Genomic DNA, 119,385 nt, shown 5'->3' with positions numbered 1-119,385 from the left:
ATTATAAACGATAAAATTGATTATTCCAACAATTGAAATTCGAAAATATTATTTGGACCCTTGATTAATTTTTCAAGGTCTGATTGGGAAGATCGCATCATGGTGGATTTGAGGATCTCAGCGTTTTATGGATTAAAATTAAACAAATATTATAAAGTAGATTTTGAGATTTGTTAGAGAGAGAAAGATTTGATTTGGCGAAAGAGAACAATACTATATTAAGAGAGAGAAACCCCCACACTCCGTGACGCAGACAGAAAACTTTCACCTCGCCATTTCTCTCCACCATTTGTCCACTGTATAAAACTTCAGCCACAGAAAGCAGAGCAACCCTTGTTTTTAACTTCTCCGATTCCAATCCGGAAGATGGCGAGGAACGGTGTCGCTTCGTGGCGGAGGAAGTCGGAGAAGCTCGATCTCTCGCCGCCGTTGGTTTCGGAGGAAGCTCACGTTCTCGCCGTCGACGACAGCCTCGTCGATCGCAAGGTCATCGAGCGATTGCTCAAAATTTCCTCCTGCAAAGGTAGAATCCGAAAACACAGTTACATTTTCTGGAAACGTCGTCATTTTTTGTTTTCTATGTTTTTGATTTGGATCTTTTTGGGTAAAGTGACGACTGTTGACAGCGGAAGAAGAGCTCTGCAGTTCCTCGGCCTGGACGAGGAGAAGAGCTCCACCGCCGGATTCGACGTAAGTTCGATCAACGGCTTCTGGTTTTCATCTCTTAAATTTCAATTATTTTCGAATAAAATTTTTGGTTCTCTGTTATTATGTGCAGGGCTTGAAGGTGGACCTGATCATCACGGATTACTGTATGCCTGGGATGACCGGCTACGAATTGCTCAAGAAAATCAAAGAATCTTCCACATTCAAAGCAACTCCCGTCGTGATTATGTCATCCGAGAACGTTTTGGCGCGCATAGACCGGTAATTATTCCCTCCAAAATTAATGTATAATTATCCAATTATCTTCGCGGTTAATTGGTTTTTGCAATTAATTTGGATTGTTAATTTAAAGTTTGGGTTTTGATTTTTAATTAAAATTTATGGGTTTTTTTTTTTGTGTTCGGCAGGTGTTTGGAAGAAGGTGCGGAGGACTTCATAGTTAAACCGGTGAAGTTAGCTGACGTCAAGAGGCTGAAGGATTACATGACGACGGCGAGGGATGTCGGAGTGGAAGAGAGCGGTGGAGGAATGAACAAGAGAAAGCTACGCGAGCCGTGTGATCCGACGATGCCTTCATCACCGCCATCCCTTTTTCCGTCGTCGCCGTCGTCGTCCTCATCGTCTCCGTCTAAATCCCCGTCGCCTCCTTTGTCATCGTCGTTCTCGGCTCCGGCGTCGCCCTCGTCGCTTGGTTCTCCGATCCGACGGTTGAAAATGACCAACGCTGATTAGATCAATCGAACCCGATAGTACCGCAATCGCGCTTTTCTTTTTCGGGGCCAAACTGCAATTACCCGTTTTAACGGTTTTTGATGAATTACTCTCCATTTTTTTTTGTTTTTTGTTTTTTCTTTGCCTTTGATTTATTTTGTTTGTTTATATGTGACTATGAGTTACAATATTAATACTACTAATTAACTGATTACATTTCTGATGTTCAACTATATTTCGAATGAGTGAATATATGTGGTTGGTTTATGGTAGTTTACTAAAAACAATGAATTATCGGTTTGGATCGGTCCGGTTTAAAGAAAAAGAAACGAGTTAGGATAAAAAATGGTGTCCGAACCTAAATTCAAATAAAAATAATACTATTATCCCATATTTGTAATATTTTTAACATATTTTTAATAGAGATAAAATTCACGTATGTTGGTAGAGTCTATTTTTATTAAAAACAGGGTACAAAAATGCGATAAATGTAGTATTGTCAAATTCAAATCTCTCTCCATGTGTATTAGAATAACTTTGAATATTGCGTTGTTAAAATAAAGAAATTGCAAGCAAGCATTAGAGAATGTAAATTGGGAAGGACACTACTTGACTGCCGGATGTTCAGAAGCAACTCCTGGTGATATCCAACCACATTTGGACTCGAGTTCGATCAGTGTTTATAATTTTAATTATTTGGACACATGTCCGAATGTAATTGGTTATCAACAGGAGTTGCTGCTGAACTTTTAGCAACCAAGCGGTGTCCAATTGGGAAATGTTAGCTTTGTTTCAAAGTTGAGACAGATAAAATTAAGAAAATAGAAAGGAAGAGAAGAAGAAAGGGGAGGTGTATGCACAGGGTGGGGATTGTAGGACCTGGATCCTCTCTGAGGCAAACCCTCGGGATGATGCTGAGCGAGAAACACGGGCCGTTAGATTTTGATCAAATGGCTACAAATAGGAATGTTCTTTTTAAAGTTATAATAATTGTAGCTGTTGGATCAAAATATAACGATTCGTGTACGTCGCTTAGCAGGATCCCGAAGGTTTGCTTCGGAGAGGATCCAGTTCCGGGATTGGAAGGTTGAAATAAATAGAGATATGGTTTTGATTTGGTTGAGTTGGAGAGATAAGCTTGCAAGATCTTGTCTGGTAGAAAGAATATTGGAATGGATTGTGAATTGACGTGCTTGAAATGCCTCCTTTTGGGAGGGACTTTCTCTAGGACCCTCCCCTTGGGTGGGGGACCCTTCCCTGCCCCTTGAGCTAAACTCCAGTGTTTTTTGTCTCTCTGTCTCTTTGGAAGTGGCATGCTTATCATATTCTCTGCTCCCAAACCTCCATTAGTTGTTACTTGAGTTGACACCCACTCATGCTCCACATGCCGACCACATTTTTAACTTTTAAATTTTGAGACCTAAAATTTTGACATTGTATGGATTTACATGTGTTATATATTTAAACGTCTAATTATCTATTGAATTAATGTATTTTACATATTAGAATTCTCTTCCCTCTTATTTCCATCTCCTTCCATCCATTCTTATCATATTCTCTATTTTATTTTTCTCTTTCTATAAAAAAATTAATATAATAGGTTGACGTGACTTAATCGTGACCGTTTAAATAGAAGGAGGAAGAGGAGAAAAAAAAAGAGAGAAGAGAATCCTACCTCATGTTTTACAGGCTACGTAGTTTAAACGTGGCTTAAATGTCAATTCAGTTACAGATTTCATACTTACCATGTCATTAATTTAATAAAGATTCAAATAATTCATTAAACAAAGGTGTAAATTGATACAATTTCAAAAACTTAAGAGGGAATATGAGAAAAACAAATTTACTTACTTGAAACGAGAGAAGTCACAAATTAGAAAGAGACTAAAAAGTACAAATTCGAATCATTATGGTACTCATGTTTTGGTAAACATGTGCGGAAGTTTATTTCGATACTTATTTTATGTAAGTAAACACGTTTATAAATATTAATGAACAGATGGATGTGAACTTGTATCCCATATTTATTAACAATAGTACATAAAATTTAAAAATTAGAATTGAATGGAAGAGATTATGTGACATATATAGGTGTGGCTAATCTTTGAGAAAATATAATATGGACCCCACATGGGTAGGTGAGAGAGAGAGGGAGAGAGAGAGAGAGAGAGGAGATATTGCAGAGCTGTAGTTTTGTTTTTGAATCTTTTTGATTGTGAATCAAGAAAAAGAGAGGAAGTGGGTCCAGTGGTTGTCACTAATTTGCCTTTTGGTGTCACCAAGGGCATCTCCATCAAGGTGCCACCAAAGCAACAAAAAATTAAATTTAATCAAGGAAAAATTGCTCTTAATTTACCCTTATGGCACGTTGACGTAAGGTAAGGTAATCAGAATAAGCAAGGGTAATTGAATTTTAATTATGGAGTATTTCGATGTTTACTAAATATTAAGGAATAAAAAAAGTGGTGGAGCCCATACGAAACAAGAAATCCAATTCTTGAAATTGGAGGAACAAGATTCCTTAGTTGTGTGAGGTATTTGAATTCCCTGAGAGTAAGAGAATCGGGAATGCATCTTTTATTTCTATTATTCCCTCACTTGTTTCTTATTATCCCAACATTGCCTCTCATTTGACACTCATTATGTCATTTTTAATAAATAAATAAAACCTATTTATATATTTTTATATAGATAAATTTATAAAATTATATAAATTTAATTAAGAATTTAATTAAATTAATTAGTATGAAAATAATTTATTTATGTAAGGGCAATATAGTAATCAAACTAGTTTTCATTCCGATTGAAGTGAATTAGTAAACAACTTATATGGACTCAACATCATTCCTACTCCGATTCCAGACAATTTTTAGTAAACAACTTCAACAGGAATCTGATTCTGATTCCACCTCATTTCAATTCATTCTCAATCCAATTCCCCCTCAATCTAATTCCTCTTAATTTGATTACGGATTAGTAAACGCACCATTAAATATATATTTTTAAGACTTTGAATTGATATTATGTTGAGTTTCTGCATGTGTCTTAGGTTTAAATTTTGAGTAGATTGTAGTAATAGTTCATTACTGTAACTCAATTTGAGCAATGGTTCCTTAATTAAAAATTCATTACCATTGGTCCCTCAACTAAAAATTCATTACCATTGGTCCCTCAACTTATCAAAACGTGCAGCTGTGGTCCCTTAACTAAAAATTCATTACTATTGGTCCCTTAACTTTAATCCAACTGAAAAAATTGTCCCTCAAGTTTAACCCTCTAACTCAATTGGAGCAATGGTCCCTCAATTAAAAATTCATTACCATTGGTTTCTCAACTAAAAATTCATTACCGTTGGTCCATCAACTCATCAAAACGTGCAGCTGTGGTCCCTTAACTAAAAATCCATTACTATTAGTCCCTCAACTTTAATCTAACTGGAGAAATTGTCCCTCAAATTTAACCCAATTTGAGGAATGGTCCCTCAACTTTAACCTAGTTGTAGCAATTGTCTTTCCAACATAACTAATTTTGACAAAATTCTAACGAATTTTGACAAAAAAAGACCATAACTACACGTTTTGATGAGTTGAAGGACCCCAATTGTAGCAATGGTCGTTTCAGCATAACTCATTTAAACAAAATTTTGACAAAGTTGATGAAAAAGACCATAACTATACATTATGATGAATTGATGGACCAATGGTAATAAATTTTTAGTTAAGGGACCATTGCTATAATTTACTCTTGAATTTTTCCCACATAATAGTAATAATTTTTTAGAAAAAAAGGGGGTGGTGCTATCCACACTCCCATTTTTACCCTTGGCACACCTCTCTTAATTTTCGGCTGTCGGATTAAATGAATTAAAGAATAATCAATAGACAAAATTAATAAAGGTGTGTAAGAGACAAAGAAGGGTTTGTATACAACACTACCCAAAAAAAGACATCATCTTTTTATTTATTTATTTATTTATTTATTTTTACTTTTGCCTATTGGTTATGCGTCAATGACTTTAAGCCGTTCATTTAAGTGAGATTTGATGTGAAAACTCATGCTAACTTCGACTGGACCCATCTATGCATACAAAAGGGGTTGGCCTTTCTCCCAAACCTAATTTCGGAACCATGATTTAAACGAAGAACTTGAGCACACTAGAAGAACATTTTATTTTTCTGATATTGGGAAATAAAAGAGAATAATATTATTGTCATGGTAGTTAGGGCCTTCTTCTTCAACTCATTACATCTCTGGTTCAAATCCTTTTCGCCGTCCTGCAGAATATTGCTTGTAGACCTGGTTTGGTACTGAAGTGATTCTGAAAAAAGCTGCTATCAAAAAAAGCTGGGAGCTGTTTTTGTGTTTGGTAAACACTCAGCTTTAGCTTTTTTTCACAGTTTTGGGTGAAAAAAAGCCAAAAACAAGAAGCTGCAAAACCCAACTTTGAAAAACCGGCTTTTTTTCACATCTGTTTTACATAAAAGTTTACCAAACACTCTAATACTGCTTTTTTTTTTTTCAAAAACACTTTTACAAAAAAGTTTACCAAACACTCTGCTGCTTTATTTCACAGCTGTTTATTCTCACAGCACAGCAGAAACAGTTTTTTTTCAAAGCACAGCAATATCAAACCAGCCCGTAATCAAAGGAGAATGAGCCGAAGGTCGGTCGGGTCCATGTCGGTTTTTCGGTTTGGCAGTTTAAAATGCCCATCCACTACCTTCAATCAACTCTCAGTCGCAAGAAAGCGCTTTGCTTGAAGCAAAGCAAACCCATGTCACCTTGTCATTAGCAAATTGGGCCGTTTTTAAATCTATGGAAAATGGCCTATAAAGTTATAAACCGCAATTAAACATAAAAAGCCAACGGGCCCAGCCCAAAAAAATATATACAAGTCCATAGAGACAAACAGAAAAACATAAAGCCCATGTATGGAGGCCCTATTCCGACACAAAAATTGTGAGAGAGAATACTAGGAAATGGTTAAACTAGAAGAAGTGTATTTTTTTATTTTTTTTCTTCAAGAACTTTTAGCACTATAGTTTATTAAACATTTTGACACTATTTGCTCATTTGGATGTGCTTTTAAAATAACTGAAAGCACTTTTGATGAAAATGTTTTGGAACCAATCCTTAGTAAAAATGCAAGTAAATCCTGGAAAAGCACATAACTAGTGCTTCTTGCAGAAAGCACTTCATGTGCTTTTGGAACCCAAAAACATTTTATCTAAAAGCGCTTTCAGTCATTGTAGAAGCACATATTTTTTGCTAAAAGCACTTTTAGCACTATAGTTTACCCCACACTTACATCTTTTTTTTTTCACAACGGTTTATTCTCACAGCACAACAGAAGCAGTTTTGAAAAAAAATACACACAACAATTCCAAACTCGACCTTAGTTTCTTGGAGGAAAGCTGTATATTTGTCTGGAAGCTATGGTCATACATTGGACGGAATAAAAAGACTCTTTTACCTTTTTAATCATGGCCGACCGATATACATAACAGGAAATGACTAAAATCTCAGGCATAACAACGTCTAGAAAAACTACTCGGCATAAAAAGCAAATCAAGTTATAATTTTTGAGATCATTGCTATAAGTAGCCATTTTGAACATGCTTCGTTTGCCTTAATCATCTTCTTCGGAGTTAGAACATTTGTTTCGAGATATTTATTTCTTGTATTAATCCACATTTAGATGCTCAAGGAACAGTGAATATTCCACAAACTTGAAGACAAAAATGGGAGAGAAATTCCTACTCGTCTTTTCTTCCTAAGTAGACTTGAATTTCATATCATAAAATAACACAAATCAACCTCTCAAGATTCCCCACTTCTTTCTCTAATTTTCTCCAACATATAGTCTTTTGTGACAATGAAGTCATTCACCCGAAAAAATATAATACGATTAAAAGTATTTTCAAACATCTCATCGACTTTACCAGTGAGAGATTTTTTAGCATGTTCAGAACATCATCACGAGTCACTATACAAATGGTGAGATACTTGTGTTTCAAGATTAACAACTCAAAAAATAAAATTTCACTCTACTTATATAATATCACGTGATAAACTATTCGTATTCCGAACACAATGAAAAATTTCTCCCACTCAGTTTCAAAAATTGAAATTCATAGTATCACCTCCTACCCAAGCAAAAGTACTAATTACCTTAGATAAATTCAAATCTCATTTGAATACAACGTCTTAAACATTTTTACGATTATTCTCGCAAATATAAGCTAAAATCAAAATATTATTCTCCTAAATTTCATTCAAATACGACGTTTTAAGCACGATTTTTTTTTTTTTTTTAGCTTCAAGAAAATATCTCACTTTGATCATCAATAATACAACGACTATTTGTCCTGCAGAAAAATCCAATTTTATTTCAAATTCTTGATTTAACCACCTCGGCGCAGAGTTTATCACTAACCCGGCACTTTTATTTTCCAACCACCATGGACACTCACTTACGACAACGACCTCTAAACCAAAACAAAATAAAATAAAATCATCCAATGTCGTCAGTGAAACTAATTTGGTGAGCAACTATTTCTCTAATTTCTTCATCGTCTAGTCAAACCTACAATTCGATTTCTTAATTTCAAATATGAAACCGAACTCGTTGACCAAATTGTTTCGTCGTCTTTTGGTTTAACATGGTTTTCTTCTTTCAACGCGTCAAAACTCAAATGCCTTTCGAACTGAACAAATCATTCAAGGAAGGAAGAAAGGGATCGGGAAAGTTCCTTTCCCACTGACTTTGTTCGTTGATTTACCATTATGCACAAGATTAACTAACTCAAGATTTAACTAATCGTTAATTACTAGGTCGGCCAGGTCAAGTAATCCCCATTATATTTCATTAAAATATCACATAAAAGGTTAGCAATGAGACTTGGAGTTTCACCAAACATGTTGGCTTTATGCTCTAGATACAGTAGCGGATCCAGAATTTGAACTTCAGAGGGTCTCAGTGTTAAAGGTCCAAGGTTTCTAGATAGAAACAGAGCGGAAGCGCGCAAAAAAAAAATTCAGTTTATTCATTGAGGCATTTCATCAGACACTTGGTGGATTTGTTGTCATTAGCCAAACCATGTTGTGCACGTGTCAACAAATGTCGACATATGCTGAAGCAATTTGATGAGTGATATCGCGATATTTTGTCTAGTGTTGTCGACACAACGTACTGAGATATCCCTAGCAAGTATTACGTCAAACACTTGGTAAGTATAGAAGGGGCTCGTACCAAACATTTGGAGTGTCCACGAAAGACCTTTACATGTATATTTATCAGACTCCTGGTGGTCCTGGGACCATGTGCGTCTATCCCTGTCTACATATATAATCTTTCTTTGCAAACCAAGTTCAAAACTTTCTTCTCATAGTTTAAATTATATTAAAACATAGCGTGAATCCATATGTTAATTATATATATATATATATATAAAAGTTCTACACTAATTTATATTAAAGGAAGAGAGAGTGTTTGAACATAAAACGCAGTGAATTGAAGAGAAAAACCGAATTCATTTTTCACTCAAGTTTACCAAGATCTATTAAACATAATTATAAAACAACACTATAATAGAAACAAAATTGGGTGATTTGTCACTTCAACAAGCTGTCCACAATTTCTGGTTTGAAATAGCAAACCTACCCTCCACTTTTCTCATTTGTTTAGTTAATTTTATGATTTAAAACCCTAATCTTGAATTCCTAAAGCGTGGATTTGTAGTTAGTAGTGGGGATGTGAACTTAAAACCCCAATTTAGAAGCCTCTTTTGAGTTTCGATTAAAAAAACAAAATAAAAACTAAAAAGGGTTTTTGAGTGGTTGAATTATATATAAAAAAAGCCCGGGAAGAAATTTTGGAAAAACAAACAACTACTATCTTTGAAGCTTTCAGCTTTTCGTCAACCAACACCCACCAAAAGCACCACGACAAATCCATCCATTACACTTTTAGATTTTTTGGCTTTCGATGTCAACAAATTTACAGAAACTTCCAACCGATTCAGTTCCCAAAAACCCATCTCTCCAATCTTCCCAAAAAGCTTCATGGCTGCCAGGATTCGGCCATGGCTTCTCTCTTGTTTTTTCACTTACGGTTTTTTAATTATTATTATTCCTTTTTGTCATGGCCAATCCCCTCAAAATATCGAAACTTTCTATCCGTTTACAGCTCCGCCACCCGATATCCCACCTTCTTTGCCTCCCGAGGACTCTCCGGCGCAACCGGAATCACGGCCGCTGCCGGTTCCTTTGCCGCCAAGAAAGTCTTCGTCAAAGAGTGAGATTGCCAAGGCTGTGGCAGCCACCGCAGCCTCCACTCTGGTGATTTTTGGGTTGGTTTTCTTTTTTGTGCAGAGGTACCTTGTTGCCCGGCGCAAGAGAATTAAAGGCGGTGGTTGTGGTGGTGGCGGTGGTGGTGGTGGTGGTAGTGGAGGTTCGCAAGGTGGCCGGCCTCAGCCGCGGCCTCCTGTGGCGGATCAGAGTGAGTTTAGCAGATATGATGGGAATCTCAAGGGGTTCGTTGTTGATGAGAACGGTCTCGATGTGCTTTACTGGAAGAAACTCCGAGCAAAGAACTCGAAGAAGAGTTTTCGAAAAGATGGTGAAGAAGACGAAGGGAGTAGCAGAAGAAGAAGGCATGAGCGTACACGGGAAGTTCCTCTCCTCAGAGGAAAGTCTTCAGCTTCCCACATCAATGATGTGCCAGAAGTAGTGAATGATCGAAATCGAAATGGATCAACGGCTCTTAAAGCTGTTGAAATATCGGAGGAACCAGAAGTAGAGCTAACTGTTAGATCATCAAGTCCTCCGCCTCCCCCTTCTCCACCGCCAACACCGCCGCCTCCGCCGCCACCTCCTCTGCCAATTCGAAACAATAAAGGCTCCTCAGCGCCTCCTCCTCCTCCTCCTCCACCGAAAGTTTCAGCCAAGAATGGTCCTGCACCGCCGCCTCCTCCACCCAAAGCGCGGAGTTTGAACGCGCTGTCAAAACCTTCTCCAGGGCCGAAAGGTAAATCAGGGGAGTCTTCAGCAGGAGCAGGAAATGTTAAAGTGAAACTGAAGCCACTGCATTGGGACAAAGTGAGCACACATAATACTCAGCATTCCATGGTGTGGGACAAAATTGATGGTTCATTTAGGTAACGAAAGTGATTTCCGCACACCATTTATCTCCTTATGCACACCACTCTTTATTTCGGGTTTAACCGTGTATTGTTTTCCATTGTATTTGGTTTTGAAGTTTCTGAAAACTTAACAAGTTTGCTACTCTCAGATTTGATGGTGACCTAATGGAAGCGCTTTTCGGCACTGTTGCCACCAACTGGCTATCCCCCGGAAAAGACAGCAGCCAAGCGAGTCCGAGGGGCACCAACGTCGGTCCATCACAGCAGATTTGCATCCTGGATAGCCGGAGATCCCAGAACATTGCGATTGTCATAAAATCGCTGACGATTTCTCGAAAGGAAATCCTTGATGTGCTCATGGAAGGCAGGGGGCTAAATGCAGAGACTCTTGAAAAACTTGTTACTATTGCTCCAACGGAAGAAGAACAATCCCAAATCCTCGAGTACAGCGGAGATCCTACAAGGCTTGCTGATGCTGAGCGTTTCCTCTATCACATTCTCAAAGCTGTTCCCTCGGCGTTTACTCGATTCAATGCCATGCATTTCAGATACAACTACGACACAGAGCTTGCGAGCCTCAAGGAGTCTATACGAACAATTGAACTCGGGTGCAAGGAGCTTCGAACTCGAGGGCTGTTCATGAAGTTGCTAGAGGCGATTCTCAAGGCTGGAAACCGCATGAATGCAGGAACCTCGAGAGGAAATGCACAAGCATTCAACCTCAGTTCTCTTCGAAAACTATCCGACGTTAGAAGCAGTGACGGGAAAACAACACTGCTGCATTTCGTTGTGGAAGAAGTGGTGCGATCTGAGGGGAAACGGTGTGTCATCAACACGAATCGTAGCTTGAGTCGCAGCAACAGCCAGAGCCATAACGGAAACTCAAATACTGAGAATATAAAACCAAAAGAGGAAAGAGAGAGGGAGTACATGACGCTAGGATTGCCCGTGGTTGGAGGCATCAGTGCCGAGTTCTCTAGTGTGAAGAAGACGGCTAGTATAGATCATGACAGCTTTGCAAAGATGTGCTCGGCTCTCACAGCCCGCGTGGCGGAAACCAGAGAACTCCTGCTCCAATGTGAGAACAACGGCGGTGGAAGATTCGTTAGGGACATGAATGGTTTTCTTGAAGCAGCAGAGGAAGAGCTGAAGGTGGTGGGAGAAGAGCAGAACAGGGTGATGGAGTTGGTGAAGAAAACAACAGAATACTATCAAGCAGGGGCTTCTATGGATAAAGGGGCTCACCCATTTCAACTATTTGTCATTGTTAAAGATTTTCTAGGCATGGTTGATCGAGCGTGCGTTGAAATTTCTCGAAATGTACAGCGGAGGAAGAAGAAGGTTACAGCGAGTTTAGGGTCATCGTCAGCAGACTCGCCGCCCAGGAACCCCGTAAGGTTCCCAGTATTGCCTAAGAATTTCATGTCAGGAAACTCTACGAGCACTAACAGTGAATCAGATAATGATTTTTGAATTGGCTTTCTACAATGTATATGGATTACAAACTCGATTACAATCTGAAAATAGCTGAGAGTTTTTTCAAAGTTTCAAGGGTTTATTCCAAACCGTGGCTTCGTCTTCATCTTTCCTACTAACGACTACGTGTTCCATTCACAAATATTTGTTCTTTCAGTTTTTTTTTCGTCTGCAATTACGGTGTAACCATTTATGATGTCCAGATTTATGCAACCGACTTTGGATTACCATGTAATTATAACAGTTCCAACAATTATACCTTCGAATACAACGCGTACGTAGCATTTCTAACTCCGAATACTATTTGGGACGAGCAGGGAATGAAAAGCATAACCCCGACCTGTTTCTTATCATCTGCAGATTATTACCATGCAGTAGATCTGTTCTAGCCATCAAAATATACAGGTTGTGACTCACCATGTTCACTTTCTCATCATCTAAGCGATAATATTAAGCATGGATCTTCCATAAGAAGCAATTCCTTCACGTATATTCTCCTTCCTTGTCGATCCCCCGAAGTAGACATGGTTCTTGGAGGATGACAAGTGACCTTGCAGCCGCCTGAGATTTTTTCACCGATGGGTTTCATTGTTGGAACTCTCCTACATAAGTTGTCAGAGTTGGCATTAGAATACGGAAAGAAAAATAAACTAAAAAATACTAATCACACCAATAATTTCAGAAATGCAGTGCAGTAGCACATTGTACAGACTGAAATGCTAGTGTAAAGGCATACACATGCATCTTTCCTTCTTGCATATGTGTTTTGAATGTGTTTAACTCGTCATATTCTTCGCATATGCATAATTAGCTTTTATACTTGTTCTGAAGTACACAGCACACGGGAGGCTACAAACTTCACCATATGGAAAAAAGTTATCCCCAAAACGTGCCCTATACTCGACTTTCAAGCGTATTCAGTGACATAATGAGGAGGAACTTCATGAAAGAAGGATTAGAAGTATCGCTAAGAATGATCGTATAGTCTGGTTCTATTGAAATGGAGCGTACAGATCTTATGCCATAAGATATAAACAGAATTAGACTATACCTTTTCTGGAGTACTTTTTGACAGTTTTGGCCCCCGATAAACGCCTGGTGTGGGAGTAGCCTTAAAATTAAGACTCTGTCTGAGCTTTTTTATCTCTGCCTCCTTTTGATCCTATGTCAAGCATACAGTTCCGAGAAATAATTCAAACTTTGCGGGCTATATAACATAGTTATATTTTCTATGAGTTGTATAGGAACAGTGATAGGCTATTAGCACATGAACATTCATACAAAACTTGAATTAGACATGTAGAATATTATTCTCCTTAAAAGAATAATTGTTTGTAAGATGATACCTTTGACTTTGGTTGGGAGTTTGCTCTCTCTGTCACTTTTGCATTGGATTTTGCCACCAATTTCTGTGAAAACTGAAATGTATTGCTTAATGAGATTACATATGTACCGCTAATAAATTTAAACAAAAAGAGTTCGGGGGTTTGTTAATGGATACCTCTCTTTTATCTGCGCTTTCATCACTTCTCAAGCTAACAGATGATGGAGCGGCCTTAGCAGTTCTTTTTTCTAGATACCTATGACGAAAAGAAAATTAATGCAATATAAATTAACAGAGACACCAAATGAAGTTTGAATCGACAACGTGAAACATGATAGTATATTATCATGCAGAGACTGATATTATGCAAGAATCTCATGCACACAGGATACACAATCAGCAGTCGAATATGAGTTTATGGCTTTACCCTCCATTCTCTTTTGTCACGGGTACAGAGGAGGAAACCCTTGATTCTTTCCCCTTCGTAGAGAGCTGCTTTTTCATAACAAATTTTCCAGAAATAAAATTTGACATTAGACGCTCTGATGCCAACCCTCATAATAAATAAAACTGAGGTAACCAGCCATCTCTTCAAACGAGAATATGTAATAAATTGACAAACCTGCTTTGGTGTTGGAGGTTTCTCTTCAATGGAGGGTTTCGGTTGGTTGTAATTGTTTTGAAACGTCTTAAATGCTCGTTTGACGATATCCTTATCTCCCATATTCTCCATAATGAAAGACTTTCTGGTTGTGGTGGTCACCGATGTTGACATTGTGGGACTGGATTCCAAATTGAGTGACATATGCAAAGACTTGGGAGGAGCTTTCTTGGTTTCCTCAGTTGAAGGCTTTTTGCTCCTAGGGAGAGATGAAGCATTGCCCTTCTTTACCGAGGACCACGATGAAGGTGTTGCAGTAGAAGTTGATAGAAACTTAGCCACTCTAGGGGTGGAAGTTGATATAGACTTAGCCACTCTAGGTGTGGAAGTTGATATAGACTTCGATACTCTAGGGGTGGAAGTTGATAACGGCTTCGATGCTCTAGGGGTCGGAGTTGTTGTAGACTTCGATGCTTTAGGGGTGGAAGTTGATAACAGCTTCGATGCTCTAGGGGTCGGAGTTGTCGTAGACTTCGATGCTTTAGGGGTGGGAGTTGATATAGACTTTGACACCCTAGGGGCGGATTTCTCTGGTGTTTTTGCTATTGGTGGAACTGCCTTCTTCTTAACACTTGCCACATTTCTCTCCTTGCTCATTGGAGTAACCTATTCAACAGAAAAATGCAAAAGATATACGAAATCAGACGTCAAGCAAACAATTTCTGAGACTGACATACTGACCATGGTATCTGCAAACAAGTTTTCCTAAATAGATTCAACAGTTAAGTGCATCACCTTCAGAGGTACCTTCGGAAGATCCAATCTGGGTTTTTCCTCTTTCACCTCTTTGACTTCTGGAGCACTTCCTACATCACTGTCCAAAGTCTTTGGAATCTCCTGTACTCCATGAGATTCAGCAGGGACATTTTCTACTTCTTTCACCAAAACAAGTTCCTCCTCCGGATTGTCCAATTCGGGATTATCCATTCTGCCATCTGTTTCTTCTTTTTCTCCCACAGCCAATGAGTTTTGACACACTATGGCAAAAACATCGTCGTCCTTGAGATCATGCACATGAGTTTCACTAATCTCGCTGTCGAAATTCGCCTCTTGATCATTTCCTTGGGCATTACTTTGACTGTTGGCCAAATCAATTTCGAAATGAGCCTCGGAATCCGTCTGATCTCCGCTCTTCTGATCAGATTCCGACCTAAAGGTATCACCACCTTGCATTTGCTTCTCTTGCTCCATCATCTCCTCGGCTTTTCGAGCAGCAACCCTCTTGTAATGGGCTTCAAAGTAAGCCCTTTTCTGGGCCACTGAGCCAGGAGTGGCACACTTCCCAACTTCCTCCAAGTACTTATTCTGCGAAAATGTCGACCATTTCTCCCAGGACAGTGAAGAATCATTCTCAAATCTTCCGAAAGAAACCGACACTTCCAGTTGAGGGTTTGAAGAATTTGAAGCTATTATCTCCCCCTCCACCACCTGTTCATTTAACACAAAACCCAAAATCCAAAACATGTTCTGAAACAACAATACAGTAGCAAAAACATGCAAATCTAGCAATTATACAGTGAATCAATCAAAACCCACAAAGCACAATCCCCAAACGACAACAATTGCAGACAAAATCCAACACATGGTTTATGTTTTTCGACAAATCTAAGGTAAAAAGTTTGTACCTTTTCAGCATCCTTGGCAAAATCGACTATTGATTCACCCATGAGTTCTAAAAGAATTGGAAGTGTTTGGAAGCTACCGGAGGGCTACAGAGCAAGAGCTTTGGCTACCAGCAAGCATGGGGGCACATCACCAACCAACTGGATCACACACACACTAAAAAAATACCAAGACCGAGAAAAAACCCAGAATATGGACAAATAGAAAAGAATTTAAAAATATTTAAAATTAAATTAAAAGAAAAAGAAAAACATATCCATGTGGCCTTTTTTCTTTCTAAATGAGCATATCATGGCTTCACCTTTTTCTTCCTGTTTGTGGCACTTCTGGGAAATCCTAAAATGATAAAGGTAATCAATCAGCAAAACAAGACAACTCCAATTGTATGATGAAAAATTAAAAAGGTGGAGATAAAGGCTTAGGTTTGAACTTGCAGTTGCAGATGATGACCCACCAAACACCAAATATTATTTCCCCAAGAAGATTTGGCTTTTTCTTGCTATTACTCTGTGGATTCAGAAAAAAAGTAGAACAGTTTGGGGACTTTCTTTTACTCAAGCGCATGATGGATTAATGTGTAGATGGGAGGATTAATTAGTGGGAAAATAGAGATTAGTTGGGTAAGTATGAAGCTTCAACAAATCAGAGTGGGCGTATACGTATTGAATAAACAAAGATATGAGTCTTGACTACCCATCTTAACTAACCAAGCTTTTAATATTATTTTTGGTTGGAACAAAGTTTCTTTATTTACGCTTATCATTCGCTGGAATTATAATTTATAAAAGCTGAATTTGAGACGTTATAAGTGGTGAAGAATACTATTAGATTGTATGATGCAAATTATTTATTTTAAAACAATCTAAAAATATCAGGAACGAAATTCAAACTCAATTACAATGCGATTATGCACACATCTAAGTATTAATATTATTGATACGTGTGGATGTCCCATTGGGTACTTAAAGAGACGGAAAGGGATACCTCCTAATCCATCAAGTTTGGGGATCTAGAGTTTGGACCGTTGAAATTTGATATAACGGCAACAAGCAAATGCTCACTTTAAAAGTTATAATAACTTTAACCGTTTGATCAAATTTTAATACCCCGGATTTCTAAACTTGATAAATTATGAGCAATGAATCCTGAAAAGATCCCTTTCCCAAAGAGACACCCAAGAGGTTCAAATCAGTGATCAAACTGAACCACTTGGAAGAGAGAGAGAGAGAGAGAGAGAGAGAGAGAGAGAGAGAGAGAGAGAGAGAGAGAGAGAGAGAGAGAGAGAGAGAGAGGTAAAGTGGAAAGACATGATAGTTACAGTTACATGTGACATGTCCAAGCTTCTAAAGTTTCTAAGCACCCAACACCTTGAATTTAGTATGTGTCCATCTACTTAGGCTGTATGTGGTCCCCCCATCTCATTTAGTTGCTTCCATTAAACAATACAAAGTACATTGCACCATACTTAAGAGAAACGTTGCCATTTTAGTTGGATCCAAGTAGTCATACAAGAAAATGTATTGGGTAAGGATTAAAATAGGTGAAAAGTTCGGTTTACTTACTTGGAATCGACAAAGTTACGAATCAAAACGATATTTTGTTGTTCAAATGTGAACTAATTTATCCTATTTAAGTTTTAATTGTTTTGTTGTCTAATCGTTTACGTTTTAGATCATTGATTTTCAAGTCTGATCCCAATTATTATTGATTAATTAGTGAACGCATGAGAAATTATGAATCATATCTCGATAAGTAAAAATGCCACCTAAGTAACAAGATAAACGGTGTCGCTTTACGGACAAATAGTGAACATATGGGCCCAAGCCCAAAGAGTCTATGGATAGCAAAATCGTAACAATCTGCATCATTAACCTTTGTGGGCCTTTTACTTGCCTTGTATTTTCCTCCTCCAATAGGCAATACCCCCTAAGCTACTCAATCACCTCACCCAATTAACCATCAATTTTTACTAAACATCACAATCCAACATTTCCTACATAAAATTATCCAAAATTTGTAGGTTTTAGCAAAGGCAAAAACATGAACACAATCAATTATCTCTTTCTCCAATTATTCCTCAACCTAGCTCTATTCGGCCGGGCCAAATCCGACCCGGATCCGCTCCAGGACTACTGCATAGCGGATCCGGAAACCCCTCAGGAATTTTCCCTCAATGGTGCACCATGCATTGACCCAAACCTAGCAACCTCTTCCCACTTCACCACATCAGCCCTATCCAAACCAGGCGACACTAAAGCCAACGGGTTCAACGTGACCCTCACCAACCGGTTCAATCTGCCCGGGCTCAACACATTGGGCCTGACCATGGCCCGAGTTGACATAGATGCCAATGGGATTGTGCCACCTCACTTGCATCCAAGGGCCTCGGAGGTCACAATCTGCCTCACGGGCTTCCTTCTTGTGGGCTTTGTGGACACATCAAACCGGGTCTTTACCCAGCAACTGAGGCCCGGGGAGTCTTTTGTGTTCCCCAAGGGTTTGATACATTTTCTGTACAACTACGACTCGTTGGAACCAGCCGTGGCATTGGCCGGGCTCGGTAGCCAAAACCCTGGTGCACAGATTGCGTCCATGGCCTCGTTCACATCCGAGCCTTCAAACCCCGTCGAGATTTTGAAGAAAGGGTTTCAGATTAGTGACCTAAACGCTGCCTGGATTCGGAGGAACCTCGGAGGTTGATTTTGCAGGATAGTTGCAAGATGTGAGCGGCTGCTCAACCGGATATTGTACCAGTTGACTCATTAGTCACATCATGTAACTATTCTGTCTTGGAAAAAATCCCGATTGACCATACCAAGCGCAAATATTTATTTGGTCACGACAATATAGTATTTTGGAAAGGGTATGCATGTTGGTTGTGCTAATATGGCTGCGAGGGAAGTGGAAAGTTAGCTTAGGTTTTCGCATACATGCACTTGCCAACGGTCGTATATGATGTATTATGTAATTGTTTAAAGAACCCAAAAACTTTGTTTAAGAATTTTAGTCATGTATATATACAAGGACTTAATATGAGGGCAACTCTTGGCGTATCGAAAATGTCTTTTTTTTTTTTTTTTTTTTACCAACAGATTATGGTTTAAGTCGTAAAAACATTTTCTCTACAAAATAAGGACAGGACTGCGTGTGATTGACGTTCCTGCTCCGACACCCGCAAAGCAGGAAACCTACGTCTTTTATATACAAGGACTTGCTCACTGCTGCTGCAGTAACAAGTGGCACGAAAACAAGAAAAAGGGCGTTGTAAGTGAACTTTGTCAGGAATTTTTGTAGCTATCATCACTAGGTCTAGGTCTGTATTCAAGGTTTTGTCACCGTTGGGTAACGCACAGATAATGACTTAGGTTAAAAAATGTGTGGTAATAACTTGATTCCGCACGGTAAAAAAAAAAATGAAAATTAATGAAGGCGATTTTAAAATTTTGAGTTTTAACGATAAGGATAAAATAAAGGGTAAAATGAATGGTAACATAATTGATTTTTTAGTGATTTTTCGTTAAAGTTCCCAAAAGAATATCATTTTTTAAACTCATTGATGAGTCCATATTATACTATATATTTTACCCTATTCTTAGTTATAGTTTATTAGTTATTTTGATATAATTTTGATACTTTGTTATATATTTTCAATGTAAGACATTCGACTATCAAGCCGTTTGATATACGTTCTATATTGAATGCCACAAGTAGAATATGCATAAGGAAAACCTAAACTTCAAAGTTGCATGTGTAATTCATAAGTAATTGGTAAAACTATTGTTAACGTGATGACGGAACACTAGTGGCCTTTTATCATTATTTTCTAAGATTGTTCCCTTTCTTTAATTGTTTTAATTTAAAATTCGTTTTTAATATTCTAGGTCATAAAATCAACGTTTTCGAAACTTTGTTTTAAATAGTTAATTAAGAATTAATTTAAATACAAATTATTCATTTAATTCCTGTGAAAACAACCTTACGTGAGCTGTTATACTACGATAATCTTGTACTCTTGCAAGTATTTTTAAGTGTTTTTATCCATACTTTTGCAGTAGTAAAAATCTTATTACACTCATCATGACGCATCACAAAATTACAAAATCTGAAATCCAAAAGTTTTTTTTAAAGAAAATTCAAAGGTTGTATTTGATTAAAAATTGAATTGATGAGATTACATAAACAGTCAAGCATCTTTTAAAGACACTATTTCAGTCCCAGAGAAACTCAGGGGCCTTAGAAAATTAAAACAACATATTCCGGATGTAAATCGAAAGGTCCGGTATTTTATTATAGAATTTCAAATGCTGTTTTGGAAGCCTACACGATTGAGACGTCATTCTCTTTCTGAAATGTATTATGGACTCAAATTGAAGCTTAGGCACCAAATCTGTAAAGTCCCGCGGCATCCCTTTGTCTTCCGTCAATCCATTTCCTCTTCGGTCCACTCGACCATTTTCTCTAAATCACAACATTCCATCACTTCGTACCCATTTACCAATTTATTGAAAATCTACATAGTATAATTGTAAAACGTTAAACACTGTGTTATAACTTATCAAACAACTAGTGTAAAATTTTCCATACCCATTTACCAGTTTAAAACACATGAAAATCTACATCATTTCATCACCTGGTACCCATTTACCAGTTTAAAACACATGAATTTTTCACGGTTGAGCCGCCAAACTAGTTGTTATCCATAACTTATCAAATAATGTCATGTGTTTTAACTTTTCCATACCGTAGCGCATAATTAGTTTAAAATAACTGACATGTCGATGTCCCAATAGTAATTTATGCCCCACTTCATCTCTATAACACTAACACATGTAAATTAAAAGTCTCGATTTTCTTAAGCCAAAACAGAGTTGGATGCGGACAAGCAAATGAGCCTAATGAGGTAATGGAAAAGTCCAAATTAAAGAATAGAAGCTTCAACCAACCAAACTTGATGTGAGGAAATATAAAGAGGGAAGGGGATGGACTTGGCAGCTTATCGGCATCATGACACGATACGTGGTGAAGAATTCTGCAAGCCACCCATTTAATATCTTTTCTTGACGCACATCTTCCACCAGAAACTCAATGAGTTTTTGCACTAGAGTTTAAGCCCCTCCTCCTACTCTTAGCCACCCAATTAACTAACTTGATAATTTGAAATATTATGATACCAAACTAAATAAGAAAATGAATTATAATTGGCTGGAAATCGAAAAATGTGATTTCTAAGTCAATCACGCACTGTTAGGATTTGATTTGGAAAGCCAGTTTGGTTCGTAAGTAAATCACGCGCTACTAAGGATAGGCAACAATGGGGTTTTTATGTCTATCACGCACTGATACGGGTTGTTTGAAAATATCAACACGGTTGCTTGAAACTACCGACACTGTTGTTTCGAACTACCGACATCGTGACATCCCAATCAAAGCTCCCGAGGGAGGCCCGTGAACCCATTGAGCTTTAACACCATTGATTTCAGCTTATCACAGTTCACATCTCACTGTCAAGTGTCCTTCATATTCTTTGGTCACTTTGAAAATTTACATTTATGCAACAGAAAATTATACACCAAATATACAGCCAATAATTCAGAAAATTAAAATTTGGAACTTGGAAGTGGAAGAAGCAAGAACAAGAAGCGTATGCTTTTTGAGATGACAAAAATTCTTCTCCTCTTGGGACCCACAGAGATTACATTCAAAGAAAATCATTCAATCTGCAGAACGGCTACAAAAAATGGAACCCCAAAAACGGAAAATTGAGTTGTTTCATCGCATATGTGAAATCCGCCGAGAAAATTCCAGAAACAAGGAAAAAAGAATTAAGACTGATGAAATACCCATGAATCACAAATTCACCTAAAATTTCAATCAATCTGTACAAAATAGCTATCGAAAGAATGTCTGAATGAACAAAGTATGAAAGAATTATCATAAACCCCATCATCTCACGACAAATAGCTGGAAAACCCGATCAATGTAGATGCAGAAACCGACGATAAAGATTGAAACTTCGCCGGGTTGAGCTGGTGGATCGGCTTGTAGAGATCGTACGGCACCCAGAGGTGGTCCAGCGGGCACGGGTTCTTGGTTTCGAGTCTGACCCACGGCTTGCCCTTGCCGCTCCAATGGAGGAGACTGACCGGACCAGGGTGCAGAGACCGGCAGCTGCCTCTGACATTGTCGCCGCCGAGGCCGTGTTGGTTCCACCGGTGGTCTATGGCCTCCACGTTGCCGGCGAAGACGAGCAGGAACGGCGGCAGAGAACCCAGCTCGTAAATCCTTCTCTTCCTCTGTAATTCCATCCAGTTCTCGATTCTCTTTCGGTAATTTCCCTCCCTCCACCTCACCAGGTCCATCACCATCACACCGGTGTTGAAATAGCAGGGGTTTCTTGAGGAGAAAACCCGGGAGAGAACCGGGTCGGACCAGAACCCGTCGGTGAAGTACTTGGTAAAGTTGGCGTGGCAATACTCCGGGGCTCCGATGACACGCGACCCGGTGAGCGAAATGTTCCAGAGCTTGTGAATGTCGTCGACCACAACCACGTCGGAGTCCAAGTAAATGACCCGGTCCACGCACTGGCCCAAAATATCGCCCAGGTAATTTCTCGCGTAGTTGAGCGGGTTCTCGAGCGCCTGCCGAATCGACGACGAGATGAGATTAATAACGGTGTCCTCCCGGAATATGTAAACCTTGAAATTGAGGGAGGGGAAGGTGGATCGGACGAGTTTGGTCAGGACCCGAGGACTCGCCGGGTCGAACTCGGCGGCGATGAAGTGGAAAAAGACGTTTTCCGGGCAAGAAGCATGCTTGATGACGGAGTGCACTGCAGCCACTGACCCCCGGAGGTACTCGGAGTCGAGCGTCATGGCGATGTGGACCAGGGACGGGTCGCAGGAGGACACCATTTCCCGGTTCAACGAAACGGCGCATCCGGCGCCGTTTCGGTAGTCGGGGGCTTCGGAGAATCGGGCCCAGGCGGCGGAGCCGAGTTCGAAGGCATCCCCGCCGTCGATCGCCCTCGTCGGGAATGAGCGAATCCCGATGCAGAACGGGGGAAGGAGGAGGGAGATACTGAAGACGAACAAGACGGCGGCGTATAGCCGGAATGGGAGCATTGCTCGCCGCTTTTCGTGGTGGGGTTTTAGTTATGTGTTTTCTTGCTGGGTTTATGGTGGGTTTCCTTGCCGGGTTTATGAGAAGCCGGAGAGTGAAGGAGTAGCAGAAATGGTGGGTGGGGTGTGTGTCTGGGTGTGTCTGTGTGGAGGAGAGAGAGAGGTATTATAGAGAGAAGGAGGAGAAGGTTGTGGGAGAATTGCGAATTAGCATATAATATTTTCGCTAATTAAGAAAGGATTAACGACTTAATTAGACACGTCAAATGCAACCAAATCTTAATACATCCTAATTTGTGAAATTACGCAAAGAAATTAAAAAAAAAAAGTGGAAAGGAATATTGAAATGTAAAAGGAAAGCGAGAAATGCCAAACACGGACAGATAGAGTACAAAAGGTGTTTACTGTTTTTACTATTTACCGTCCTCGTTGACTTGTTCCTCTCTAATAGTTTGCTGGGTTTCTTCCATTTTTCTTTTTCTAGGTAAAAAATTGAATTCCATTTTTACTAAAACACATTTGAAATTTGAAAAAATGGGTTTAGGTTTAATTAGCAGAATAAGTGAGATGTCGTGTAGAATTAAAATTTTTGTAGTAGGCCTATTTCATTGGGGAATTATAAAGAGGAGCGTCAAGGATACAAAGAGAAATTGGTGAATTATGAGGTGTGTTTTCTCAGTCTCATCATGTCTTTATTTATAGTAGTATGTGAAGTTAATTTCTTACCCAATAGGATTACAATTCAAATACGATAATGATAGAATCCCATGACGATTTCCTAAGATTTAGACAATCACATTCCTAAATTATTAGGACTGCAACACTCCACGTTAAATGTGTAAACACTCAAACAAATGGCGCATCAGGTTTTCAGCAATGTGTAAACACTCAAGTAAATGGCGCATCAGATCTTCAGCGAATGCGAGTCTCAAATCAGCGGAATAATCCATGAAAGGTAAAACTCACAAAACCTTGTTATGATAAAAACCAAAATGAGATAAGGGTTGGAAATAATCTTGGTACAGATAAAATAATATGCAATTTGTAGAAATTTTGTTGATCAAATACGGATAAAATAAAGAAAAATAAAATAAAATAGAAAAAATATGTGCATGAACATAAACTTCGTCATATAATTATTTTTCTTTATTTTTTTAATCAGGATTACTGAAAAATAATTTGCGTTTAATTGGGAAAAAAGAAGAAGAAGGAAGGGTTGGGATTTGGGTTGAGAATTGATGGTATATGGAGAACTGCGATTGATTCATCAATGCATTACTGACAACTCAAATGTGAAAATTAATACTCATTTAATCTACTTCTCTAGATTCAGAAGCCTTTTCATTCGTTACCAATAATGCCTTAAGCCTCCTGTCAAAAATCAATTTCACTTATTAATTGTAACATCCCGTCCCAAATTTCATTTTAACGTACATTGAAATTACAATTTTACCCTAGTTTGTTTGTGTACGTTAAATGTTGTGTTGTGTGGGTTGTGGGACCACACACAATCATGTATTTCTTTTTCTTCCCGGGATTCCCTCCCTCATTCCCTCATTCTGTCTCTCAGTCTTCTCTCTCTCTCTCTCTTCCTCCCCGAGCCATTTTCTTCTTCTTCTTCATACAAACACACGGACCATATATACAACCCAACTCAAACCTTCACCAATCAAGAAACTAAGACCACCATCGTGTTCGTGGAGCTGAGAGGAGTTCAAAGGTGCCATTTTCAGGTAAGGAAAACACCATTTTCACGTCGATATCACGAGGTCCGATTTGAACACTGTTCATGCAAACCTAAACTAGCTTGTTTTTGGAATTTCTAAGCTTGTAGTTGTGCTTGTGAGGTCCCAAGGAGCCTCGGAGTAGTTCGTTGGGTGAATTTGGACGTCGGGAAGGCTAGGTTCGAAGTTGGCCGAACTTTGAAGTCGTGGACAGGTATGATCTAGCAACTTTTAGGCCTTAAAACTAGTCTAACGTGATTCTACTAGTCCTAAGCTTCATTTTGGTATAAAGAACGTGAAAAATGGTTGAAAAACGAAGGAGAAAACAAAGTTAGAATTTTACCCAGTTTTCCGGCGCCGTCGCCGGCGCCGGCGTCTCGCCGGAGAAGAAAGGAGAATATTCCGTTAAGTCTAACGGAATATTCCTAACGGCAGTGACAGAATCCGGTTAGATTTGACGGAATATTCCGTCAGTTAACGGAATATTCCTGACGGCGTCAACTGACGCCGTCAGTGTGCAGTGCACGTGGGCCGCGCGTGGGGGCGCGTAGGTCCGTGCGGGGTCAGGCGCGTGGGGGCGCGTGCGTGGTCCAAAATTTTTTCTAAAAATATGTGTGTGATCCTGAGGTTGTGTAGATCACATTGGTATATTCAATTGTCCAATTTGAGCAATGTATGAGAAGTTATTACGAGAAGTTGCTTAGGTGCTTTTAAATTAATGTTTTCGTAACTTTGTCGCGTATAGGTGATTCGTTTTCCGAAGACGAGCGTACGCACTCGAGGCAGGGGGGCTACGACCCTTCTAATTATCAGTGAGTGGGCTTTTGTTTTCCGTATATACCTATATACATCTAAATTCCCAGAAATAGAATAGAAAAGGTTATTTGTTTTATGCCATGCATCATAAGAATGTTGTTTACGCATCATCGCATGTATTAGTAGAGGCATACATATATATAAATGTGTATTTGGTGCTGTGGACGCACAGGTAAGTGCCAGGTAAGCGGTATTCACGTGGTTATGCATTCCTGTTTATTATGCAATAGTAGATGAAATGTTTAAAGAGCTCATATCTGCACCCCCGGTGTTAGTGCTCCCGCCCAGAGAGGGGCAGAGTCCTTCACGTGTATGTTCACCAGCACCACACGCTCGCCTTGGATCCAAGTTAGGTGCAAGCCTTGTCGTACAGACCACATTAGGTGGCTCCGACTCGTAGGTGACCCGCGATTATTCGCACAGTCTTCACGTGATCGTAGCACTAGAGCGTATATATTACACCCAGTCTTGTCGTACATGTCACGTTAGGTGGCTCCGACTTGTGTGCAGATTCAGATGTTGAGTTGAGATTAGAGCTCTATATGCAGCGGTACATGTCACGTTAGGTGACTCCCGGCTGCCAGATTATATGTTCTTGATGTGAATTACGCTTGAGCATTTATATTTGATTATGAGATTATGTTGTGGCATATTATGGAGCATGAATGGCATATCATGGAGCATGATTGACATATCTATACATACGTATATATGTTCATTTTCTGGGAAGTATACAGGTTTTACGGCGAGGGGTTAGATTGTGTTTTGCTAAAGAGTTTTCAAAGAACTTTGTTTTTGCCCACTCACGCTTTTGTTTTTGCGCCCCTCCAGGTTCTAGTGGTCTAGAAGGTTCGGTGGTTTTCCCCAGAGGGCGTCCCGGCAATTTCTGACAGACACTCACCATTGTAGGGTCACCTTCGGGTGTACATATGTCGTATCTTTTCCTTTTGGACTGTTGTAGACTTGCTCTGAATTGTGTCTCACATACACTAGTACTTTGTATGTTATTAGGTTTTTAACTATTCGTACTTTTATATTACCTTCTTAATTAGCTTCCGCACGCGCACATGGTTACGTCACCTTCGTGTGACGGCCAGCACGCCCTGATCTCGGTCGGGGTGTGTCAGCTTGGTATCAGAGCCTAGGTTTTAGCAGTCCTGTGTCTTTGTGAGTATTCTAATAGTTGGTGTCTTCTGTCAGAATCATGCCGCCTCGTCGGGAACCACGTCGCTCAGATGAGTCTAGCTTCCCTGATCTTACTCAGTTGGGGGAAGTGATTGCTACAGCCCTTCAAACAGTGATGCGCCCTCCCCAGAGGACTCCTCTGGAGACTATGTATAATCTGAAGTTGGATAAGTTTAAAGGTAATGAGGGTCACGAAGGCGCAGAACGTTGGTTGGAACACATAGAGAAGACTTTCCGTGTGTTACATAACCAGGGGAACCTTCCTATGGATAGGTGGGTTGAGACAACCTCTTGGTTTCTGGAGATGGAGTCTGCAGCTTGGTGGGAACAAGAACTTCGGAGATTGACTCCAGCTCAGAGGACCGATTGGAATGTTTTCAAAGACGTGTTTCAAAGGAGATTTGTACCCCCTGAGTATATCGACCGTAAGAAACAGGAATTCACTGAGTTAAAACAGCGAAAAATGACGGCTAACGAGTATTATCGTAAGTTCACCGATTTATCTCGTTACTATCCTGATGTCGCTGGTAATCCGGCGGAGATGCTTCGTCGTTTTCGCTTGGGCACTAGGAAGAGATGGCGTTCTATGGCCACTACTACTCACTGTGAGTCCTACCAGGATTTTTATGAGATACTGTTGAGGATAGAGGACTCTGAGAATATGTCTAGTGACAGTGACGAAAAGAAAGATGACAGAGGGAAAAGTCAAGTGTCGCTTGGGCCTCGCCAAACTCAGAACTTTAAAAGGGGTGGTGCCAGTTCGAGTTCGTCTAGCGGTGGTTTCAGTGCCTCTGGACAAGGACGTGGAGGTAGGTTTTATGGAAGTGCTCGAGGCCAGAGACAAGGTGATGGTGGCCGAAACCGAATCCCATTTTGCCGTAGATGTAATAACCGACATTTCGGCGAGTGCAGACGTGGCAGCGGTGTTTGTTTCACATGTGGACAGATGGGACATATAGCGGTGAATTGTCCCCAGGGTCAGCAGCAGAAGCCACAGCAGACCTTTATGCCGCCACCTGCACCAATTCGACAAATCCAAGGTCCGAGTAATTATGGTCAAGCAGGTAGAGGTGGTGCCTATCACTATCAGGGTGATGTTGTTCCCTATGCTTCGGGACCGTACCAATACCCCCAGGACCCGTATTCACAAAGTGGTTATCCCCCGTATCCCAGCAACTACATGCCGTATCCTCCAGCTCCAACGAGTGGTTCTCAGTGGTACCAAGGAGGACAGTATCAACAGGGTGAGAATGCCACTAGTAGTGCAGGGTCTTCAAGACAGATGGGTCAACCCAGTCAGGGGCGTGGAGCTCAAGGTCGCGGTGTTCAAGCGAACAGAGGTCGTGGCGGACGACAGCAGGGCCAAGGGCGTATTCACAATATTTCCCTGCAAGATGCTCAGAACAACCCGGACTTGATAATGGGTACGTTAAACATTCTTGGTTATTTTGCTAGAGTCTTAATTGATTGTGGAGCTACACATTCCGTTATTTCTCATACATTTGCTCAAGTAACGCAACCTCGCCCCACACCTCTAGGGTACGATTTAGAATTCGCTATGCCTAGAGGAGAGAGATGTGTTGTAGATTGTTTATACCCAGGATGTCCAGTGATAGTAGAGGGTGTTGTTATGCCCGCTGATCTTATCCCGTTAGATATTGTCGATTTTGATGTGATTTTGGGCAACGATTGGTTGCACTTCTATCGTGCCAACATTGATTGTTACGGGAAAGTAGTTACGTTTCACCGCCCTGGATTACCCGAGGTTACTTTTGTGGGTGAGCAGAGTGGAGTAAGACATGGTGTTATTTCGGCTTTGCGAGCGAAGAAGTTGTTGACTAAAGGTTGTCAGGGGTATCTAGCTCATGTGGTGCTAGAGGAGACCGTTCCTAGTAGAATTGAGGATGTGAGAGTGGTCAGACACTTCCCTGATGTTTTTCCTGAGGATTTACCTGGTTTACCCCCGGATCGAGACGTGGATTTCAATGTTGAGTTGCTTCCAGGTACCAATCCTATTTCTTTAACTCCTTATCGTATGGCTCCTGCTGAGTTAAGGGAATTGAAAGTGCAGTTACAGGAATTAGTGGATAAGGGATTCATCCAGCCTAGTACTTCACCTTGGGGCGCTCCAGTGTTGTTTGTGAAAAAGAAAGATGGGACTTTGAGGCTGTGTATCGACTACAGGCAATTGAATCGGGTGACGATTAAAAACCGTTATCCATTGCCTCGTATCGATGATTTGTTTGATCAGCTGAGAGGTGCTTGTGTATTTTCTAAGATAGACTTGAGGTCTGGGTACTATCAGCTGAAGATTAGTAGGGATGATGTTCCTAAGACGGCGTTCAGGACTCGTTACGGTCATTACGAGTTTTTGGTTATGCCGTTTGGGTTGACGAATGCACCAGCAGCTTTTATGGATTTAATGAACCGGGTATTTCAGCCTTACCTGGATAGATTTGTTATTGTCTTCATTGACGATATTCTGGTGTATTCTAAATCCAAAGCGGAGCATGTCCGACATCTTACTTTGGTGTTGAAAAGGTTGAGGGAACACCAATTGTATGCTAAGTTTAGCAAGTGCCAGTTCTGGTTAGATCAAGTCGCGTTTTTGGGGCACATCATTTCTGCTCAAGGTATTCTGGTTGATCCTCAGAAGGTTGCAGCTGTGGAGAGTTGGGAGCAACCACGAACCGTCACTGAAGTGAGAAGTTTCATTGGTTTGGCGGGATATTATCGGAGATTCGTTAAGGATTTTTCGGTAATTGCCTTGCCACTGACGAGGTTAACAAGGAAAGATGTTAAGTTTGAGTGGAATGATAAGTGTGAGCAAAGTTTCCAGCAGTTGAAGCATTGTCTCACTCATGCACCTGTTTTGACACTCCCGGACGATAGTGGTGATTTCGAGGTTTATAGCGATGCTTCCTTGAATGGTCTGGGATGTGTATTGATGCAGCATGGTAGGGTGATTGCTTATGCTTCGCGGCAGTTAAAAATCCATGAGATGAATTACCCTACACATGATTTGGAGTTGGCTGCTATTATCTTTGCGTTGAAGTTGTGGAGACACTATCTTTACGGAGAGAAGTGTAGGATCTACACAGATCACAAGAGTCTTCAGTATCTCTTCACCCAGAAGGAACTTAATCTTCGTCAACGGAGGTGGTTAGAGTTGCTCAGCGATTACGATTGCACGATTGACTATCACCCTGGTCGTGCGAACGTAGTAGCCGATGCACTTAGCAGGAAGTCACATGGCCGTATCAATGCGTTGTACGCTAGTCGTATTCCTCTTTTGGTAGACTTGCGTGCTACAGGAGTAAGGTTAGAAGCAGAAGATCGAGAAGTGGCATTACTTGCTAATTTTCAAGTTAGGCCAATCTTAGTTGATCGGGTGCTTGAAGCTCAGGTAGCTGATGAACAGATTCAAGAACTAATTCGAGCTCGAGATCAAGGAAGGAGGCGAGATCTCAGAGTTCGTGATTCTGATGGCATGTTGATGTTAGAAGGTAGAATGTTCGTGCCTAGTAATGTGGAGCTGAAAAAGGAAATTCTAGATGAAGCACATATCTCGGCTTATGCCATGCACCCAGGGGCAACTAAAATGTATCATACTATTCGACCATTTTACTATTGGCCGGGTATAAAAAGGGAGATAGCTGAGTATGTGAGTAGTTGCGCTGTTTGTCAACAGGTTAAAGCAGAAAGAAAGAAGCCGTTTGGATTGTTACAGCCGCTTCCCGTTCCAGAGTGGAAGTGGGAAAATATCACTATGGATTTTGTGTACAAGTTGCCGCGTACACATAATGGTTTTGATGGCATTTGGGTGATCGTTGATCGACTCACTAAGTCGGCACATTTCATTCCAGTGAGAGAGAAGTACTCTTTGAGCCGGTTAGCAGAGTTGTTTATCTCAAAGGTTGTGAAGTACCATGGTGTCCCTGTAAGTATTGTCTCGGATCGTGATCCACGATTCACATCGAAGTTTTGGGTAGCTTTTCAAGAAGCTTTGGGTACGAGACTACTCTACAGTACGGCATATCATCCACAGACGGACGGACAGTCTGAGAGAACTATTCAGACTTTGGAAGATATGCTGCGAGCTTCGGTGTTACAGTTCAGTGATGCTTGGCACCAGCGATTAGATTTGATGGAATTTGCTTACAACAACAGTTTCCATTCGAGCATTGGCATGGCGCCATTTGAGGCTTTGTATGGTAGATCTTGTCGCACTCCGTTATGTTGGTCAGAGGTTGGCGAAAGAGTTTTGGTAGGTCCGGAGATTGTCGAGGAGACTACTCAAAATGTTCAGGTAATTAGGTCTAACCTGAAAGCAGCTCAGGACAGACAGAAAAGTTTAGCAGATCGACATGCTACGGACAGAACGTATGAGGTCGGAGATTGGGTATTTCTAAAGCTTTCACCGTGGAGAGGTGTTGTGCGGTTTGGAAAGAAGGGGAAGTTGAGTCCCAGATACATCGGACCGTACATAGTCACAGAAAGAGTTGGTGAGGTAGCTTACAGGTTGGAGTTGCCTCCGGAGTTGGCTAAAGTGCATAACGTTTTTCACGTGTCTATGCTCCGACATTACGTTGCTGATCCATTGCATGTGATACCTCCTCAACCGTTAGAGATAAATCCAGATTTGACGTACGACGAGGAACCGTTAACGATCTTAGATTGGAAAGAGAAGGTTCTGAGAAATAAAACGGTGAATTTGGTGAAAGTTTTGTGGAGGAATCACTCGGTTGAAGAAGCGACATGGGAGACAGAAAATAGAATGAGGGACTTGTATCCTAGATTGTTCTTCGATTATTAGGGGTTATATGTAGTTATTTTGAATTTCGGGACGAAATTCTATTAAGGAGGGTAGGTTGTAACATCCCGTCCCAAATTTCATTTTAACGTACATTGAAATTACAATTTTACCCTAGTTTGTTTGTGTACGTTAAATGTTGTGTTGTGTGGGTTGTGGGACCACACACAATCATGTATTTCTTTTTCTTCCCGGGATTCCCTCCCTCATTCCCTCATTCTGTCTCTCAGTCTTCTCTCTCTCTCTCTCTTCCTCCCCGAGCCATTTTCTTCTTCTTCTTCATACAAACACACGGACCATATATACAACCCAACTCAAACCTTCACCAATCAAGAAACTAAGACCACCATCGTGTTCGTGGAGCTGAGAGGAGTTCAAAGGTGCCATTTTCAGGTAAGGAAAACACCATTTTCACGTCGATATCACGAGGTCCGATTTGAACACTGTTCATGCAAACCTAAACTAGCTTGTTTTTGGAATTTCTAAGCTTGTAGTTGTGCTTGTGAGGTCCCAAGGAGCCTCGGAGTAGTTCGTTGGGTGAATTTGGACGTCGGGAAGGCTAGGTTCGAAGTTGGCCGAACTTTGAAGTCGTGGACAGGTATGATCTAGCAACTTTTAGGCCTTAAAACTAGTCTAACGTGATTCTACTAGTCCTAAGCTTCATTTTGGTATAAAGAACGTGAAAAATGGTTGAAAAACGAAGGAGAAAACAAAGTTAGAATTTTACCCAGTTTTCCGGCGCCGTCGCCGGCGCCGGCGTCTCGCCGGAGAAGAAAGGAGAATATTCCGTTAAGTCTAACGGAATATTCCTAACGGCAGTGACAGAATCCGGTTAGATTTGACGGAATATTCCGTCAGTTAACGGAATATTCCTGACGGCGTCAACTGACGCCGTCAGTGTGCAGTGCACGTGGGCCGCGCGTGGGGGCGCGTAGGTCCGTGCGGGGTCAGGCGCGTGGGGGCGCGTGCGTGGTCCAAAAATTTTTCTAAAAATATGTGTGTGATCCTGAGGTTGTGTAGATCACATTGGTATATTCAATTGTCCAATTTGAGCAATGTATGAGAAGTTATTACGAGAAGTTGCTTAGGTGCTTTTAAATTAATGTTTTCGTAACTTTGTCGCGTATAGGTGATTCGTTTTCCGAAGACGAGCGTACGCACTCGAGGCAGGGGGGCTACGACCCTTCTAATTATCAGTGAGTGGGCTTTTGTTTTCCGTATATACCTATATACATCTAAATTCCCAGAAATAGAATAGAAAAGGTTATTTGTTTTATGCCATGCATCATAAGAATGTTGTTTACGCATCATCGCATGTATTAGTAGAGGCATACATATATATAAATGTGTATTTGGTGCTGTGGACGCACAGGTAAGTGCCAGGTAAGCGGTATTCACGTGGTTATGCATTCCTGTTTATTATGCAATAGTAGATGAAATGTTTAAAGAGCTCATATCTGCACCCCCGGTGTTAGTGCTCCCGCCCAGAGAGGGGCAGAGTCCTTCACGTGTATGTTCACCAGCACCACACGCTCGCCTTGGATCCAAGTTAGGTGCAAGCCTTGTCGTACAGACCACATTAGGTGGCTCCGACTCGTAGGTGACCCGCGATTATTCGCACAGTCTTCACGTGATCGTAGCACTAGAGCGTATATATTACACCCAGTCTTGTCGTACATGTCACGTTAGGTGGCTCCGACTTGTGTGCAGATTCAGATGTTGAGTTGAGATTAGAGCTCTATATGCAGCGGTACATGTCACGTTAGGTGACTCCCGGCTGCCAGATTATATGTTCTTGATGTGAATTACGCTTGAGCATTTATATTTGATTATGAGATTATGTTGTGGCATATTATGGAGCATGAATGGCATATCATGGAGCATGATTGACATATCTATACATACGTATATATGTTCATTTTCTGGGAAGTATACAGGTTTTACGGCGAGGGGTTAGATTGTGTTTTGCTAAAGAGTTTTCAAAGAACTTTGTTTTTGCCCACTCACGCTTTTGTTTTTGCGCCCCTCCAGGTTCTAGTGGTCTAGAAGGTTCGGTGGTTTTCCCCAGAGGGCGTCCCGGCAATTTCTGACAGACACTCACCATTGTAGGGTCACCTTCGGGTGTACATATGTCGTATCTTTTCCTTTTGGACTGTTGTAGACTTGCTCTGAATTGTGTCTCACATACACTAGTACTTTGTATGTTATTAGGTTTTTAACTATTCGTACTTTTATATTACCTTCTTAATTAGCTTCCGCACGCGCACATGGTTACGTCACCTTCGTGTGACGGCCAGCACGCCCTGATCTCGGTCGGGGTGTGTCATTAATACTAGGCTGACTAATTTTTTAGATTTAATATATAAATTATATAATATGTCATCAATTAAAAAATTACGCACGGAAAAACTTACATCTTTGTTACGAATTAAATGAGGTGTAAAACAGCTCACACATGGGTAAGACTGTTCGATATTTTAGAGAACTAATGTACAGAGAGTTTATATTTTTGTGAGAGCTACCATACCCAATGAAATATTTGAATGTGATTTTTACGTCGTCATGTGCTATCATTAATCTAAATAATAATAACAAACAGACGACATAATTGATAAAATTATAACGAATATGCGACAAATACGCTAAAAACTTATTTCGCTAAAGGCATGTTGTCCGTATCTCTACCCAATTTATTTTTTCCTTTTTTTGTCGTGTGTACAACTGTACATCAAATTTAACGGGTTATATTTGAAAATTAGAATTAGCAAGTAACAATGCAATTACCTTGTAAACGAACAAGATAGAAACCAAGTGTCAAAGTGCCAGGTCAGAGAAAGCTGCAAGGAGGAGGGATGGACAGCTCAGCAACGCGGGTTAGGGTGAGGCATTCACCTCCCCATATTTTTATTTTATTTTTTAATTTCGTTGTAATTAATTTTTGTTTTTTGGAAATTTGGAACAAGTTATATTCTTTGCTGGCCCCACCGCCCAAATGCCAGCTGTTTCCTAATGTTGTTGTTCTAGTTGGGGAACCGGATCCTTTCTTGATCTAAGAGAACTAAGTTTACTAATTAATGAATTTGGATCATTGAAATTTGATTCAATGACAATAATTATTATAATTTTAGAGAAACTTTCTATTTATAACCGTTGAATTAAATTTTAATGATCTAAATGCATTGATAAATGGGCTCAGTTCTTTTTTATCCGAAGAGGATCCGGTTCCCCTCGTTGGCGGCCACGTTCAGCCTGGCAAATTCGCCTTGGCATCTCTCTGGCTGCATCTTTCAGCTTATGTCCCACGTGTCCGCACGTGCTCCCCCTACCAAGTAGAGTTTCTATTTTCCGTTTTCTCCCTTCTGTTTTCTTCGGCTCAAATTTCTCCTTTTTGCATTAATCGTCCGGAATATGCTATACTTTTGTCAACTTTGTTGAATTAGTCAAATGAGAAATGTTCAATTCTCAAACGGTAATGAATCTGAATATATGTTATATTTATGTCATATTATTAATTTAGGGCTTCTTTGATAAGTACTTTTAAATGACTAGAAGCGCTTTTGAGAAAAAAAATTTGGATTTTAAAAACACTTGAAGTGCTTCCTGCTAAAAACACTAGTTATGTGCTTCTTACTTAGTGGCGGAGCAAGAATTTTATGTGAGGAGGGGCCTCACAACATGAAAAGTTGTAGTAAATTGCACATTTGGAAAACCAATCAAATTCAGTACGGAGAACTAAAAACATTGTACAAACTCAAACACTTGAATACGAGGTAAGAGTTAAGCATGAAAGATTTGAAAATATAACAAAAGGACTAAAGAAATGACAAAGAAAAGTTGATAGAAAAAGGAGGGGAAAGGAAGTCTGCATCGAAATAAGAGAGATGGAGTGAAAAACGGGGCATGTAAAAGAAAAAGAGAGTTTAGATTGGGGTGTGATATTCAAACATCCCATTTTACTTCTCCACATCTTTTTAATTTTCAACCGTCGGATCAGATGAATTGAAGAAAATCAACGGACAAAAATTATCAAGGGTGTATGAGCAGTAAAATGGGATGTGTGGATAGCACACTCCTTTAGATTAAGAAGGGGCACACTTGAATTTAATGGTATTCCATTGATAAGCAGCAACAACAACAATATGTTATTGTAGCAAGAAAAAAGGCATAATGGGCCCATGACTATTCTGGTCCCTTAGTAGCTCCGCATCTGTTCTTATTGGAAGCACTAGTTATGTACTTCTTACTGGAAGCACTTTAAGCATTTTTCCATAATTAACTTGTATTTTCACTAAACAGGTAGACTATTGTAGCAAAGCCGTCTGCTGGTCTCCTATATATAAAAGTATGAGAGTTTCATTATCAATAATTTGTAATATTCCGTCATACCAACTAGCAATTGGTTTTCTTTGACGATAATTCGTAATATTCCGTCATGCCAATTAGCAATTGGTTTAAGTCTTAATCTAACTATACTTGATAGAAACTTAACACCTTATATCGAATGTCATATTATAATTTTCAGTCAAACATTTTAATAAATGGTTAAATTAATAATTTGATAATATAACATGTTAGATCATACAATATGTTGAATATTTTATTTTTGTAGAAATTTGATATGTTGGTGTGATAGGAACACGTCACTAATATTCTTTTGTGGCTATTTTAATTTCCTTTTTATAGAATAAATTATACCACAAGAAAATGCTCACGGCACGACTAAAGTAAGAGTGTGTATTATACGCTATGATCTAACAACGCTACAAACTTACAACACAACAACATGATGTGACAAATATTTCACTTTCAATTCTCTTTTGAAATATTAACTATTTCTTTCAATACTTTTGTGGTGGAGTGACATGATTTGTGAACAGCCTAAACGACTTCTTACTAAAAGTTTACACAAGTCGTCGATATGAGAGAGTTTGCAGTGTGTCGGTTAGGTGTTATAATACAAGTTGTGGGATACTTTAAAAAAAAATCCAACCACTTATATTATGACATTTCTAAACCTTAACCTGTACATGAACCTAAACCCTAATTCCTAACCCAATTGAGTCCCCACAAACACCCCCACCACCTGTATTATCACACTTGGTGTACTTAACCGTGTTCTCGGCGCATTGAAAAATTTATCCACCAATATATGACAAATGCATTTTGCAAAAAGCCAACTTAATCATCTTTTATGTCTACCATGCTCTCAATATATATATATATATATATATATATATATATATATATATATATATAATTAGTCGATTTGAATAGTGTGTTTATTCTCTTACACTCAAATTTAAATCCCGTCATTGCAAATCAAATCAGTTTATCGTTGACAACAAATTTAAGTACAAAATTTGCAAAAATAACATATAATTTTGTTTTGAACAAATGCGATTTAGTTGGAGAATACGAATAATAATTATTAGTTGAGTGTCAGCCAAGAATTAGACAATTCTTTGCTTGTGTGTGTTGGTCTACTATTGCAAGTGGATATTCAGTGAACTTTCCGTCTCCAACAATTATTGTATCAAATTCTTTACGTCCAAAATGTTGCAATTATTCCATTATTTTTCAAAAAGCATTGCTTGCGTTGCACAAGAAGAAGCCAAGAGAACTACACCAAAAGGATGGTAAGCCTAAAAAGTTAATTAAAACGGTACTTAACGACTAAGCAAGTTGACTTGGCATTTGATTTGGAAACCAAACCGACGCACCATTGCCTTCTTATACAAGTTAGAAAAATGAGTTGATTAAGTATTTTGTAATACGTATGAGGCGGGTGTTCGTCCTATTTCATAACTTCTTAGCGAAAATGATACGTGAAATCAATTTTGCATTACTAAAAATCTTATACATATTGTTTTTAAATGCGTCGCATAACTTATAATCAATTGGTAATGTTCTACACAAGGTAAATTTGAAGTTGAGAGTTCTAATGTCTCCGTCCACTTCCGAATTTGTCGTTTAGTATAATGAATAAGAGCGAGCAACACTATTTAAAATGATTGAAAACACTTTGATGAAAGTGTGTTGGGTTTTAAAAGCACTTAAAGTGTATCTTTAAAAAGTACTAGTTATATATTTCTTGAATGTTGGTTGTGTTTATTGTGTAGCACTTCAAGTGCCTCAGGAAACACTTGTATTATTATTATGGATTGGTTCCAAAAACACTTTTATTAAAAATGTTTTCAATCGTTTTAAAAATATTTCTAATCATACACATTGTGTACTCACAACATGTACGTTGAACCAAACAAATGATGTCGTGCATAAAAAACAAAAGCTCAACATATTTTTCAATTATGATGTCCGATTTAACATCCAAGAATATCAAATACGAATTTAATTTAATGGGTGAACAACTTAGAATCAATGAACAATGATATGCTAATTGTTAATGCCTCTGACGGAAGCACTTCACCAATAAAACATGTTAACTCTATAGTTTGCAAGTAAATACAAATGCAGGGCTTAATTAAGCTGGTATCAAGTCCTATTCATTAATATATATATTTTTAAATGAAATAAAAAATCACAAGGAAAGTCATGTACATTCATTGCACCTGTTAAACCAATCGTGTTTATCGTGTTAATATCGTTTTCGCGTCATATTTGTTACCTTAACAAATCTGTCGTGTCAAATTTATTATCATAATGGATTCTTAACATGTGACTCGATAACGATCTTATTCATTAACGAGTCATGCCAAAAGTTGGCATGCATATTGGAAATGATATTTTATCCGGTTCATAACGAGTAATTTGATAAATGACCTGACTCGTTAACGGCTTCTTAATAGACAACATGATAATAACTTAACCTATTAACAGATTAACCTAAAATTTTTTTTTTTTTGTATCGTTTCATTTCGAGTCACGGTTACAAGAATTTTTTTTACCTTACGGAAAGTGAAGCATAATATGATAAGCTAAAAATGATATAAAAAAAGTGGAATTGGTCCGTGAACTTTTCAACTAAAAAGCTGTCCATAAAACACTAAAATAAAGAGAGTGGCCTACCCAAATCCAATCATCTGTTTCTGATAGAAGACCAGTCATAATATTTTATCAGACTTGACAGGTATTGTAAAGTGAACTTTATAATTTATGTTTTAATTTTTAAGATCCGGCTTCTCTGCTCTTTCAGTTCTTATATTTTTTCATTTATTTTTATTTTGTGCGGTTACGATTAAGAGATATTAATATTTTTTATTAATTTTTATAAAGATAATAAGATAAAAAATAATAGTGATATAAATATTAATATACCTTAATCATGATCGTAAAAATAAGAAGAAATGGAAATGTTTGGGAAGAGAACAGAGAAGCCAGGTCCTAATTTTTAATCCAACAGTCAGGCGAACACGATTAATTAACATATTAAATAATATTGGTATTGGGTTGATTGGGAGTCCGGGTTATTTCTGTTCCCAAAATTGTCAGAAATTTTGAACTAGAATTGACGGGACCCACCACCAAAATATAATTATTTAATTATTTATAATATTTTTATTGGGTCATGATGAACATTTTACCTCATTCTATTTGAGAGTTTTCAGGCCTACATAAAGTGCAACATACAGATTTCAAGGCATATTGCATATGTCATTGAAGTTGCTCTATTGTCATAAGGAATAAGGAGTAAGGAGTTGTTGGTAGGAGATGGTCTTATAGATGTAGGGTGCTGTTATTGACGTATTTCTATACTTATTTTTACTTTTCACACAATTCTTGTTATTTTCTGTCACAGTGGTTGATTCATTATATCAAATTTAGTATCATTAGATTCATTACATATCGTCTTTGCATTTATGCAAGTCGGATCTAAAAATTCCTCAAGTCAACTGATCAGATGCAAAGTAAAATCGATGTTGAAAAATTCACTTTAGGTGTCATATAACAACAAATACTTAAGAAAAAAAGCTCAAAGAGCCTATACATTTCTTTTATTAGGAGCTGTACTATACATGAAGTGCCTTAAATTTGGGACAAGAATTAGCTTCCCGGTTTTGGAATGGGATTCTCTTTTTCTGGCACTCTTTGGAGATAGAACAAAAAATTAGTGTCTAATTTAGCAGCTGGAACTCCAATATTATGGTAAAGGATCCTTGCCAGATCTTTTTCCTCGGGATCTAAGGAATTCCGTGATTGTGTTTGTTTATCGTATATTATGCGGTCAAAGATAATTTGAAACTTAAAATTTAAAATTAAATATAAACAGTAACTAACAAAAACTAAGCGCATGACGTACGATAAACAGTTACGATTACATAATCATTTTCCCAATATTATATACAAAACTCATCAGAATGTCTGCTTTGGTTTTTGCGTTCATGATTAACCAGACGGTCAGGATTGGTCTGCAAAATCAGGAGGTCAGAGAAGTCAGGGTACAAGAACATGAATAATTGACTGCACGTGTGGGAGGTTGGAGGATCAGTGAGCAGGTAAACTTCGCAACAAAACATGATTATAATCGTGTTTCATTTGGGATTTGGTTTTAATTAATTTTTAATTGTGATTAATAATTGGGAAGGTGGTAAGTTTGGTGGGGAAAGTGCGGTGCATTGGATACCCTGGGACTTTGACGGTGGCTTCACACCACTGAGTTGCAAATTGAATGATGCAACCACTACTGTTGCTGACTCATCACTCATACGGTCTTGTTTGTTCACATTCACCTTACATGTAGGCCAAGGAACCGGATCTCTTCCGGATCCAAAGAATTTGAACACATTCATCAAATACTTCAAGCCATTGAAATTTGATTCAACGACTACAATTATTATAACTTTTAGAGGGCTCCCTATTTGTAGCTGTTGAATCAAATTTCAACCGTCCGAATCATTTGATGAGTGGGCTCAGTTCCTTTGGATCCGGAAGGGATCTGGTTACTTGTTTAAAATACCCACAAAATTAACTGATATGGAAAGCGGGAGAGAAAGGGTGAAATGCAAACGTCACCCAATATAGAAAAGATATATAAAATCAATGAATATTAACGATATTACTAATCCATTATAAAATTTTTGCATAAACTCATTGTTGATTTGAACTTTTGAATTTTTTCTTTTTTTGAGAAATTTTTCTCTAACTAAATCTGAATGAGTTGGCACATTCACCCTGTTGCAAATTTTTCATAATTTTCGTCTAAGATAACTGATATCGATATCAATATCTTTGTAAATTTGCACATCGATATTTTGCACATTGCATGTAGGGAACAATTTTATACAACTTTAAATTCGCATGAATACCAAAAACTGCTATCTACACACAATTTATGTTATCCAACTAATATTTATTAACATTGCCAGTATTATAATCTACTGTTATAGGATTATGCTTCTGTATTTATATGATGTCTTACATTTGAGTCGCATAAATAGTTAGTGTGATATTAAATTATTAATGACCTGACTCCTACCTCCATATCATTGTTTCAAAGAACACTAATATTTTATAAATAAAATCATAAAATTTCCTTTTTTTTTTTTTGGGAAATAATTTGTAGAGATTATCAAGTACGACTGTCGGTATGCCCGAGGGGCAAGACGCCTGTAAGGAGACCCCTCCATGCACATCGATCTCATACGAACTCATTTTGGTGGACCAAATGCGTCGGGCTAATGTTGTGTTTGTCTTGGACAAGAGAGAAACATCGGTAGAATTAGTCTATTAAATATATGACGACGTGGCTTGCGTATAACGTGATTACGGTGTCTCTATAACTAAAAGAAGCTCTTCATGATCACGAGGTTGACAATACCCAAAAATGTTTCTCTTCAAATGGAACCGAAGACGGAAATAAAGGGCTCAACTCGATAACGATCCCATTGCAATCTCTGATTCACAAGTGACCTTTTCTGTTAAGTAATGCCACGTGGGAGCTCAGCAATTTGCCCAAATGTGAAGATTAGGGATCCAGATTAGGACAGTTGGGGAGTTTTGTTTTAATCTTGGTCGCCCGTGAAACAAGCGTGTTTCATGTCTCCCTTCTCAGAAATCACAGTTTTCTCATGTATATCCATTGCTTTGTTTCGTTACGTACGTAAGGCCTTCATACTTTTCCAATTTGGCAACAAGTGGCAACCTCTGGAAAGTTGTCTAATCTAACGCTGCTTCTTCTTCTTCTACACAGATACATGTTACAATGAGAGAGAGAGAGAGAGAGAGAGAGAGAGAGAGAGATTACAGATAGACACTAGAGAAGAGGTGCCGGAACCTTGTAGACATGTGGTTTGGGATACAAAAATTCCGGCTTATAAAATAATCTAGAGCACCATAAAATATTTGGCCATATACATAAAAAAAAAAAAAAAAAAACTCACTGTAGGATACAAAAAATCGTGACGTGATTACATGTACTCTTTGTGGCGTTATTGCCGCGTGTAGCTGGAGTGCAGAACGTATTTATACATCGCACTACAATGGACATGTATATCTTTGGTCCCAAACATATTGATTGGAATTCTCTGATTATAACACGTAGATACTCATTAACGAGTACTTAATACAAACACTTTCTGAAAAAAATGCTACGTGTTTTTTTTAACCCTCAAAAAATTAAATAACATGTCTTAATTATTTTTTAATAAAACATGTTAAAATACCATTGTACAAATAAGTACTCAGTAGTGAGTTGCAAAACATCACAAATTCCTAGCCCACCATTATTTTAAGGAAGCTTTTTTGTCTTTTTTTATTAAAATATCATTCACTACACCTTTATTTGTCTTTTTTTTATTAAAATTAATTTTTTTTTAAATCTTTCGTTAATTTTCCTTTATTTAAACACGTACATTAATAATATTGCACGACTGTAAGACTGTCAACACGCTTAAATGTTTCATAATTCGAGATTTTAACCTTGGAAAACTAGTAATAAAGAGAGAGTAGTCTAAAACCAACATACAAAAAACCTCTCCCAACAATCGAATGGCATGTGACAGATACCCGTTAATAAGCTTTAAATACCACTGGGAAAACAAAGACCACTGCTAAGCAGTGGGAAAGGCAGATTTCCCATCATGACCATGAGCTGCAAATGAGTAATATGTTCGTATCGATCCCGAAAGTGTACAACCTCTCGAGCTTCGAGACCTACATCTCATGAATGCAAATCAGTAATCCTATACAAAAAAGAAGGCGAGTATCAAAATGTATGACCAGGAAGAGACGGCCATCTTGACTCCAACCATTATTGTGTTTTTTTTCTTTTCCGGGGAATTGGAAGGTGCGGTCCAATTATGTGAACTGAGGGACCTTCAGGGTCCAAGGACGACATCATTCGTCATCGGCAACTTTCCGCTTTGGATTCAAGGGAGTACAGTTCTGACTTCTTTCCTATCTGCTCCGAATGACTGCAATTAAACAGAAAAACTTTCATCATTAAAAGGGGACGGTTACCAGTTCAGATAAGTAGAGATTCGATTTGAGATTTTAGCTGCAACTGGGGCAAGTAACATTCATTTACAACATAGTCAAAGACGTCGTAAGTAAAACTTCGTCATGCAACCTAATCAAGTGATGATACCAATCAACTCGACCAATAATTATTTATCTTTAACACATCGACTGTCAAATTAGCATAATGATTTCTGTATGTAAAAAATTTATCTTTACAAGGAAAAAGGTTGCGAATGTTTTAAGTTCTTTATGAAATTATGATTATGGTTCCAAGTTTGTACATTTACAGAATGTAAGCTATACAGCTCCAATGATCATGATCTCACTTTCACGTAAACAGATGATGAACAATAACTCAACGTTTTGCACTGATTCTATGATATAGATGGTCGAAATTCTTCTATACCCAAGGAAAACTAAAACCAAACACTCTAGAAAACTATAACTAAGCGCAAATTCAGTGAAACATAATCACACAAGTATTGGTTAACAACTTAGCATCAGATACTTATACAAAGTGGTAGAGTCTCAACTGACAGTAACAAGCTTTTGTTTACTACCCATAAAGATACAACAATAACAACAAAGAAAATGAATATTGTGTGCTTATCTGTGTGTGAAATACAAGGGATTAAATATTACCTCAGTTCCATAGCCTTTCACATAGATATTTGTGAAGAGTTCAGAGGGCTCTAGCATTGGGCTTTCCTGGAAAAGGGACAGCAGACATAAAAAACAGTGTGAGAGAACGATATCTAGTAAAAATAAAAAATGACCGCATGCGTTTGAAAAAAAAACAAAATAAACTAATAAAATTAAATGACAACAGAAAGTTTCTTACTTTGGCTTGAGCAATGGCTTCATCAACTTCTTTTCTTACTTCCTTCTCAATATCCTAAAAGAAGAGTAAAGAAAGGGATAAATACATATATATGTATATGTATATATATAGTTTTCTCATAGTCCCTTATGGCATTAAAGCAGGGATCAATCCCCCAACAGCAAGATGAAAGACATTAATGGGACCATTAAACTAAAATGTGCCCTCAATAGAAATGACGGTAAATTTTGTATATAAGTGAGTCAAGTTGAATCATACCTTTAGCTCCTTCTCAGTAGCTAGATCATGAGCAAATATCAGTTTTCTTATTCTATCAATTGGATCACGCTCCTAGAAATCACATCACGATGTAAAAATATAAAAGACACACTTAAGAAATTGTGGCATATAATCTCCAAAATAGAAAAAGGGGAAAAGGTTTAGGTACGCATATCAAACCTGTCTTATGCCAGAAATCTCATCACGTGTGCGGTAGGTGCTACCAGGATCAGACATAGAGTGACCATGGTACCTGTAAGTGTCCATTTCAAGAATCTGACCACCAGCAGCAGGTAGATTTGTCAGGCAAAAAGTATCACGGAGAGAAACAACAATTCAACAATTATAACACTTGAAATAGTTCCATGAGTTCCATGAATGTATGAATAACAAGTATGCAAGTAAAAGCCTGAAACGCTCTCGTACGACTTCGTATATCACACAGAACCAGACCATTTCAAAAGGACCAATTAATTCCTGAGGTTCAAAATTCAATCTAAACAAAACCCTGGGTCTGAATGAAGGTTACAATTCAACAGTGAACCACATAAACTTCAATTTACAAAAAGGAAGAATCTAATACGTGTACCAAACATTTTGTTTCATGCCCTTTTTTATTCCCAGAGCATTGTATCATTCTTTACCCCACAAATGGTGTACAAATGCTGGAAAGGCAAGTCTACAAGTAGAACTGAATTGCTGTATACCCAAGTTTATACTAGAATCCTAAAGGGACATTTCCCATACATTTACTGTCACAACTGACACAACTGACCCTGGACTAGAAGCTTAGACATGATTAATTCATAGACTACATGCTTGATGACTCATTGTAGCTTCAATCTAATATACGATTAACATACTCGGGCTGCTGCAGCACAAATTGCATGCATTTGCAATCACAACGGAATTAGTGGTTTTCCCACAAAAAAAAATTCGTTTGCCATACCTACTACCAATCGAGTTCTGCTTTTATATGTGGGATTACGAACTAAAACAATAGAAAAAATATTTCGATTGTCCTAACAGTATAGCAATTCATGTCGCCATAGTTTACACAAGAACTTCAAAACACATGTCAAAACAACAAATAAATAACTCACAATGGGTCCATTTTTCAGAGCATGCTCCTTTGCAAACTTGCATGCCTGCTTTACGGCAAACACATCCATACCGTCCACCTGAAGATTGGCCACAAACCATGAGCAATATGAGCAGAAATTAATACTAGAAACAATAATCTGATTATCATCTACAATCGTCCACCCATGTAATTCTCACGATAGACTCAATTTGGTAGAACTTTACAACTACATGCCTTACCAACCAGCAAACCATCATTTCTTTAAGCAGCTAAAAATTCAAAGCAAATGCACTAGCAATAAGTTAATAACCCATAAAATTCAACAGTTCAGTAAACAAAAATCTATCCGACCTTCAAACCGGGAGCATAATCACCGCGCTTGTAATATGCGGGACTCTTCGCCGCTCTCCACTCGGCGGTACCCATTCCATCTGTACCAAAGCTCACACCGAAAGCATTCAGTATATGTAAATTGACAGTTTCCATCGAATTAATCTTCGGTTTATGAAGAATCATTTCTACAATTACTTACAGTGATTATTCTCGCAGACCAAAATTGCAGGGAGATCCCAAAGCGCAGAAATGTTTAGCGCCTCGAACAACTGCCCCTGATTGGCCGCACCGTCACCATAGAGAGCAAACGTCACCGTTTCGTCCTTGGAGTACTTCTGCCCAAAAGCCAATCCGCATCCCAGAGGAATCTGAGCGCCCACAATGCCGTGGCCGCCATAGAACCCCGCGTCCTTCTTGTAGAAATGCATCGACCCACCTTTCCCTTTGGAGCAGCCATCCTTGCGCCCCATGAGCTCCGAGAAAACTTGCAGGAGGGTCCCACCGCGGCCAAGGAAGGTGCAGTGGTCACGGTACGCGGTGATGATGCAGTCCTTTTTGGTAATTGCGGCCTCCATGCCGATGGCGACGGCCTCCTGGCCGTCGTACAGGTGGCAAAACCCACGGATCAGCTTGGCCTTGTAGAGCGAATCGGCGGCGATCTCCATCCGGCGCATCAACGCCATGTCGCGGAAGAACGTCATAAGCTCCTTGGGAGTGGTCTCGAGCGTGCGCGACGGCGGCTCGCAGTTGTGGGAGGTGAAGGGGATGGACGTCTCGATTGTGAGGGTAGTGGAGTCATCGGCGGCGGATGAGATCGGACGGCGGAGAGATGGGGTGAGGGATAAGGCGGAGGTGAGGGGCCTCAGGAGACTGGAGCCGGAGGAGGAAGCTAGGCGGGATAGAGCCATCTCTGACCGTTGAATCGTTCCGGCTGTGTGGGACGATGGGAGCTTGGAGACTGGTCGAGAGTGGGGGAGTTCGGTTGCGATTTGCGAAGTACGACAGGGAATCGAAAATATCTTATTACTGAAAAATAAAAGCTGTCCTTTTTTTTGGTGGGCGGAGTGATTTCTTTGACTCTATAATTTGAGACTTTACTTTAATTTATTTTTATTATTCCATCTATAGTTGTACGAATTATGCGTTACTCTATTTTTTTTCTTATTGTGCTTTTTTATTTAATTTGCGGAATTAAGTATAATATTTTTATATTATATGATAGTTAAATATAATTTATACAAATATATTTATTTAATATCATCATCATCTGGTCATCAAGATAATGATTGACTTAAATACATGTAAGCAGTGTACTCAAATTTTTAATTTGAACTAAAAGCTACTGATCATTTGATAATTACTTTTTTTTTTTTCCATGAAATTTGTTTGGTAATTAATTTTATTTTTCAATTTTTCAAAAAAAAAAAAAAAAACTGAAAACCAAAAAGTGAACAAGTGAAAAACTCAAGACTAATTTTTTAAAACTCAATAATTTTTAGTTTTTGGTTTTTAATTTTTTTAAACTGAAAATAGTTACCAAACAAGATTTTAATTTTTAATTATTAAAAAAAAGAAAAAAATTGAAAACAAAAGTTGATCAAACTGCTCTTAAATTTGTGCATATGTTTTGAGCATCGACTAAAATTTATGTACTGGTGTGGAAGTAATGCCAAATGGAGTTGAGAAATGCTAAGGGACTCTTCGTGGACTTTTTGTGTAACATCCCACATCGTTCAGGGGAGTGGATCATGTAAGCCTTATATGTATATTCTCATCTCTACTTAGCACGAAGCATTTTGGAAGCTCAATGACTTTGGGTTCCATGGGAACTTCGAAGTTAAGCGAGTAGCGTGCGAGAGCACTCCCATGATGGGTGACCTACTAGGAAGTTATCGTGTGAGTTCCCAAAAACAAAACCGTGAGGGTGTGGTAGGGGCCCAAAACGGACAATATCGTGCTACGACGGAGTCGAGCCGGGAATGTGGTGGGGGCTCGGGCTAGGATGTGACAATTTGGTATCAGAGTCAATCCCTGCCGAAAGTGTGCCGATGAGGACGTCGGGCCTCTAAGGGGGGTGGATTGTAACATCCCACATCGCTAAGGGGTTGGATCGTGGAAACCTTATATGTATATTCTCATCTCTACCTAGCACGAGCCCTTTTAGAAGCTCACTGACTTTGGGTTCCATGGCAACTCCAAAGTAAGCGAGTAGCGCACAAGAGCACTCCCATGATGGGTGGCCCACTGAGAAGTTCTCATGTGAGTTCTCAGAAACAAAACCGTGAGGGTGTGGTAGGAGCCCAAAACGGACAATATCATGTTACCGCGGAGTCGAGCCCGAAATGTGGTGGGGGCCCAGGCCGGAATGTGACATTTTGCCACCTCATAGTTTAATTCAATTTACCTCACAAGTTACTGACAATTTATTTACCAATATTATAAAATATTATGTCAAAAAATAAGTGTAAGAGAGTTTATGAAGTTTCTCCATACCATTTCTCTATAGAGTTTGGTGGAAGTAATCAAAGATGTGCCACATGTGGTTTGGTGGGTGCATCTTATAAAGTATAAAATAGTAAAAAAAAACAAAAAATGCTCCACTTGAGTCTTTAGGTCGAAGGGTATAAAATAGTATAGCTTAGACATTTTTTATACAATAATATTAGGAGTGGAGGTTGGACTAAAAAGAAATAATTTCCACACTTTTTATTTTTATTTTTTACATATACATCTCAATTTTTTATCATAAAATTGATAAATTAAAAGACAACGGTCATAATTAAATAAGAGTACATGAAAGGCTAAAATGAGTATTGTATTTATCATATTCTTTAAACTAATTCAAACCATAAGTCAACAATAATTTGGTATTCAATTCATATTTTTTGGGAATAAAAAGCATTATATGCTTATTTTGGCAATATATACATATATATATATATATATATATATACGCGCTTATAATCATTTGCAACAGAAAATTTTAAAAAAGCTTACGAGTTAATAGTTACAGAAGTATTTTCTAAATAAGCACTTATTAAAACACTTTGGATTAGATTGTTAACAAAAATTTCAACGTGTTCACAATGCTAGAAGTACTTATGAAGCTAAATAATTTGTGCAGAAACAATCTCAGACGAGTCTTAGTCATAACTAAAAAAACTATACACGCATCGACAGATTCCGAATCTAAATATGGATTTCAACAAAATGATTCTTCTCAAAGCGAATGGAGGTTGATTTGGGCCCAAATTCGTTGGCCCATCTTGAAATGTAAGTGGTACGTAACTACGTATCCCCTACTTTGAACTTCCCGGTCACACTAACGAACAGAGGGTCTAAGACCTGGTTTGGTACTAAGGTGATTCTGAAAAAAGCTGCTATAAAAAAAAGCTGGGAGCTGTTTTTGTGTTTGGTAAACACTCAGCTTCAGCTTTTTTTCACAGTTTTGGATGAAAAAAAGGCAAAAACAAGAAGCTGCAAAACCCAGCTTTGAAAAACCGGTTTTTTTTCACATCTGTTTTACATAAAAGTTTACCAAACACTCTAATACTGTTTTTTTTTTTCAAAAGCACATTTACAAAAAAGTTTACCAAACACTCTGCTGCTTTATTTCACAGCTGCTTATTCTCACAGCACAGCAGAAGCAGTTTTTTTTCAAAGCACAGCAATACCAAACCAGCCCTAAATCAACAGTACTCAAAAATGGCATACGGAACCGAAGCGACGTCGTGTGGTGGTTGTCCTACTCGAAAAAATATCCCACAATTAAAACGATAAAGCCAAATCACTCTCAACAGAGAGGGTGGTTTGCCCAAAAATCTCTCTCCCGCCATGGACACTCTTTGTGTCCTCTCAACCTCACATGCCTTCACGCGCCTCCTTCCTCTCAGCCGCGCTTCCCATCCCCTCCTCCGCCACCCCACCAAAACCCTAGGGTTTTGCTCTCCCAAACCACCTCCCGCACACTCTCCGACCTCACCGCGATTCCGATTCACTTTCCAGTGCCCGAGCTCCGCCTTCCCCGCCAAATCTCAGCTCTACGATGCCGATGAAGAAGAGGAGGAAGACGAGTACGAAGAGGAGGAGGAGGACGACGTGGACGTTGCCGCGGATGAGTACGACGACGTTACTGGGGATATGTCGGACGGACTCGAGCAGAGCGACGACGAAATTGAGAGTTCGGTGGCTGACGCAGAGCCGTCGACTCGGCCGGAGGAGTTCAAGTGGCAGAGAGTGGAGAAGCTCTGCGGCGAAGTCAAGGTTTTCGGCGAGGAAATGATAGATGACCACGAGCTCGCTTCTATCTACGATTTCCGAATCGATAAGTTTCAGGTGGATTTCAATTTCGAATCACACATTTGAAGATTTCATGTTTCATATGAATTTTGGAATGAATTTTTTTGAATAATTTTGGATAGAGATTAGCGATACAAGCGTTCTTGAGAGGTTCGTCGGTGGTGGTATCGGCGCCGACGAGCAGTGGAAAGACTTTGATAGCGGAAGCTGCCGCCGTCGCAACGGTGGCTAGGCGGAGGAGGTTGTTCTACACGACTCCACTTAAGGCCTTGTCCAATCAGAAGTTTCGAGAATTTCGGTACGAGAGATTGAGAGTAATATAATTGCTTTGTGACTTTGTGGTTTCACAATGTAGGTGATGCACTTTTGATATGTTGAATCGAATTAGCTTATGCGTTCTTGTAATTTCAGTGAGACTTTCGGCGATGACAATGTCGGCCTTCTCACCGGAGATTCTGCGGTAAACAAAGATGCTCAGGTTTTAGTTATGACCACTGAGATCTTGCGCAACATGTTGTATCAGAGGTACATTTTGTATCTTGCACAATACCTTTATACGCTTTCATGATTTCAACTTCGTATTAAAACGTCCGAGTGGATTCTTGGGATTAAGGATGGGATTTCATTTAAGCTTATTGATGCAGTGTGGGAATGGCTTCTTCTGGGGACGGACTTTTTCACGTAGATGTCATTGTCTTGGATGAAGTTCATTATCTGAGTGACATGTATCGGGGTACAGTGTGGGAAGAAATCGTAAGTGCAGTTTGTTGTCAAGATACTCCTTTTACTGCCAGTAATGCTGCTGTAGTGTTTAGTCATAGAATCTTATCATATATTTCAGGTTATATATTGCCCGAAAAAAGTTCAACTCATATGTTTGTCAGCAACAGTCGCAAACCCAGATGAATTGGCTGGTTGGATTGGTCAGGTATTTTGGTCCTTGGTTGATTTGATGCTCACATTGACTGAAAATATCTTACATTGCCGTCCCCCTACTTTGTTTTTACAATTTCTTTTACATTTTGATTTGGAGACATATACGGGGTTCAATTTTATACTCCTTTCATCCTACTTGTAGATTCATGGTAAAACTGAATTGGTAACTTCATCAAAGCGTCCAGTACCATTGACTTGGCATTTCTCGACAAAGACTTCTTTGTTGCATCTTCTTGACAAGACGGGAAAACACATGAATAGGTACTTTGTGTATATTCTTTTCATTTACAAAGTAAATTCAAGGTTCGTTATTTTTTATTTATCAGTGTTCAGCTTGAGAAGGGATGCCTTTCCATTTTAATTTATTTTTTCATGAGTAGATTGGACTAACTGCTTTAAGGTGCTGTTTTTCGCTTGGGGTTTCTTATGAGATCCCCTTTCGCTTCTTTAAGATATTTAGAGTTATTCCGTGATGCAATTTTTTGAAGGTTTAACTTGCATTGCCAGTTAGGAATATACTTATGTACCAATATTATGTTTTGGTTATCACTTATACTCAATAACTGGATTCAATCTTATTCTTGTGTTATTCACTCTGAATTTCTTCCCTGCATCTCTTTCCTTTGAGCATATGATGGACATCTAATAATATAAACATTTTCTTTAAAATGGAACAGGAGGTTGTCAGTCGATTATCTTCAACTCAATGCTTCAGGAACAAAATCTTACAAAGACGATGGGTCTAGAAGGAGGGGCTCAAGAAGACGTGGAAGTGAGATGAGTTATGATGACAGTAATGGTAACATGTCTAGACGACCACTGTCAAAGAATGACATCAACTTAATACACCGTTCGCAAGTATGATTCATGCATTAATGTTGTGAGACCCAGAACAAGTTTCCTTTTCTTTTCCTAGGGACACGGTGATTTGATCCTGCTCACTATTTTCTATTTTCCTTTTAGGTACCTCAAATTACAGATACATTATGGCAACTTAAGACTCGGGATATGCTTCCAGCAATATGGTTTATTTTTAGTAGGAAAGGATGTGATGCTGCTGTTCAGTATGTTCAAGATATCACGCTCTTGGATGACTGTGAGAAGAGTGAGGTTGAATTAGCCTTGAAGAGGTTCCGCATCAAGTATCCTGATGCTATCAGGGAGACTGCGGTGAAAGGTTTACTGCATGGGGTTGCTGCACATCATGCTGGCTGTCTACCTTTATGGAAATCATTCATAGAAGAGCTGTTTCAGCGGGGGCTTGTTAAGGTCGTCTTTGCAACAGAAACACTTGCTGCAGGAATCAATATGCCTGCTAGGACAGCCATTATTGCATCCCTCAGCAAAAGAGGTGACACTGGACGTGTCCAATTAAGTCCAAACGAACTGTTTCAAATGGCTGGGCGTGCTGGACGTAGAGGCATTGATGAAAAGGGTCATGTAGTGCTTGTTCAAAGTCCTTATGAAGGCGCTGAAGCAGGTTGCAAGATTGTTTTTGCTGGACTTGAACCTTTGGTTTCGCAGTTTACAGCTTCTTATGGAATGGTGCTGAATCTTCTTGCTGGTGCAAAAGTTACTCATAGATCAAATGAACCAGATGACACCGAAGCCTCCCTATCAGGGCGAACTTTGGAAGAAGCTAGAAAGTTAGTCGAGCAAAGTTTCGGAAACTATGTTGGCAGCAATGTTATGATTGCTGCAAAAGAGGAGCTTACTAGAATTCAGAAAGAGATTGAGACACTGTCTTCAGAGATTAGCGATGAAGCCATTGATAGAAGGAGTAGGAAGATATTATCTGGACCAGCATATAAGGAGATTGCAGATCTACAAGAGGAATTAAGAGCAGAGAAACGACTGAGGACCGAACTTCGAAGAAGAATGGAATCTCAAAAAATGTCTTCACTACGACCCTTGTTAGAGGAGTTTGAAAACGGACAATTACCCTTTTTGTGCCTGCAGTATAAGGATTCCGAAGGAGTTCAACAGTCTATCCCGGCTGTTTATTTGGGGAAAGTTGACGCAGTCAACAGTTCAAAGCTCAAGCACTTGGTTTCTGTTGATGATTCATTTGCACTAAATGCAGTAGCCTCGGAGTTTGAACCAAATGTGGTTTTCGAACCATCCTATTATGTGGCTCTTGGTTCAGATAATTCCTGGTATTTGTTTACAGAAAAGTGGATTAAAACAGTTTATAAGACGGGTTTCCCAAATGTTGCTTTAGCACTAGGAGATGCTTTGCCTCGGGAAATTATGAGCACGCTTCTGGATAAGACAGAGCTCAAGTGGGAGAAGCTTGCCGAGTCTGAACTTGGCGGTTTTTGGAACATGGAAGGATCTCTTGAGACATGGTCTTGGAGTTTGAATGTTCCAGTCTTGAATAGTCTTTCTGAACATGACGAGCTTTTGCATAAGTCAGAAGCATACAATGAAGCAGTAGAACGTTACAAAGATCAAAGAAACAAGGTTTCACGTCTGAAGAAGAAGATCTCGCGTACGCAAGGCTTCAGAGAATACAAGAAAATTGTTGACATGGCCAAGTTTACGGAGGAAAAGATTAAACGATTAAAGAGTAGAGCAAGGCGTTTGACTAATCGAATTGAGCAAATTGAACCCTCCGGTTGGAAGGAGTTCTTGCAGATCAGCAATGTCATACACGAGACTCGAGCATTGGATATCAATACCCATGTCATATTTCCACTTGGTGTAACAGCAGCTGCCATTCGGGGGGAAAACGAACTCTGGCTTGCAATGGTTCTTCGAAACAAAATCTTAATAGGTTTGAAGCCCCCAGAACTTGCTGCCGTCTGCGCAAGTTTAGTATCCGAAGGGATCAAAGTTCGTCCTTGGAAGAACAACAGCTACATATTCGAACCTTCGAGTAAAGTAGTCGACGTGGTCAGCTTCTTGGATGATCAGAGAAGCTCTTTTCTTGAGCTTCAAGAAAAACATGGGGTAAATAAACCTTGCTATTTGGACACACAGTTTTCAGGTATGGTTGAAGCCTGGGTTTCTGGGTTGACTTGGAGGGAAATCATGATGGACTGCGCGATGGACGAGGGCGATTTAGCCCGCCTCCTACGGCGAACCATCGATCTGCTGGCGCAAATTCCCAAGTTGCCGGATATTGATCCGCTACTGCAGAGTAATGCAAAGACGGCGTCAAATATTATGGACCGTCCTCCAATTAGTGAGCTGGCTGGATGAAGAACATTATGTTTATAACAGAATGAATCTTGTAAACCAAACTGATGACATTGTATCAGACCTTCCCATTCTTTTTCATCTGAAAAAATGAAATACAATACAAAAACATTAAGAGCTCGTTTGGTACGTTAGATTGGACTGAAACGGATTACTCCTTTTCTTCAAGGCACGTTGAGGTGAGGAAAAAAAAAATTATGACCAACTAGAAGATACAAAGATGGATACTGAAAACTTATCCGTTTCAATCGTCTGTATTAGAAGGGATGAATTTTTCCACATTGAGTGATTTCAATTTATTTCTCCTCCCAGTGTAATATATCGTTGCTTAAAAAGCAAATCCTCTTCTAATCCGCTCTAAATTAGGGAATTATTCATTGCAAAGGGCCGCTTAGGAGTTTGTATTTGTTCCAAATTAGAGAATTACCCTAAATAGTTGGAAGTCAAAATGTTTTTAACTAACGTAAGGATAAATAATACAACTGGTTCTATCACGACCGTTGATTGTCTACAGTCGCAAATTCCTGGATCACTATTTGACAATGCATTTTGTCGACATTTTTCCCCGGACAATCTCCGCCCCACCCCAGTGAATGGAGTCGGGTGGACAGATCGACTATCGCATGGTCGAGTGTTAAGGTAGGACCTTCAGCAAGGTTTAAATCAAACACCGACATAGACCTTAAACTAAAAACGAAATGATTATCAAACTTTCCCAGACAAACTTTTAAACATATTGAAAGCGTTTATCAACACCTCGCTTGGATAAACACACAAAAATGGAAAATTTACGATTGAATTTCAGCAAGTAAATATCGGGCAGGCTGGTTGGCCGGCCTTCTAAAATAAGACAAATCGGCCAGGTAATTTAAACGACCCGTGACACACTTAACTGTCCTGTAAAATCAATTAGATCTTCCGATACGCCATTACAAAAAATTTAACAAAAAATATTGATCAATAAAATGAATCTCCAGTTTACAACACAAATTACCTCTATTTACACGAATGCGGCTCGAAGTGCCAACTCAAAAGTATACAACTTTCGATCCACATCCCCCCTTCCTCCCTCATCAATTCTTTATTAGGTTGGAGAGACAGGTCTATGAGAATACAAAGGTAATTCCACAAAATGTTTTTCGTTCACAGCGACTCAAATTTTTCGGGTTTCCAGCGCCACTGTATGTAATGCTTGCAAAATGCTACTGGAGAAACAAATGTAAACAGTGTCACAAATAGTTAATCAGGGTTCTCTCCTTTAACGACAGAAGTATCCAATATCGCAATTAAAAAACCGAGCACATACCATATTTACTTGATGGTCAAAACATGACATATCATGAGCCAGAAAGCAACCGCTGAAATCGCTCTACTCTACTAGAACCGTAAGACGACCTAGCCAGGTTATGGCATGAACTGTTCTGGTGCAAACTTTTCCTTTTCTTCTTTGTACGAAACAGAAAGTCTTCTGTATCTAAAACGTATGAGACCTACACACACAAAATTTTAATTGATTGACAGATGCAGACACCCAGAAATGCAGACCTAATCATAAAATGGAAACGCACAGAGTGCCTCAATTTAATTCAAAGCTTACCGTCACAACGTATTAAAAATGTAACTACCTAATTATAGACAGAGGAGTGAATTAAATACCTTGGATGATTGGTAAGCGATCTTACACTCCAGACCATTAGCGACTTTTAGTCCTTCCATGGCCTCACAGATAGCAGACAAATCATCGCTGCCATACTTACGTTTGTTCCTGCAGAAATAAGCAAACAATTTATAGTCACAACAACTCAACTTAAAAAACTCCATACTCCTAAATATAGCTAACATACCTCATCAAGAAGATCCCAGACTTCTCCTTTTTGTCAGGAAGAACTGAAAGGAATTCATCATGCAGATACGCAGAAAAATTAGGGTCCATAGAAACAGCAGTCATTTCAGGCTTATCATGCCCAAAATCCATTAGCTGAATAGACACCCGGGTTGGAGAGGATGCCTGCAACAAAGAAAGTAGTGATACTTAATTTGAGTTGAAATTCTACAATTGTAGACAGTATTAACTTAGAATGTCACAGAAAAGACCTACACAATCGATGCGGTAAATGTTCTCATCATGAAGAAGAACGCGAGCATTTTCGTGATAAACCACATCTACAAATCTTCCTGGTTTTCTTGATTTTTCAAATGCATAAAGCTGGACGAGTTTGTTGTCCATCTCTTCACTGGCGACTGTTTGGAGCTAGAAAAACAGGGAAATGAAGCAAAACTTCTGGGGTAAAAAAAGGAAGATGGGAAAGAAACTTGAAGAAAGAAGAAAACATATATGGGCATCTACCTGCTTAACGAGTTTGTAGATCAGCTTGTCTAATGTGAATAGAAGATATGACTGTGTCCCAATGATGGCTCGACAATCATCTTCAAATTTCGTATTGTCAGAAGAACCGTCAAGTAAATTGTAAAGTGCATTCATGAATCTGTACCATAAAATATGGAGTTAGGATATATATACTCACTTAGTTGTGAACAAACAAGGAAACCAAAGCAAAACTACCTAGCATAAGAGTCTGTAGGGCTCGTCTCATTTGAAGAAGCCCGCCACTTCCTCTCAGCAGATGATGAGTTAATCTTTGCTGATTGTATTCTCTCATATAATGTCTGTCAAATAAGTGAAACAGTTGGGATACACGTATATCAACATCTACTAAACTCAAAAGAGACAGAGACACAAAAGTGATATTATGACCAGAGTACTTGCATATAATCCATTAGACTAGATATGGACGGTTGAGATACATACAACCCACTATTATCCATATATGATCTAGTGGCTGAACTACAAGTACTTAAGTCCTTATTCACCAGTACACACGTACACTTTTGTATACTTGTCTTTAAATGAACCTTACTTGGTGAAGCCTGAATAGCACATAGAAAGAATCATTTCCATAAAATATCTGAGAGTCCTTCTCCTTGTCATGTAAAGCTGGAGGAACATATTTTGCAAGAGGCTTCACAGTCGAGAGAAAACGTTCTGAAAGAGGCAAAGATATTCCATCTCCTTCAACATCGTGGGCATCAGCCATCCCTTCAGCTTCACCTTCACTCTCGGCCTTAGTATCGTGCTCATCATTGTCCCCATCTTCCTCATGCTCTTCATGAGAACATTCCTCTCCGTCACCAGATTCACTTCCAGAAACATCACCATTCTCAGAGGCATTCTCACTATCCTCAGATGACCTCGGAGCACTTTCCTCACCTTCATCATCAGCATCAGCTTCATTTTCTCCACCTGTCTCTCCACCGCATATTTCTTCTTCCCCATGTCTGGCTTGATATTGCCTGCTGACAGTACCGTCCTTTGGTTTTTGAACAGCCTCTGAACCAGCTTCTCTATAATTTGCAAAATTATCCTCCTCGAAATCTCCATTTGGAGATATCTCGCCTTCTTCTCTATCAATCTTGAAGTGTCTAGCAGACTCTTCAAGATATCTGAGACCTATGGCGCCTTCCGCTACTGCTCCATTTGAGGAAATACCTGGTCTTGTAGAATCACCACCCTATGACATCAATAGGAACACAATTATCTTCAGCACACATTTACTGTGACAATACTATTAGAAATAATATCCAGGACCACAAAGACAACTAGCAAACAGTTTGTCAGCTGTAGCTAGTCTAAAGGCCATGATTTGATGAGTAGTGAATACAATCAAGGAATTGACTAATCAAAAGCTGATATGTACCAACAACCCATAATGCCCATATCAACCAGGGTTCTCAAAACATCAAAGTATTACCACAGCGTCAACCATACCTCTGATGAAGGTAACTCCAGCCCAACATCAACAGTGCCATTACCAGGTCTGGACGGAGTAGGACTATGCCCTAGTAACCAACAAAAAAAAGGATTTCAGAAATCTAGTTGCAATTTCAGAAAGAAAAAAGAAATAGTAAGAAATAAATAAATAACAAAGCAATATGTCCAAGTAATACGGATAAAAACTTTCAGTAGTTTATAACATTCTACAAACCTGATGAGTGTTCCAAATTAGTTCTTCCATTACTTTGCTCCAACGCAGTGGCAAGTGATACATTAGAATTCACTAATCGTTCATTGAAATTGTCTTGTTTGCTAACTCCAGACGTTTCCTCAGCTGGAGATGTATTACTCTGCACTTTACCTTGTCGAGAGGTATTGTACAATGTATCCCCTTCACGTGCAGCATGATCCATGTTGAGACAACTTTCTTCTTTGACCCCATTAGCCCCATTTACTGTCCAAGTCCTGCAAGAGCTTGATTGTTCAGGTTGAATGCTTTCATCTCCATTTCTTGATGAATTCAACTGTTTGGAACTCGTCAGAGTAGCATCACCATCAGGACTACCATCACTCTCTCCAGGACTCACAGAACCACTCTTTACGGCAAGATTTTTTACTTTCACACCATCTTCAGTATCCTCTGCACCTTGAGGCCGTGTAGGAACACCAAGTATTGGTTCAAGAAAAGTTGTCCATATCTTCATAACTTTATCCAATTGCTCGGTTGTGCAAACTTCTCCACAAGAATATTTGACGAGTTGATACAGATCTTCATGGATTTCTGGGTCAGGGTACTCAAATTCCAAATTCGGAATAATAGGTCGTCTATTTCCAGCAGCAATAGCAAGAAGAACATCATCTTCCTTCCGCTTCTTCTCACTAATCTCTTTAATCTCTGCCAACAAGGCTGCAAAAGTTTGTTCTCATCAATGAGAGGAAAGTGGAAAGCAATAAATTCCATAAGTGGAAAGAGCAATTGCAAAAGAATGGAAGAATACAGAATCTCCATATTCTAAACTAAAATGGAAGAGAAAGCCTGATCTAATGTAAATTTATAGCATGACCTGCCCAATAAAATGATTAACAGTGTAGATCTCAATCTCATAGGTTTGGCACTCAATTAACATACGCAGTTATTACTATTATCATGGCTATAACCGCCATTATTAATTTTGTAAAACTAAAAACTCTCGGTCAAAGAAAAAAAGGAAATAGAAGATGGGATTTCAATTTTTAAATTACCTTTTGTGCTTAAGCTCTTGGTGTCTTGTTGCTTAAAGTAGAAGCTACGATGATCAAGTGACTTGTGATAGTTCTTGGCATATATATCAGCCCAAACTTTATTAAAATCCGAACGACACCTTGCCCACTCTTCTTGCTTTTGCTTCAAACGGGTCAATATGACAGGCAAAGCTAGTGGGGCATTTTTCCTCAACACGTCCATCACATCAAGCCCATGGTCACCATATAATCGCTCAATGCACCTTAGGTTCAGAGCTAGAAAAGAAGAGAAAAGGGAAAAGTCCCGTCAAAAATACATCCCCAAGAAAATGAAAATCAACAACTGAGCTTATATCACATAACCAGGTATCTTCAATTCAGTCATTAAAAGAATATAACCTGTGAAGTGATCTTCAATACGAATTGGACTGTCCATCTTAATCGTATTGTTGTTGATCTTTTCTAATAGATCTTCCACGCGCTTGGTTGTTACGTTCACTGACTCCAACAACATATCCAGTTCAAACCTAAGAAATATAAGAAGATGAATTACCAAGTACCAAAATCAATAAAGCCAATGGCTGGAAATATTTACAAGCAATTAGTAGTGTAATGAAGGGCAAAATGTCGAAATAAACAGCATGACACATATCTTTCCCTCTCGAAAGAGAGATGCCAAAAAAACCCCTAGGTTTCCTTATTTGTAAATGAGCATACCAAAGTGCTAAAATGGCAACATGAACCTTGATGACAATAAATACAATTTTGAGGGAGGTGGGAAGGGAACAACCACCTTGAGTTAATGTTGCTATAAAACAAATAAATAATGGGAAAACCATAGTAGATACTGAAAAATCTTCGACCAACCTGTCATCCTCACACCGAAACAGGCTTTCTTCATACTGGTTTTTGCGCATGTGTTTAAAAGAGTAATCCTCACTTCCAGAAGTAACGGATACCCAGTGGTCATTTAATACTTCAAAACCAAGCTCTGTTCTTTGGCTAGCAGAAGGTATTGGATACTGCAAGACATGAAAATAAAAATAGAAATATCAGTAAAAGCATCAATACCTCCTTAAAAGGGAAAAATAGATAATTGTCTAAGAAAGCACCACATACATTCTTTGGCAGGAGACGATAGCTCGGAGTGCAGCGCTCACAATTGGAGAGGTCAAGCTCATTAATGGGTTTTGCCAAATATTTATCCTTGCTGGTATATAAACTCTTCTGGCCTCCAACTTCTTTGATTCCAAAGGCACCATTTTTATCAAGTCTCTCTCTTTCTCGAGTTTCATGCTCTCTATCTTTAACCCCATCATCCCTTTCACGATCTCTATCCCTATCCCTATCCCTATCTTCTACCTTCACCGATCTGGGTAAATGTCCTTCATTCCACAAGGATTCTGTGATGAATTAAGAATCAACAGTTGGTTTGCAAGTCTATTGACAAAGGACAAAATATTTATAATAAAAAAAATAAAAAATAAAATAAAAACCTACAAATTAACCCTCAGATCAAATTAAAAAATAGAAAGATAAAAAAATGGTTTGTTGAAGCCTGTGCCAGTGCTCAAACTCTTATAATAAACTAAGAGGAGGATCTAGCTTATATGAAACAAAAAAAGGGAACAAATCATGTTACGTACTTTTACTCATCACACCAGCAAGGAACCCATCTGCAGGACAGGACTCAATTAGATAGTGTTAATCACACATATATAGTGTAGGTAAAAGAATAGATTAGATCAATACCTTTCTTCTCACAACATGCCAAAAAATCATCGAACCCATCCATAAGTTCAGGATATCTTCCAATTAAATCAGCCACCTACACAAGCAAAAATCTATATATATTAGAGATTGTGTTCTGTAAATTTCCTTTTAACAGGTAAATAAATTAAAACAGTTTATACAGTTTTACATGTATACGACTTACCAAAGACTGCAATTCAGAGCGTGTAATAATTTCCTTGCTATAAATATGAAGGCACTTCAAAAATTCCTGGTAATCTTCAGGATTTCGTAACTTCTCCTTCACCTTCTCGCAGAAAGCAAACTCCTGGCCGTACATACCTGCGATGATATAAAATAAGTAAAAGAAGCTACTGGAGGAAGTAGACCAAACAGGCAAATAAAGTGCTCGTCTAAAAATAAAAAGTGCAGAGACAACTGACCCTTATCATGCACACACAAACGCACATAGGAACAACCGAACATATCAAATTTTGTTGATAGATAGATTGCTATAACGTATTAAGTTATTAATTACCAGATGAAAACCAACTTTCATTAATGATTATGTAAATCAGTTCAAAAATATCATATAATTCTCACTTTTTGCATAATTTTTATCATCATAAGAGAATGAAATGAGATTCATGGCCTTCCCCACCTGGCTGCAATTGTTCAGTGTCTTCAGTCCTACGAGCAGATTTCTGTTTGTGGGGAAAACGCTGCGTATTGAGGTCTCTACTGCCATCATGGTCAAAATCCCTATCATCCCGTTCTCTTCTTTCTCTGTCTTCTCTCCTCTCCTTCTCCTTCTCGCCACGCCTCCTTTGCTCTTTGTCTGCTTTCATCAGAGCTTTATCATGGTCAGGATCAGGACGGTCAACACTGAGATCATGGTCAGCATAAGAACCCATGGTCCTTTCTTTCTGGCAACAATGCACGTGTATCAGATGTTAGCATCAACAACAATGAGATATCAATATGAAAAAAAAATAAGTAATACAAAGGTGTGAGAGAGTGAGAATGGAAAAAAAAACCTTGTCCACGTGCATCTGCCGCATAGTAGGCATTGCAGAGCTCCTATCCCGAAGCATTGAGTTTCTGTGAGGTGGATGAATGGAAGCTGTTCCTGTAGTATCAGGTAAAAAGTGGGTAAACTCCACAAGCAAATCTGAGTGGTCTTGGAAAAGTGCAGCAACCTGCAGATGTTCAAAGTGAATTCTTTAGAACATGAACTAAATGAACAACATCAAATTAAGCAATAAGGTACGAAAAAGATGTATCAACACACCTCCTGGTAAACCTCTTGGATGGACTTGTTTTCCTTTCTGTACATATTCAGAATGTCTAAAAAAGATTTATAAACATGGTCGTCGCCTTGAAATCGTGTCTGCGGGTAGAGAATTCATTAGGTTACTAAACTTTAAAGCAACCAGTAACGCCAGATTAAGATACAAAGTAATGTTCCGACCTTAATCTTGTTCACGAAATTGATGGCTTCCTCAAATTCAACAGGCTTCTTTTGAGGAGGTTGTTGGTCATCATCAAGTGGGAGGGTTATTTCATATCCCTTTGGCAAGAAGGTATTGAAACCTAATATTAGCTCTCGATGCCCTTTAAATAAATCTTTCACCCTCTCTATCACACCCGCAGTGTCAATTCTACAATCAACACAACACACAAAAACTCAAGTAAACACAAGCTCGCATAAGCAAATTACCAAGCCATCATCCAGCAAGTAAAGTAAATGTATGGATTTCAGTATAGCATATAACATGATCGAACCTTGTGGCCTTGAAGTCTTTCATGACTTCAAGAAATTCTTCGTATTTTCCCCTGTTTTTGTCTTGAAATATATCCTTCACTGCTTTTAGATACGCTAAGGCATCATTTGTTGTTAACTTTTGGGAAGCTGCTGCTGCCGCTGCCATCATCTGGGGTTGCCCAGAACTTCATTGCAAAAAAAAGAAACTTACAAATTAGTTAACGTACAAAATTCCCGACCTCTTCAAGTAGATCAATCCCCATAAAACAACTTTTTCAAGTAAAATTAAACAGCATCCTAAATTTTGTTTTTTGTTAAAGGAAAGATAAGAAAATCCGTATTTCAAATTTAAGTTTCTCCCCAGTCCACACCTGAGGAAGATTGAAACTTTCAGAGATAATTGGTCTGAAAATCGAATCAAAATTTGATCTTTCCTCGGTAAGTCAAGCCAAACCGGTTAATTTCGTAGCCTCTAACTGATAAATAAACATTTAATTTTAGAATTAAAAGCACACGCAGTAAATCAACAAGCACGGACTCACCAAATTCGACCAATAATCAACTTAATCTCATAATTAACAAGCATGTACTAGGATAATCAAACACGAAATTTTTTTTTAAAAAAATTAATACAAAAACAAAATTAAAACAAATAATGAGAAGAGAATACAAGAGATGAAGAACGTACGGCTCTCCTCGAGCGGAAACTACGGGCCGCTTGAGTTGCGAGCTCATAAAAACGTCGTCCCTGGACCTCTTCATCTCCGTCGTCGTCGCCGCCGCCAACTCTTCCCCTCCTCAGCGACAAATCATGCTTCAAACTGCGATTCAACACCAACTCCCTCATTCAAACACAAGCAACAAGCACAAAGCAGATCTAAAACCAAAAACCAAAAATTCCAAAACAAAACTCGACGAAAAGCTACCTACACAACCAGAAATCCAATCCCGAAGCTCCGAGCAGATCACCTCTCCGACGCCTAAATCCTAACCACAAAACAAAACCACAGAGTTAGTAACATTTACTTGAAGGCAAAGCAATGCTCAGACAAAATTTCTCAAATTTTCCCGAGAAAATCAGGAAACGAAGATTACGAAGAGATCGTCTAGTCGTCGAACAGCCGAAGTCTTCTTCCAATACAAGCTTTTCTTCCAACTCCGAACAAAAAACGCAGGAAACGTATCGCTGCGGAGATTGTTGTGATTCTCTGAAGCCGCAGCGAGGGAAGACGAAGCCAGATTACAAAACTTTTCACCTTACGTTTTTATTTTCTTTTTTATCTTTCTCGAGAAACAAACAGAAAAACAGAGAGAAAAAAGAGAGAGGGAGAGAAGGAGGAGTTTAAGAAAATGTGGTTTATATAATATAGGGATATAAACGCCACTCTCTTCCTACACTGACAATGAAAAAATTGGGGTTAATTTTCCGGTCACGTTAGGGATGGTTTACCGGCTGTGGGCGGTTAATTAGGGATTTTGTCTCGATTAGGAGGTGATTAACTACTCAAAAGCATGGATTAATCACAAAGGATGGTGGCAATTTGGGTGATTAAGTGGAGGTGTTGGGGGTAAATGTGTCCAAGGGATTTTGAATTGTGCTTTTTGGCAATTTAGGGTTTGGGCTAAGGACGTAGATTTTAATCTTTTTTCTTTTTTTTTTCTTTTTAAATTTTTGGGTTTTTTATAGTTTTGATTTATGTGTGCTGCTGGTTTGGTAAGACTCTGGGAGTGGTTGTAGAAAATGAAAGTGGGTTTTAACTAGATCATGATTTTTTGATGATGAAATTGCGTCCAACAAATTAATAATGTAATATAGCTTTGGAATTAATTTTTCGGATTTAGGTTTTATTTATTTTTGCTTAGCTTTGAAATTGTCAGTTTTTATTTTACGTTGTGGGAATATCTCAACGACTAGTTCCTCAGCGCGCGCTTACGCGCGTATCAATTGGTTTATTGTCTTTTATTGCTGTTTTTTTTTTTAATTTGTTTGCATTTTAAGAGTGACAATCGATTAGAATTTTGGTATAAAAGAAACGTGAACTTGTTTTTGCCATTTCACCATCTTTAAATCTGATGGATTCTCCTTCTCATAGTATTTTAGCTAAGTGAGGACGTTACCATTAGGGTTTTTTACCATATATATTCATTAGAGTGAATGTATTTCTCCCTACTAATTTTCTGCAGTTTAAATTGGTTTAAAGTAAATTATCGTTGGTGTTAACAAGATATATGGCTGAGATGGGCTGGGCTGAGTTCTTAGAGTGCTTTGGTTTTAAGCAGAAAGTATGGCATCCAAACAGGATCCTAGGATCCAAGTTGAACTCAACTATGTAGTTGACCGTTGGCATGTGAAGGAAGATTTGCTGTCTTGATCCAATTTTTTATGAAACAAAAAATCTGACATTGAATAGAAGGCCTCAAGTGGGCAATTGGATAAAGCCCAACAAGAAAGTCATGGATTTACCAAGAAGCCCAGTGGACTCTGATTCCTCTGCAAGGCTCTTACCATCTTTTGGATCTTGCGTGATAAGGAAATGCGTGAGCCCTTCCTTTATAAAGAGGGTAGTGCTACTCACATTTTTTTTTAACCTTTTACATACTTTGTTAAATTTCGTCTAGTAATATTCTTCAATTCATTTGATCCGACGACTGAAAATTAAGAGAGGTGTATAAAAGATGAAAATGGATATTTGGATACAATTTCAGTTGAAGAAATCGAACCGGAACGAAAATATTAGTACAATTTCTCTTTCAGATTCCAGAAACTAAACCAAACCGAACTGAATGAGTATACATTAATATATTTTTTATTTATTTAAGTTCACTTTGATTTTTAGTTTATTTAACTGAAATCAAACCAGTCCGAACTGAAACAAACCGAATAAATTTGGTTTGATTTTCGGTTTTCGCAAAAATTGTTGTTTTGAATGCCGAATCCGGATACAAGTTCACATTTTGTCTGTCCGAGTCCAGTAGTATTTGGGCTGTACGGCTGCATGAACATTAAGATAGTAAAGAAGCCTAGCCCATCTTTACAGCTTTATGGCATATGAAAATGGTCCAACGAGTATATATGGACATCAAATTCGCATTTGACGATAATTGAACTTAAAGATCTCTTATTTATAATTAAAAAATTTACCATTTAACTATAGTATTAAGTAACTAAAAATTTGAATAATTGAATAAAGAATGTTTGCTGGATAAGACGTGAACCCAAAAACAGTGGATGCTTGTCTTTGTGTTGCAGCCACCACGTGGAATTATTGAATTTCCATGGTACACAGATTCCGAACATGAAGCGTGATATGTAACTGGTAGAGTTGGTACACGCAGAAGACGAACTCATCAGGTCCCACAATATTGGCCAGTGGGGCACTGTCCTCCAACTCTAGGACAGATCCATTACATAGCCCTAATCAGTTAGATTCTTAATCATATTGGGCACTGCCCTACAACTCTAGGACATATTCATTACATAGCCCTAATCATGCATATTGTTAGATTCTTAGTCATATTGGGCACTGCCCTACAACTGTAGGACAGATTCATTACATAGCCCTAATCATACATATTGTTAGATTCTTAATCATTAGGGAAGACCTAAACTCCCTTGCATAGCTTTCGCCTACGTGAAGTCATAAATTTATGTTTGATACAATTATTTGATGAAGTGTATATTGCTGTTGCTGGCTAGCGTGTGAAATCAACGGCCAATGTTTTTATATTTGATTCGGCTGAGCCCTTTTGTTTTGCATATGTTAAAAGATTGAATAAACTATAAATTAAGTTATTCGATTAAATAAAAATGAGCAACAGACACAGAACAAGTGTGGTTATTAATTAGCTCATGTATAAAGTGTGTCAAAAAGTCAAAACGTGTGCCAAAAAGTAAAAAATGAGTAATATTTTTGTCAAAAATTTTAATTGTTATCACGCTTTTAACAATAGCTATCTTGTTTCACGATGACACTATTGTATCTAGCTCCTTGAACCACCACTAGTATCCATCTTCGGACAACCATATGGCGCCCAGAGAAACCATTCCCTTATATATACTAGCAGATGCTTTGTGTGAACAGTTTTATTTTATTTTTTTATTATTATGAAGTGTGATTAGTTTTTAAAATTAAAAAAAAATCAGTTATGAAAATTGGGATAATGATGAGCAGTTTTCTTTATCAATTTTCAAATAGAGCACGCTATACTAACATGGTTGTGAGGTTATTATAAAAAAACTGGAAAATTTATGTTCATGTAATTACTAAATTGCTCATATTTTTTATATTTTTTATATTTGTTCAGTTTTGATGATGGGGTTAAAATTATAATTTCCTTGAGTTTTGAACTACCGAGGTTCTATTAATAGATAATTTAGATATATATGGTCCATAAATATTGTTGGATCGACTTGGCCCGTCATTCTAGTTTGTACCAAAACAAACGTTGCATCGCATGTGAGATTGTCGTCTGTGAGAAGGAAAACACAAAACACATGGAATGGAAGGGACAAATATATAAATGCAGGTATGGATGGATATTAATCATCGAAAGAAAGAAAGAATTCGATGGTTTTGGTCTAAATTTTGGCCTGGCCTTCCCATGTGAAGGGCCGCCAAGCTATCCCGAGTTACCATCCAAGGACAAAGCTTAGCTCTCAGATGGGGTCTGCCTCTCAGTCAAACAACATGGCCGCTACTGCTTTTGCATGCAGCATGCATGGACCAAACCACACCAATGACACCATGCATGCACAGTCGTCCAATATCCAATATATCCACTTACATTTTAGTTCGACCGTTGATCTCTATCTTCTCTCTCAGCGACTTCTTATGATCTTATCTATCTACTTTCTTTGTCTGTATATCTATGTTTGCATATCCACGCTCATCGAGTACATTTTGTAACACTTTTGTTGAGAATATTTATTTAGAAGTTCTATTAATTAAGAATACAAGATAGAAAGGAAAATTATTGTTTTGAATTATTTCACAATTAGGGCTTTTTTTATCCTATTAGGTCATGAATTCTGCTAATGAGAATATATATCTTATTAGGTCATGATTTTTGAAGGTATTAAAGATACGTGTCTATTAGGGCTTTCTTTATGGGCAATAAATCTAATATTCTCATCTATAAATTTAAGGCTTAGATGCCCACTCTCTTACAATAATAGTACATAAGGTGGTGTGGGGAGAGAAGAAGATTTTTGCTTCTTCGTTGCTACTCGTGATTTCAATGACTTCTCAAAGTTAGTACATTTAGTATGCATATTATAGATTGATGACTGAGATAATTGTCGTACGTGGAGAGCTTGTAGCTAGGAATCCCATCTAAAGTTCTCTCTTAATAATTACAGCTACATTATACATACGTAGCTCTAATTAAACTGTGCATCATCGAGTTTGTAGCTATGAAGACATTGAATAATGTACGTAGTTGACAACTAATATAAATAGACTTATCTTATACGATGTACAATCTTTTCTTTGTACTGAGATATATAAGATCTTCTGGTAATTTTTAGTTACAAGTCTGAGATATGCATTTTTCGTAAACCATTCCAACATTCTACGCAAGCAAATGGGGCATGATTAATTAAAGTAATTGAAGTCCAAAAGTTGACATCGCTGCAGTATATATTTACTGTGTGCAGACTTATTTTATTCAAAAGCAAAAACTAAAACTGATGATATTCCAAACACCACGCTCAGCTGTTGCCTTTTTAGCATACATTAATTTAACAATTAATCTTAAATAATATCGTTGAAAATTCCTCCCCATTTTCCACTTATTTTTGTAAGATATAATCCAGCTGCTGCAACATTTTTTATTACCCTTAAAAGTTAAAACTAAACATTTGCAACTAGTTCGTTTTTCTGAATTTTAAAAAGAGGAATGTATTATTTTAACTTGGTGTGATCTCAATAGAACTACACAAGTGCGAAAGCAACAGATCAGTGCCGGATAGTGCCAAACCTTTTGCAAAAAATGAAAGATGCCACATGAATTCTAACTTATTTAGTGTCCCAACATACATATACATTCCCTTCAAATTTAGGCAAATATGGTGTACCCAGTTTTGAATTTTTTTAGTTTTTGTCACTATAGATTTTTCAGTATTTTGAGTATACGGTATTCTAACTCATCCACGTGTCCCAACATACATATACATTTCATTCACCTGTAGTGAATTTTCAAGATAGCACATGGATAACACAAATTGGGTGACGTAAAGTACATGTGGCCGTTGAGCTTCACACAAAACATGCTTTGATACTATGAAGAAAGTTGAGTTCCACCGTAAAATCAATCAATAATACATGAAGAGTAACCTAATTACTTATAAGCACATGTAAGGTCTCTCATTTCCCGAACATGGAATTCATCTCAACATTATGTAGTGTTATTATTTAACTTCAATTACGATATGTATACTTATTTTTTATTGATATACTCTAAAAATGAAAATATTAACCATATCGCTTGTTTATCTTACAACACATAAAATAATACACCACTTAAACATGCATGTATTTCGAAAACACATAAAAATCAACTTAGTACTGGTTTGGTACTGATCTGCTTTTATAAAAAAATGGGTATAAAAAAAAAAAAAAAAAAAAAAAAAAAAAACTAAGTTCAAAAAGGTATTTGGTAAACACTTAAAAACAACTTATTTTAATAGTTTTGAGTAAAAAAAAAAAAAAAACTGAAAACGTGAAGCAGCAAAAATGAGCTTATTCTCATAGCACAACAGAAGCAGTTTTTTTCAAAGTACAACAATACCAAACCAGTCCTTAATCATGCTTTTCATAATTAATCTCATTCATTTAAACTTAAATGACGGGGGGATTTACACCAACTTGGGGCCCTTTCTGTCTCACTCAAAAAGTGCGCAAACACACACAGAGATGCTGTAATAATATTGTGGCATGGCATAACCGTAGCGATTAGGTTTGGTGGGTATAGATAGATAATGGGTCCACTTTCGACGACCCCACAGGCCCAGCTAAATCAAGTTAATCAACCCTATTAACATCGTGATTAGCATAACATGATACACTAGTCTTAGCAGTCCCGGTAACTTAAAAAATGATAAAAGATGAATCAAACGGGGTGGTGGGTCCTATTCTCGACTAGCACATCAAGGTAAATCTGAAATAAAAGAATCATCTTCTACATCTGGACTCGAATCCAACCTAATTCTTCTGCTTTAGCTAGGAGATACATTGTTACTAGATTTGGTTCATTGAATATCAAAGCTTCGAGTCACGCGATTACCTTGTTTTCATATGTAATTTTTTTACACATTTTGTTTTATGGATAGTACTTGTGTGATGAACTTACTTGTCCTTCATTTATGATTAACAAATGTTTACTGTTCGAATATCGTAATCAGAATCGGTCATTCTTTTTATCATCATCTAAAAATCATATCTGCAAATTAAAAATCGTTTAGTTATCCATACGTGTTAAATCAATCAACGATTTTAATAATAAATAGCATTTTCATGATGAACTGTCAATTTATTTTATGTATATAAATGGCTAAATGATTTTTTTTAAATGTATTTAGATATTATAAAAATAAAAAATAATTTCAATTACGATGTTCAAATAATAAAGTTCGTTCACAAGGAGAACACAAATAAAATGAGACACAAGTATTATCATTGTTATACTATCGGCGGGAGACGCGAAAGTGGACGTACACGTGATTATGGAGTATGGAAGTCCTCGTCTGGTTCTGCGATCACGTGCCCTTGTAGCCTTTTAGAAACTAGGGTTTGCTCTTTCAACTCTCCAATCATTCTTTCACCCGCAGGAGCTGCACTGCAGGACGATGCTCGATCTCCTCGATGACGTAATTGCATGTGGAATATATGCGTGGAGGTCGTGTATTTATTATTCCCAACCTTCATGCATAGCCATTGCCTAATGAGTAAGGATTCTCGCCGTATTCTTTTTGTGTAGATCCTGGTAATTCTTAAATCGCATCTATTTATCATATATCATGCGGTTAGAAATTATTATAAATTTTTTAATTTAAAATTAAATATAAATAGTAATTGATGAAAACTCGCCGCACAATGTAAAATAAACGGATGTGATTGAAGGATATCCGGAATCCTTATAAAGAGAATCTGGTCAGGTTCCTCTCTCATTGCCTGGAGTAACATGCATGTTTATCATGCAAGTTTTGGATAAGATGTATTTATTAATCGATGAAAACTTGCCGCACAATGTAAATGAACAGATGTGATTGAAGGATATTCGAAATCCTTACAAAGAGAATCCGGTCAGGTTCCTCTCTCATTGCCTGGAGTAACATGCATGTTTATCATACAAGTTTTGGATAAGATGTATATATTAATAATGAAGATGCTAATTAAACAATAATCGGACTGGTCAAACCTTAATTAAGTTGTAAACCTTCCCATCATTAGAAGCTGATTGGCTCTCGGTAACGTGGCCTGCTAATCCTGTTCAGTGACCTAATTTGTTTTGTGTATGGCTTCTCATGTGCCATCTGACTTTCTGTGCTTTCATGCATGTGCATTGCCCAAAACTACAAATTTCATTCAATAATCCAACTGAAAAATATATAATTTTACAAATTAAGATTCAATTATTATCCAAAAAGCATCTCCTGAACAACTCTACAGAAGCATTCCATACTGTTTAAACTGTATTTTAATTAACTAGAAAATAAGTTGAATATCAAGGTATACTATGAACTAACTGAACATAAAAACTTTATTAAACAAAAAAAGTACATAATTGTCAAAAAGACTACATGAATTGAAGACGCTACATCTTGATTGAGTTATTATGATTTACAAGGTTAAAAAATATCATACATATATAGAACTAACTTCACCATAATAGGCAGGGAAACTAAACCCTAATTCTAAGGCCATCTCCAACTGAAGGAGGGCCATAAGGCTCTCTTTGGCCCTATAGCCTTCCAAAAAATTAATATTTTAATGAACAGTGCCAAATCATATTTCTTAACATCTCTAATTGAGGGGCCAGAGGGCCACAGGCCAAACATAGCCATGTGACAAAGAATCATCTCCAATTGAGGGGCCAAAGGGCTATAGGGCTCAACATAATTTATTATTTTAATTGAATTAATATGGTTACTTAAATTAAACTACCTCAATAATTAAACTACCTCGATAAGGAATCTCAATAATTTTGCGTCTTGGATTTCGGGTGCCACGTGTCGATATCTTGGTGACTTTGCATATTTCTTGTCGATAAGGAATCTCAATAATTTTGCGTCTCGGATTTCGAGTGCCACGTGTCGATATCTAAGTGACTTTGCAGATTTCTTGTCAATAAGGAATCTCAATAATTTTACGTCTCTGATTTTGGGTGTCACGTGTCGATATCTGAGTGACTTTGCAGATTTCTTATCAATAAGGAATCTCAATAATTTTACGTCTCAGTTTTTTAGTGTCACGTGTCGAGATGTAATTGGTTGTAAGGATTTTAGATAGGATTTTTATCTGTGTGACACTTATTATCTTTAGCTTCCAATGTCCATAAATAGGGTGAATATTAGGCTATAATTCACATACCTTCAGATGAGTACATGAGACGCTATAGGATAATACGTTTCCGTGCCACAAACAAGTACCTACAACAGGATCTTGTTGCACATCTTTTGGCCAAAAGAAGCATGGAGTAGGCGTTTAAATTTTATGTTGTAAAATGTTTTAAAAAATGTTGTTTAAGTTTCATGTTGTTAAATGTTTATTTTTATTTTTATTTTTATGTTGTTTAATGTTACTTAATATTATTTAATGTTGTTTAATATTGTTTAATGTTGTTTAATGGTTATAGGAAAAAAAATTATATAAAAAAAAAAAAATCAAATATAACGACGGCTGTTGCATTCAAAATCTGGTCCAGCCCGAGGCTGGCTGGCTGGGTTGGGCTAGCTGGTTGGCCATTTTCTCTATTTTTTTGGCTTGGTGGGGCCCATGAGCCCTTTGGCCTAGCCCTCGGTTGAAGACGATTTTTGTGTCATTTCAAGCTATTTTCGGCTCTTTGACCCTCTGGCCGAATTGGTTGAAAGTGGCCTAACTGACTAGGCCCGAAATATTAAACTAACAAGAAAATCCAAATAATTAAATAAATAACTAATATTATCCAACAAAAAAATACTTTAATCATTCTCACTAACAATGAAAATATGACGATGTTTGAGACTTATTTTGCAAAGGTTAAGAATGCTTTCTTACAATTAAAAGCATTGCGAAAGCATTTGACAAAAAAGTTTAATTTATTTTAAACTGTTAGATTTTTATTTAATAACTACAACAGTAAAAATTTAACAACTTAAAAATTAAAAAGTTGTTCGAAACATAATATAATTTAGAAAAAAAATTTCACACACCATTTTTAGATTCTTACACACTTCTATTTAATTGTGGCATTCAATTTCATTTGATTTGTTCAATCTAATGGCCATAATTAAAAAAAAAAAAAAGTGTTTTTTAAGGAAAAAATATGTTATTCATTTTAAATGTGTTAGAAGTTAAAAATAATGTGTGAAAATAATTCTCCAATAATTTTTGTCCTAACGAAAAAATTCAGGGCAAAACTTGGTAGTTTTTTTTTCCCCGCGAAAAAATAAGGAAGTTACCGAGATGCTGCCTGTACACTGTAATAAGTCGACTCAGGTCCACTCAGCGATCCTCGTCCCTCTCAAACATTTAAAAACCCCAGAGACCCAGTCCAACTGATACATCCCCCATACAACTCTGCCGCCAAATCACTCTCCCTCCACCGCTTCAACCGCCTCCCCCTTCATCTCCCCCAATCCCAATGCCCACAAACTGACCTCCTCCCTCAATTACTCAACCCCCTCCCAGTTCACTGCGGCATTCCATCAAACACCTCGCCAGCAATCACCAATGGCCTCTCTCTCCCGGCGAGCCTCCTTCGGCAGCTCGCCCCAACCAACCGCCGGATCTTCCACTCCGGATCTGAAGCACCGCGTCATCACCTGCCTCAACAAGCTCGCCGACCGCGACACTCTCACCATGGCCTCCGCCGAGCTTGACTCCATTGCCCGAACCCTCGCCCCCGGCTTCTTCGCTACCTTCCTCGTCTGCATTCACAACACCGACTCTTCCACCAAGCCTCCCGTCCGCAAGCAGTGCGTTTCTCTCCTCACCCTGCTGTCGAACTCCCACGGCGACGCCCTCGCTCCGTTTTTGTCCAAAATGATCTCCACCGTCGTCCGCCGTCTCCGCGACCCCGACTCCGTCGTCCGATCCGCTTGCGTGGAGGCAGTTTCCGCCATGTCATCCAAGATCACGACGCCGGCGTTTTCGTCGTCATTCTTAAAGCCATTGATGGACACTCTGGCAACGGAGCAAGACTTGAATTCTCAGATCGGCTCGGCGCTGTGTCTGGCCGCCGCGATCGATTCTGCGCCTGACCCGGACCCGGTTCAGCTGAAGCGGAGCCTGCAGCGGCTCTCGAAGCTGGCGAAGAGCGAGAGCTTCAAGGCCAAGGCGGCGCTACTGGTGCTTGTTGGGAGCATTATCGGGGCTGGTGGTGCGTCGAGCCAAAGCGCGTTGGACTGGCTTGTGCCGTGCGTGATTGAGTTTTTGAGCAGCGAGGACTGGACAACGAGGAAGGCCGCGGCCGAGGCGCTTGGGAAGGTGGCTACGGTGGAGACAGATTTGGCGCCGATTTATAAAGCTTCGTGCTTGAATGCCTTGGACAGTCGGAGATTTGATAAGGTATATTGCCTTCCCCACCTCCCAAATCGGTTGTTTGGTTGCTGAGAAAGGGTAGGAGAAGAGGAAAAGTACTGTGATTTCAATCATATCAGTTATTTTCTTTTCTTTTTCTTAATAATTTTTTGTTGGAATTTTACTAATTCGTTCTTTAACAGGTGAAGTTAGTCCGGGAAACTATGAACGAGACATTGGAGGTGTGGAAGGTTCTTCTTGCCAGCGATTCCGAAGAGATTCCTGCTCCAATTCAATCCAGATCTTCAACTGGTAAGGGCCTTTTCTTTGTTTCCGAAACACAAATTGTAGCAATAAATGCCTGCAAGTTCTTTACTTGTTCAATTATTTGATCAAACAGTTTTAGAGATTTATGACATGAATCCGAATTCGAAAGCTATTTTTTGAACTATGAAATTGTTGTTACTATGGTGTTAATTTGTCCAATTTGAGTAAGCTCTGTTGTGGTCTTTATTCTGCAATATATAATCTTTAAAGTTAAAACAACTTTGGGACCCATCTAATGCCATTTAGTCTTCTGTTTTCTGTTGGATTTTCTCTTTCCGATGGGACCAGATAATGGGATTGGTCGATGCTCTCCTCCCTCATCGAAAAGTTCCGATGATGCCGGTTGTTGTAGGATTCCTCAACCAAAGAAAACAGTCCCCACAAACAGGTCCCCTCCATCAGATGCTTCTTTGGTGACCACAGCTAGAAAGGGAAGTCCTTTAACTAGAAACGATAGAAAACCAGACACTGCCGTGTTCTCGAAGCAGGAGCACAAGAAACCCACTGATTGGAAAATTGAACTTGCTACGCCAAACTCTCTCTCTTCAAAGGTGACCCATAAGGATGATATTGTTAGGAGTGACCCTAGAGATCTGGAATCAGGAAAGAATGACCACATTGGAAATGGCGTGCTAGAAACTAACAGCTTACTCTTTACTAAGAATCCTGTTGAAAAAGTATACAGATTTGGTGGTTTAAAATCTGGGTCACGTGTTGTTCCATTTGATGATCATGAAAACTATGACTTAGATGTTGAAGTCAGCAATGATGCAGAAGAAGTTTATGAGAACCAAAAGGATGCTGAGGATCTCAGTTTGATCCGCGAACAACTTATTCAGATTGAAAACCAGCAGTCCAGTTTATTAAACCTACTCCAGGTATGTTCCTGTACTTGTTCACCTTTTCTCGCATAATTGGAAATGTTAATTGCACCACGACGAGAGTTGTTACTTTATCATCGTCTTCTTTTTAACTTTTATCTTTCGGGTGGTAGTATTATTGTTAATCGAAGTTACTCTGCCTTTTCATGAGGCTTTTACTGCCGCATTGTTGCCTGGTCTCTTCATACTTAAAATTTGATAATGAGGAATGAGATAATGCAGGCATTGTTATTTAGTCTTGCCATTTTAAGTTTTTAGATGAAGTGTAGTTTCACGATTTATCTCCTTGTCTCTGCTTACTGACTTTGTTAGTCAGTTTTTGTATTTTCAAAGTTTCATTCCTAAAATTCGTATCCTGTTCCGAACTTAAAGGCTTCAGGCCAATATTAAATTATTCATAGTGATGCACAATGTTAAAGAAGCTTCTGGTCTGCTACTTAATCCCCTTTTTCTACGTGTCTACAGAGATTTATTGGGAGCTCTCAGAGTGGGTTGAATGCTCTTGAGTCACGTGTGCACGGCCTTGAGATGGCTCTAGATGAAATATCATACGATTTGGCAATATCAAGTGGAAGGATCCCAAACTCGGAATCTGCAGAAAACACCTGCTGCAAGCTGCCGGGTGCAGAATTCTTGAGTTCCAAGTTCTGGCGTAGAACAGATGGGAGGTGTTCTACTTCAAGTCTCACTTCTGGAACCATTCCCTCACTAAATGCTATGCCTAACATAGCTATTAAAAATACAAGTGCTGAGTCATGTACTTTTGACCGAGAAAGGTTTCAGCACCAAAGTAGAGGTGCATCTACTGGTCACTCGGTGGCAAAAATGCAAGATGCTGAGAGGGTTCAGGCTTGCAATGCTAGTCGGTATGATGGGGTTTCGCCAGCTACTTTTACATCATCAAGGAACCTGAACAAAAGGTAAGGATAACTAATTTTAGCACTTTATCTTTTACTTTTAGTTGTTTCATCATATTTTCTTGTCTTCCTGTTTACAGATTGGTAGTTCACTTTTTCGTGCATTTATAATTAGCTGGAATTTTGCTCAAAATAATTCTTACGCTGAACTTCATAGTGGATCTTTTGCAACACTTTCACGAGTATATCTCCGGTGGGCCATTGGCTATAGAAATCTATGAAGCAGATTATCTATTTAGCTTTCAGTTTTACTGCTTTGGTAACTTTAAACTGGTTACCTCTGAAATTAGAACAAATTTCGTCCAAGACATTGCAAAGTTCAATTGTGGGTTACCTCTTCAGGGGAGCCAGATACAAATCCTATACCCTTCCCATGTCCTGCCATTGTATACAGCTTATCTGTAAACCAAAATAGGTTCTAAACAACGCAACTTCCCACATCGAAGGAAGTCTAGCATACGTGCTTAAGCGATATTGTGCCTCCCCGCCTATTCCCAATTGGTGTTTGGTTGGACGTTCACATTCCATCAATTACAACATTAACCTAAGTAGTTTGATTCGTTGGAAGTTCGTTTTTTATTTCAAAACGTCGGAAGTTATGATTGCTTAAAATTTTCCTTTCTGTTTTTGACCGTAATCATTCTTCTCCCTCTAGCATAATTTTGTAATGTGCACTTTATCCTCAAACAAGCAATTTCTAAATCAACTCTTTCTTCTTGTTTCTCAGACCATCTGCTTATTAGATAGAACGGAAATGGAAATTGCTGGATGGATCGATTTTGGCCGAGATACAGGCACCATACTGTGCGTCATCGAAGTACCTGAACACATTCAATTGAATGCCGAGGCCGATCAAGTCAGATACGTAGGTGCGCATACTTTATTAGATTTATAAATCAATGTAGCATTTGATGCACAGGGAGCATAGGGCTCTCCTTCTACATGTTAGTATGTTACCCTCCCTCCAAAAAGCAGCTTTCAGATTTAAATGCAATACCCAGAGTAGCCTTTTGTAGCATGTGTTCGTATTTATTACTTGCCTGCACCATTGCCGGTAAGGGAAGGAAGCTAATCTGTACAGAACTACAGATCCAAGTTTGCTCTTCTTTTCTTGGATTGCTGTTACTTGCTGTAAATGCTCAATAAGTTTTATTGTTGCTATAAATATACAAGCGATCTAAAAATCTCCGCCTAGGTGTTTACCAAGGCATTTGTAGTCAGGCTGCCTAGGTGCTAGGCAGCCTGACTACAAATGCCTTGGTAAATTTTTGTCTGGTTCCAAACCTATTAGAACAATAGAACGTGGGTTGCAAAATTGAAGCATGCCATCTCACTCAAAAACAGTAAGGTCACATGGTGTGTGCAAAATCAAGCCGTAGTACAGCTAGATTTAGCTTCAAGCAGTCCGAGTTCCATCCACATTAATACTTTAAATCTAATTTCCCACACCATTTCACCACTACAGCAACAACCAAGCCTTATCCTACTAAGAGTGGAGTCGGTTTTACGAATCTTAGAACGTCACTGTGCTCGATTTTGCGCAAACACTTCCATTTCACCACTAAGCAAGAAAAAAATTAATCTGCATGAAAATTAAAAAGCACGTGCAAGATTTAAACAAATAAAGCCTGTAAGAGACTAAACAATCCTCTCGCGTAGGAATGGCCCAAACAAGCACTTGAACAGACGAAACTAGACGGGAGCATGTAGCGGGAGAAAAAAAAGGTGTGTGATAGTCCTGAAGTCATCTCTCACAAAAATACAGGACCATGTTGTATTGTAGTTCCACTTGATTTCACGCTAACCTACTTGTCGTGAGAGTTACTCTAATCAAATAGTACTATCGAAAGTTCTCCCTAATCTCGGGGGTATAACGAAAAAATGATATGTTTTGTTATATGCTGCGGTCACCAAATGTTTGAGTGCATCTAGAAACTTCTTTTATCTCCACGTCGGTCTGAAAATAACCTAATTCTCTGGGGACCAAAAAATTTGGGCTGTGCAGGAGGGAGGATAGAAAATTGGGCCTTTTCTACCATTTTTGGTGCTGGACAAACAATTCACTTGTCCAACTTATAAGAAAAATAATGTTACATTTGTCACATTTTTCATAATACATTTATACCACGTTTTTAATAAAGTTATTGCATCAACACATGTGGATTCCATTTTTATTATAAAATATTACAATGCGGTGTAAAAAAATGTGACAAGTATCATCTTGTATAAAAAAATTATAAATATTCTAATATTTTCATAACATGCACAAAGTCACAGCAGTAGACCCAGTTTTAAATATACATTTCGAATAATTAAAACTTGAACTGGATTTTTATAGAGGACCAATGCCTAATTTCATACACTTTTTGCATTTTATTTTATTAATGATTGAGCAAGACTTGTTGTTGGTGTAGCTAGATAATTAATAATATGCCCCCAAAAAACGCCTAATGTGTTCATTTACAGTCTTAATAATACGAAAACGACTCAAAATTTTCCGTCGTTTTCTAAACTGTTCAAACCGGTCAAGTGTCAACCACCGAAAAACATTTTCCTAACCTTTTAAAAATTAATAAAAAAAAATTGACCGGATTATATTCCGTACTACTATTTTTTCCTGCATTAAATTAAATATTTAGAGTACCTAAATGCTAATCATAATTTGACAGAAAAGTTGGATAAATTCCTTGAATTATCATAAATTCCCTTGAATTATCCTAAATTCATTTCAGTCATCCTTTTCACGAATGGTTTTATTCGTTGGCCTATCTAATTATTATGTTGAATTAGACCACAAACCCATCAAAATCAACACTTAAACTCGATTGACCATAAATTAATAGAAAACTAATGAAAAAAGTTTAAAAACTTTGAGTTTTAACGATAAGGACGAAATAAAGGATAAAGTGAATAGTACCATAATTGACTTTTTAGTGTAAAAATGTGGTTTTTCGTTAAAGTGAACAGTAATATGACCTTTTTGTTAAAGTTCCCTAAATTTATTGCATAAATTCAATATGAAAGTCTTCATTTTAGAATCTTTTATGTGCGTTGGAAAGCTAATCACTCTTAAGTGATGGTGATGCTCACTATATTTTTGCTGATCACTCTCGAGTGATGATGATGCTCACCACTCAATTTATCATTGTTAGATGAGTTTAAACTTCGAGAAATATATAGTGGATAAACACAAATCTCAAAATTTACACTTATTCAATTGAATAAATCACCCTTTTCACCACCTATTTATCACACCTTTCTTTTTACGAACCTTTAAGAGACGAAAATTAACAAGAGTGTCCAAAAAAAAAAAAAAAAAAAAAAAAAAAAAGTCATATATTTCATTTCTCAAATTTTCTACAACACAGTCAACTCTCTTTTTTTTTTTTTTTTAATGCGGACATGTCGTTAATGCTATTGATATAATTGAAACTTTGACCTTACTACTATTAACTTGCGGTCAATATATCACTAATAAATTTGACTTTAAATGTGCAATTACCGTGATGTAAAAGAACCGGCCAAGTTATCTCACAGGCCATTTGACGCATTTACTATTTTACTTTGGGCTTTTTATCCAAAATAATATATGAGATTGTCATAACTTCTCATTTTAGTATCTGACAATGAAGATCAATATACGCGGTTGCTAAATTTTGTCCACTGTAAATCATTTTGCTCATTCTGTACAAAATTTGTCAATACCTCATTAAATTGTCACGTGAACGATCACATGACCACCTTTATTAGGGGATTTTTGTCAAATAAACTCCTCCACTTAACGAGAATATTGACAAATTTTTCTGGAAATACCATAATGATTTACAATAAACAGATTCATGAATCATTTCTATCGATTTTTATTGAGAAATATCAAAATAAAAAGTTACACGGATCTCAATGAAATATTTGTGGAAAAAGGCTTTTACTTTGTAGAGAATATATGTTTCCTAGGGTGCAAGAAATGAATCAAATGACAGTGAGAATGGTGGTTCGACTTATCGTGGGAAGCACGTGGAATTATGCAGTAGCTTACACGGTTTTGTTACGAGTCCTAAGTCCTAACCTTTTGCCAGCTAAGCCTCCCTACCTATCGAGTCTTGACCAAACCAAAAAACAAAAAAAAAAAGGAAAAAAAAAGAAAAAGAATACATGCTCTTTTGGAACGAAGGTCGACCGGCTCCTTAGGCAAAGTCAATGTGTATCAAACATTTTGCTGCTACAAGTGTTTGTAAGTATCACGAGATAAGAAACAGATTTGAGGTTTATGTTATTAGTGCTCTTGACATGCGCTTACGTTACGGTTAGTAGGTTTTTATCAAAATAATTAAGGAGGGCTAGAAAATTGAGCTATGCTTATATGAGTATGTCCCATATAGGCAGAGTGAAGGGAGCGGAAATAACTGGTTAATGATTGATTTTTTTTTTTTTTGTTGCGGATAATTCTCCTTGTATTATTTCAGATTTGCGTTTAGATTCGTTACAAATGTGATATTGAAATTGTTTGATAGAAAAAATAGACATATATTCAGCGTTATGCTTGTTCATTATGTCTGTCAATATACTTGGATAAAATCATTGATGGATGCATGAATTTCTTTTCTTCTTCAGATTTCGCACTCTATTTCTATTTTATAACTTTGAACATTTAATATTGGACCTCCCAAAATTTAAATCATGAATCCACCAATGAAGAGAAAACAACTAAACCCTAAATAAAACTTGCTTTGTTAAAAGCCAAATAACAATCATAGAATACTCGCTCAGTACTACGGTATGTTGGTATTCCTTTTTATCTATAAGCGAGAGGTCTTAGGTTCGAATCTCGTAGATGGCGAATTCGATACCAAATTAGGTTGCCCATTGTGTGGCTTAGTCAAATTCCTCATTCTCTTAATGTAAACTATATCATTGTAGTAAAAAAAAAAAAAAAAAAAAAAAAAAAACACAATCATACAATAATCATAAATCCATCATGGATGAGCGGAACCGAATCCCCTTCGAATCCAAATAAACTGAGCCTTCTGAGCAAAGGATTCAGACAGTTGAATTTTGATCAAAAGGTAACAAACAGGAAATCCCTCTAAAAGTTATAATAATTATAACTGTTGGATCAAATTTCAACGGTTCAAAGGATCCAGTTTCGGGAAGAGTCAATAGATCCTTGAGCAAAGGAATAAATGGGTCAGTGACAAGTGGACGACATTTATGGTTGTCAAATTTTCCAAAATAAAGTTTACGGTTGTCACTTGTCACCATAAAGAATAATGATAAAGAAAAAACAAAGATTGTGACGAATGCCATATTATTTTATTTTTGCACACTATTACTAATGACATAATCGAACGATAAAATATGGAGCTCGAAGTTGTACCAAAAGCCTTCACCTGGTTAGGGTAAATTTTAAGTCACACTGTTCATGCGGAGATGGAGAGCAGTAAACAAGTAACAAAAAAAAGATGAATGAAATGTGTAGTTTCTGAGCAACCTTCTTGTATGCCTGTCTTCTACCTCACGCCATATAATTACAAATTACAATATAATATTCATATTCACCTCCCCCAAAAGCGTCCACCTCAAATCTCAATTATTTCGGTCTTCTTCCTGCCAAAAATCCCTTAACTAATCAACGTCGACAGCTTTAACTAATCACACCTCTTAATCCCCCACCTCCTCCACCACCACCAGCCTTTCCCATTCCGCATCTCATCCAGTATCCACCACCACCAGCCTCTCTCTCTCTCTCTCAAACCCCTGAAAGTCTGCAAAACCCACTAATTAGTCTCCAACTTTTTTGGGCTTTTTCTCAGTTTCCACTTTTGGCAACTATGGAGTTGCCAGAGCAGCGCCGCAAGCGGAAGCGCATGGTGCGGTCCTACTTACAGGCGAAGCAGTATTTGTCTCTGAGGCGACCCATCTTTCTCTGCTTCTCGTTCTTTATCTTCTTTCTGTTCGTATTATCCGACCGCTTCCGCCCGGCGTCGTTTCGGCCAGTCCTCAACGCCTCCTCCACCACCCTCTCCCTCCTCTCCTCCACCGCCAGCAACTCGATACTCGAGTCCTTCGCTGCCCACGGCAAAGAATCGCAGCCGTCGTTTCGAGTCCAAGATCGAATCTTGTTTCCCGATCACGTGCTTCTCATTGCGCCCAATCGGTTCCGCCAAGACGAGGAGTTGGAGTGCGTTTACCACAAGCAGTTCAACGGTTCGGGTGACGACATTCTTGAAGTTAAAGAAAAGAATAAGCACCTGGATTTTGCTGTTCGACCGGTTTTATCCACCGACGACTACGATGAGTTCCGGTCCATCGTCCGGTGTCCGCTGCCGCCGCTCAGTTTCTCCACAGCCATTGATTTGCGACGACGCGGCAGTTACTACTCGAGGGCTGGGACTAACGGCACGGCTTCTCCATGGAACAAGGTGGTTTACGAGGCGGTTATTGACGGAGACACGGCGGTTGTGTTCGTTAAGGGGCTGATACTCCGACCTCACAAGATAACGGATCCGACCTGGCTAAGATGTTATTTCGAGTTGGGGATTTTGGACAGAGACGAAAACCACAGCGTCTCTGTGCTCTCCACCGAAGCCGTCACCGCAGCTCAAGAAGTCGTCCGGTGCCTCCTCCCCCGGACTATCCGTAACAACCCCCACGGAATCCGAGTCACAATCGGGTACAACACCAGCCACCCCAGACCTCCAGTCCACGTCATTCTGCCTTCCGTGGCCACAATTCACAGTTCCAAATCCAATCCAGTGCAATCCAATCCGAAGAAGCACGAGCTTTGTGTTTGCACAATGCTGTGGAACCAAGCACCGGCGATTAGGGAGTGGATTATGTACCACTCATGGCTCGGCGTCGAGCGGTGGTTCCTCTACGACAACAACAGCGACGACGGAATCGAAGACGTCGTTCGGGAGCTCGATTCGCAGAACTACAATGTCAGCAGGCAGAGCTGGCCGTGGATCAAAACCCAAGAAGCAGGCTTTTCCCACTGCGCCTTGAGAGCAAAAGACGAGTGCAATTGGGTCGGGTTCTTTGACGTGGACGAGTTCTTCTACTTCCCGCGCGCCTTCCGCCGCCGCGGAGGAGATTTCAGTGTTCCGGGGGAGAACTTTCTGCGAAAACTGGTTTCGAATTTTTCAAATTCAGCGACCGTTGCTGAAATTAGAACCGATTGCCACAGCTTCGGGCCGTCAGGGCTGAGCTCGCACCCGTCGCAGGGAGTCATGGTGGGGTACACTTGTCGGCTGCAGAGTCCCGAGCGGCACAAGTCGATCGTGCGGACGGAGCTGCTCGACGTAACTCTGCTCAATGCGGTGCACCATTTCAGGCTGAGAGAGGGATACAGGCACGTCAATGTGCCGGAGGGAATCGCGGTGATCAACCACTATAAGTACCAGGTGTGGGAGACTTTCAGGGCCAAGTTTTTCAGGAGGGTGGCGACCTACGTGGTTGACTGGCAGGAGGATCGGAATAAGGGGTCGAAAGATAGGGCGCCGGGGCTGGGGACGGAGGCGGTTGAGCCGTCCGATTGGCGGCTGAGGTTCTGTGAGGTTTGGGACACGGGGCTGAAGGACTTTGTACTGGGGTACTTCGTTGATCCTGTAACTAGGTTGCTGCCATGGGAGAAGAAGTTTCTCACTTCTGCATAGTAAATCACAGAGAGCCGCCATTTTTTTCATTTTTTTTTAATCTAATTATTTTTTTTTTCTTTACACATGTTCTACACAGAATCGAATTAATTTCAAGAGTCTTACAGTGTAAATTTTGTGACAATATCAAATGAATTTTTTCTTGGCTTGTATACAAATTCATTTTTCTCAATCAAATAAAATGGAGTACGGATACCTTCCTCTCTTCTTTTTGTCATTTTATTATGCGTTTTCATGTGATTGAAATTATTTAAAGGAAAAGAAATTGCAGGTAATATTAAATTCGTAGAGTGATTTAAATTATACAAACTTCATATGTATAAAAAAACAGGTGCTTGCAGTGCAAGTAAACCCGTCATTCCCTTCTCATAAAGGGTAAAATCACAGCTCATCTCGGGTGATTGAACATTCGTAATAGAGAACTCGAACAAAAGTACATGCATTAATAATGAAACTGTGGTTATTGAGAATTAGAAACGAATCCGAAGAATATCTGAATCCGCAAACGCTTCAGCTTCTTACGCTTTCGTATACAATTTCCCAGCAAGCAGCTCCGAAGAATCCGTTCTAAATGCACTGTCAATGATAACTGACTGATAATACAAGAAAGAAACAGACTCTGCGTACGTTATATATTTCAGCACAGCAACATTTGTAGATCTGGTATCACAACAGAATTGGAATGCACGGGAATGTGATCTCGATAATCGTTATCCTTCATCCTCTGTTGCTTGAGGAAACCTAAGAATGAAAATGTAAGCAGTATACAAATATATGAACTACAGCAATGTAGAAAACAGCACAACACTAGGATTCACAACAACTAATGTATAACAACATGCAATCTGATAATAACAACTTTCGTGGAGGTGTCGCCGTTGAAGAATCAACGGAAGTAGTCTTCTGCTTCCAACACTCAATAATGCTCCTCTGTAAGTGAATAGGGTTTTAGATGTCGAAAGTGCGTACATATTTATACAACCATACATATAGCTAGAGATTCACTCAGTCCAACCTATTATCAGAAAGAGCGATTATCTTTATGTCTTTAACAAGTTTAAATAGGTCAGCTGCAATTTAAAGAGAGATACGTCGCGCGGTTGGGCATGAGTAGTTTGTGCTGAAATTTGATAGATTTACCTCTCACAAACGTTTTTCTTTTGTCAGAAAACCTTTGATACTCAACAACTAACCAGCCATGCTCAGATTAGCAAAGTACCGATTTTTTAATCCGCCAATCGCTGCAAATAACCTACATTTCCCCCCTCTCTTACTTAACATCAAGGTTTTCGTTTCGGCTCTATAAAAACAGAACTCCACGCTACGACTTGAAAACACATGAACCGCGGACGATGACGAAGAGGGTGAACATTCTCTAGCAACGGATATTTGACCAACATTGCTATGTAACATGTCTTACCACAATAACTCAGATGGTAGAGTCTTAGGGAGATTCGAACACATCTGCTCGCATTCGACACCTTCCGGATTCACCTGAAATTAAACCCTAAAAATATTTAGCCCTAAGTCATTTCAAAATATGGGATCAATCAGCTCAACTTCTCACCTTAGATATAGATTTTAGCTAATATGTTGGTCACGGCCAATCTCAAAGTCAATAAATCAGCTCTAGACTGTGAACTACAAATTAAACATAATTAATTAACCACTAATTAAGCTCACTAATCAAAATGCCTAAATAATAACTGAGAAATGAGGCTTCAAAATTCTGAATATTGCATTGAAGTGGCAGTGGTTGTAATTAAGCAGAAAGCGATACTCTTTGCGTGCTTACCTGCTGGCGTCGGCGACGAGAGAGATGTCCGAAACGGTGCGGTTAAAGAGGACGGCCAGGAGGGAGGCGGCCCCCGCGTATATCGGCAAGCTCCGAGCGGTGTCGTCGTTGTTGGAATGGAGACCCAATCGGCGACTCAATTTCTCTTGGGCTTTGGGCCTCTATAACGCGTGTCTGAACTCGAAGCCCTAATGTTCTCTTGGGCTTTGGGCCTCTGTAACGCGTGTCTGAACTCGAAGCCCTAATGGTGCGCGGTAAAGCAGGTACGAGACGACGTCGGAGAGGGCATTTTGGAGGGAGGCAGATTGTTTGCCCCATTGTTTGGGTGCCCTTCCCATCATCTTCTAGTTGTACGGTTACGGTTAAGCCACGTCAGCATTTTATATTCTTATTGTTTTTTATCTTATTATCTCTATAAAAAATTAATATAAAATGTTGACGTGGCTTAACCATGATCACACAAAATATGAAGGAATGAGTGACGTGGCTTGATATCTGATATTTTTGGAATTGGATCCCATCCGAATCCATTTTGTGGGGATCTTACATCTTAATTATTTATCGTATATCGTGCGATCAGAAATCATTTGAATATAAATAGTATCTGACGAAAACTGGCCGCACGATATACGATGAACGGGTAAAATATAAAGATCCTTAAGATCCCCACAAAACGAATTCGGAAAAGATCCTCTTCCGATATTTTTGCCTTTAATTGGAAACGGCCTGTCGTTTAGTTGACTTCATTTCCATGCTCCCTTGTGGTTTGGAACTTTGGACGTCGAGGAGATTTGTGACTTGTGCTGACTAGGACTTGAAAATTTGGAATATAACAATTAACAACTTTTACTTAACAACTTTTTTGGACTTGGACTTTAACTAAACCATACTAACATTTTTGGGCTCGGACTAGGCCCATAGTTGACCCCATTTTCTTTGTCAAAGGATTGAATTGGAAATAAAAACCCTCTAAATTCAAGTCAGACTTCTTCTTTTTTGGGTCGAAGAATACCCTTTTGGAGAACATTAGAATGAATAAATTTTCTTCTTGAATAATCATTTTCCTGCCTCTCGGTCACAATATTTTAATGTCTTCTTTCAACATATCTTCAGTCTCTTATCCATTCCAAATTCCAAACCTATATATCACTAAACGAGGCCATTAGTTGTAGTCATTTTACCCGACTAAGCGAGATATTACCTCTTGAGAAAAAGTTACAATATATTTCATATTTCATAATTATTTTTAGCTTTCCTTTTTCATGTTTGTGATATAGGAAAGTTGGAGATAGTACAAGCTGAAGAAGGGCAGTAAGAAGGAGAGGAAGAAAAAAAAAATTGAATAATTACAAAACACTGAAAAAAAAAAACCAACTTTTTAATAGTGTTTTTTCTCCTTTTAGATTTTTAGAGTTCGTTTTGTAATGCATTTCTTCTACATCTCTACTTACTACACTCACCTTCATCCGTTATTTCTTTCATACACCTTCTTTATATTTCAAACATAAAAATTTAAAAATTAAAACTGAAATAACTATCAAAAACTGCTCTAAATATCATCACTCTTCAAATAAATGCAGCATTGGGTGTAGTGTAGCATACATACTGATGGAGGTACATCCCCATATTAATATATCCTCGTACAGATGTTACAATCAGAAGGTCAAAATTTAATATCTTATAGGTCGGCCCTCTTGAATTTGGGGAGATAACTACAAGACAAAAAGGTTGTTCCCGTTGATATATTGCTCATTTTTATACATTACGTTATTTTCATAAATCCGACATCATATTGAAGAAAAAGAGTATGAAACTACGAATATTATTTCACTAATTAAAATGAAAGAACTACTATATGTTATAGATGATTACATAATTCATAGAACTACGTTGTCATTGATTTATTAAAACTAAACGATTACAAGCCTTCTATATAAAGAGAAAACTAAAGCGAACCTAATATTAGGGGCAAAAAAGTTTAATCCTTGGCTATACTAAATAACTAATACTTGCAGGCTGTGCTTGACATCAAGTATCAAACCATGCCCGTCCGTACACTAGTATTCCTGCAACAACGAATCCAATGAAAATGCATGTAATTAATTAACAGTTAATTAAGGAAATTAAACTCTAAATTAGCTTGGTAGTTTTGTATAATTAGGGTTTCCTTATCGTTAAGAAACAAGGGTAGACAAGTCAACATCAAACTCAAAGTATTAAATTTGTGTGCCACACTGCCCCGTTGCCATTGGATTTGTGGAGCTTTCTGCAATTTGTTATGGATATTTGCGATACTAATTTACCTTTCATTGATCATGCTCATGTATTCAAAATTTTAAATATCAATTCTAATGGAAATATCTATATTGATTGTCCAGTTCACGGATACATGGAGCAATATTTTGGTATCGAAGGATGTTTTGAGAAGATATTGTCAATGTAAATTAGATACGTGATAAGAAAATTAAGTGATATAAATTCTCACACGTGTAAAGATGATCGAACAAAAATCATCACACACCCATAAACAACTGATTATAACATATCTTTGAATTTATTCTTTGACTATCAATCAGAAATCCTCACACATATAAAACTGAAGGACCGAAATTTTCACACGTTCATAAGCGATCAAGAAGAGGATATGGTCTAGTTTAACCTTCACTTTCAATTAAATTACCTGGGAAAACAAGTTAAAAAGAAATAAAAATAAAAAAAGATGTGTTGACCGATGATCCAAATCCAACGTTAGGTTGGAGACATCGATCACTGTGGTTGATCCAGGGTGGCTCTAGAAAAACATTTTAACCGATGCTATTGTTAACCAATCTCGAGACATGTCGTCCTATAGAAAGATGATACCAAACACCAATCAATTGATAGAATGACCAATCCAAGTCAGAAAACTTATCCCAACGTGGATATGAGATGAACCTGTCTTTGCTTGATAATGACCATTGCTTCCCCTACAGGCTGCACCAGTACAATTATGTGCCTCGCTTGTTTAGTTATTTCATCACTATCCAATTTTAGTCTCACACTAGGTGTTCTTCTACATTTAGTATGACGGTTGAAATTAAGAAGCGTATATGAAAAATAAAAAATAAGCATGTAGATAGCATTACCCTTGTTGAGTTAAGTTCTGCAAGAGCAATTATTATTAGCTAGTTGATTTTGATTTAGGAGAGTTCAAATCTTCTACACCTATTTTGTGTGTGGCCACCTCTATTATTGATGGACATGTGTTAAGTTTATGACAGCAGAGTAAGAAGAGTTAATTTTAAAAACATGTGTTAATCAATATCAAAGACACGAAGTTGCCACACACAAAATTAGAGGTTTTCATATGTTTCTAAATGTTGGAATATCCAATATTACTGCTCAATGCTACCTATTTTAATTCTATCATGTGATATGCGTGAGAACACGGTCTTTCATCGTGTGAACAGAATTATTTTATGTTTACGTAGTGGAGTCAACAGATTGGATGGTAGGAGATTTCCTTAAATAATATATTCATAATTCTTTATCTTCTTTCCTTTGCTTTTTCAATTAATTTGGTTTCAATATTTTAAGAGCTTTCTTCTAATTAAAATTGTTTGTGCAATACGGCAGAAAAGCTTGATTATGTTGTGAATAATATGTGGATGACCTACATGAATAGTTTGTTACTATTTATGCACAGTATTTTCACTATTCATTTGTGGAAAATTTGTAAAATAAATAGTGTTCTCTTTGCTTATAAAACGAATAAGGAGATAGAAGCCACAAGGCTAACAGAAGAGGAAGAGAGAAAAGAGAAGAAGAGGAAGAGAGAAAAGAGAGGAAGAGGAGAGGGGATAATAGAGAGAGGGTTATTTTGTACTCTTATTATTCCAAATTATAATGAAAGTATCACTGCTGCTCCGAGGACATACTCCATTCACATTGACTGTAGAGGAACCTTGTAAATTTTGTGTCTTGTTTATTTTATTCCACTGCACACACCATCGATTTTACAACAAATTATATATATATTATATAGCAGTCAAGTTCGTTTTTCTATTCATACTATAAATTACTTAAAAATAAATTTTAACGCAACTATTTTATACAAATATAATTTGCATGTTTTTAGTGACGACCTAGGGTTCAATTGATCAACCCAGTTTGGTTGTTAGTATGGAGAAACCGAATAACTAAAGACAAAGCTAAGAACAAAAGTCGCAGTATGTAATTAACAGTTGAAGGAACTGGGTGTCCAAGAAAAAGAAAGTCACACTTGTAGCCGCCGGCCCGCCGGTACTACGCTTGACAACGCACACATCGATTCACTGCATGTGACTACAGACAAATTGCCGAAGAAAACAAGATGCAGACAGAACAGAGAACACACCTAATTAGAAAGTGAACGTAGAGAAAAATATGAAACGAATCAAATGCTTTGAAAGCAACGTAACAAATTAGGAACACGTGCTTCCAAAGAGACAGCACATCTATAAAATGACATGGCCTATGGCCTCTTCTGCTTTAAACAAAGCCCATTCACCTCACACTCACAATCTCCCATGATTTGTAGAAATTTCGTGTTTGTCGCATTGACCAGTGATACTATTAATCCGCATGACTGAAATAATTGATATGTAATTAAGTTAAGTTATGATATTAATGAACATATTGATGTATGGAAGTTTAGTACTGTCACATGAAAGTATTACAATATAAGCAGATTGAAAAACTTGAGAAATTTGAAGAAATGGTTTCTCAATTTTAATCCAATTGAACCAATGGTCCCTTAATTAAAAATTCATGACCATTGCTCACTTAACTCATCAAAACGTGTAGCTATGGTCCTTTTCGTCAACTCCGTCAAAATGAGTCATGTTGGAAGGATCATTTATATGATTGGGTTAACGTTAAGGAACTATTACTTCAATTGAGTTAAAGTTGAGAGACCGTTTCTCCAATTGAGTTAAAGTTGAGGGACTATTGCTACTATTTTTTTCATTTGGTCTTTCATATTTGCCTTCTTAATTTAGCCTCACGTGTGTAGCATGTGACTTATTTTGACGAAAATTCTACCGTAGTTGACGAAAAAGACCATAACTGCATGTTTTGATGAGTTAAGAGACCAAATGTCATGGATTTTTAGTTGAGGGACCAATGGCCAGAAATTTTTAATTGAGGAATTATTATTTCATTGAGTTAAAGTCGAGGGATCACTGCTACAATTTTCTTGAAAAATGTTTCCATGTTGGGCATGCTATTACTTACGTGGTCTCACATGGTTGGGTATGAGAGCTTACGGTGGACAAATCTTTTGTATACGTTACGGGTCTCACTCACCAATATAAAAGCAGGAGAAAACGAAAATAAAAAGAGGGAGAAAGTGATGGTAAAAAAATTAAAAAAGAAAAGCAAAAGGGCATCCGTCCACCACCACCAGGGGGTGGTGGAGAGCCACATACAAAGGTTGAGGTTAAAGATGGAAGTTTTGTAGTGAAAGGTGATGGATGGGGTCCAGACCTTACTTATCATCCACAACCACATCCCATCCCACCACCAATATCCACCACCATGGTTGATATCTAATGGACGATCTGAATAACGTGAAGGCATTGAGACAACGATGTCTTTCTCAAAGAGCCATCGAATATGCCCAGTCGACGGTGCAGAAATCACTTTGGCCCTCCACCATCGCTTTTTTCCATATATTATATGTTTTTTTTAGGGAACGGTTATTAACATTTCAAAATTTTTATTCTACATTCCTCACAATTGTATTTTTCTTTCTAATTATAAAAAGTTTGGAATGCCAAATGAGATTTTTAAATGTTAAATTATTTTACGCAAATATTGTCTACAGAGGTCTTAATTAACAATAATACTTGTTGTAGCTAGGATAATATATAAAAACTATAGCTCACTGATTAATTAACCCGTCAACTAAAAAATATATATTAAGAACACACAGGATTTCATTTAAGAACACATAGGATTTCATATTTACACTTAGATGATATTTTAAGTGGATACAACTTATGAAATTATTTATATAACAGATATAATTTTTCTTATAAAAAATATATAATTTATTTCTGTTCTAAAAAAGAAACATAAATCCTATACGGTGCAACATATTATATGACAACAAACTATATATCAACATACTAATAATTAAAATTATTAATTTTGTGATTTTTCAATTTAATTTTAAAAATTAAAATAAGTTTCAAGTTGGAACCACTGTTCATGTTAAAAAAAATTAACAATATAAAAAGTGGAGAATTAACATAAGTAATTTAATTAGCTAATAATCATTAGTGTCCAATCTCAAAAGGCAATATGCACGAAACGAAATAAATAATTTGGTAAAAACCCTACCACCAACCCACCCAAACAAGTAAAGACATCCGCTGCATAACTAACGGTGTAGATACATTTAAATTTTAATCCAACGGATGGTAAACAAGATAAATCTCATCCAGGTTGTACTATCCTACTGTGGACATTACTATGACACACAGGCTTGGTTGTATCGACAAGCATCCCCAAACTGAACGGCCCTGATTCAAGAATTTTAACAAGTCCGTGGAACCCTAAACATGAACCGTCCGATTTTAATTCCACGGTCCATGTTCGTACACAGAAACCCTAAAAAATACGCAAAACGCAGGGTTATTAATTAGATCTGCAACTATATATGAACCACAGCAGCCCTCATTTTTCTCTTTCATTAGACAAACCAATTCCTGTCTTTTCCCAAGACTATTACCTTTTTCTTCCTTTCTTTCCTTGCATGCCTTGTTGAAATACCACCACCACCCACACCAACAACAACGTGTGAGTCGCGGGAGAAGATCATGTCTCGCACGTGCTCTCAGTGTGGGAACAACGGCCACAACTCCCGCACTTGCGCGGATGCCAGCGGCGGAGTCGGTGGTGGCGCGACCGCCTCTGCCGAAAATGGCATCATGCTTTTTGGCGTTAGAGTCACGGAGGCAAACGCGTTCAGAAAGAGCGCCAGCATGAACAACTTGTCCCAGTATGAGCAGCCTCTGCAGGCCGACTCAAACGCCGACGCCGGTTACGCTTCCGACGACGTCGTCCACGCCTCTGGACACCGCCGCGAGCGCAAGAGAGGTATGTAGTACGTACTCGTGGACCTATTTTTTTTTTTTTTAATTTCTTTATTAGAACGAGAAATCAAACTCAGAAATCTCATGTGCAAGCGTCTTGCTGATATAATCTGGAGTTTAATTATCTTAATTTGTTCATTTATTTGGATTAATTATTTTTTACTTGACTAATTGTTGAATTGGTTGGTTTTTGATATGGGAAGGTGTTGCGTGGACGGAGGAGGAGCACAAGCTGTTCTTGGTGGGCTTACAGAAGGTAGGGAAAGGAGATTGGAGGGGGATTTCTAGGAACTTCGTGAAGACTCGTACGCCGACCCAGGTGGCGAGTCATGCTCAGAAGTACTTTCTCCGGCGGAACAACCATAACCGTCGACGCCGCAGATCTAGTCTTTTCGACATCACCACCGATACCCCTGTATGTGCTATCAATATTTTAATCATAGTTAATTATATATTAATTTCCTTAGTTTTTTTTTTCTTTAATACGAATCGATAACGATTTTCATTAAAAGTTAAATAAAGTTACAGGAAGGGTGCCAGGGTGCATTTTTTCGGTGACCAAATCCTTGATCTGGAGAGAGGAAAGCACAGCAAACAAACATAATAAATCCCTACATAGTCCCCACAAGTAACACAAAACACAAGCACCAGCGGTGCAAATCTGTCATAATTAATTGCCTAATTTTAGTTCATGCCTATTGTTATTTCCCTGAGTTTGATTTGTCTTTTGGTGCATTTTTACTCACCGTCCTCAAACAGTGGTAATCTTCATCAATCTACTTATCATTATTGAATGAATTTACATTTTAAAATTTATATATGTTCATTACACAAATCACTAAATTTAAGGTTCAGATTTATTGTTTGACATTATAGTTAAAATCAACTTGACATTGTAGCAACTTTTCTACGTTGACATATGTCATTGTTAATCATGAGTTATGACCAAACCATTTTACACGGCATTTTCTTGCGCCCAAGTCCGATTACTTTCTTTTTTCGTAGATTCGTATAATCTATACTTTCGTCTTGTAGAAAAAGCCATGGATTATATTAATTGTGTACTTTAAATATGTGCAGTTGAATTCATTGATGGAAGAAGATCTAGGCGAATCCTCGCCAACAGTTGTACCAGTATTGCCATTCCCAATCCCAACACAGCCAGAGTCTAATTTGGGTTGCAATATTCTTGGAGGGTTTCCAGTTTCGACTTTTCCGGTTGCTCCTTCTCCAGCAGCCCTGCCGGGTGAAAGCTCACCGACAGAAAGTAAGCTGACATCACTAGGATTAAACATGAAGTCATTAGATGACATGCAGCTGAGCCCGACAAAAGACGCACAAACAACTACTAAGCTCATCCGTCCGATCCCACTTCACCCTCCGGTCGTCCCTCCTTCTTCTAAAATGGCCGGTCTTAACTTGAACAAGAAGTACTCATCGTCACCCACCAGGGATCCACTGCCATTGTCTCTGAAGCTCTCCACGACTCCGTCCGAGGAGCAATCGCCCACGACGCCGTCGCATTCGTCTGCGTTTCAGGCCATGTCTAGTGGCTCTGACAGTGTCATTAGCGTTGCTTAATTAAACGAATTATTGAACAATTTGATGTCGATGTATGTCGTCCGTGTGTGTTATAATAGGGCCGGCAATGTAGAAGTAGCTAGCTAAAGCAGTATGGTGGCAAATGGAAATTAATTATTTGGTGGGCCCGAGATTAGATCGACCAGTGTGATTACTTAGGGGCAAAAGGGTGATTAGCGTTCATGTAGTTAGTTGATTAGGCGATTAATTTGCTTATTTTGTACAGGATGGTTGGGTTTAATTTATAGAGATTTAGGACAAGATCGGTTTGAGTCTTCTCGCAGTGGTGGGGATTCTTGTGGTTGATTTTTGTTTGGTACCTATTGGGATGGAATGATAATAGAGAGCACCAGGTGCGCAGTGTTATTTGATCCTCTGGCTGGACCCTTTGCAACTTAAAAATATAGCACCAAATTGACTGATAGATAAAATATAGAAACCATTTTGATTTAAGCCAAAAATAAATAAATGTGTTTTTCGAATCTTAATCTCTACCAAATAACAAAGCGAACGGTACACATATGGTATCATATAGAATTTGTTTGGTTTATTTTTCTTCTTCCTTTTATTTAAAACATACGTCTTGAAATCTTTTTCATGTCCAATCATATAGAATCATATAGAATTGAATCAATGAACTAGTGCGCATAACGAATACTAAAATCAGGGTTCGAATGATGGACGATTTCCTTGCACTTTCTTATGTGATCATAGATCATTGGTATATTAAGTATAATCTCTCAAATCAATCAATTGTATTAAAAATAGAGTGGGGAGTACAACTCAAAAAACAAACTACAAAACAGCAATGGTCACAAAACGAGTCCAAAAGACTCAAGCATCATTTATGAGAACTGGTCTAATCCAAACATAACACTCATCAAATATTAAAACTTTAAAATCCATATTAAAACTTCAATTAACCAACTAATCCCTAAAATATTCTTCTCTCTGAAAACCATTATTTTTCAAGAAAAGCAGTGTTGTAAATATAGTGTACACTAGCACAAGATTGTGATTCTTATTGCTGATCGATGTGGCAAAACACACACCAATGATATTGAAAGAAAGTTGGTTGCCACCCATTTTAAAAGACAAAATGAGTAAGGTGTTGTTCTCCACCAATCATTAATCTTTTTTTTCGTCCAAATAAACAATTCCTTCACTGTTTTTTTTTTTTTAGCAAATGATACTATATTAAGGAGAAGGGATAGGCTTAGTCTCACAATGGTTAGCAACAATGTGGTTTAAATTTCTCTTTGGTGAGAATCAAACCTAAGACCTCTTACTTACAAGTGAAGAAGAATACCACTAGACCGTAATGCTAAGTGGCAACAATTCCTTCACTTTGCTACGCAATATGCATTTCATCGTGTGCAAATTTTATATGTACGTTGGGTTGATTTTTTATTTTTTAAAAGGGACCAAGTAGCTTTCTCATGACAGTTCACCTTTTAGAGGGTTGGAAAGACCCACAAAGGCATTTCAATCTCCACATGGCTAACATCGTGTGATCACACAGTGCCAAGAATTGAACCCAAAACATGCCTTGTGAAATAAAAGCCTGAAATTTTGCCACTCTAAGAAGTAACTGAATATGTAAATTACTGGTGTGATTTAAAATATATTCGTTATAAATAGGCTTATTTTTATCAATGCCCCTTAGAACTTTATTTTAATCTCACTATGCCCCTTGTCACTCAAAAGTACCACTTTACTCCCTGAAACTCAAAATTCGTTCTTCTTTGACTTGTGGACTCTTTCTTCTCAATGAAACTTATAGGTCGCATATTAAAACATACGTGGGACCTAATACCAAATAAGACCATGCCAGATGTGCAATAAATTTGATTATAAATCTTCATTATGCGTTAACATTCAACAATCGGAGAATATTAAGTTTAAAAGAAATTGAAGAGATGAAAAAAAAATAAAAAATAAAATGATTAATCTGGAGCACCCAAATCAAACTCACATAAGAAATTAACATCTAAGGCAACGTGGAGTGAATTTTGAGTTTTACAAAGAAACTTTCAAGTTTCAGGGGGCAAAATGAGATCAAATCGAGTTCCAGGAGCAAAGTGAAACGAACTTTGAGTTTCAGGGAATACAGTGTTGACTTTTGAGTTACATGGAGTAATGAAATTAAAATCTAGTAGGGAGTTTTAACGAAAACCTGTGTTACTGTTCACTTTGACGAAAAACCACATTTTTACACTAAAAAGTCAAACCTGGTACTATTCACTTTACCCTTTATTTTGTCCTTATCGTTAAAACTCAAAGTTTTCAAACCCTTTTCATTAGTTTTCCTTAAAAATAAACCTTATAAATATTGCATGCTACTTGTTAGCTACCTGCAGGATCCCTACAATTTTTACCGATTTTACAGTGTTGCATATTTTTCTGAAACGCACCTTTGAAGTTTTATGAGATGCATCAAAGGCCTTAAATAATTTCACAAATTAAAACAACTTATTGGAATCACATATATATACACACACGCATATATATATATATATATTATATATAAACATGAACAAGCTAGATGGAAATATATAACAAATTAATGCAGGAGAACATTAATTACTCTTCCAAGTACTTCACAAATTTAATTATTCCAGGAATTATACCAAAAAGCACACATATGCTTAAGAATAGTAGTGCTACTTGGATATTTTAGGAGCTGGGGCAGGCCGTGCATGTGAAGGACGTTTGGATGATACTATTCCAGCCGTAGTAGTACTAGGAGTAGGGTTCACTGCTGGTTGATCGCTTTGGTTCTGAATCTTGTCACGCATCCTTTTAATATAAGCTTCAGCTTTCCGATCAACATCGATGCCTGCTTCGCTCTTACTATTCTTACTCGCGTCCCATGGCTGAGTACTTGTAGTTGTAGTAGCAGCAATAGTAGTACCAGTATTCTGATCTGTGCTTGGTAACTGCATCACGAAGGAGAACGGCTTTGATTCATTTTCTGATTCCTGCAACCTTTGCGGCGGGCTTCTGGGATTTTGAGGATCAGGGACGTCTACTTTGGTAACTTTAGCAGGCGCTCCTGCGGGATTTGGCGGAGGCCTGGTCATGGTTGTTGGAAGATGGATATTGCCAAGAGAAAGAGATGAAAGTTTAATGACGTTTGCCACCAAAATCATTGACTTTTCACACAGAGATTTGTTCTTGCGACTAGTGGTACTACTACCCTTGTGTTTCATGGCTTCCCGAATTTGACCAAACAAGCAACCAGTGAATTTAGGGTTTCTAGATTGGCTGTGATCAATTTATGAATATATCTCATTGCATTTATAATAAGCTGTACGAAATCGGGAAAAAGATGGGAAAAATAAAAGAAACAAAAAAGGAAGGAAATTAAGTCAAGTTATTCTGTTCTTTGGGGTTCCTGCAGCTGAAACTAACTGGATGATGAGCAGATTAGTAAGGACTTCACTACTGTGCAAATACTTCAATTTTATTATTTTCTGGCTGGAAAGAAATTCTCACGTGTTTTGTGCTGTAAGGATCTAAAATTCCTTTATTCCTTAAATTTTCTGTATAATTGTCGTCGTGTAATGAGAACGAGTGGATGGTCAACATTATTTTCCATTTTGAATAGGAAATTGTTATTGTTACTCAAAATTTCTCATTCTACACTTCAAACTTTCTATATTTAGAAAGAAAAATACATTTGTAAGGAGTTTAAAATGAGATTTTTGGAGTGCCAATAACACTTCCCTTTTAATATACGTAGGCAAAAGATAGCAAAGAGAACTTGATTCTAACATAATGAGTCCCTTCGAGTTGTCTTGGTTTGTTTTGAGAACATAAAAATTCATCAAGAACCCCAAAACTCAGAACGTGGTCTTGATTCTAACATAAAGGTTCTCTCATTATTAATTGATGCTAACATAATGAGTCCCTTCGAGTTGTCTTGATTCTAACATAAAAGTTTTCTTTGATAACCACGTTTTGTCTTTATATAAAGACAGAACTTGGTTATCAGAGAAAACTTTAGTTAAGAATAAGATGCGTCTCTTACATATGTTAACTTCAACTGTTTCTGATACAACGTGTTCTAGCCAATGAGTTGTTTAATTATAATTAGGAGTAGATGAATTAATATGCGTTTGGTCTTTGTTCTTGCCATGAACGTCAAGTAATCCAATAAAGAAGCTTTAGGGGCAAGATTCGTCTCCTTAGTTTCCCCAAAAAAAGGATTGGTCTCCAAATGATTATATCCACCTTTTCAAAGTAATTGCTTACCCTAAATTGGTTCCAGTCTCGCCACCACCACCAATACACACATCTTTTCCTTGGTGTGTTCACATAAGAATCACATTCCATTCCCGAATCCATAACACTATTTTTTGTTGGGCCCACTTTATAAGTATTTCAACAATCTAAATCGTCTATTTTTTAGGTCTTCTTTCAAATATCATGTCTACAGAAAAATCATTCAAATCTGAAACCATATTACCACTTGATTAAGGGTTTAGGATTTCATAGTAGAACCCTATTTGTCTATTTTATTCACTACAGATGAATTTTTTAATGGTTTGGATTTATCTAATTTTATGCAAGAATAATCTATGAATGATGTTCTAAAAGAAAGACGATTCAGATAGTTAAAATAAATAATGAAGTGCTCCCGAAAAAAATATGTGTCAAAAATTGTATAAAAAAAATGGTGTTACATATCTGCCTCATATATATATATGCCTTCATTGGATGATCTCAGAGTTCTCTGACGTATGCCCTCCATTCTCTTTCATGGTCATCAATTCTGGCATCATTTTCTTGGATCTTCTTTTATGCTCCATCCTTTTTCCTTTTTCCTTTCTCCTGAAGCCGAGAGTCGGTATCCCACCTAATTTTCTGGAGAATTCTCGAAGTTGGATGGAGAAATTTTTTAATGTGACGGTTTACACTAACACATATGCTATTAGTTTACGTGTTATTGATGGATCTAAGGTATTAACCATCCATTATGTTTGTGTTATGCAGAGCTTGGGCCTTGTGGTAACCTTTTGTAATTTTTATTTGAATTGGGCTTTAAGTTTGAGTTGTTGATTTGGGCTCAATCTTGTGGCGACTCATTCAAATCCGATCCTATCTTAATTCAATGAATGTTCAGTTAACAAAATGTAAACATTTATTTCTGTAGGAAAATAATTTGGGTAGGGTAGTCTGACCACGTGGTAAATAACATGACTCTTGTGTGGCAGTTTCCCTAAACAAGCAGTGCTACCCAAAATTCTCGCTTCTTGCATAAAAAAAAATTCCAGATTACATATGAAAATAATTAGATTCGAATATTTGAACTATTGAGGTTAGGCTACAAATGAAAAAGAAGAAGAGTTTTAGGCTAGATCAAGAGTTCGGTTCTCTTAGCATTATAAAAACATTTACTTAACCTTGTCCTTTTAAGTTGTTGCAGGGATCTAAGAGAGTGAGGCTTTTTTCCAGTGCACATGCGTCGTTAAGTCATTTAACTTAACAAGATCTAACGATTCTTGTTTAGATGTTGGGCCCTGGATCCGCGAGGACCGTGCCTACCTCAGATGTGCACTAGAGAAAATTTAGGTTGTTGATACCCCCAAGAAACTAGCATTTCGAACAAGGCCCTAAAAACCCAAAATTAATCACCATATGAGACTCCTAGATCCACCAAATGCGGAGGCCTTACACTAATCATATGGCCACTGAAAGCCCACCCTAAACTAAAATCCCAAAAAATAAAATATGAAAAAAAAAGTAAGACAAAGATTCCAAACAAATGATAATCGATAGGTTAGTTGGAGCTAATCCAAACTACTCTAAGTGGAGCTCTCAAGACTTGTTGTGTATGTCTTTACTCCAAGCTAAACCTCATTAATATATTAGTGTTAAACTAATTAGTTGGCAGGTCATCATAGACATGTCAAATCAGATTTTATAACATTGATAAATATGAGCTCGTTTGAATATACTTCTAAAATGGCTGACAACTTTTTTTCTAATGTTTTTTTAACTAATCTTTAGTAAAATGCAAGCGAATCTTGAAATTGGAACCCAACTATTTTCTCTAAAAGCGTTTTCGATCATTTTAAAGTACTTTCAAATTAGTTATATAATTGAAATATCACGAGAAAGATTTAAATGAAACAGTAGTCCTCATATTATCATTTCTTAAGCTAGTTATGTAAGTTATATGAGAAATTAATACATGACGATTTGTGATTAGTTTTGGAACACTAGCATTTTGACGGTTTATTTTATGTATTACATTATTAATTAGATATATATGTAATAACATGATTCGTTAATAACAACACATAACGGTATGACAATGCCTACGCTAAAATAACAACAATTTAGATGATACTAATACATTGTTACATTAATAACAACACGTGACAACACGAAAGTACCTACACTAAAAGAACAACAATTTAGATGATACTGTTACATTGTTACGTAATATTCTATGTTAATAAAATAGTGTCATGGGAACAAAGATTATTATATTAGACGACACCTTTACGATGTGTCTATGTCAAAAGAGTGCTATAAAACGACACCATAACCCCATAAAATGCCCAGATATCAGGTGGCAATCAAAAACTCCAAAAGGCTGGTCCTTCTCAAGAGTTAAGACTGAAGGCCCACAGTCAAATGGATTCCCATCTACCCCAACCTCCACCGTCGCCATCACCGCCGCTGCCACATCCACAGCCCTAAATCCCACTTCCCATCCCATCTACCCCAACCTCCACCGTCGCCATCACCGCCGCTGCCACATCCACAGCCCTAAATCCCACTTCCCACAATTCACCAGAAAATACCCAACACCAATCGCAATTTCCAACAACCATGAAGGTCATTTTGGTCATAGTCTCACTCTTGCTCTTCAACTCCCTCCTCCCCTGCCACTCCATAGAAGACGACGTCGCATGCCTCGAGGGCGTCAAGTCCTCGCTCACCGATCCAGAAGGGCGGCTGAGCCAATGGGACCTCGGCAACAGGTCGGTGGCCTCCATCTGCAAGCTGGTCGGCGTTACCTGCTGGAACGAGAAGGAGAATCGCCTCATCAGCCTCCAGCTCTCGTCAATGGAGCTCGCCGGCAAGCTCCCGGAGTCTCTCAAGTTCTGCCACAGCCTCCAGAGCTTGGATCTCTCCGGTAACGCTCTCTCCGGTTCGATTCCTCCCCAAATCTGCAACTGGCTTCCTTACCTCGTAACCCTAGATCTTTCCGGCAACTCTTTTTCCGGTTCAATCCCGCCGGAGATCGCCGACTGTAAGTTCCTCAACACTCTAATTTTGAACGACAATCGCCTCTCCGGTTCTTTGCCCTACGAGCTCGGCCGGCTTGATAGGCTGAAGAAATTGTCCGTCGCTAATAACGATTTAACCGGCACTATTCCGCTGGACCTGTCGAATTTTGAGAAGAATGATTTTGATGGGAACGACGGCCTTTGTGGGAAGCCTCTGGGGTCGAAATGCGGTGGATTGAGCAGCAAAAGCCTCGGCATTATCATCGCCGCCGGTGCTATTAGTGCTGCCGGTTCTCTGATCTTGGGATTGGGCATTTGGTGGTGGTTTTTCGTCAGGGCGGGTCGGAAAAAGAGAAGCTTTGGGGACGGTGTTGGCGGTGGTGATAAGAGTGAGGGTGGCTGGGTTGGGTTATTGAGGTCTCACAAGGCTATTCAGGTGTCTCTGTTTCAAAAACCCATTGTGAAAGTCCGGTTGGCAGATTTGTTGGCCGCCACCAACAGTTTCGACCCCCAAAACATTGTCATTTCTACGAGGACCGGTGTTTCGTACAAGGCTGTGCTTCCTGATGGGTCGGCAATGGCGATTAAGCGGCTCAATGCGTGTAAGCTTGGTGAGAAACAGTTTAGGTCGGAGATGAATAGGTTGGGGCAGCTTAGGCATCCAAATTTGGTGCCTTTGCTGGGGTTTTGTGGTTTGGAGGAAGAGAAGCTTTTGGTGTATAAGCACATGTACAATGGCACATTACACTCCCAGTTACATGGAAGTGGTAATGTGAATAGCCAGTATGGTTTTTTGGATTGGCCGACTCGGCTAAGGATTGGTGTAGGTGCTGCTAGAGGGCTTGCCTGGCTTCACCATGCGTGTCAGCCACCTTATCTGCATCAGAACATTAGCTCGAATGTGATTCTTCTCGACTATGATTTTGAAGCTCGCATAACAGATTTTGGGCTGACAAGGCTGGTGGCTTCTCGTGACTCCAATGACAGTTCGTTTGTAAATGGGGATTTGGGAGAGTTTGGTTATGTGGCTCCTGAGTACTCGAGCACGATGGTGGCATCGTTGAAAGGAGATGTGTATGGTTTTGGGGTGGTTCTTTTGGAATTGGTGACTGGACAGAAGCCACTTGAAATCAGTAATGTAGTGGAAGGATTCAAGGGGAACTTGGTGGATTGGGTGAATCATTTATCAAACACTGGTCGAAGCATGGATGCCATTGACAATGTCTTATCTGGGAAAGGTCACGATGATGAAATTTTGCAGTTTATGAGGGTTGCTTGTACTTGTGTTGTTTCTAGGCCAAAGGATAGGCCTTCCATGTACCAGGTTTACGAGTCACTGAAGAGTTTTGCTGAGAAGCACGGTTTCTCCGAACAGTATTATGAATTTCCGTTAGTCTATGGCAAACCTGTTCCCGAATCCTGATTTCAAAGAAATACTCGCGCAGGGAGAGTTCCAAAGCGCAAGATAATGCAACATTCTTCATTGTATGCTTACGAAAGGCGTGTTCTGTGATTGGTATGGTTTCCGCTAGGGCATGATTTCGCTGTTGTAATGCTCATCTCGTTGAATCATTCTGTATTTTAAAAAAGCATTATGCATTGTAACGTTTATGTAATCCACAAATTCTCTGTTTTCGTTTCTTGAAAATGCTCCTTCAGAATCTTCGTTGTAAGTTTCCCTTGCCTGAAAATGCTTGAAATTAACCATTAATATTGTTCACCATGTGTGTCATGTGTGTTTGTATTCACAGATGTTCAACTTTTCTTTCGGTCAATCTTCTTGTTAACCAAAATACTGCCCATTAGGGTTTCCCATTAACTTGTTGTCTAAGTAGGTTCTCAAATCCAGCAAAGAACTCACCTTTTGGAGAGAAATTTCTCTCCATGGCACGGGAACACTGCCGCCGTGATGTCCACTTACAAAGATACAATGTCATGCGTAACTTTCTCTTCCTGTAGCATTATGTTAGTGACATGGGATGCGATGGTGACAATGTTCTTATGTCGTATAAAGTCTTACCTGCAGGCTGACACTCCAAAAGAATCATCTTCCGAGAAATTACATGGTGATTATTTTGGAGTTCGGTTGATAATCCCAACCACTAACGACTTTTCTGTCCACACCATAAAGAAGAAAGTGAAAACTCAAAAAGGAGTTTAGGTCATCTCAGAAACATGGTCTTCTCGTGACAGCATTAAAAGTTTAGTACTGAAATCTGAAAAGACATAAGAATCTTCTTCTAACTTCATCATCATCATCATCGCCAACTGCTCCAACTGAATCATATAAATGTGATTATTTATGGTAAAGGATATTTTTCCTAAGGATCGTAATAATTATGTAATCGTGTCTGTTCATTGTACATTGTGCGGTCAGTTTTCGTTAAGTACTATTTAGATTTGAATTTTAAATAATTTCTGACATTTCGATATACGATGAACGGACGCGATTGCAGGATTCCTAGAATCTATAGACAAAGGATCCGTGGATGATTGTTTTCCATTATTTATGACCTATCTTTTAGTGGTTCCGTATACTTCAAAGCTTTTATTAAAATTGAACGTCCGTGTTGTGACATTATGGGCCTTTATTCATTTGCTACTTTGTATTTTGTACACCTCGTAAATTTTGACCCACATGGTCATGGTCCCAACCCCGTTCTGTCAATTCCTCCCACTATGTCATTGCAATCAATCAATGAGGTGTGCTTTCAACATTACCTAGTACTCAATGTTATGAGTTTTTTAGTCATTATATTTCATTTCTATAAATGTTGGATCTTCTTATTTTTAATGTCAGCTAATCATTTCTCGTACCATTTAAGCTTCGTTTTGTATTGATTTTTTTTTTATTTTTGTTGTCGAAAACAACTTTATTTTAAAGTTAAGCAATTAAAAATAGTATTTAAAAGCAACATGTAAGTTGTTTTTAAAAGCTGCTTTAAAAAAAAAAAGCAGAGTTGAATATTTAATAGATATTCAATTAATGTAAAACCCTCATTAGTTTTTATAAGTTTACATTGTTTAACCTTCAACTCACTTTATCCCTTGAAGAACAAAGTGACCGTGACCACCTACTATTACAAACACTAACCTTACACCACTACTGCCATTACCACCACCATCATAATCGCCACCACTGCCGCCATCACCTCCATAACTACAGTCATCACCATTGACCCGAGAATCGCCTCCTTTACCATCATTGTTACCTCTACACCCCATTATTGGCACCACCACCATACCCCAACTTTTGTTGCTGGCATCACCCATGCCGCCACCATCACCACTACTGCCCTCGCCACTACTGTCATCACCACCACCCCACAACCATGTCCATTTTTTGTTACTATATACAATTATATCACTTTTATATTAAAATTTACCAAATTGTTTTACACTGCTTTTTATATTAAAAGTTGCTTTAATAAAAAGGGGAGTTGAATCTTTAAAGGATATTTTCAATTCAGGTAATACCCTCATTCGTTTTTAAAACCGTACCACCATTGTTACCTCTCCACCCCAAACACCGCACCCCACTATTGAAAATAGGAATTTATATATTCGTGTCAATCATAGTTTAAGGAGAAATGCTAAGTTGATTCTCTCAAAAGTGAGACTCTCCATGTACTCTCTGACACCTCATATTTTTTTCACAATGTTTGATATAGCACATGAATTAATGTTAAACTATGAGGTTACATAAAATTTATAAAGAGTTCCACTTTTAAAAAAGCCCTCAGCATTTCTTGAGTTTAAATATGTGTACAAAAAAGCCTTCAATTCTTCTTTGCAAAAAAATAAAAAATAAATAAAAGCCCACTCTTAATATTTTGACACATGACGAAGGTAAACTTCCTAACCCATCTAACAGTGTTAACTGTAAAATAAAAAAAAAAATAAAAAAAAATAAAAATAAAAAACCAGAAAACCTAACAGCCGTCAGCCACCCAACTTCATATCCGGCAACCTTCTTCCTACTCACCCCTGACCACGTCAGTCAACCAAGTTTGTGTACACAAAACCGTAATTTGTGGGAAAAGTCCCACTCGCTCAAGATTCAACTGCGAATGGGTGGGCTGCAGTTATGAACTCGTGAGCATTACTATTAGGGCCCAAATGTAAACGACATGTCATCGTCTCATCAAACAACGGCCCAGTTACAAAAGCCCATATACCAGTCTGCGAAATACTGTGAACACGGGGGCCAATTTTATAATAGCAAAGAACTTCAGGGGAATCCAGGGAAATAAAAAAAATTATGAAGCTCCCGATTTAGCAGAAGAGAATAGAAGAGAAAGAAAGAGGCGAAGAGAGAGAGAGAGAGCAATTATGCCTTCAGATTCATCACTCTTTCTCCTACTGCTCTTCTCCATAGCCCTCAATCTGCTCTCAGTAGCCCACGCCACGTAAGCCCTAACCCTGGAATCCATACATACATATACATGTGTATATGTATGCTTGCGAATATTTGATATGCGATTAAGTGCGGCAGTTGAATTTTCAACAATTTTCTTTGTTGGGTTTGGTATTTCAGGATCGGAAGCGAAGAAATCGGAGGAGGGATTGGGCGGAGGGCGCTGCTGAGTCTGAAAGAAACCCCTCACGGAAGCAACGCCACCTACGAATGCTCTCCTGCTGGCCCTTGCGTTCCTTGCCTTTACCCCGAAAAGGTTTTTAATCTTGTGCTTTTTGATCGTTTTATATTTCGTTTTTTATGATCTCATTTGGCCAATTGATTGTTTCTCAATCGTATTCTGATGTACTTTGTGATCCTGGTGTGGTAGAATATCTTGAGCATTCAACTATTGTTTGAGGTTATTTGGATATGATTTGGTTTCTGGATTTTGTTGTGGGATGTTTGGTGTTCGGAACTCGGAAGTTTTCCTCGAATTAAGAACAAATTTGAAAAGAATTGATTGGTCTAGTTTTGCTTATGCTGCAAGTTAGGATTTTGTTGTGTGACGATTCCCTGTTTGGCTAGTTTCTGTCAAATTAAGATAAAAAAAAATGGACCGAATGGATTGGTATAATTAGCTCTACACTTGAGTGACAATGCTGCAAGTTTGGATTTTTGTCGCGGGACATTCCCTGAATGCCAATTTTTCATGAAATTGAGAAAAGTATTGGACAGAATGGTTTGGTTTGATTTAGATCTACACTTGAGTAACAGTAGTACAAGTCAGGATTGATATTTGAACACATTGGCTTGAAACTGAATGAATTTGAAGCACTTCCATTGTGGTTTGTGTTGTGTTCGAATGAGCCCCGATAAGCAATATTTTTAACTCGTTCTGCTATGAATTATGGTATTTTAGGATTTCATTAGATATAACCAAATGAGGTTATATGAGATAGTGAACTGCCCTCACATATGTGGACCACATTAACGCAATTCATGTGCTCTAATTGCCTTTCGTAGATTGTTAGAAGCAGCTGTAGCTATAATGCAATGATTTGAAATAATGGTGGTCTGAAAATTAACCGTGTATATCAAATGATTATATGAATCATTGCTGCATGTCGTGCACTTTTGAAGATTGAATTTTATATTGGCTTTTTGTGTTCTCTCTTGTTTCTGATTCCTTTGCCTTGTACGGTTGTAATTATTTGTTATTTCTGTAGAAAGACGAGAAATATCGCTGCAGTGAGACTGGGTATCGCATCCCTTTGAAATGTGTTGAAATGAAACTTGGCTCAAAGGAAGCAAAAGAGAAAGGTGCTCAAAAGAGTCGATCTGCTCTGGAGATCTCCCACAACGTTGAAGAATCGCATAATGCAGAGGACCTCGGTGCTTACGTAAAGCATAGAAGTTTACTTGATGATTCATCCACACAAGAGCCACAGGCTTACATTACATATAGAAGCTGTATACCAGCAGTTAATGAAGAGAAGTTGTCGGTGCTTGGTTTCGAGGTATGCATATATCTTTTGATAATACGCTTTGGTACCTTCCTTTTTGCTTGTTTATATCCGATATGAAAAATGAGCTCGGTGGTTGTCATACTATGCTTGATCAAATAAGTTAATCGAAGGGTGTTGATAACGGAAACTAACAACGGTGGCTTGTATCCTTGAAATACTAGTTCATCTATATTCTTTTTTCCATGTTAATGTATGGTGTTATGAATTGCTGGAACAGGTGATCGTGCTGTTCTTGTTGCTCATCAGCGGTTCATTAGTATACTTCAGAAGAAAGCAGACTACTTCAACTGCAGGATTTGTACGAATTCAGAACAACTCGAGGTTTTAAATGGAGATTCAATGCCACATCGGAAGCTCACTCGAACTGTACCGTCTTCTGCCTTCAATTTCATCTACATAATATTTCTCACATAGCTTATTATTCTTCCGTTAGGAATGTATTGCAAAAGCTCACTTTATGCTCGTCGATCTAGTTACGCTTGTGCGAAAGAAATGTAAAGAAAGTCCTGCATTACCATGCAGTTCAATATAAGTTATTTTTCAGTTCGATGCGAGCAAATGCGGCAACCAAATGGCTCATAGCAATTTGACTGGAAGTGCTTTTAAAGAAAATATTTTTTTATTCCAAAAGCACTTAAAAGTGCTTTCTACAAGAAGCACTTTACGTGCTTTTCTAAAATTTACTTGTATTTTTATTAAGGATTGGTTTAAAAAATATTTTCACCTAAAACGTTTTCAGTCATTTTAAAAGTACATCTAAACGAGTTTTACCAAAAACGTTTTCAATCATTTTAAAAGTACATTCAAACAAGCTTTACGTTGAGGTTGCAAAATTCCAGAACAAGATATACCGTGTTATTGACGTTTTCTGTCCGAAAAATATACAAGACAACAGCCATAGGCCATTGGTGACTATTGTCAGTTCTCCTAACGAGGTTCTTCAGAAAATCAACAAAGCAGCAGCGGTGTGGACCAAAAACTCCAAACAAAAGAATCATGTTGACAATAACCCTCAACTTAAACAAACACAACTCCTTTACGACGCATTTAAACACGGCAGAAAACATGGATTACAAACAGCCTGTAAGAAATTGAAATTACAAAAAATAGTCCGGAGTCTTGCGTGTGTTGTCAGGTTCAATTTGACGAGGGGCGGGATCAAACTGCAGAAAATTCTGTTCCATGTTCTCCCCAATTTCCAAAATTGCAGCCATGTTCCCGCACCGATAACAATAGTTTGGAGCGCTAAAAACAGTCACCACATTCTTCTCCTGAAAGACAAAGTTACGATGGAAGTTAAAAATACAGCTAAAAATGACGCAAAATGAGGAAAAGAGGACAAGCTTCTATTTCCAATCGGGGTTCGCGCACCTGGCACCAATTGTATCCTTCCATGACAAGCTGATGGGCTCTTGAAATCAGACTGAGTCCATTGGTATGGTTAAACTGAGCGGCTATATCCTGCCCGAATGTATAACCAGCACCACGTGGAGATATTCCCCACCCACAGCGGTCATCTGGGTCAGACCACAAGAGATCGCACATTGGTCCTTCATGTGGAACCTACTCATTCAGAAACATGTTATGATGTAAAAATAACCACAACAAGCTTATACGATGCAATACCATGCGCCCATATTTGCAACTGAATTGAAGCATATAACGCATACATACCTCCTGTATACGGTCCAAAGCTCGAATATTGTCCAAAGTGTCCAACGATGGTGAAAGACCCCCGTGCAAACAGAAGACCTACAAGATATACCAGAAGCTGTCAAAAACTACTGCAACCAACATGTCTTGAAGAAGCTCATCAAACTGCCAGCAAAACAAGTAACTTAACCTGACTCTCAATGAGGGCTGTAAGGGGAAGATAATCAAATAAATCGGTAAAGAACTTCCAGACATTGGCATTCCCATACTTTCTCAAGCATTCGTCATAAAAACCATACCTGGAAAAGGGACAGAAATGAGACAGAAATAAATAAAACTAGGATCCAATAAAAAGAAAGAAAAAAATATCTCTGTCAATCAACAAATCTTTCAACAGTCCATGGAATTAAGCTGATTCAACTCTCGGCTTTATTTTTCCATGCAGCCACATCAACAAGTAATTTGTAAATAGCGCTGGTTCCAGTATCAATGGAACCCCATCCACTGCAGCCATATAAAGTACAGTGGACGGATTAGACGTGTCTACATTTAAGAAAATGTTACCATAAGGCAGGAGCCTTTAACGATAGGAACATGATGCGGGAGCCTTGAAGGGCTATACCTTATATATTCTGCTGTCATTTGGATACCCCAGGGAACATGGAAATATAATCTAGGGACCACGGAATTATAAAAACATGATTTTTTTCTGGAGTGTACAGTCCCACAAAAGCATACTATATCTAACTACGAGAGCAAGTATCTACATCACTTAAATAATATCTGTCAAGAGACTAAGCCAAGGAAAAAGAAGAGAAAAAGCCTTCAAGCTAACATGGCATTTCCGAGCATTATCTACACTACTCTTTTGTAAAACCTTTAGAGTCAATCAGCAAAACAACACAGTGAAAATTTAGACACAGCCCACAACTTGGATTGCTATAACAAAACTGTCAGACTATGAGCAACAGACATGAAATAGAATAAACATTCTTACACTTGAGTAATTTGCCGACTCTCGTGATTTCCTCTGAGGATTGTAATTCTATCTCTATAACGGACTTTGAGGGCGACCAGAAGCGTGACAGTCTCCACGGAATAGTACCCACGATCTGCATTTGTGCAACATGATATTAAGAAAACACTGGCACATATGTACACGTAAAATTCCAAACTGAGGCGTTCCACTTTCTAAAACAATGTCAACCCATCAATTAAGCTAAACAACACAACGCATTTAGCTCAGCATAATTATTTTTTCCCCATTTACGGAAAATCATGCTTGACATTCCAACAGATTTTAGACAGATAAGAACACAATACAAGCAATAGAAACCCAGCCAACCAATTCCCTGATAACAATTACAGTAAGATTGATCGAGGCCACAACAAAATATCACATAAAATTTAATCCTTTTCACATTAATCAAAGAAAACAACCGGATCATAGTATGTGATTCCAAATATACAAACTGGATTATTCGCAAGTCAAACAGAAATCAAATCCAGAGCCTCATTCATTTCCACAAATAAAAAAATAAATCCCAAAAACGGTAAACGAATCAAAACCCAAAAGAAAATAAGGGAAAAAATGCAGAAAAGGAAAGAAAAAGAAAAAAGAAACTGACCTACATAATCACCCATAAAACAGTAATTAGTATCGGGAGCGTTCCCTCCTATCCGAAACAGCTCAATGAGGTCGTAAAACTGGCCGTGTATATCTCCGCACACCGTCACGGGGCACTTCACCGGCTGCACGTTCCACTCCTCCACCAGGATCGCCCTCGCCTGCTCGCACAGCGTCTTCACCTCCGCCTCCGGCAACGTCTTGCACTCCATCAGATGCTCGATCTGACGGTCCAGATCCGAATGAGACGGCATCGCTTCGCTTCACCACCACCAACACCGCCGCCCTCAGATCCAATCGCCAATTCCGATTCCTACAGATCCAAAACAAAAAACCGATGCGCGCGAACTCAGCGCCGGCGGAGCGATCTCGAGGCGGGGAGCGAAACGAGTCGTTTTGGAGGAGATCGGTCGAGTTTCGACCCCTCTTCTATCATTCCTCGCACCGTCTTTGTTTTATTTGTTTAAACAGAAAAAAAATTAAAAAGGTCAAAAAATCTGGAAATTAAATCGAAATTTGTATTTTATTTATGTGAAGAAGAAAGGGAGAGAGCCTCTCTCGCTCGCTGCGAAATGAAATGCAAATGCAAGTGAAAATGCAGATTTTGGAATTTTTTAGATTTTTTGTTTTTCGTCAATATTGTGAGGAAGAAAACATTTTCTCTCTCCGGTGGCTCCGCCGAGTCAACATCGCTAATGATCGACACGTGTCGACTCCAGCTGCTCTTTTGGACAGTTCAACCTGCTATAGCGCTTCTTCTTGTCCCCACCATCCGATTTTTCTTTCTTTTTCTCTTTTTTATAATATTTTTCAAGGAAATATTGCACAATACTACATGGACTTTTTGGTTTCGTGCAATTACCACTTAAATTAAAAGTTTTTACAATCTATCCCCAAACTTCATATTGTATTGCAATTTGGCACTCAAACTTCAAGACGGTCCCTTTTCAATAGCATTCTCGTCACTTACGATTAGCTAATTTGACACCCAAACTTTTTGTTTGATCGGGCGTCGGGTTTCCTCCCTCCTAAGGGACATTTGACACCTGAACTTCACGAGTACCGTTTTTCAATTGTATTTTTGTCATTTACTTCGAGTACGGTTCGTGAAATTTGACATTAAGCTACACTAATTTTATTGTCGTTGAAAATTATATTTTGTGTCGTTTCTATCTAAGCAGTATACAAGTTGTAAGAACCATTTGTGCAAATTCCCTTCTATACATGGATAATTGAGAACAAACACTTGAAGGAGGGCCTGCAGACAAAACCCTAACAGCAAGGGGAATAATTTTGAGTTTATTTGGTCCAAACTATGACATCAAAGGGCATTTGTTTTGAGTTTATTTGGTCGAGAAATCACACTGAAGATTCATTCAATTTTGAGCCTTCGGATGTAGACTTTTCAAACATTGACCGTATCCAAAAAGACGTGAAGCTTAGTGTGCTTTCAAATTAAGTTTTATATAGTTTGTAAATTCATGTGGTATTTGGACTAGAATCGTCTATGAGATTTGAAGGATTTTATTTGAGTTCCACTCAATTTTCGAGCTAAATTCGACTTCCTTTTTTGTTTTTGGTGTGAGGTGAGGAGCGCTCTTGCAATTGCACCGGTTGCTCCCCTTCAGAGTCGCCAAATTGGATCCGCCAGCACATGAGGCCTTAGAGTTAAGTTCAACTAGTCTTGTTATAAAATTATATATATATATATATGTATATATATATAAGGTTCAACTAGTCTTTGAAGTTTGAACATGGAGTAAGCTACGATGATTGTCCCACCGGTTTTATTATATATAACTTCAGCACCACTAGGTATTTATAATTAAATGAATCATTGTCAATGTTTCAGCACATAGAATGTAGACTTCTGAAAGATTTTTATATAGCTATAATATGAAATTATAACATGATCTCTAAAAACTAGTGCATCATTGTCACATATATCTCTAGAGAAATATTTTATTTTATTTTAAATTTTTATTCGTAATAATATTATATTTTTTTTTATTACTCGGCAGTGTTGAAGCAAATGACTAAACTATGTCTTGTTGTCCCACATAAAGGAGTACAATCTATCCTTTTGTTCTTTCGTATCGAACTTAAAGAAAATGTAGTTTCCCCGATTGTAGTGCGCCACCTGAAGCTTGTCCATTCTCCCTAGCAGATTTATACAAAATCCAACGGTTGCCTTATCAAGCGCTAACGATTCGATGCACTCGTAAAAGGTGGTGTTGAAGGGTGAGTGTTAATATGTGAAGGTAAATTTTTTAATCTCTCCAAAAAAAAATTATAATTACATAAAACTTATTTCTTTATAGAGTATTATTGAAAATGTATGTTGTAATTTGATAATTCATCCTCGTTAGACTTATCTCTGTCTCACTCTCACATAGTGGAATGAGCAAAACCTTCAAGTTTTTACTTATTTATTTATTTATTTATTTTTATTTTTCTGTTCGAGTGATACTAGATAGATTAAATTTGTAAATTATATGATATGTCACAAACAAAAAATAAACACGTTAATCAACACTTAATAATAATCAAATCATCAACAACCACATCATTTGGCTTACAAAATTTAATCTAAAAAGTTGGTCTCCCTAGTATTATCTTTGGCCATATCTCCCTTAGGTCATTGTTTTTTCGCTTCTCAATCCAATAAAAAATATAAAACCCCACAAAAGATAAAGGAGAGGATAAAAAGGCTTCACTTTGAAGCTATTGAAGACCGTATAGTTCTTCCTTTTCTTTCAACCTCTCTTATTTTGTTTCTTTATTTAGTTTTTCGGTTATGATATTCAAAAGAACACAGATTTTTTTTTTTTTTTGTTGAAAAAAGAACACTGTTCGACTCTTTCGTCTTCGTTTTGGGAAATTATAGTCTGATATACGTACAGAAATCATTCATAAAAACACAAATAAAAACTTTTGCGCAAAACCTTGATTTGTAAGTTTTGTCCTACGCAAAACTAAGTTTGAATGGACCAAAGACCAAAACAGTAAGCATTTCGCTAAAGCATCCAAGAGGCAACTTTATTTTCCAGATGCAATATTCCACTTTTATTAATTGGTAGGATATGTTCACTTTAGTTTTGGAACTCATGCCATAAGCATATTTATTTAATTTTTAAATTACTTGTTGATAGTTAAACTAAAATATATAGGAAAATGATAAACATACAGTCTTTTAACTTTTTAGTTTTTACACATTCATGTTTAATCATGATCGTTGATTATGTTTGATTTATTTAATCTAATGGTTAGAAACAAAAAGATGTGCGTGAGAAATTAAAAAGAACTGTAAAAATCACTTCCCTTGTATATATATATTTGAGAATCTTGAAAAGTGCAGGCCAAACCATCCCATGCACGCATGGTGACTGCTACAATATCTTTTGAGTACTTTAAGTTATGTTCCACACATAAATATATTCTCATCGGCTTTTTTACATGCAAAGACAAATTTCCTCTATCGACTAAAAATTTGCTATATCTATCACTCACTAAAAAAATTATGGAGAAAACATTAATATTTGACCGATGAACGTATTTTTGTGTGAGTGGCAATCTTCATTTCCTTTCGTATACTCTCCCCGAACGCCTCCCAGAGCTATTTCTGTCATGAAAAAGATTTGCATATGCATACACAGCTGGGAGTTTTCACAATATTTTTCCAAGAATATTTAAACACAGACATACATACATAAGCCTAAAGGGCATATGCATCTCCATCGATTCGTATGCATCTCGATCCATCCCGTGCATCGTCTTCATCTGCACTACTCCTGCTGGAGTACTTAATTAGTGGCTAAGCTTGACCGGGGGGCCGTCCCGAGCTCCCGGCTCTCCTGTGAGAAGAAATCAAGTAAAGTAAGTAACTAGTTAAACGCAGATGCCTAATTGAAAGGTAACTATCCGTTAATATGAAGCATCATACCTAATAAAGGAGGCAAAAAAAGAAGGGGAAAGAAAAGACACAAATGTAAAGGTTGAAGGTACCATAAATGTATAGAACAAGGTTAAAGGTTAATTAGTTTTAAACAAACATCATTAAGGAATGGAATAAAGTGAAGAAGCATGCTTTATTTTTCTTTTGTTGGAGTCAGTGAATGGGGATTAAAAACTGTACCTAATCGTGATTTAATCGTTGCAACAAATCAATGTAACAGATAAAGCATCAGGAGTGCATATTAGTTTTCTTTTAATTTTGGGTGCATATCCGCATGCATGTGCGTACTTCATATATGCAGTTGCATTAGATACTCAAATATTATAACCTAAAAGTAAAACAGAAAGGAAACAAAGAGAACCAATTCTCTATTGGCATCTCTATTGTTATATATTTTGCTAGAAAGATCAAGAAGAAGATATAATATCATGTTCTAATTGGGAACCTAAAGGGAAGGGAAAAGCCATGCATCACCAGATACATAATCATAATTGCAGAGGAACGTTTGCTTGATGAACATACACGCATGCACACACACACACAAATATCCTAAAGTATTTAAGAGATACATAATCATAATTGCATCAATGCATGTGAATCACAGCATATAAAAGAAAGAGCAGAGGGTGCGTGCGTTTCTTGTCATGATCATTTTATTACATGAGCGGTATGTGACTTGTAAATGTGAGAAGCGTATATATATGTATACTCACTCACTAGTTTTGGCAAATTAATTATATTATTTTCCATTTACAACTCCTAATCTAAAACTTATAAACTCAATTACCACCACGAAGAAAGTGATCAAGAGTGAAGAATCCTCACCTGTTGTGAATAGGATCTGGTCCTTTGGGAACTCTTCTTTTGCTCACCATATAGTTGAGATCCAAGTCTGGATGAACAAGCTTCTCTCTTCCAACCGCATCAGCATGCTTTGAGGCTGCTGTACTTGTACCCCCTCGAGTCTCTAGTGTTCCGATCAACAAGAAACAGATAAACCCTACTACCACAAGCGTTTGCAAGAACAACTTAAGGCAAGAAACACCACCACCCATAATTTGTTTTTTTTCCCTTTATTCCAAAATATACTAGCTATACTAGCTATAAGAAAGGTCGTTATAGCTGGCTAGCTAGGACATGGATGAAGGGAAATAATTAGAAGAAGAAGAAGAAGATAATATTCATCCTTGCTTGATGACTGGCGAATTAATAGAAAGAAGATAAGTAAGAGAAGAGAGGGAGGCAGGAGGGTTAAGAGCTTAAAAGCTAAGAAGTTTCTTAATTAGCTAGAGAGGCAGTTTTTTACTTCATATGGTGTTGGGGGTGGTTGGTTTTCTTTATAGGATTTTTGAGGGTTTATGATGCACTTTCTCGAACCTTGAGAGAGAGAAAGAAAGAAGGGTTAGCTTAGCTGGTTTGGAACGTGACATGGAGAGAGAGAGAGAGAGAGAGAGAGAGAGAGAGCAACTTTGCTTTATACTGAGAAGGCTTGGATACGGCACTCTTCTTTTTTAGGTGAACTACGACACTCTTCTTTTGCTTTGCTTTGATTTGTGTATTTTCATGCAGATAGCACATCTCTCTACGATGCCAAAAGACAATCCCTAAGGTACAACAGGAGCAAATACTAAAAGGGGCTTGGGGGTTGCCCGCTGTACGTGAAATGCATCAAATCTCCATGTCTCTTGGTCCATAAATAATCTCCATACAAAGGCATATATAGGAAGAATAAAACTATATTTAATGATTGGTTTACATCTAACCGATGGGGCCACGTCCCCCAGTACATGGAGTGAGCTGATTGGAATTGGATTTAGTAATTTTTTTTGGTGGTTATATAAATTAGGGAAGGAGAATCGAAGTCAAAATCTCATATATATGAGTCAATACTCTTAATCAATTAAGACATATTAACAAACCTCAACATTAAGGGGTGACACAACAAAACCGACCAATCATTCTTGTTTCATTGAGACAATGAGATCTATAATCTAGGGTATGAAATTAACAATCACTCCACACGTGTTAACATGAACTGAATTAATTATACCAAGTGATGATGTTCAAATACTAAAAAAATGACTTCTATATTAACTTTAACTACGACGCTACTAAAAATCTAGCACTCACAAAACATAGATACAGTTGATGATTTAATCTATTAATTAGTTATGAAATTTATAATTCCGGCTTGCAGCCATGGTCCACAAAATTATGCCTTGATAATTAGAATCACCCTTTACATGGGACTGTTAATTTAATCCGTTCCTGCACTGCACTCTTTCTCTTGGAATTTCAGTACAGGATCCTTGAATATATATTGAAGGTGGTTCTTTGCAACAGGTGTTGGTGTTGATTAGAAGGAATATTTCGCATGCATGCCATATTAAAACTCCACAAGGCCAAAGCAGCAAGCATTTCGCACATTTTGTCTTATCCATTCTCATATGAATATATCAGGGCGTAGCAGTGCAGTGGCAGCAATAAAAATTATTGTTGCAAGAATCAAATGCTTCTCTCACTCCTGTATTAGCTTCTTGTTGAAGGTAAATAAAGCTACACACATATAAAAACTACCCAAACCAGTAAAAATACGTGCTAGCTAGAATGCTAGTGCAGTACAAAGATATGGGATCGATGCTGGCACTATTTAAAATCAGATGTGGGGCGCTTTGGCTTTGCTAGTGCAGTACAAAGACAGGTTAGCACCTTGTAATCTTACCAACCAATTGATTAGCGTTTAAACGCTCATGTATATGTTTATGTGACGATGGTTATATTTAATATCATGGTGACACGACATGTAAATGTAATGTGCATAACTATGTAACTTAAACCCTAATTTCGAAAAAAATATGGTTTTGGATGGAATCCATTATTTAGTTTCTAGATATTGACTTCACCGTGGTACAAAACTGTTCATTTGGAATGGCTGCGATGCATATAATAATATAGCTGATATTCTCTGTAGTGTTGGATAGTCTCTACCTGCTGATATTCTGATATTCCTATTTATCCCCATCTCATCATAAACTCAAATGATGAGGCTTTGGTTTGGATTGATCCCTTTTTTATTTATAAAGCACTGTGACAAGAATTGAGTTCGATGACAGTTCAGTTTATAATACGTGAATTAATAAATATTATGTAATGACAATTGCACTATGTATTTTCTCGACGTCCAAAAGTAAACGATTTCGAATTAATATACTCTAGGAGCTTATAATCAATGGCGACCTCTGTGATGAAATTAGGAAATTTGGAAGCAAAATCAGTCAACTTGGTGGCCATTGAAAATAAATTTTTTTTTGTCAAATCACAAAGTTTATGCCTTTGATATTCTGGACCAGCTGTCCAGCTAAGGTAGATACCTTAAATAATAATATGTATGAGATTCTATCACAAATTTGTATACGTATGTAGTTTCATCCACTATAGGCGCTTATAGAAGGCATCCCTATATTATATAAACAAAAGTTAAGTTTTCGGTTTTCAAAAAGTGAAAATAAAAATAAAAAGTTGAAGCTGAAATAGCTATTGACAGTTTTTAGAGTTTAATTACGGTTCTATTGATTTCAACGTTAGCTGCATGCTTAACACGTGCAACTCAAGTGGGAAATGTTGTTTCCAGAAATGGCCCCTTAATTATTAAGTTTAAAAACAGTTTAAAGTTACATAAAAAAAGGTAAAATAACGTCTAATTAACTTATAACACGTGAATTAATATAGTGTGACAATAATTGCACTACGTATTTTCCCAATGTCAAAAAGTAAACAAATTGGAATTAATATACTCTAGAAGCTTATAATCAATGGCGACCTTTATGACGAAAGTAGGAAACAAAATCAGTGAGCTTGGTGCCCCTTTTTTTGTCAACGGTGGTCAATGGAAAATCAATTTTTTGTCAAATCACAAGTTTATACCTTTGGTCATCTGAGCCAGCTGTCAGCTAATGTAATCATCTTAAATAATAATAATAATTTTGTATGAGATACTGTCACAAAATGCCACACCCCGACCGAGATCAGGGCGTGCTGGCCGTCACACGAAGGTGACGTAACCATGTGCACGTGCGGAAGCTAATAAGATAGTAATATAAAAGTACGAATAATTTAAAAACTAGCAAACAAAGTACTAAACAAGTGCTAGCGTAAGTGGGATACAAATTCAGAGCAAGACTACAGCAGTCCAAAAGAAAAGTTGCGACAAAAGTACACCCGAAGGTGACCCTACGTTGGTGAGTATCTGTCAGAAAAGCCGGGAGAACCCTCTGGGAAACCACCGAGACTGCTAAGCAACTAGAACCTGGAGGGGCGCAAAACAAAAACGTGAGGGAATGGTAAGCCCAAAGCGGACAATATCGTGCTACGGTAGTGGAGTCGGGCCCGGGAAGTAGTCCACCCCGGGCCGGGATGTGACACAAAATTTGTACAAGTATATAGTTTCATCCGCTGTAGGCACTTAATAGAAGGCATCCCTATTAGCCTATATATATACAAACAAGATTTCGGTTTTTTTTTCCCCAGTTTTCAAAAGAGTAAAAATAAAAACAAAGAATTGAAAACGAAATAGTTATCAAAAAGGTCTTTAATTATTTATTTGTTCTTTTTGTATTTTAGGATTCGTACACGACAAGTTAATTAGTGAAATGTATCACACTTATTCTATATGATTTTAGTTTTCAGTTTTCAAAAAAATGAAAACAAAAACTAAAAACTGAAAATAAAATAGTTATCAAACGACCTCTTAACTGTTCATTTGTTCTTTTTGTATATCAGGATTTGTACACGACAACTTAATTAGTGAAATG

The 119,385-nt window shown here is 38.1% G+C and overlaps 14 protein-coding genes and 1 long non-coding RNA gene across 24 annotated transcripts; 9 read left to right on the top strand and 6 right to left on the bottom strand.

The window, feature by feature from the left end:
• Window positions 1-231: 231 nt before the first annotated feature.
• On the top strand, window positions 232-1,585 carry LOC137730887 (two-component response regulator ARR5-like). The gene is made up of 4 exons (XM_068469887.1): window positions 232-523; window positions 611-690; window positions 779-927; window positions 1,074-1,585. Exons 1-4 carry the CDS (start codon window positions 367-369, stop codon window positions 1,396-1,398), a joined length of 711 nt encoding a protein of 236 aa, XP_068325988.1. The 5' UTR covers window positions 232-366; the 3' UTR covers window positions 1,399-1,585.
• Window positions 1,586-9,372: 7,787 nt separating this feature from the next.
• LOC137731201 (formin-like protein 4) lies at window positions 9,373-12,086 on the top strand. Its single transcript, XM_068470300.1, has 2 exons — window positions 9,373-10,535; window positions 10,670-12,086. The coding sequence occupies exons 1-2, from the start codon at window positions 9,442-9,444 to the stop codon at window positions 11,991-11,993; spliced, it is 2,418 nt and encodes an 805-aa protein (XP_068326401.1). The 5' UTR covers window positions 9,373-9,441; the 3' UTR covers window positions 11,994-12,086.
• A 121-nt stretch (window positions 12,087-12,207) lies between these two features.
• Window positions 12,208-16,315, bottom strand: LOC137731202 (protein WVD2-like 7). 7 transcript variants are annotated; one of them, XM_068470303.1, is made up of 10 exons: window positions 16,035-16,315; window positions 15,906-15,940; window positions 15,607-15,760; window positions 14,717-15,409; window positions 13,943-14,587; window positions 13,748-13,812; window positions 13,498-13,576; window positions 13,343-13,414; window positions 13,048-13,158; window positions 12,208-12,598 (listed from the first exon to the last, which is right to left on the bottom strand). In XM_068470303.1, exons 3-10 carry the CDS (start codon window positions 15,646-15,648, stop codon window positions 12,569-12,571), a joined length of 1,737 nt encoding a protein of 578 aa, XP_068326404.1. In that variant the 5' UTR covers window positions 15,649-15,760; window positions 15,906-15,940; window positions 16,035-16,315; the 3' UTR covers window positions 12,208-12,568. The 7 variants fall into 7 exon arrangements, with proteins under 7 accessions (XP_068326404.1, XP_068326403.1, XP_068326405.1 ...); XM_068470302.1 differs by having other exon boundaries at window positions 15,607-15,744; XM_068470304.1 differs by having other exon boundaries at window positions 16,039-16,315.
• Window positions 16,316-17,644: 1,329 nt separating this feature from the next.
• Window positions 17,645-18,623, top strand: LOC137730674 (germin-like protein subfamily 1 member 1). Its single transcript, XM_068469641.1, has one exon. The coding sequence runs from the start codon at window positions 17,645-17,647 to the stop codon at window positions 18,302-18,304; it is 660 nt and encodes a 219-aa protein (XP_068325742.1). The 3' UTR covers window positions 18,305-18,623.
• Window positions 18,624-21,418: 2,795 nt separating this feature from the next.
• LOC137731578 (probable galacturonosyltransferase-like 9) lies at window positions 21,419-22,941 on the bottom strand. Its single transcript, XM_068470717.1, has one exon. The coding sequence runs from the start codon at window positions 22,723-22,725 to the stop codon at window positions 21,553-21,555; it is 1,173 nt and encodes a 390-aa protein (XP_068326818.1). The 5' UTR covers window positions 22,726-22,941; the 3' UTR covers window positions 21,419-21,552.
• Window positions 22,942-42,208: 19,267 nt separating this feature from the next.
• LOC137731121 (pyruvate dehydrogenase E1 component subunit alpha, mitochondrial-like) lies at window positions 42,209-46,230 on the bottom strand. Its single transcript, XM_068470214.1, has 8 exons — window positions 45,391-46,230; window positions 45,210-45,289; window positions 44,878-44,955; window positions 43,955-44,050; window positions 43,775-43,846; window positions 43,517-43,570; window positions 43,318-43,383; window positions 42,209-42,629 (listed from the first exon to the last, which is right to left on the bottom strand). The coding sequence occupies exons 1-8, from the start codon at window positions 46,097-46,099 to the stop codon at window positions 42,585-42,587; spliced, it is 1,200 nt and encodes a 399-aa protein (XP_068326315.1). The 5' UTR covers window positions 46,100-46,230; the 3' UTR covers window positions 42,209-42,584.
• Window positions 46,231-48,959: 2,729 nt separating this feature from the next.
• Window positions 48,960-53,772, top strand: LOC137731091 (DExH-box ATP-dependent RNA helicase DExH15 chloroplastic). The gene is made up of 8 exons (XM_068470167.1): window positions 48,960-49,526; window positions 49,613-49,788; window positions 49,902-50,015; window positions 50,135-50,243; window positions 50,332-50,418; window positions 50,569-50,687; window positions 51,104-51,284; window positions 51,390-53,772. Exons 1-8 carry the CDS (start codon window positions 49,026-49,028, stop codon window positions 53,628-53,630), a joined length of 3,528 nt encoding a protein of 1,175 aa, XP_068326268.1. The 5' UTR covers window positions 48,960-49,025; the 3' UTR covers window positions 53,631-53,772.
• A 638-nt stretch (window positions 53,773-54,410) lies between these two features.
• On the bottom strand, window positions 54,411-63,210 carry LOC137731007 (paired amphipathic helix protein Sin3-like 4). Of its 4 annotated transcripts, none has more exons than XM_068470042.1 (24): window positions 63,103-63,210; window positions 62,865-62,997; window positions 62,197-62,361; window positions 61,883-62,072; window positions 61,703-61,801; window positions 61,449-61,610; window positions 61,073-61,337; window positions 60,617-60,753; window positions 60,433-60,508; window positions 60,327-60,356; window positions 59,800-60,083; window positions 59,548-59,702; window positions 59,080-59,207; window positions 58,702-58,956; window positions 57,671-58,366; window positions 57,454-57,524; window positions 56,546-57,196; window positions 56,191-56,294; window positions 55,975-56,113; window positions 55,726-55,878; window positions 55,472-55,635; window positions 55,284-55,392; window positions 54,934-55,117; window positions 54,411-54,832 (listed from the first exon to the last, which is right to left on the bottom strand). In XM_068470042.1, the coding sequence occupies exons 2-23, from the start codon at window positions 62,936-62,938 to the stop codon at window positions 54,965-54,967; spliced, it is 4,260 nt and encodes a 1,419-aa protein (XP_068326143.1). In that variant the 5' UTR covers window positions 62,939-62,997; window positions 63,103-63,210; the 3' UTR covers window positions 54,411-54,832; window positions 54,934-54,964. The 4 variants fall into 4 exon arrangements, with proteins under 4 accessions (XP_068326143.1, XP_068326145.1, XP_068326144.1 ...); XM_068470044.1 differs by having other exon boundaries at window positions 54,411-54,829; XM_068470043.1 differs by having other exon boundaries at window positions 63,107-63,180.
• A 9,718-nt stretch (window positions 63,211-72,928) lies between these two features.
• Window positions 72,929-77,036, top strand: LOC137731618 (TORTIFOLIA1-like protein 4). The gene is made up of 5 exons (XM_068470777.1): window positions 72,929-73,944; window positions 74,100-74,208; window positions 74,512-75,101; window positions 75,570-76,024; window positions 76,749-77,036. Exons 1-5 carry the CDS (start codon window positions 73,108-73,110, stop codon window positions 76,762-76,764), a joined length of 2,007 nt encoding a protein of 668 aa, XP_068326878.1. The 5' UTR covers window positions 72,929-73,107; the 3' UTR covers window positions 76,765-77,036.
• A 4,555-nt stretch (window positions 77,037-81,591) lies between these two features.
• LOC137732181 (glycosyltransferase family 92 protein RCOM_0530710-like) lies at window positions 81,592-83,868 on the top strand. Its single transcript, XM_068471480.1, has one exon. The coding sequence runs from the start codon at window positions 81,850-81,852 to the stop codon at window positions 83,671-83,673; it is 1,824 nt and encodes a 607-aa protein (XP_068327581.1). The 5' UTR covers window positions 81,592-81,849; the 3' UTR covers window positions 83,674-83,868.
• Window positions 83,869-84,362: 494 nt separating this feature from the next.
• On the bottom strand, window positions 84,363-85,590 carry LOC137730782 (uncharacterized). The gene is made up of 3 exons (XR_011068216.1): window positions 85,469-85,590; window positions 85,094-85,167; window positions 84,363-84,414 (listed from the first exon to the last, which is right to left on the bottom strand). It is a non-coding gene; the product is annotated as an uncharacterized lncRNA (long non-coding RNA).
• Window positions 85,591-92,156: 6,566 nt separating this feature from the next.
• LOC137731854 (transcription factor MYB1R1) lies at window positions 92,157-94,538 on the top strand. The gene is made up of 3 exons (XM_068471097.1): window positions 92,157-92,590; window positions 92,790-93,001; window positions 93,667-94,538. The coding sequence occupies exons 1-3, from the start codon at window positions 92,311-92,313 to the stop codon at window positions 94,165-94,167; spliced, it is 993 nt and encodes a 330-aa protein (XP_068327198.1). The 5' UTR covers window positions 92,157-92,310; the 3' UTR covers window positions 94,168-94,538.
• A 6,373-nt stretch (window positions 94,539-100,911) lies between these two features.
• On the top strand, window positions 100,912-103,131 carry LOC137731823 (probable inactive receptor kinase At1g27190). The gene has a single exon (XM_068471056.1). The coding sequence runs from the start codon at window positions 101,014-101,016 to the stop codon at window positions 102,835-102,837; it is 1,824 nt and encodes a 607-aa protein (XP_068327157.1). The 5' UTR covers window positions 100,912-101,013; the 3' UTR covers window positions 102,838-103,131.
• A 2,533-nt stretch (window positions 103,132-105,664) lies between these two features.
• Window positions 105,665-107,885, top strand: LOC137730819 (uncharacterized). Its single transcript, XM_068469801.1, has 4 exons — window positions 105,665-105,823; window positions 105,952-106,087; window positions 107,040-107,330; window positions 107,557-107,885. The coding sequence occupies exons 1-4, from the start codon at window positions 105,747-105,749 to the stop codon at window positions 107,665-107,667; spliced, it is 615 nt and encodes a 204-aa protein (XP_068325902.1). The 5' UTR covers window positions 105,665-105,746; the 3' UTR covers window positions 107,668-107,885.
• Window positions 107,886-108,172: 287 nt separating this feature from the next.
• LOC137730818 (serine/threonine-protein phosphatase PP2A catalytic subunit-like) lies at window positions 108,173-111,208 on the bottom strand. Its single transcript, XM_068469800.1, has 6 exons — window positions 110,621-111,208; window positions 109,990-110,104; window positions 109,183-109,291; window positions 109,014-109,091; window positions 108,711-108,902; window positions 108,173-108,610 (listed from the first exon to the last, which is right to left on the bottom strand). Exons 1-6 carry the CDS (start codon window positions 110,871-110,873, stop codon window positions 108,437-108,439), a joined length of 921 nt encoding a protein of 306 aa, XP_068325901.1. The 5' UTR covers window positions 110,874-111,208; the 3' UTR covers window positions 108,173-108,436.
• Between the last annotated feature and the right edge of the window lie 8,177 nt (window positions 111,209-119,385).

Source organism: Pyrus communis, chromosome 4 (assembly GCF_963583255.1).
Source record: "Pyrus communis chromosome 4, drPyrComm1.1, whole genome shotgun sequence".
NCBI classification, from domain to species: domain Eukaryota; kingdom Viridiplantae; phylum Streptophyta; class Magnoliopsida; order Rosales; family Rosaceae; genus Pyrus; species Pyrus communis.
This window is presented reverse-complemented; position numbering and strand designations above follow the sequence as displayed.

Excerpts from the sequence above, each read along its gene's own strand:
- LOC137731007 (XM_068470042.1), bottom strand. The coding sequence starts at position 62,938 with ATGAAGAGGTCCAGGGACGACGTTTTTATGAGCTCGCAACTCAAGCGG. Across the intron at positions 56,114-56,190 it reads CCTACAGACTCTTATGCTAG|ATTCATGAATGCACTTTACA; the intron begins GTAGTTTTGCTT and ends TTTATGGTACAG. Across the intron at positions 55,636-55,725 it reads ACATTTACCGCATCGATTGT|GCATCCTCTCCAACCCGGGT; the intron begins GTAGGTCTTTTC and ends TCTTTGTTGCAG.
- LOC137730674 (XM_068469641.1), top strand. The coding sequence starts at position 17,645 with ATGAACACAATCAATTATCTCTTTCTCCAATTATTCCTCAACCTAGCT.
- LOC137732181 (XM_068471480.1), top strand. The coding sequence starts at position 81,850 with ATGGAGTTGCCAGAGCAGCGCCGCAAGCGGAAGCGCATGGTGCGGTCC.
- LOC137730819 (XM_068469801.1), top strand. The coding sequence starts at position 105,747 with ATGCCTTCAGATTCATCACTCTTTCTCCTACTGCTCTTCTCCATAGCC. Across the intron at positions 106,088-107,039 it reads CTTGCCTTTACCCCGAAAAG|AAAGACGAGAAATATCGCTG; the intron begins GTTTTTAATCTT and ends TTATTTCTGTAG. Across the intron at positions 107,331-107,556 it reads TGTCGGTGCTTGGTTTCGAG|GTGATCGTGCTGTTCTTGTT; the intron begins GTATGCATATAT and ends TTGCTGGAACAG.
- LOC137731618 (XM_068470777.1), top strand. The coding sequence starts at position 73,108 with ATGGCCTCTCTCTCCCGGCGAGCCTCCTTCGGCAGCTCGCCCCAACCA. Across the intron at positions 73,945-74,099 it reads ACAGTCGGAGATTTGATAAG|GTGAAGTTAGTCCGGGAAAC; the intron begins GTATATTGCCTT and ends GTTCTTTAACAG. Across the intron at positions 74,209-74,511 it reads TCAATCCAGATCTTCAACTG|ATAATGGGATTGGTCGATGC; the intron begins GTAAGGGCCTTT and ends CGATGGGACCAG.
- LOC137731201 (XM_068470300.1), top strand. The coding sequence starts at position 9,442 with ATGGCTGCCAGGATTCGGCCATGGCTTCTCTCTTGTTTTTTCACTTAC. Across the intron at positions 10,536-10,669 it reads AAAATTGATGGTTCATTTAG|ATTTGATGGTGACCTAATGG; the intron begins GTAACGAAAGTG and ends TGCTACTCTCAG.
- LOC137731823 (XM_068471056.1), top strand. The coding sequence starts at position 101,014 with ATGAAGGTCATTTTGGTCATAGTCTCACTCTTGCTCTTCAACTCCCTC.
- LOC137731578 (XM_068470717.1), bottom strand. The coding sequence starts at position 22,725 with ATGCTCCCATTCCGGCTATACGCCGCCGTCTTGTTCGTCTTCAGTATC.
- LOC137731121 (XM_068470214.1), bottom strand. The coding sequence starts at position 46,099 with ATGGCTCTATCCCGCCTAGCTTCCTCCTCCGGCTCCAGTCTCCTGAGG. Across the intron at positions 44,051-44,877 it reads CTCTGAAAAATGGACCCATT|ATTCTTGAAATGGACACTTA; the intron begins GTGAGTTATTTA and ends GCTGGTGGTCAG. Across the intron at positions 43,384-43,516 it reads AAGCCATTGCTCAAGCCAAA|GAAAGCCCAATGCTAGAGCC; the intron begins GTAAGAAACTTT and ends TCCCTTTTCCAG.
- LOC137731854 (XM_068471097.1), top strand. The coding sequence starts at position 92,311 with ATGTCTCGCACGTGCTCTCAGTGTGGGAACAACGGCCACAACTCCCGC. Across the intron at positions 92,591-92,789 it reads CCGCCGCGAGCGCAAGAGAG|GTGTTGCGTGGACGGAGGAG; the intron begins GTATGTAGTACG and ends TGATATGGGAAG. Across the intron at positions 93,002-93,666 it reads ACATCACCACCGATACCCCT|TTGAATTCATTGATGGAAGA; the intron begins GTATGTGCTATC and ends AAATATGTGCAG.
- LOC137730818 (XM_068469800.1), bottom strand. The coding sequence starts at position 110,873 with ATGCCGTCTCATTCGGATCTGGACCGTCAGATCGAGCATCTGATGGAG. Across the intron at positions 109,292-109,989 it reads AGTCGGCAAATTACTCAAGT|GTATGGTTTTTATGACGAAT; the intron begins GTAAGAATGTTT and ends TCCCTTTTCCAG. Across the intron at positions 109,092-109,182 it reads CAGCCCTCATTGAGAGTCAG|GTCTTCTGTTTGCACGGGGG; the intron begins GTTAAGTTACTT and ends TATATCTTGTAG.
- LOC137730887 (XM_068469887.1), top strand. The coding sequence starts at position 367 with ATGGCGAGGAACGGTGTCGCTTCGTGGCGGAGGAAGTCGGAGAAGCTC. Across the intron at positions 524-610 it reads CAAAATTTCCTCCTGCAAAG|TGACGACTGTTGACAGCGGA; the intron begins GTAGAATCCGAA and ends TTTTGGGTAAAG. Across the intron at positions 691-778 it reads GCTCCACCGCCGGATTCGAC|GGCTTGAAGGTGGACCTGAT; the intron begins GTAAGTTCGATC and ends TATTATGTGCAG.
- LOC137731091 (XM_068470167.1), top strand. The coding sequence starts at position 49,026 with ATGGACACTCTTTGTGTCCTCTCAACCTCACATGCCTTCACGCGCCTC. Across the intron at positions 50,016-50,134 it reads CGCAACATGTTGTATCAGAG|TGTGGGAATGGCTTCTTCTG; the intron begins GTACATTTTGTA and ends TTATTGATGCAG. Across the intron at positions 50,419-50,568 it reads TGGCTGGTTGGATTGGTCAG|ATTCATGGTAAAACTGAATT; the intron begins GTATTTTGGTCC and ends TCCTACTTGTAG.
- LOC137731202 (XM_068470303.1), bottom strand. The coding sequence starts at position 15,648 with ATGGGTGAATCAATAGTCGATTTTGCCAAGGATGCTGAAAAG. Across the intron at positions 13,159-13,342 it reads ACTCCCAACCAAAGTCAAAG|GATCAAAAGGAGGCAGAGAT; the intron begins GTATCATCTTAC and ends TGCTTGACATAG. Across the intron at positions 12,599-13,047 it reads CAAAAAGTACTCCAGAAAAG|GAGAGTTCCAACAATGAAAC; the intron begins GTATAGTCTAAT and ends CAACTTATGTAG.